At 41.6% G+C, this 144,179-nt stretch overlaps 2 protein-coding genes across 2 annotated transcripts; both read left to right on the forward strand.

Moving 5' to 3' along the window:
* The first annotated feature begins 20,333 nt into the window (after positions 1–20,333).
* On the forward strand, positions 20,334–22,761 carry DUSP23 (dual specificity phosphatase 23). Its single transcript, XM_075281229.1, has 3 exons — positions 20,334–20,377; positions 21,522–21,803; positions 22,471–22,761. The coding sequence occupies exons 2-3, from the start codon at positions 21,534–21,536 to the stop codon at positions 22,654–22,656; spliced, it is 456 nt and encodes a 151-aa protein (XP_075137330.1). The 5' UTR covers positions 20,334–20,377; positions 21,522–21,533; the 3' UTR covers positions 22,657–22,761.
* Positions 22,762–28,848: 6,087 nt separating this feature from the next.
* On the forward strand, positions 28,849–108,100 carry IGSF9 (immunoglobulin superfamily member 9). Its single transcript, XM_075283290.1, has 21 exons — positions 28,849–29,403; positions 36,242–36,630; positions 36,975–37,163; positions 64,055–64,207; positions 72,605–72,756; positions 74,089–74,206; positions 74,382–74,523; positions 75,102–75,247; positions 75,396–75,538; positions 77,142–77,282; positions 77,361–77,477; positions 77,963–78,113; positions 80,981–81,104; positions 84,169–84,344; positions 84,485–84,735; positions 85,962–86,046; positions 90,713–90,886; positions 95,701–95,746; positions 96,425–97,975; positions 104,243–104,388; positions 107,489–108,100. Exons 2-21 carry the CDS (start codon positions 36,552–36,554, stop codon positions 107,707–107,709), a joined length of 4,305 nt encoding a protein of 1,434 aa, XP_075139391.1. The 5' UTR covers positions 28,849–29,403; positions 36,242–36,551; the 3' UTR covers positions 107,710–108,100.
* The last annotated feature ends 36,079 nt before the right edge of the window (positions 108,101–144,179 follow it).

The following is a 144,179-nucleotide window of genomic DNA, read 5'->3' on the forward strand; positions in this document are numbered from 1 at the left end:
GTACTGTGCAGTGTACATATATACAGGACAGGAGAAGTAGTACTGTGCAGTGTCCATATATACAGGACAGGAGAAGTGGTACTGTGCAGTGTCCATATATACAGGACAAGAGAAGTGGTACTGTGCAGTGTCCATATATACAGGACAGAAAAAGTGGTACTGTGCAGTGTCCATATATACAGGAGAAGAGAAGTGGTACTGTGCAGTGTCCATATATATACAGGACAAGAGCAGTGGTACTGTGCAGTATCCATATATACAGGACAGGAGAAGTGGTACTGTGCAGTGTCCATATATACAGGACAGGAGAAGTGGTACTGTGCAGTGTCCATATATACAGGAGAAGAGAAGTGGTACTGTGCAGTGTCCATATATATACAGGACAAGAGCAGTGGTACTGTGCAGTGTCCATATATACAGGACAGGAGAAGTGGTACTGTGCAGTGTCCATATATACAGGACAGAAAAAGTGGTACTGTGCAGTGTCCATATATACAGGAGAAGAGAAGTGGTACTGTGCAGTGTCCATATATATACAGGACAAGAGAAGTGGTACTGTGCAGTGTCCATATATACAGGACAAGAGAAGTGGTACTGTGCAGTGTCCTATATACAGGACAGGAGAAGTGGTACTGTGCACTGTCCATATATACAGGACAGGAGAAGTGGTACTGTGCAGGGTCCATATATACAGGACAGGAGAAGTGGTACTGTGCAGTGTCCATATATACAGGACAGGAGAAGTGGTACTGTGCATTGTCCATATATACAGGACAGGAGAAGTGGTACTGTGCAGTGTCCATATATACAGGACAGGAGAAGTGGTACTGTGCAGTGTCCTATATACAGGACAGGAGAAGTGGTACTGTGCAGTGTTCATATATACAGGACAAGAGAAGTGGTACTGTGCAGTGTCCTATATACAGGACAAGAGAAGTGGTACTGTGCAGTGTCCATATATACCGGACAGAAGAAGTGGTACTGTGCACTGTCCATATATACAGGACAGGAGAAGTGGTACTGTGCAGTGTCCTATATACAGGACAGGAGAAGTGGTATTGTGCAGGGTCCATATATACAGGATAAGAGAAGTGGTACTGTGCAGTGTCCATATATACAGGGCAGGAGAAGTGGTACTGTGTAGTGTCCATATATACAGGACAAGAGAAGTGGTACTGTGCAGTGTTCATATATACAGGACAGGAGAAGTGGTACTGTGCAGTGTCCTATATACAGGACAGGAGAAGTGGTACTGTGCAGTGTCCATATATACAGGGCAGGAGAAGTGGTACTGTGTAGTGTCCATATATACAGGACAAGAGAAGTGGTACTGTGCAGTGTTCATATATACAGGACAGGAGAAGTGGTACTGTGCAGTGTCCATATATACAGGACAGGAGAAGTGGTACTGTGCAGTATCCTATATACAGGACAGGAGAAGTGGTACTGTGCAGTGTCCATATATACAGGACAGGAGAAGTGGTACTGTAAAGTGTCCATATATACAGGACAGGAGAAGTGGTACTGTGCAGTGTCCATATATACAGGAGAAGAGAAGTGGTACTGTGCAGTGTCTATATATACAGGACAGGAGAAGTGGTACTGTGCAGTGTCTATATATACAGGACAGGAGAAGTGGTACTGTGCAGTGTCCATATATACAGGACAGGAGAAGTGGTACTGTAAAGTGTCCATATATACAGGACAGGAGAAGTGGTACTGTGCAGTGTCCATATATACAGGAGAAGAGAAGTGGTACTGTGCAGTGTCCATATATACAGGACAGGAGAAGTGGTACTGTGCAGTGTCTATATATACAGGACAGGAGAAGTGGTACTGTGCAGTGTCCATATATACAGGACAGGAGAAGTGGTACTGTGCAGTGTCTATATATACAGGACAGAAAAAGTAGTACTGTGCAGTGTCCATATATACAGGACAGGAGAAGTGGTACTGTGCAGTGTCCATATATACAGGACAGGAGAAGTGGTACTGTGCAGTGTCCTATATACAGGACCGGAGAAGTGGTACTGTGCAGTGTCCATATATACAGGAGAAGAGAAATGGTACTGTGCAGTGTCCATATATACAGGAGAAGAGAAGTGGTACTGTGCAGTGTCTATATATACAGGACAGGAGAAGTGGCACTGTGCACTGTCCATATATACAGGAGAAGAGAAGTGGTACTGTGCAGTATCCATATATACAGGACAGGAGAAGTGGTACTGTGCAGTGTCCATATATACAGGACAGGAGAAGTGGTACTGTGCAGTGTCCTATATACAGGACCGGAGAAGTGGTACTGTGCAGTGTCCATATATACAGGAGAAGAGAAATGGTACTGTGCAGTGTCCATATATACTGGAGAAGAGAAGTGGTACTGTGCAGTGTCTATATATACAGGACAGGAGAAGTGGCACTGTGCACTGTCCATATATACAGGAGAAGAGAAGTGGTACTGTGCAGTGTCCATATGTACAGGGCAGGAGAAGTGGTACTGTGCAGTGTCCATATATACAGGACAGGAGAAGTGGTACTGTGCAGTGTCCGTATATACAGGACAGAAAAAGTGGTACTGTGCAGTGTCCATATATACAGGACAGGAGAAGTGGTACTGTGCAGTGTCCATATATACAGGACAGGAGAAGTGGTACTGTGCAGTGTCCATATATACAGGACAGAAAAAGTGGTACTGTAAAGTGTCCATATATACAGGAGAAGAGAAATGGTACTGTGCAGTGTCCATATATAGGACAGGAGAAGTGGTACTGTGCAGTGTCCATATATACAGGACAGAAAAAGTGGTACTGTAAAGTGTCCATATATACAGGAGAAGAGAAATGGTACTGTGCAGTGTCCATATATACAGGAGAAGAGAAGTGGTACTGTGCAGTGTCTATATATACAGGACAGGAGAAGTGGTACTGTGCACTGTCCATATATACAGGAGAAGAGAAGTGGTACTGTGCAGTGTCCATATGTACAGGGCAGGAGAAGTGGTACTGTGCAGTGTCCATATATACAGGACAGGAGAAGTGGTACTGTGCAGTGTCCATATATACAGGACAGGAGAAGTGGTACTGTGCAGTGTCCATATATACAGGACAGGAGAAGTGGTACTGTGCAGTGTCCATATATACAGGATAAGAGAAGTGGTACTGTGCAGTGTCCATATATACAGGACAGGAGAAGTGGTACTGTGCAGTGTCCGTATATACAGGACAGAAGAAGTGGTACTGTGAAGTGTCCATATATACAGGACAGGAGAAGTGGTACTGTGCAGTGTCCATATATACAGGACAGAAGTAGTACTGTGCAGTGTCCATATATACAGGAGAAGAGAAGTGGTACTGTGCAGTGTCCTTATATACAGGACAGGAAAAGTGGTACTGTGCAGGGTCCATATATACAGGGCAGGAGAAGTGGTACTGTGCAGTGTCCATATATACAGGAGAAGAGAAGTGGTACTGTGCAGTGTCCATATATATACAGGACAAGAGCAGTGGTACTGTGCAGTGTCCATATATACAGGACAGGAGAAGTGGTACTGTGCAGTGTCCATATATACAGGACAGAAAAAGTGGTACTGTGCAGTGTCCATATATACAGGAGAAGAGAAGTGGTACTGTGCAGTGTCCATATATATACAGGACAAGAGAAGTGGTACTGTGCAGTGTCCATATATACAGGACAAGAGAAGTGGTACTGTGCAGTGTCCTATATACAGGACAGGAGAAGTGGTACTGTGCACTGTCCATATATACAGGACAGGAGAAGTGGTACTGTGCAGGGTCCATATATACAGGACAGGAGAAGTGGTACTGTGCAGTGTCCATATATACAGGACAGGAGAAGTGGTACTGTGCAGTGTCCATATATACAGGACAGGAGAAGTGGTACTGTGCAGTGTCCATATATACAGGACAGGAGAAGTGGTACTGTGCAGTGTCCTATATACAGGACAGGAGAAGTGGTACTGTGCAGTGTTCATATATACAGGACAAGAGAAGTGGTACTGTGCAGTGTCCTATATACAGGACAAGAGAAGTGGTACTGTGCAGTGTCCATATATACCGGACAGAAGAAGTGGTACTGTGCACTGTCCATATATACAGGACAGGAGAAGTGGTACTGTGCAGTGTCCTATATACAGGACAGGAGAAGTGGTATTGTGCAGGGTCCATATATACAGGATAAGAGAAGTGGTACTGTGCAGTGTCCATATATACAGGGCAGGAGAAGTGGTACTGTGTAGTGTCCATATATACAGGACAAGAGAAGTGGTACTGTGCAGTGTTCATATATACAGGACAGGAGAAGTGGTACTGTGCAGTGTCCTATATACAGGACAGGAGAAGTGGTACTGTGCAGTGTCCATATATACAGGGCAGGAGAAGTGGTACTGTGTAGTGTCCATATATACAGGACAAGAGAAGTGGTACTGTGCAGTGTTCATATATACAGGACAGGAGAAGTGGTACTGTGCAGTGTCCATATATACAGGACAGGAGAAGTGGTACTGTGCAGTATCCTATATACAGGACAGGAGAAGTGGTACTGTGCAGTGTCCATATATACAGGACAGGAGAAGTGGTACTGTAAAGTGTCCATATATACAGGACAGGAGAAGTGGTACTGTGCAGTGTCCATATATACAGGAGAAGAGAAGTGGTACTGTGCAGTGTCTATATATACAGGACAGGAGAAGTGGTACTGTGCAGTGTCTATATATACAGGACAGGAGAAGTGGTACTGTGCAGTGTCCATATATACAGGACAGGAGAAGTGGTACTGTAAAGTGTCCATATATACAGGACAGGAGAAGTGGTACTGTGCAGTGTCCATATATACAGGAGAAGAGAAGTGGTACTGTGCAGTGTCCATATATACAGGACAGGAGAAGTGGTACTGTGCAGTGTCTATATATACAGGACAGGAGAAGTGGTACTGTGCAGTGTCCATATATACAGGACAGGAGAAGTGGTACTGTGCAGTGTCTATATATACAGGACAGAAAAAGTAGTACTGTGCAGTGTCCATATATACAGGACAGGAGAAGTGGTACTGTGCAGTGTCCATATATACAGGACAGGAGAAGTGGTACTGTGCAGTGTCCTATATACAGGACCGGAGAAGTGGTACTGTGCAGTGTCCATATATACAGGAGAAGAGAAATGGTACTGTGCAGTGTCCATATATACAGGAGAAGAGAAGTGGTACTGTGCAGTGTCTATATATACAGGACAGGAGAAGTGGCACTGTGCACTGTCCATATATACAGGAGAAGAGAAGTGGTACTGTGCAGTATCCATATATACAGGACAGGAGAAGTGGTACTGTGCAGTGTCCATATATACAGGACAGGAGAAGTGGTACTGTGCAGTGTCCTATATACAGGACCGGAGAAGTGGTACTGTGCAGTGTCCATATATACAGGAGAAGAGAAATGGTACTGTGCAGTGTCCATATATACTGGAGAAGAGAAGTGGTACTGTGCAGTGTCTATATATACAGGACAGGAGAAGTGGCACTGTGCACTGTCCATATATACAGGAGAAGAGAAGTGGTACTGTGCAGTGTCCATATGTACAGGGCAGGAGAAGTGGTACTGTGCAGTGTCCATATATACAGGACAGGAGAAGTGGTACTGTGCAGTGTCCGTATATACAGGACAGAAAAAGTGGTACTGTGCAGTGTCCATATATACAGGACAGGAGAAGTGGTACTGTGCAGTGTCCATATATACAGGACAGGAGAAGTGGTACTGTGCAGTGTCCATATATACAGGACAGAAAAAGTGGTACTGTAAAGTGTCCATATATACAGGAGAAGAGAAATGGTACTGTGCAGTGTCCATATATAGGACAGGAGAAGTGGTACTGTGCAGTGTCCATATATACAGGACAGAAAAAGTGGTACTGTAAAGTGTCCATATATACAGGAGAAGAGAAATGGTACTGTGCAGTGTCCATATATACAGGAGAAGAGAAGTGGTACTGTGCAGTGTCTATATATACAGGACAGGAGAAGTGGTACTGTGCACTGTCCATATATACAGGAGAAGAGAAGTGGTACTGTGCAGTGTCCATATGTACAGGGCAGGAGAAGTGGTACTGTGCAGTGTCCATATATACAGGACAGGAGAAGTGGTACTGTGCAGTGTCCATATATACAGGACAGGAGAAGTGGTACTGTGCAGTGTCCATATATACAGGACAGGAGAAGTGGTACTGTGCAGTGTCCATATATACAGGATAAGAGAAGTGGTACTGTGCAGTGTCCATATATACAGGACAGGAGAAGTGGTACTGTGCAGTGTCCGTATATACAGGACAGAAGAAGTGGTACTGTGAAGTGTCCATATATACAGGACAGGAGAAGTGGTACTGTGCAGTGTCCATATATACAGGACAGAAGTAGTACTGTGCAGTGTCCATATATACAGGAGAAGAGAAGTGGTACTGTGCAGTGTCCTTATATACAGGACAGGAAAAGTGGTACTGTGCAGGGTCCATATATACAGGGCAGGAGAAGTGGTACTGTGCAGTGTCCATATATACAGGACAAGAGAAGTGGTACTGTGCAGTGTCCATATATACAGGACAAGAGAAGTGGTACTGTGCAGTGTCCATATATACAGGACAAGAGAAGTGGTACTGTGCAGTGTCCTTATATACCGGACAGGAGAAGTGGTACTGTGCAGTGTCTATATATACAGGACAGGAGAAGTGGTACTGTGCAGTGTCCATATATACAGGACAGGAGAAGTGGTACTCTGCAGTGTCCATATATACAGGACAGGAGAAGTGGTACTATGCAGTGTCCATATATACAGGGCAGGAGAAGTGGTACTATGCAGTGTCCATATATACAGGGCAGGAGAAGTGGTACTGTGCAGTGTCCATATATACAGGACAGGAGAAGTGGTACTGTGCAGTGTCCTTATATACCGGACAGGAGAAGTGGTACTGTGCAGTGTCCATATATACAGGACAGGAGAAGTGGTACTGTGCAGTGTCCATATATACAGGACAAGAGAAGTGGTACTGTGCAGTGTATATATATATATGTACACAGGACAGGAGAAGTGGTACTGTGCAGTGTCCTTATATACAGGACAGGAGAAGTGGTACTGTGCAGTGTCCATATATACAGGACAGGAGAAGTGGTACTGTGCAGTGTCCATATATACAGGGCAGGAGAAGTGGTACTGTGCAGTGTCCATATATACAGGACAGGAGAAGTGGTACTGTGCAGTGTCCATATATATAGGACAAGAGAAGTGGTACTGTGCAGTGTCCATATATACAGGACAGGAGAAGTGGTACTGTGTAGTGTCCATATATACAGGAGAAGAGAAGTGGTACTGTGCAGTGTCCTTATATACAGGACAGGAGAAGTGGTACTGTGCAGGGTCCATATATACAGGACAGGAGAAGTGGTACTGTGCAGTGTCCATATATACAGGACAAGAGAAGTAGTACTGTGCAGTGTCCATATATACAGGACAAGAGAAGTGGTACTGTGCAGTGTCCATATATACAGGACAAGAGAAGTGGTACTGTGCAGTGTTCATATATACAGGACAGGAGAAGTGGTACTGTGCAGTGTCCATATATACAGGGCAGGAGAAGTGGTACTGTGCAGTATCCTATATACAGGACAGGAGAAGTGGTACTGTGCAGTGTCCATATATACAGGGCAGGAGAAGTGGTACTGTGCAGTATCCTATATACAGGACAGGAGAAGTGGTACTGTGCAGTGTCCATATATACAGGGCAGGAGAAGTGGTACTGTGCAGTGTCCATATATACAGGACAAGAGAAGTGGTACTGTGCAGTATCCTATATACAGGACAGGAGAAGTGGTACTGTGCAGTGTCCATATATACAGGGCAGGAGAAGTGGTACTGTGCAGTGTCCATATATACAGGACAGGAGAAGTGGTACTGTGCAGTGTCCATATATACAGGACAGGAGAAGTGGTACTGTGCATTGTCCATATATACAGGACAGGAGAAGTGGTACTGTGCAGTGTCCATATATACAGGACAGGAGAAGTGGTACTGTGCAGTGTCCTTATATACCGGACAGGAGAAGTGGTACTGTGCAGTGTCCATATATACAGGACAGGAGAAGTGGTACTGTGCAGTGTCCATATATACAGGACAGGAGAAGTGGTACTGTGCAGTGTCCATATATACAGGACAGGAGAAGTGGTACTGTGCAGTGTCCATATATACAGGGCAGGAGAAGTGGTACTGTGCAGTGTCCATATATACAGGACAGGAGAAGTGGTACTGTGCAGTGTCCATATATATAGGACAAGAGAAGTGGTACTGTGCAGTGTCCATATATACAGGACAGGAGAAGTGGTACTGTGTAGTGTCCATATATACAGGAGAAGAGAAGTGGTACTGTGCAGTGTCCTTATATACAGGACAGGAGAAGTGGTACTGTGCAGGGTCCATATATACAGGACAGGAGAAGTGGTACTGTGCAGTGTCCATATATACAGGACAAGAGAAGTGGTACTGTGCAGTGTCCATATATACAGGACAAGAGAAGTGGTACTGTGCAGTGTTCATATATACAGGACAAGAGAAGTGGTACTGTGCAGTGTCCATATATACAGGACAGGAGAAGTGGTACTGTGCAGTGTCCATATATACAGGACAGGAGAAGTGGTACTATGCAGTGTCCATATATACAGGGCAGGAGAAGTGGTACTGTGCAGTGTCCATATATACAGGACAGGAGAAGTGGTACTGTGCAGTGTCCATATATATAGGACAAGAGAAGTGGTACTGTGCAGTGTCCATATATACAGGACAGGAGAAGTGGTACTGTGTAGTGTCCATATATACAGGAGAAGAGAAGTGGTACTGTGCAGTGTCCTTGTATACAGGACAGGAGAAGTGGTACTGTGCAGTGTCCATATATACAGGACAGGAGAAGTGGTACTGTGTAATGTCCATATATACAGGAGAAGAGAAGTGGTACTGTGCAGTGTCCTTATATACAGGACAGGAGAAGTGGTACTGTGCAGTGTCCATATATACAGGACAGGAGAAGTGGTACAGTGCAGTGTCCATATATACAGGACAGAAGAAGTGGTACTGTGCAGTGTCCATATATACAGGACAAGAGAAGTGGTACTGTGCAGTGTCCATATATACAGGAGAAGAGAAGTGGTACTGTGCAGTGTACATATATACAGGACAGGAGAAGTGGTACTGTGCAGTGTCCATATATACAGGACAGGAGAAGTGGTACTGTGCAGTGTCCATATATACAGGACAGGAGAAGTGGTACTGTGCAGTGTCCATATATACAGGGCAGGAGAAGTGGTACTGTGCAGTGTCCATATATACAGGACAGGAGAAGTGGTACTGTGCAGTGTCCATATATACAGGACAGGAGAAGTGGTACAGTGCAGTGTCCATATATACAGGACAGAAGAAGTGGTACTGTGCAGTGTCCATATATACAGGAGAAGAGAAGTGGTACTGTGCAGTGTCCATATATACAGGACAAGAGAAGTGGTACTGTGCAGTGTCCATATATACAGGACAAGAGGAGTGGTACTGTGCAGTGTCCATATATACAGGACAAGAGAAGTGGTACTGTGCAGTGTCCTTATATACCGGACAGGAGAAGTGGTACTGTGCAGTGTCTATATATACAGGACAGGAGAAGTGGTACTGTGCAGTGTCCATATATACAGGACAGGAGAAGTGGTACTCTGCAGTGTCCATATATACAGGACAGGAGAAGTGGTACTTTGCAGTGTCCATACATACAAGACAGGAGAAGTGGTACTGTGCAGTGTCTATATATATACAGGAGAAGTGGTACTGTGCAGTGTCCATATATACAGGAGAGGAGAAGTGGTACTGTGCAGGGTCCATATATACTGGACAGGAGAAGTGGTACTGTGCAGTGTCCATATATACAGGACAGGAGAAGTGGTACTGTGCAGTGTCCATATATACAGGACAGGAGAAGTGGTACTCTGCAGTGTCCATATATAGAAGACAGGAGAAGTGGTAATGTGCAGTGTCTATATATATACAGGACAGGAGAAGTGGTACTGTGCAGTGTCCTTATATACAGGAGAAGTGGTACTGTGCAGTGTCCATATATACAGAACAGGAGAAGTGGTACTGTGCAGTGTCCATATATACAGAACAGGAGAAGTGGTACTGTGCAGTGTCAGTATATACAGGACAGGAGAAGTGGTACTGTGCAGTGTCCATATATACAGGACAGGAGAAGTGGTACTGTGCAGTGTCCATATATACAGAACAGGAGAAGTGGTACTGTGCAGTGTCCATATATACAGAACAGGAGAAGTGGTACTGTGCAGTGTCAGTATATACAGGACAGGAGAAGTGGTACTGTGCAGTGTCCATATATACAGGACAGAAGAAGTGGTACTGTGCAGTGTCCATATATACAGGACAGGAGAAGTGGTACTGTGCAGTGTCCATATATACAGAACAGGAGAAGTGGTACTGTGCAGTGTCCATATATACAGAACAGGAGAAGTGGTACTGTGCAGTGTCAGTATATACAGGACAGGAGAAGTGGTACTGTGCAGTGTCCATATATACAGGACAGGAGAAGTGGTACTGTGCAGTGTCCATATATACAGGAGAAGAGAAGTGGTACTGTGCAGTGTCCATATATACAGGACAGGAGAAGTGGTACTGTGCACTGTCCATATATACAGGACAGGAGAAGTAGTACTGTGCAGTGTCCATATATATATAGGACAGGAGAAGTGGTATTGTGCAGTGTCCATATATACAGGACAGGAGAAGTGGTACTGTGCAGTGTCCATATATACAGGAGAAGAGAAGTGGTACTGTGCAGTGTCCATATATACAGGACAGGAGAAGTGGTACTGTGCAGTGTCCATATATACAGGACAGGAGAAGTAGTACTGTGCAGTGTCCATATATACAGGATAGGAGAAGTGGTACTGTGCAGTGTCCATATATACAGGACAAGAGAAGTGGTACTGTGCAGTGTCCATATATACAGGACAGAAAAAGTGGTACTGTGCAGTGTCCATATATACAGGAGAAGAGAAGTGGTACTGTGCAGTGTCCATATATATACAGGACAAGAGCTGTGGTACTGTGCAGTGTCCATATATACAGAACAGGAGAAGTGGTACTGTGCAGTGTCAGTATATACAGGACAGGAGAAGTGGTACTGTGCAGTGTCCATATATACAGGACAGAAGAAGTGGTACTGTGCAGTGTCCATATATACAGGACAGGAGAAGTGGTACTGTGCAGTGTCCATATATACAGAACAGGAGAAGTGGTACTGTGCAGTGTCCATATATACAGAACAGGAGAAGTGGTACTGTGCAGTGTCAGTATATACAGGACAGGAGAAGTGGTACTGTGCAGTGTCCATATATACAGGACAGGAGAAGTGGTACTGTGCAGTGTCCATATATATATAGGACAGGAGAAGTGGTATTGTGCAGTGTCCATATATACAGGACAGGAGAAGTGGTACTGTGCAGTGTCCATATATACAGGAGAAGAGAAGTGGTACTGTGCAGTGTCCATATATACAGGACAGGAGAAGTGGTACTGTGCACTGTCCATATATACAGGACAGGAGAAGTAGTACTGTGCAGTGTCCATATATATATAGGACAGGAGAAGTGGTATTGTGCAGTGTCCATATATACAGGACAGGAGAAGTGGTACTGTGCAGTGTCCATATATACAGGAGAAGAGAAGTGGTACTGTGCAGTGTCCATATATACAGGACAGGAGAAGTGGTACTGTGCAGTGTCCATATATACAGGACAGGAGAAGTAGTACTGTGCAGTGTCCATATATACAGGACAAGAGAAGTGGTACTGTGCAGTGTCCATATATACAGGAGAAGAGAAGTGGTACTGTGCAGTGTCCATATATATACAGGACAAGAGCAGTGGTACTGTGCAGTATCCATATATACAGGACAGGAGAAGTGGTACTGTGCAGTGTCCATATATACAGGACAGGAGAAGTGGTACTGTGCAGTGTCCATATATACAGGAGAAGAGAAGTGGTACTGTGCAGTGTCCATATATACAGGACAGGAGAAGTGGTACTGTGCACTGTCCATATATACAGGACAGGAGAAGTGGTACTGTGCAGGGTCCATATATACAGGACAGGAGAAGTGGTACTGTGCATTGTCCATATATACAGGACAGGAGAAGTGGTACTGTGCAGTGTCCATATATACAGGACAGGAGAAGTGGTACTGTGCAGTGTCCTATATACAGGACAGGAGAAGTGGTACTGTGCAGTGTTCATATATACAGGACAAGAGAAGTGGTACTGTGCAGTGTCCTATATACAGGACAAGAGAAGTGGTACTGTGCAGTGTCCATATATACCGGACAGAAGAAGTGGTACTGTGCACTGTCCATATATACAGGACAGGAGAAGTGGTACTGTGCAGTGTCCTATATACAGGACAGGAGAAGTGGTATTGTGCAGGGTCCATATATACAGGATAAGAGAAGTGGTACTGTGCAGTGTCCATATATACAGGGCAGGAGAAGTGGTACTGTGTAGTGTCCATATATACAGGACAAGAGAAGTGGTACTGTGCAGTGTCCTATATACAGGACAGGAGAAGTGGTACTGTGCAGTGTCCATATATACAGGGCAGGAGAAGTGGTACTGTGCAGTGTCCTATATACAGGACAGGAGAAGTGGTACTGTGCAGTGTCCATATATACAGGGCAGGAGAAGTGGTACTGTGCAGTGTCCATATATACAGGGCAGGAGAAGTGGTACTGTGCAGTGTCCTATATACAGGACAGGAGAAGTGGTACTGTGCAGTGTCCATATATACAGGGCAGGAGAAGTGGTACTGTGCAGTGTCCTATATACAGGACAGGAGAAGTGGTACTGTGCAGTGTCCATATATACAGGGCAGGAGAAGTGGTACTGTGTAGTGTCCATATATACAGGACAGGAGAAGTGGTACTGTGCAGTGTCCTATATACAGGACAGGAGAAGTGGTACTGTGCAGTGTCCATATATACAGGGCAGGAGAAGTGGTACTGTGTAGTGTCCATATATACAGGACAAGAGAAGTGGTACTGTGCAGTGTCCATATATACAGGGCAGGAGAAGTGGTACTGTGTAGTGTCCATATATACAGGACAGGAGAAGTGGTACTGTAAAGTGTCCATATATACAGGACAGGAGAAGTGGTACTGTAAAGTGTCCATATATACAGGACAGGAGAAGTGGTACTGTGCAGTGTCCATATATACAGGACAGGAGAAGTGGTACTGTGCAGTGTCCATATATACAGGACAGGAGAAGTGGTACTGTAAAGTGTCCATATATACAGGACAGGAGAAGTGGTACTGTGCAGTGTCCATATATACAGGACAGGAGAAGTGGTACTGTGCAGTGTCTATATATACAGGACAGGAGAAGTGGTACTGTGCAGTGTCTATATATACAGGACAGGAGAAGTGGTACTGTGCAGTGTCCATATATACAGGACAGGAGAAGTGGTACTGTAAAGTGTCCATATATACAGGACAGGAGAAGTGGTACTGTGCAGTGTCCATATATACAGGAGAAGAGAAGTGGTACTGTGCAGTGTCTATATATACAGGACAGGAGAAGTGGTACTGTGCAGTGTCTATATATACAGGACAGGAGAAGTGGTACTGTGCAGTGTCCATATATACAGGACAGGAGAAGTGGTACTGTGCAGTGTCTATATATACAGGACAGAAAAAGTAGTACTGTGCAGTGTCCATATATACAGGACAGGAGAAGTGGTACTGTGCAGTGTCCATATATACAGGACAGGAGAAGTGGTACTGTGCAGTGTCCTATATACAGGACCGGAGAAGTGGTACTGTGCAGTGTCCATATATACAGGAGAAGAGAAATGGTACTGTGCAGTGTCCATATATACAGGAGAAGAGAAGTGGTACTGTGCAGTGTCTATATATACAGGACAGGAGAAGTGGCACTGTGCACTGTCCATATATACAGGAGAAGAGAAGTGGTACTGTGCAGTGTCCATATGTACAGGGCAGGAGAAGTGGTACTGTGCAGTGTCCATATATACAGGACAGAAAAAGTGGTACTGTGCAGTGTCCATATATACAGGACAGGAGAAGTGGTACTGTGCAGTGTCCATATATACAGGACAGGAGAAGTGGCACTGTGCTGTGTCCATATATAGGACAGGAGAAGTGGTACTGTGCAGTGTCCATATATACAGGACAGGAGAAGTGGTACTGTGCAGTGTCCATATATACAGGACAGAAAAAGTGGTACTGTAAAGTGTCCATATATACAGGAGAAGAGAAATGGTACTGTGCAGTGTCCATATATACAGGAGAAGAGAAGTGGTACTGTGCAGTGTCTATATATACAGGACAGGAGAAGTGGTACTGTGCACTGTCCATATATACAGGAGAAGAGAAGTGGTACTGTGCAGTGTCCATATGTACAGGGCAGGAGAAGTGGTACTGTGCAGTGTCCATATATACAGGACAGGAGAAGTGGTACTGTGCAGTGTCCGTATATACAGGACAGAAAAAGTGGTACTGTGCAGTGTCCATATATACAGGACAGGAGAAGTGGTACTGTGCAGTGTCCATATATACAGGACAGGAGAAGTGGTACTGTGCAGTGTCCATATATACAGGACAGGAGAAGTGGTACTGTGCAGTGTCCATATATACAGGATAAGAGAAGTGGTACTGTGCAGTGTCCATATATACAGGACAGGAGAAGTGGTACTGTGCAGTGTCCGTATATACAGGACAGAAGAAGTGGTACTGTGAAGTGTCCATATATACAGGACAGGAGAAGTGGTACTGTGCAGTGTTCATATATACAGGACAGAAAAAGTGGTACTGTGCAGTGTCCATATATACAGGACAGAAGTAGTACTGTGCAGTGTCCATATATACAGGAGAAGAGAAGTGGTACTGTGCAGTGTCCTTATATACAGGACAGGAAAAGTGGTACTGTGCAGGGTCCATATATACAGGGCAGGAGAAGTGGTACTGTGCAGTGTCCATATATACAGGACAAGAGAAGTGGTACTGTGCAGTGTCCATATATACAGGACAAGAGAAGTGGTACTGTGCAGTGTCCATATATACAGGACAAGAGAAGTGGTACTGTGCAGTGTCCATATATACAGGACAAGAGAAGTGGTACTGTGCAGTGTCCTTATATACCGGACAGGAGAAGTGGTACTGTGCAGTGTCTATATATACAGGACAGGAGAAGTGGTACTGTGCAGTGTCCATATATACAGGACAGGAGAAGTGGTACTCTGCAGTGTCCATATATACAGGACAGGAGAAGTGGTACTGTGCAGTGTCCATATATACAGGACAGGAGAAGTGGTACTATGCAGTGTCCATATATACAGGGCAGGAGAAGTGGTACTGTGCAGTGTCCATATATACAGGACAGGAGAAGTGGTACTGTGCAGTGTCCTTATATACCGGACAGGAGAAGTGGTACTGTGCAGTGTCCATATATACAGGACAGGAGAAGTGGTACTGTGCAGTGTCCATATATACAGGACAAGAGAAGTGGTACTGTGCAGTGTATATATATATATGTACACAGGACAGGAGAAGTGGTACTGTGCAGTGTCCTTATATACAGGACAGGAGAAGTGGTACTGTGCAGTGTCCATATATACAGGACAGGAGAAGTGGTACTGTGCAGTGTCCATATATATAGGACAAGAGAAGTGGTACTGTGCAGTGTCCATATATACAGGACAGGAGAAGTGGTACTGTGTAGTGTCCATATATACAGGAGAAGAGAAGTGGTACTGTGCAGTGTCCTTATATACAGGACAGGAGAAGTGGTACTGTGCAGTGTCCATATATACAGGACAAGAGAAGTAGTACTGTGCAGTGTATATATATACAGGACAGGAGAAGTGGTACTGTGCAGGGTCCATATATACAGGACAGGAGAAGTGGTACTGTGCAGTGTCCTTATATACAGGACAGGAGAAGTGGTACTGTGCAGGGTCCATATATACAGGACAGGAGAAGTGGTACTGTGCAGTGTCCATATATATAGGACAAGAGAAGTGGTACTGTGCAGTGTTCATATATACAGGACAGGAGAAGTGGTACTGTGCAGTGTCCATATATACAGGGCAGGAGAAGTGGTACTGTGCAGTATCCTATATACAGGACAGGAGAAGTGGTACTGTGCAGTGTCCATATATACAGGGCAGGAGAAGTGGTACTGTGCAGTATCCTATATACAGGACAGGAGAAGTGGTACTGTGCAGTGTCCATATATACAGGGCAGGAGAAGTGGTACTGTGCAGTGTCCATATATACAGGACAAGAGAAGTGGTACTGTGCAGTATCCTATATACAGGACAGGAGAAGTGGTACTGTGCAGTGTCCATATATACAGGGCAGGAGAAGTGGTACTGTGCAGTGTCCATATATACAGGACAGGAGAAGTGGTACTGTGCATTGTCCATATATACAGGACAGGAGAAGTGGTACTGTGCAGTGTCCATATATACAGGACAGGAGAAGTGGTACTGTGCAGTGTCCTTATATACCGGACAGGAGAAGTGGTACTGTGCAGTGTCCATATATACAGGACAGGAGAAGTGGTACTGTGCAGTGTCCATATATACAGGACAGGAGAAGTGGTACTGTGCAGTGTCCATATATACAGGACAGGAGAAGTGGTACTGTGCAGTGTCCATATATACAGGGCAGGAGAAGTGGTACTGTGCAGTGTCCATATATACAGGACAGGAGAAGTGGTACTGTGCAGTGTCCATATATATAGGACAAGAGAAGTGGTACTGTGCAGTGTCCATATATACAGGACAGGAGAAGTGGTACTGTGCAGTGTCCATATATACAGGAGAAGAGAAGTGGTACTGTGCAGTGTCCTTATATACAGGACAGGAGAAGTGGTAATGTGCAGGGTCCATATATACAGGACAGGAGAAGTGGTACTGTGCAGTGTCCATATATACAGGACAAGAGAAGTGGTACTGTGCAGTGTCCATATATACAGGACAAGAGAAGTGGTACTGTGCAGTGTTCATATATACAGGACAAGAGAAGTGGTACTGTGCAGTGTCCATATATACAGGACAGGAGAAGTGGTACTGTGCAGTGTCCATATATACAGGACAGGAGAAGTGGTACTATGCAGTGTCCATATATACAGGGCAGGAGAAGTGGTACTGTGCAGTGTCCATATATACAGGACAGGAGAAGTGGTACTGTGCAGTGTCCATATATATAGGACAAGAGAAGTGGTACTGTGCAGTGTCCATATATACAGGACAGGAGAAGTGGTACTGTGTAGTGTCCATATATACAGGAGAAGAGAAGTGGTACTGTGCAGTGTCCTTATATACAGGACAGGAGAAGTGGTACTGTGCAGTGTCCATATATACAGGACAGGAGAAGTGGTACAGTGCAGTGTCCATATATACAGGACAGAAGAAGTGGTACTGTGCAGTGTCCATATATACAGGAGAAGAGAAGTGGTACTGTGCAGTGTACATATATACAGGACAGGAGAAGTGGTACTGTGCAGTGTCCATATATACAGGACAGGAGAAGTGGTACTGTGCAGTGTCCATATATACAGGACAGGAGAAGTGGTACTGTGCAGTGTCCATATATACAGGGCAGGAGAAGTGGTACTGTGCAGTGTCCATATATACAGGACAGGAGAAGTGGTACTGTGCAGTGTCCATATATACAGGACAGGAGAAGTGGTACAGTGCAGTGTCCATATATACAGGACAGAAGAAGTGGTACTGTGCAGTGTCCATATATACAGGAGAAGAGAAGTGGTACTGTGCAGTGTACATATATACAGGACAGGAGAAGTGGTACTGTGCAGTGTCCATATATACAGGACAGGAGAAGTGGTACTGTGCAGTGTCCATATATACAGGACAGGAGAAGTGGTACTGTGCAGTGTCCATATATACAGGGCAGGAGAAGTGGTACTGTGCAGTGTCCATATATACAGGACAGGAGAAGTGGTACTGTGCAGTGTCCATATATATAGGACAAGAGAAGTGGTACTGTGCAGTGTCCATATATACAGGACAGGAGAAGTGGTACTGTGTAGTGTCCATATATACAGGAGAAGAGAAGTGGTACTGTGCAGTGTCCTTATATACAGGACAGGAGAAGTGGTACTGTGCAGTGTCCATATATACAGGACAGGAGAAGTGGTACTGTGCAGTGTCCATATATACAGGGCAGGAGAAGTGGTACTGTGCAGTGTCCATATATACAGGACAGGAGAAGTGGTACTGTGCAGTGTCCATATATATAGGACAAGAGAAGTGGTACTGTGCAGTGTCCATATATACAGGACAGGAGAAGTGGTACTGTGTAGTGTCCATATATACAGGAGAAGAGAAGTGGTACTGTGCAGTGTCCATATATACCGGACAGGAGAAGTGGTACTGTGCAGTGTCCATATATACAGGACAGGAGAAGTGGTACTGTGCAGTGTCCATATATACAGGACAGGAGAAGTGGTACTGTGCAGTGTCCATATATACAGGGCAGGAGAAGTGGTACTGTGCAGTGTCCATATATACAGGACAGGAGAAGTGGTACTGTGCAGTGTCCATATATATAGGACAAGAGAAGTGGTACTGTGCAGTGTCCATATATACAGGACAGGAGAAGTGGTACTGTGTAGTGTCCATATATACAGGAGAAGAGAAGTGGTACTGTGCAGTGTCCTTATATACAGGACAGGAGAAGTGGTACTGTGCAGTGTCCATATATACAGGACAGGAGAAGTGGTACTGTGCAGTGTCCATATATACAGGGCAGGAGAAGTGGTACTGTGCAGTGTTCATATATACAGGACAAGAGAAGTGGTACTGTGCAGTGTTCATATATACAGGACAAGATAAGTGGTACTGTGCAGTGTCCATATATACAGGACAAGAGAAGTGGTACTGTGCAGTATCCTATATACAGGACAAGAGAAGTGGTACTGTGCAGTGTCCATATATACAGGACAGGAGAAGTGGTACTGTGCAGTGTCCATATATACAGGACAGGAGAAGTGGTACTATGCAGTGTCCATATATACAGGGCAGGAGAAGTGGTACTGTGCAGTGTCCATATATACAGGACAGGAGAAGTGGTATTGTGCAGTGTCCATATATACAGGACAGGAGAAGTGGTACTGTGCAGTGTCCATATATACAGGACAAGAGAAGTGGTACTGTGCAGTGTCCATATATACAGGACAGGAGAAATGGTACTGTGCATTGTGTATATATACAGGACAGAAGAAGTGGTACTGTGTAGTGTCCATATATACAGGACAAGAGAAGTGGTACTGTGCAGTGTCCATACATACAGGACAGGAGAAGTGGTACTGTGCAGTGTCCTTATATACAGGACAAGAGAAGTGGTACTGTGCAGTGTCCATATATACAGGAGAAGAGAAGTGGTACTGTGCAGTGTCCTTATATACAGGACAAGAGAAGTGGTACTGTGCAGTGTCCATATATACAGGGCAGGAGAAGTGGTACTGTGCAGTGTCCATTTATACAGGACAGGAGAAGTGGTACTGTGCAGTGTCCATATATACAGGACAGGAGAAGTGGTACTGTGCAGTGTCCATATATACAGGACAGGAGAAGTGGTACTGTGCATTGTCCATATATACAGGACAGGAGAAGTGGTACTGTGCAGTGTCTATATATACAGGACAGGAGAAGTGGTACTGTGCGGTGTCCATATATACAGGACAGGAGAAGTGGTACTGTGCGGTGTCCGAATATACAGGACAGGAGAAGTGGTACTGTGCAGTGTCCATATATACAGGACAGGAGAAGTGGTACTGTGCAGTGTCTATATATACAGGACAGGAGAAGTGGTACTGTGCGGTGTCCATATATACAGGACAGGAGAAGTGGTACTGTGCGGTGTCCATATATACAGGACAGGAGAAGTGGTACTGTGCGGTGTCCATATATACAGGACAGGAGAAGTGGTACTGTGCGGTGTCCATATATACAGGACAGGAGAAGTGGTACTGTGCGGTGTCCATATATACAGGACAGGAGAAGTGGTACTGTGCGGTGTCCATATATACAGGACAGGAGAAGTGGTACTGTGCAGTGTATATATATAATAAGTTGTAGTATTACCTCCCTGTATTCTCTCAGTCTTCTTCCTCTGTCTCCAGGTCTTGCACTTTGTACACGGTCCCTCAGTGTTGCAGGGGTTGCTCTTGTCAGTTGCTCCCTGGGCCCTGTTCTATGATGTCACCAGTAGGGGGGGTCCCTGTCTGTGCTGTCAGGTCAGTGCTTTGTATTACTGAAGTTCTGGGGGTTGTGTTCGGATTACTGGGGTTTTTGTGGGGGCCCCTGATGATATTTAGTGACTAGGGCTGTGGGTGGTGACTGTTCCTTATATTAGGGGAAGGGGCTCAGTATAATGCTACTCTATGGGGTCCTGTCCTGGCTTCTGTCTGCAGAACATCTCATTGGTTGTAGGCTGAAGACTTTCCTTGGGGGTCCCTAGATTTGTTTAGGGGGGTCTTCAGGATTTTGTGTCCCCTGTAATAAGAACAATCAGAAAGTAATGTAACAGATTGGAAGGTTTCTATTTCCTGCCGTGTCTATGGAGTGTTTGTGTTACATTATTGTTACATTGTTGTATTCTTGTTCTTCCGCTCTTACATTATTGTTACATATGTTGCTGTATACATCCTACATCCATTTCTGGACCCCTAAACTGCAGAACCCAAGCTTAAGGTTGCACTGCTGGTCAGGAGTCTTGGAAAGCTGGGTGGAATGGCATATTTTTATGTCATTTCAAAGTGGCAAACCAAATGGCCACAACTATATCTCTTAAAGGATTGTCACTCCTTTCCTTTGGGACAGCTGGGTGACAACCAAAGACTACCCAGCTTTTCCAAATAGTCAAAGGATCACTTTTCCAAGGCAGATGACTCGAGGACTTGTAGTGTTGTGTGATTTTTTAGGGACACATTACCCCCTGCCCTCTGCCCCCCTTGTGTGATATTATAGGGACACATTGCCCCTGCCCCCCTTGCCCCCTGCCCTCTGTCCCCCTTGCCCGGGGCCTCTGCTTCCTATCCCTGGTGAGGTCCGGGCTCGTGTTACTCTCTGTCTTTATATAGACCCCTATGTATATAATGTATCCATGTATATCTCTTGGGCGGGCTGACGGTTGGCAGAGGGTACGGCGTGGTCCCCATTTATTGTACGTTCACCATCACACCTTAGTATTATGATGGAGGACACAACGCGCCACCGCTATACCGCTATGTATTGCTGCCAGTGGAGCGTCATGCTTGGATGGCAGCTTGTGGGCGCAGTGCCACACCACATAGCGGGTGCACCTGTAGTGCGGGATTAGCAGACACTATACCATGGCCTGCAGGCATTCAGTCTGACCCTTTATGTACCTCTCCACAGCTCCTGCCAGCCATGCCGCCCGCCCCTCCACACAACTTCTCCTGGGTGGAGCCCGGCCTGCTGGCTGGTATGGCGATGCCGCGTCTCCCGGCTCATTATGAATACCTCTATGAGAATGGGATCCGCCACCTGGTGACCCTGACCGAGCACAAACCACCTTACCATGACACCTGCCTGGGCATCACCCTGCACCGCATCCGCATCCTGGACTTCTGCCCACCCAGCATGGAGCAGGTCAAGACCTTCCTGAGGATTGTGGAGGACGCCAGAGCCAAAGGGGAGGTGGGTGGCATCAGCCAGTATGTGTAACAGAATGCCCGATATTCAGAGACCCCCGCCAGCTCTGCACCCGTCTATTCAGCAATGGGATCTGTTCATGGGAAAGCTGGGTGACTAACTTAAGAAACGATTATTTTCTTTTATACGATGAAATGGTTGCTGGGAAAGCTGGGTGACGGGCAATATGGCCACCTCTACACTGCTGAATGGCAAAACTGCGTCCTATTACCAGACAGGCCTGCCTTTCAGGAGCTTGGGAAAGCTAGGTGACAGCCCCTATGGCCATGTCTACACTCCTTAATGATGAAAATGTGTCATATTACCAGGCCGGCCTGCCTTTCAGGAGACTGGGAAAGCTGGGTAACAGTCATTATGGCCACCCCTACACTCCTTAATGGTGAAACTGCGTCATATTACCAGGCCGGCCTGACTTTCAGGAGACTGGGAAAATTGGGTGGTGCAATACAACGTTTTATAAGACGATTCTCCCAGCTGAGGGTCTGTTACAGTCGTATCCAGCCTGGTGATGCTTTGTTACAATGTATCAGCGCAGGTAACTTGGACTATGCTGTTTGCTATGGGCATGTTAATAAATCTGCCCCATTGGGGGTAAATTCACCTCTGATCTGTACCATGATCTCCATGTCTGATGCCCGTCTCTCTCCCCCAGGCGGTCGCGGTCCATTGCTTGCACGGACACGGACGCACCGGCACCATGTTGGCTTGCTATCTGGTAAAAACTAGAAAGATCACTGGAGTGGACGCCATTCACGAAATCCGACAGCTCCGCCGCGGATCCATCGAGACGACTGAGCAAGAGAAGTCTGTGATACAGTTCCATCATCACATCAAGTGATGGGAGAGAGTGTGGCGCCCATCCCCCGAGGGGACCCCGAAATATTGTAATAAGTGGACTCAGTGTTGTATGGACTATTTGTATAAAATCTCTGTATGTCCAGAAGACGCTGTGTATTGTATACATGTGCCCTGAGGGGGAGCCACTGAGCACCCCTACACTCACTACCTATAGGGCAAACACAGGGGCCCCTCTGCTATATACAGCACTGGGACTAGTAATGGGGCTGCACGCTTCGCCCCTCACTGCCATTTTCTTGGGTTAACCCTTTAGTGATAGTCTCACGGGTCTGTGCGGGGGTGGGGGTTAGTGTCACTTCTTGTAATTCCTAATCCGCTTGTGAGGAGTGGGAGTTATCACATGACTCTTTGGTCATAAAACCGCCCGGATTACGGGGTATTAGCCGCTGCGACACCGGAGGATTTCCTTCTATTTTAACCAAAAATAGAGCTAAGCAGCCATGTAAAGCTGGGTGGGGGACGGGGGTGGGGGTGTCAGGAAGAGAGGAAGGGGATGCAATTATAGGGGCCACGCCATGGCATGGTGATGGGGCCAAGGACCACCCTCAAGCAAACACGAGTCTGATCCATGACCGTATGGTATATAGAACTTAGTGACCGTGGTCCCAATTCCCTCCTACGCACCTCTCATAGGGTTGTCAGCCTTCCGCAGGGGCGGGTACAATGACTGAGCATGGGAGGGGCGCTAAGGCTTAAAGGGGATGTTCAGGCAATCTTCTAACATTTTCTTTAGATACAGTACTAAGTGGTTTTTTGGGTTGTTCCAATCCGGGTCATTAGGGTTGAGCAATCGGGATCGGATACCGATCAGCGATCGAGTAAATTTCACGATCGCGATTGGAATTCCGATCCCGATCTTTTTTGGTGGGATCGAGGGCTCACGTTAGTTCCCACAATGCTTGGCTACTGGCCAATCATTGAGGGAAAAGCTAACATGTAGAGTTGAGGGATCGGGAAAGATCGGATCCCAATCAGCGATCGAGCAAATTTCATGATCGGGATCGGCTGGAAAATGATCGAAAATCAGATTTTAAAAACGATCCTGAAATCTCAAGATTGGCTCAACCCTAGGGGTCATGTGTGGAAGTGGAGGAAGGGGGCGGACCGACATGGGAGGCGGGTGCTAGCTCCGATCACATGACTAAGGGTTGGAATCAGTCACAAACCCCCATAGGTACAACATCTGAAAACCCCAGTAGGTGAAAAAGACCTGAACGACCCCTTTAACCCCGGGAGAGGAAGGGGCCACATTGTAGTTTCCATACAGGGCCCTCCCTTCTAGAGAAGTATTTTGGAGCTCCTGGGCCCCAATGCAAAATCTGTAATGGGCCTTATCTACCTTGTGCCATGTGGAAGTATATAGTATTTGTTATGGGCCCCCCAGGATTTGGGGCCTAGTTGCGTTTCCTACGGCTGCTCCCGGATGTGTAACTTGAAGCTTCTGGGCCCCATTGCAAGATCTGCTATGAGACCCCTACCAACTTTGTCATGTGGAATAGTATTATATGGCTGAGGAACCATTCAGGCCCTCTCTGGGTCTAGGGCCCGGTACTGCTGCTGCCTCTGTACCTCCTATGGCTATATCCCCGGCTGTACCCCCTGTAGTCACGTTCTTGCTCCATCCTGGAGTTCTGACTGGAGGTTCCCAGGCTCCATCTTGTCCCTGTTGTCACCACTAGTCAGTGACTGGTGGAGGGGCAGCGCCGGCACCCGCACGTTACCTGCTGATTTAGTCGCCGGCTGTGTTTATCTAGAAATATCTGGCACCAGTTACAAAGGAAGGAAAAATAAACAGGATCACGGAGGACAAAGGGATGGCCGGCTAAGCATGCAGCGCATTATGACTGACCCCGGGGTGGGCAAAACAGGGGCCACAACATGTACAGTGACCCCGGAGAGGACACCAGTGAGCGCTGGACCGGCTGCGAGCACAACGGACAACACGGAGAGGTTATAGGGACTTCATACCGGACACAGAATACATGAAATACAAGAAGTTTAGGGGATCAGAGCGGCCATCATTGTTCACCACATGGGTCATTATTTCCAACACTGATATGCGGTCACTTTGTAGTCCATGACCTTGTAGCCGGACCTACAAAATGGAGGGCTGGGGCGACCTCTGTGTTCCCTGATCGGCTTTATCTCAGGATGTATACAACAGGCAGAAAGTTGGAGGTGGCGCCAAAACAGAAGTCAAAACTGGGTGGAGTTTTTAAGAAGTTTCAGTAATTACTAGAGATGAGCGAACAGTAAAATAATCTATGTTCGTTATTCGTTTTGAATAGCTGCTCAATATTCGACTATTCAAACGAATATCGAACCCCATTATAGTCTATGGAGAAAATGCTTTGACTCAGGAGGGTCACCAAGTCCACTATGACACCCCAGGAAATGATGCCAACACCTCTGGAATGACACTGGGACAGCAGGGGAAGCATGTCTGGGGGCATCTAACACACCAAAGTCCCTCTATGACCCCAACATCACAGCCTAACAACTACACACTTTACACACTCAAAAAAACCTCTATCAAAGTGGGAAAATACCTGGAAACCTTCTTTACTCCCCAAATGGATGGACACAAACCCCAATTTCAGCTAAACAAACAGTAACAACCACCTCTTTAAATCACATTGCCCATGACAACCACAAATGAAATAGGCAATGGGAAATCCTTCAGTCCCCCCCTGAACTGTCATTGTGGATGTGTGTGTGTGACATTTACTGTGACGGAGTCTTCATGCATATTAGTGGGCATGGACAACCTAACGTACAAGACTCTCATGCTGAGCTGCCTCATTACTGAACACGATCAACCAGGGTAGTCAGGGCTGGATATTTGCACCAGCAGAGTTTTTGGCCCTTGGGGTGAGTTGAGCCTTGTAGCAGCAGTGTCTCTCCAATGTCTCTCCAAACCGCAAATGAGACAAACATGGCCGACACTATTCTTATAAATCCGTTTTCGGCAGACAATGACTTTTTCCGATTTTTTTTTTCACTGCCTCCATTGTCGTAGTTCCTGTCCCTCCTCCCCTGCACAGTGATTGGTGCAAAAAAAGCGCCAGGGAAGGTGGGAGGGGATACAAATTTTTACTGCGTTTGCGGCCTGGTATTCAATTGGGAACGAATACCTCGAACAGCCTGATATTCGATCAAATACCTATTAGATGGAACGCCGTTCGCTCATCTCTAGCTGCCATATTTGCAATTTCATAATAGTCGCCCTAAATAAGGTGCCGCCCTCGCGTTGTGTCCAGAGACCTCCTGAGAGGATGGTAAGCTCCGGCGCTACATAAAAAGCTCCACCTCCCAAAAAAGTTTAAAAAAAAAAGTTTTTTTTGTTTTTTTTTAAGTGTCTCTATAAGGATCAGGGACTAGAACTGAATATAGGTCAGAATTTATAGCCAATCTCCCTATATACTGTATGTCTAGGTTACATATTAGGTTTTATAACATAGTTTTGAGGTTGATCACAGTGACCACAAGAGGGCGCCGCTTATTGGTAATACAGTAAAGAAAGAAAAATTTTAGTAAAAAATAATTGTTAATATAATAATAATTATAATCATAATATCATTAACGATATAATAATAATATAATAATAATTAATAATAAAATATTAGTAATAAGAGCAATAATAGTCATACTAATATAACAGTAGTACATGACAATAACATATAATAATAATAAAGTAATAATAACTAATAATAATAGTAATTGTAATATTAATAAAATAATGAAAATAGTAATAATAATATTGTAAGCCTAATAAAATAACAATATTACTCCTAATAATACCTATGGTAATAATGAAAACATAATAATGAAAATAATACCATAATAATAATAATAATAACACTGGTAAAATAATAGTAATAAGAGCAATAATAATTATATCAATAATAACAATAATGTTGATATACAGTCATGGCCAAAAGTTTTGAGAATGATACAAATATTAATTTTTACAAAGTCTACTGCTTCAGTTTTTCTAATGGCAATTTGCATATACTCCAGAATGTTATAAAGAGTGATCAGCTTAACAGCAATTACTTGCAAAGTCAATATTTGCCTAGAAAATGAACTTTATCCCCCAAAACACATTTCAACATCATTGCAGCCCTGCCTTAAAAGGACCAGCTAACATCGTTTCAGTGATTGCTCCATTAACACAGGTGTGGGTGTTGATGAGGACAGGGCTGGAGATCAATCTGTCATGATTAAGTAAGATTGGCACCACTGGACACTTTAAAAGGAGGCTGGTGCTTGGCATCATTGTTTCTCTTCTGTTAACCATGGTTATCTCTAAAGAAACACATGCAGTCATCATTGCACTGCACAAAAATGGCCTAACAGGGAAGAGTATCGCAGCTAGAAAGATTGCACCTCAGTCAACAATCTATCGCATCATCAAGAACTTCAAGGAGAGAGGTTCCATTGTTGGCAAAAAGGCTCCAGGGCGCCCAAGAAAGACCAGCAAGCGCCAGGACCGTCTCTTAAAAGTGTTTCAGCTGCAGGATCGGGCTACCAGCAGTGCAGAGCTTGCTCAGGAATGGCAGCAGGCAGATGTGAGTGCATCTGCACGCACTGTGAGGCGGAGACTCTTGGAGCAAGGCCTGGTCTCAAGGAGGGCAGCAAAGAAGCCACTTCTATCCAGAAAAAAACATCAGGGACAGACTGATATTCTGCAAAAGGTAGAGGGAGTGGACTGCTGAGGACTGGGGGAAAGTCATTTTCTCTGATGAATCCCCTTTTCAATTGTTTGGGACATCTGGAAAACCGCTTATTCGGAGAAGACGAGGTGAGCGCTACCACCAGTCTTGTCTCATGCCAACTGTAAGGCATCCTGAAACCATTCATGTGTGGGGTTGCTTCTCAGCCAAGGGAATCGGCTCTCTCACAGTCTTGCCTAAAAACACAGCCATGAATAAAGAATGGTACCAGAATGTCCTCCAAGATCAACTTCTCCCAACTGTCCAAGAGCAGTTTGGTGATCAACAATGCCTTTTCCAGCATGATGGAGCACCTTGCCATAAAGCAAAGGTGATAACTAAATGGCTCAGGGAACAAAACATAGAGATTTTGGGTAAATGGCCTGGAAACTCCCCAGATCTTAATCCCATTGAGAACTTGTGGTCAATCATCAAGAGACGGGTGGACAAACAAAAACCTACAAATTCTGACACAATGCAAGCATTGATTGTGCAAGAATGGACGGCTATCAGTCAGGATTTGGTCCAGAGGTTGATTGAGAGCTGCCAGGGAGAATTGCAGAGGTCCTGAAGAAGAAGGGTCAACACTACAAATATTGCAACGCTGCATTAACTCATTCTAACTGTCAATATAAGCTTTTATTACTCAGAATATGATTGCTATTATATTTCTGTAAGTGATAAAAAAAACATCTGACAAACACACATAAAAACCAGAGGGCAGCAGATCATGTGACAATAGAAGATTTGTGTCATTCTCAAAACTTTTGGCCATGACTGTAATGTAATAATACAAGTAATATTAATAACAACATAATAATAGTAATGATATAATAAAGCAATAGTGATAATAATAATAAAATAATAAAAAAAATCATCATAGTAATAATGATAATATAACAAAGTGATAATTAATAAATAACACTAATAATAACATTTATAATAAAATAACTAATAAAAATAATAATAATTCTTAATAAATAAAATATATATGTAAAATAAAATAAAACTTCATCGTCAAGATTTTTCTTTATTTATCGTTTTCTCGTTTCTTTACTGGGAACAATATGGACAATCCTGTAGATTTGGGGGTCACGGACACCTCTAGGGCGGCCTCCCTTATACACTTATATCAGTTCTCCAGAATTGATGGGGTAGGTCTGAGAATCTGAGCACTTATAAGGTTAATCTCCTAGGTGTGGTGCAGCCCCCCAGGCCGCCACCAGAGGGAGACACCTGAGCAGCCATGTCCTCCGCCTGCGCCCAGGACTACATTTCCCATTGTGCACCCTGGACCTCGGCTGATTGGCTGCAGCTGCTGAGCCTGTGATGGGTAGAGAGCGGCAGGGCTGTCCTGGCAGCCTGGAGCTTCATTGGTTGTTGCTGTGGAAACAATGGGCGCTTGATTGAAAGAGTGGGTGGGCTTCAGCATCATGGGGCACACCTACTATTATGTTTGCAAGTTGCAGGCTGGCAGGGAGTTCAGGCAGGAATAGAAAGGAGGAGAGAAGGGGGGGAATTAAGACACAGGAGCTTGGAGAGCGGAGTGCAAGCTTCTCTGCCCTGCATGCTCCCCCTGCCCGCCTGCTCTGGGACTAGCAAAAATTGCCTCCAGCAAGTGCGGCTGAGCCACAGGTACATGCACCAGCCATTGTCCCTGGAGATATTGGCCGAAACAGCGGATCCGGCATTTATTGGGGTGCACCTCCAACATGTGCAACATTATCCCATGAGGCGGGAGGTCCCTGCCAGCCCCCTGCCTCCCTGATAGCCTTGCAACTAATGTGGCACAGCCTTGCGTTGCAGCAGCAGAAGGATCCCTTTGCACGCTGGCAACAGGTAGAGGGTGGATCCGATTGTAGGAGAGGCACAAGGGTGGTCCAGCTTCATGCCCTCTGACAGCTCATCAAGCCCGCCATGGTGTGCTAGGTGGTCCGGCCACCAGGACCTACACACCACCCCTTCTTCTCCATGCTTATATTCCAGGACGTCCATGGGCCCTGCTCCGCCAGGTAAGCCTGCCATACCCTAATGCATTGTGTGCGCCCCTCCTGTACCGCGCCGGGCACCCACAGGCTCGCCTTGTCACCGTCAGATGTTGCCAAGTGGGAGACTTGTTGATCTTTCCTTTGATCCAATTATTTTGATATTTCTATGGTGTCCCCCCCTCCTCCTTCTCCTCCTCCCTTCTGGTCATGGTCGTCTTTGTGGCACCTGCTTTGTGTGTGGCAGGAGAGATCCCTGGCGTTTCTATCCACCAGGACGTTGACGTTACTTACCGGTGGATTTATGGCACGAGTGGCCCCCCGACACCCCGCCGGGGGCTGCCGTTCCTTTGTATGGCGGGGGTCTTGGCTTTGTATATTTTGTTATGTTTTTGTATTGGCGACTACAGCCCCCTCCGATGACCCCATAAAACAGTCCTAGGTATATCTGACCTGGGGTGGGCATCGTGGGGGGGCAATAATCGTGTCCGGCCCCACGTCCCCTCCTCATCCAGTATCTGTATTACCTCCAGGTCACCACCTGCCCCATAACACTGACTATTCACCCAACTCTCCAGGTGCGGGGGCAACCACGACTTTTACATTTGGTATCGGGCACTTCCGTGACTACGTCTGACATCTGCCCCCCCCTCCCCAATTGGGATTTGTGTTTATCTCCCGTACAATGGAGTGAAATAAGTAGCAGTGGACAGAGGAGCTTACAGTCTAATGCCTGGGGGGATCCGACTCAAGGTCACGGAGGCGGAGGGGGCGATAATGGGGTGTTGTCAGGGATTAGGGTCCTTCGGAGGGACAAAGGACTGTTATCCATATTATCTCTTCCCTTCCGCACAGACAATGGATGTGAGGGGCAGGATCACCTCGTAGACTGGACGGCCCAATAAAATGGCAATTATCCCCTTTACACCCTGTGACATTTAGTGCCTATCCGTCAGTGGGGTAATCCTGGGGGGGGGGGCGCTCGGCGTTGGGGATCAGCGGCGACGTGGAATCACAAGGGTAACAATGTCTCACATTGTGTGGTAAAGGCCTTTATTCCCACCGGGCCACAATAAAACTATTTCAGTCGGGGATGAATCCCAATCCCGAGGCCTCACTTTGTCTCCGCGGGGATTTTATATAGCCGTAGGGCGATAGGGTGTGGGGTCCGCCCTCCGCTCTCTCCCCCTTGTAAAATCAGCGGCTGCGGAATATAGAAAAAAAAAAATCACTTGAAGAAGAATAGGTTTGCAGTCAGACCTGTTCTATGGGTTTGGCAACGGCCTGGGTAAAGTGTTCAAATCGGTACGGGGCAGGTTTCCGGTCAACGCTGCGTGGTAGGATGGCAGACCCTCAGTACGGGGATGGGGCGGGGGGACCATGTGGCAGCTGGGAGGTTAACTTTGTGAGCGCAGGTATAGAGCAGAACGTGTGGTCCCGGGCACAGCCCACCTGTCCTCACCCACCTGGGCCTTGACTGCAACTTTGTGTCTTCTTATAGAATTCTGCACCTATCCCCTGCACATGGGGGCGCTCCCTGCACCGACTCGGGGCTGCCCCAAGATATCCCCTCATTTTTTTAAATTATATTTTTAATCAACTTTTTGTCCTAATATATTATTTCTTTTTTAGTAATTTTTTTTACATTTTTTGTGCATTTTTCATTGGTCACCACATTCCGGACGTAGAATTCCAGTCTCTTCATTCCGCAAACTTCTATTGTAACTATTTTGTCATTTTTTTAACATTCTTGTCCCGAAATTCTATTTTTGGTGAGGTTTTGCGTACGGTATGGAAAGTCCCGGCCTCGGTGTCGGTGACTTTATTCATTGTTCGGGAAGACGTGGAGCTGAGGATGCTGGCGTGTTCTTGGAACTTGTAGCAGAGCTGAGTTTGTCGTTTAACCCCTTGTGGCTGCGGCACTTCTACAGTCCTATGTAACGCCGTCGTACGGAGAATGCAGTCCCATGCAACCCCATTGGGATATCATGTCGTGCTAAATACAACCCGGCTCTGCTACATTGGGATACGGATATTTGGTGTTATGGGGTGTAATGAGTACTTTCCTACTCGACATCACTATTACCAATTCTGGCGCCTGCGTAACCATAACTGATTCCCCTAATGATGTCACACTATTGGGATCTTCACCTATGACATCATCATCTCTTGTAGAATCTTAACAGGGACACGTCTTGGGTTTGATCCCCCATAGTTGAGGGGTAATGATCCCAAATATGTTGGTTTTGCAAATTGAGAAGTTTCTCCAAGTCTGACACCCACTATGACATCATCACCTATGACATTATCACCTATGACATCATCAACACTTGTAGCACCTTGTGCATGTGTCACACCCATTATGAAGTATTATGAGGTTATTAAGGTGAGAATATGACTTCTAGTATGATGTCATAGAGGTCCAGTTACATGACATGGTTACACGGTGTGTCTGTGGAATCTATCTTTCATGTTGTGATGTCACTGAGGGCAGGGTTATGGTTATATTGGATGATATGATGTCACTGAGGGCAGGGTTATGGTTATATTGGATGATATGATGTCACTGAGGGCAGGATTATGGTTATATTGGATGATATGATGTCACTGAGGGCAGGGTTATGGTTATATTGGATGATATGATGTCACTGAGGGCAGGGTTATGGTTATATTGGATGATATGATGTCACTGAGGGCAGGGTTATGGTTATATTGGATGATATGATGTCACTGAGGGCAGGATTATGGTTGTATTGGATGATATGATGTCACTGAGGGCAGGGTTATGGTTATATTGGATGATATGATGTCACTGAGGGCAGGGTTATGGTTATATTGGATGATATGATGTCACTTAGGGCAGGGTTATGGTTATATTAGATGATATGATGTCACTGAGGGCAGGGTTATGGTTATATTGGATGATATGATGTCACTGAGGGCAGGATTATGGTTGTATTGGATGATATGATGTCACTGAGGGCAGGGTTATGGTTATATTGGATGATATGATGTCACTGAGGGCAGGGTTATGGTTATATTGGATGATATGATGTCACTGAGGGCAGGGTTATGGTTATATTGGATGATATGATGTCACTGAGGGCAGGATTATGGTTGTATTGGATGATATGATGTCACTGAGGGCAGGGTTATGGTTACATTGGATGATATGATGTCACTGAGGGCAGGGTTATGGTTACATTGGATTGTATGATTAGAGGTGTAGGATCCTGGGCACCATTGCAATATCTGTAATGGGGCTACAACTTACCATGTGCTATCTATAATACTGGTATCTTTTTATGTTATAAGAAGCTATAGGCCCCCTCAAGCTCCTGGCCTGGTAGCCATTGCTAACCCTGCACCCTCTATAGCTCTATCCGTAGGAATGATGTCACTGAAGGCGTGGCTTTGGAACGTGGCACTCATACCGTGATGTCACTGCATGTGACATAATTGAGGATGAGGCTAAAAAAAATGTGAGAAGTCATGCAGGATGGTGTGATGTCACCAAGGGCGAGCCACAGGTACGGATGACTTACTTCTCCATAACTATGCTAGGAATATGGTGGCCAAATTCTACAACTATAAAGTCATTTTAATACCCTTAAACTCGTAGACAGCCTCTTTGTCATGGTGACATTGTCCCGTGTCTCGCTCTGACCCAGCGCTCTCAGACCTAGACCCCCCCACGGGTGTAACTCTAATCTTCCCCCGAAGTTGCTGGACGTCTTTCAATCCTCCTCAAGGTCTGATCTGCTTTTATCCTGGTGTTCCCTCCTTCAGGACACCATGACCTGGCGCCTTTCCCAAGGTTTTGTGCCGGTGACACTTATGTACGAGCTCTTAAAGTGTCCGAGGCGCTCATGGGCCACGGAGGGAGCCATTATGTGGAGAGGGACGACGTTCCGTAGAAGTGTCACCAAGCCATGAGGTACACGTTGACGCCACAGATCGTAGGAGATATTATCCTCCATCATTAGACAACTATTCTTGGTGCCACAAGAAGTTGTCAATTTTTTAGCCTTTCTATTGAAATTCTGGCTGAAACTTCGGCACGTGGTCAATTCATGACAAGCCAAAAAGTGGGAAAAATTTGAGGTTTAGCCTCATGTTGAACTATCCCAAAATATATTTTTGCCCTTGGGGAACCGGGAAACTGAGATATAGGGAGTCAGTGATAGAGGCTTCTTTTTTTTTGCCGAATGTCTTGTCCTATCTTGCTGTGATTTCAGTGCCAAGAACAATGTTGATACTGAGGTGTGTGGTTGATCGATGAAAGCTGAGATATATGGAGCGGTTTGTAGGGTCCTTGCACAGAAGAGACGCTCTATTATGGAACATGGAGGATGGCCAAAGGGGATGGGTTTTTGCCCCCATAAACTAAGAAGTGTCCTCAGGAGGCAGTAGTAGATTTCTTGACCCTGGAACGGTTGACCAAACCTGCCATTTTTGGTGGGACCATATGACTGTATAATGCGTATGAGGACCTCCCAATGATAAGAGGAGAGATGGATTGGGCAGTGGTCCCCCCCCCTTCCTTGGCTGAGCTTAGCATGCACGTATGTGGAAGGGTCGCCAGGAATAGCTGTGGCCTGAAAAAGGATTCAGCTGGCAAGAGACAGCCCTAAAAAGCAGCTCCGCAGCTTCCTGGACTTCACTGAGTGTACAAAAAATTGTACAAAAAATTTCATAGGTTAGGAGCGGAGTTATACTTATGGTAGAGTTGGAAGGGACCTCAAGGGCCATCGGCCTTATACTTTAAGAATAAGTGGAATTACCCCTTTAAGAATGGATTGAGAGGGTTAACATTGTGACATCACCATTCACAACCTTCCCATGACCCTTCTAATACTGGTGTTCCTTGTAATCCAGTGATCGGTGCAGATTCGCTTTACCCCACAGTGGCCACTACAGGCGACATGTGGTATTACATGGTGGCTATTCAAATGAATATTGTACAAGTAACGCATAAATGGCTTGAGTCCAACAGATCAGATTCCTAATCTGGTTCATAAAGGGGAGTCCGTATATACTAACAGGGAATATAGACAGGGATTGTCCTCGTGAGACGCTGTCTTGTAAGGCTCGCACGGAGGGAGCAGAGGCCTTGAAGACTCCACGTCCTTTCCTTTCAGACATCTGTCTTCCATTGGCGGAGGCAGCTCTCTGCCAGGACCTCGCTGGGCCTGTTTCAATTATCATTGGGATATTAAATGTCCGTCCAACATGGCAAGAAATTCAAAGTGCCCAGTTTTTTTCCAAACTTCTCTCCAAGGAAAATAAACATTTTTTTTCCTCTTTCGTATTCAGTGACTTTGGTATAAAAATAAACCTTCTGAGGCGTATATCTGAGAAAACCATTCATTCTGGGGTATCAAGAACAAGGATATTGATGGAGAATTCCAGATTTTGGGAAAATAAATGTAGAAGAATGAAGGTTGTGTCTGAGTCGGCAGCGAGGTTGGAGGCTCCAGGCGGCTCTGCAGCGCATAATGGTTGGCTGGAAAAATATAGTCAATGCTATGAATCAATTCTTCTTGAGAACATTCCTCCGCTGTGCTGGAACACTTCTCGGGGTTTTGGTTGATGGATTGGGTTCCTCTGAAATATTACTTTAGTCCTTTGGACCTCGAGCTGCCGATCAAACCTTGTTATTTTTGCAGTAGGCTATAAAAGGAGTGTGGTCAGACAGTGGTTACCACCATAGGAAGTGTGTGGGCACGTCTGAAAGTGTCTGGACTACACACCGGATCACCGGGGCATGAGAGGTCAACTAGAGTATAGTGATCAGTACTACACCCCAGTCACCAGGTCATAGAGCAGTGATATCACTGTATATACACCTAGAGTATAGTGATCAGTACTACACCCTGGTCACCAGGACATAGAGTAGTGATATCACTGTATATACACCTAGAGTATAGTGATCAGTACTACACCCCGGTCACCAGGACATAGAGCAGTGATATCACTGTATATACACCTAGAGTATAGTGATCAGTACTACAGCCCGGTCACCAGGACATAGAGCAGTGATATCACTGTATATACACCTAGAGTATAGTGATCAGTACTACAGCCCGGTCACCAGGACATAGAGCAGTGATATCACTGTATATACACCTAGAGTATAGTGATCAGTACTACACCCTGGTCACCAGGACATAGAGTAGTGATATCACTGTATATACACCTAGAGTATAGTGATCAGTACTACACCCTGGTCACCAGGACATAGAGCAGTGATATCACTGTATATACATCACTGGTGAGAGGTCACCTAGAATATAGTGTTCAGTACTACACCCCAGTCACCCGGACATAGAGCAGTGATATCACTGTATAGTCATCACTGGTGAGAGGTCACCTATAGTAATCAGTACTACACACCGGATCACCAAGATATAGAGAGACGGTAATATCACTGTATATACATCACTGGTGAGAGGTTACCCAGAGTATAGTGATCAGTACTACACACCGATCACCAGGACATAGAGATATCACTGTATATACATCACTGGTGAGAGGTCACCCAGAGTATAGTGATCAGTACTACACATCGGATCACCAGGACATAGAGCAGTGATATCACTGTATATACACCTTGAATATAGTGATCAGTACTACACTCGGATCTTGAGGTCAAGGTCACGCAGATGTGATCTGGTCTCCGAGCCCTCCTGTCTGTTTGGTGTCCTATGCTGCTGGTGGGTCAGGAATGTGCCCCTGGCTGTTTGCTTTGCCCCCTGTTCATAGTTTAGTGGACACTATGTAGATAGGTGTGGACTGAGTAAATATTGACTCTGCTGCTGAGGAGCTGCTTTTTCTCTGCTGCTCATGAACTTCTCTGTTGCAGGTCTATAAGGCAACGCTCTGCAGCCCGGGACGTGTACCCCACCGGGGGAGAAGACCAGGGTCGACTAGCTGCGGCTCCACACTCTGCTTCCTCTGGATGGTACTCAGTGAGTGGCGGATCCGCTGGCGCCCTAGGGTGACTCTTCAGCATCGTGGGCTTGGACTCTGACTGGGGACTGAGTGACATTTTCCAGGCGTTGCGTGTCGTCCATACATCTCTGTGCTGGAGTGTTCTGCACGCTGGAGGTCACTGCGTTGGGTCTCCTGATGCTGCATGAAAGGACAGCTGAATTTACTGTGGCCGTCTGCCTATGTGTGGCTGGCAAGTGTGTGCTATGCATTGGGCTTCCTGGATATTCTGCCTCAGCCTGTCATTCTGCTGCGTTGAAGGTAAGTGGCCCCCGGGGCTTCCACATCCATCCCGAAATCCCATAACTTACCTCTGGTGCTCTTACAGCTGGATCCTGGAAGTACATAACTGGTGGCAGCCATTGTTAGCTGTCATTTAGTCACTGGGTCACCCAGTCTTCATATGAATACACAGTCCCTGCACAGTCCCTGCTCCCTCTGCCCTCTCCTGTTCTGTAGATAGAACTTTTTTACTTATTTGCATGGCACTCTGTATATCCTGCAAATTATTACTCCGCTGACCTCTCTAGACATCTGCAGAACATTGCTCTGCCCTCTCCATGTATGTTGATGGTTCTCCTCATGTTGGTGTCTTCTCCCACCAGGTACCATCCGATCGGACGCTCAGGCTGTGGTTGGCCGTGTAGGAGAGAGTGCGGTGCTGCCGTGCAGCCTCCTCCATGACGCAGGCCGCCCTCCTCTCTATGTCATCGAGTGGGTGCGCTTTGGCTTCATCCTCCCTATTTTTATCAAGTTTGGTCTCTTCTTACCACGTGTGGACCCCCAGTATCTTGGTAAGTGTCCCAGATGTGAACAGTCACGTCACTGAGATTTCATTACCGCTGATGATGGGTCTCCTCGTGTAGTGTATTCAGTGATGTCATAAGTGAGTGCTGATGTCATCAGTTATATGTAGTGAGTGCTGATGTCATCAGTTATATGTAGTGAGTGCTGATGTCATCAGTTATGTGTAGTGAGTGCTGATGTCATCAGTTATATGTAGTGAGTGCTGATGTCATAAGTTATGTGTAGTGAGTGCTGATGTCATCAGTTATATGTAGTGAGTGCTGATGTCATAAGTTATGTGTAGTGAGTGCTGATGTCATAAGTTATATGTAGTGAGTGCTGATGTCATCAGTTATATGTAGTGAGTGCTGATGTCATCAGTTATGTGTAGTGAGTGCTGATGTCATCAGTTATATGTAGTGAGTGCTGATGTCATCAGTTATATGTAGTGAGTGCTGATGTCATCAGTTATATGTAGTGAGTGCTGATGTCATCAGTTATATGTAGTGAGTGTTGATCCTTTTTGCTACCATCAGCGCTCTTGGACATTTCATACATTGTATTCCAGGTTCCCTCCTGGGGTCACTAGTTGGAGGTTTTTTGGGCATTGGGGTGAGGGTCCTGGGCCAGGAGGCATGTCAGGATACGTGTGCTGTATATGCTCCTAGTTACGGTTGTGTGGAGACTGGTGACTGATAGTAGTTCCTGAGATCTGTATCTGTCACCAGAGCCAGGGGATAGGGTTACATGGCCAGACACAGGTGGAGCGCCCTGTCAGGGGAATGAGGAAGTGAACGCCTGAGTGACTGTATTAAGGAGGGTGCATGCAGGTATGTCATGGGTCACCGGGGCCTGATGACGGACTGGCATGTATTATTAGCTACTATCTGCCACGGTATCATACCTGGCGTATTGTATGTCCCATATTCCTCTACTTCAGTTATCCGCTCTTTGGTCTAAATGTGACAGTATTCTGTTGGGTTATAGAAAAATAAGAGGGTTAACGAGGGGTTAATCCCACTTGGGGAACGTAAGACGCCTTGCCTGAGGTGTCAGACTGAATTAATCACGCTTTATGGCATACGGAGGGGAGGGGGGGGGGGTCTTAGACTTGACGGTTGGAGGGGGGGGGGATATTTTGTGAATTAATTCTCTTGTGTAGATTAGGGTTATGCCCGAGACGACGACTTTAGGCCGTAATCCCAGACACATGTAGGTCATGTGACCTAAATCAGGACCAAGTACAATTGGGAAGGTTACACGGCTTCCATAGTCTTCTGTTACTTGTATAGTGTTGCGCGTTACTCGCGAGGCTCGCCACAGTCGGCTATGGCTACAATTGCCTATGACGCGCCCATAACATCAACATATGTGATATCGCCCACCACGCACCCCAGAACTACCTGTTTGAATTTTAGAGACTCCTGTCTTGGTTAATTGACTGGGAGGGGAGACCATATAATGTAGTCGTAGTCAGATGATCCATTTCGGGCAATGTCAGAGAGTTTGTGGAGGTTTAAACTAAAGCCTCTGTTACTATCCCAAAACGTCTGTCCTCATAGTTGGCCCTCACCTACCACACGACTCAGAACTCCATTCTTGACTACTTGGCTCGCAGAGGACACCATATAGATTCCCGAGTACCATATATAAGTGTAGTCGTAGTCAGGCAATTCATTTTGAGAGAGCTTTAGAGGGAGATTTAGGGCTAGGTTCACACGGGGTTTTTTGGTTTGGAAACTGAGGCAGAGGCCACCTCTGTTTCGGGACCAAAAAACAGGTAGCTGAACCCCAACTTACCCACCTCTGGTTTCCCCAATAGAGGAGGTCAGTGTCAGACCAACCAGATAGAATAATTCTGAGGGCCCACCCTTCTACAAAGTAGACCACTGTGCCCTTCCAATTTGGGTTTCTTCTGCTGGACCAATATTGTGTTAGAATAAGGGTCCACCAGTGGATCCTTTGATAGTCCTACCCAACACTGTAGGAGGTTGGTGAAGCCTCTGGCGCCCCCTTAAGCAGCAGTCTATTGATGGATATCACTAGAGATGAGCGAACACTAAAATGTTCGAGGTTCGAAATTCGATTCGAACAGCCGCTCACTGTTCGAGTGTTCGAATGGGTTTCGAACCCCATTATAGTCTATGGGGAACATAAACTCGTTAAGGGGGAAACCCAAATTCGTGTCTGGAGGGTCACCAAGTCCACTATGACACCCCAGGAAATGATACCAACACCCTGGAATGACACTGGGACAGCAGGGGAAGCATGTCTGGGGGCATAAAAGTCACTTTATTTCATGGAAATCCCTGTCAGTTTGCGATTTTCGCAAGCTAACTTTTCCCCATAGAAATGCATTGGCCAGTGCTGATTGGCCAGAGTACGGAATTCGGCCAATCAGCGCTGGCTCTGCTGGAGGAGGCGGAGTCTAAGATCGCTCCACACCAGTCTCCATTCAGGTCCGACCTTAGACTCCGCCTCCTCCGGCAGAGCCAGCGCTGATTGGCCGAAGGCTGGCCAATGCATTCCTATGCGAATGCAGACTTAGCAGTGCTGAGTCAGTTTTGCTCAACTACACATCTGATGCACACTCGGCACTGCTACATCAGATGTAGCAATCTGATGTAGCAGAGCCGAGGGTGCACTAGAACCCCTGTGCAAACTCAGTTCACGCTAATAGAATGCATTGGCCAGCGCTGATTGGCCAATGCATTCTATTAGCCCGATGAAGTAGAGCTGAATGTGTGTGCTAAGCACACACATTCAGCACTGCTTCATCAAGCCAATACAATGCATTAGCCAGTGCTGATTGGCCAGAGTACGGAATTCGGCCAATCAGCGCTGGCCAATGCATTCTATTAGCCCGATGAAGTAGAGCTGAATGTGTGTGCTAAGCACACACATTCAGCACTGCTTCATCAAGCCAATACAATGCATTAGCCAGTGCTGATTGGCCAGAGTACGGAATTCGGCCAATCAGCGCTGGCTCTGCCGGAGGAGGCGGAGTCTAAGGTCGGACCTGAATGGAGACTGGTGTGGAGCGATCTTAGACTCCGCCTCCTCCAGCAGAGCCAGCGCTGATTGGTCGAGTTCCGTACTCTGGCCAATCAGCGCTGGCCAATGCATTCTATTAGCCCGATGAAGTAGAGCTGAATGTGTGTGCTTAGCACACACATTCAGCTCTACTTCATCAGGCTAATAGAATACATTGGCCAATCAGCGCTGGCCAATGCATTCTATTAGCTTGATGAAGCAGAGTGTGCACAAGGGTTCAAGCGCACCCTCGGCTCTGATGTAGCAGAGCTGAGGGTGCACAAGGGTTCAAGTGCACCCTCGGCTCTCCTACATCAGAGCCGAGGGTGCGCTTGAACCCTTGTGCAGCCTCGGCTCTGCTACATCAGAGCCGAGGGTGCGCTTGAACCCTTGTGCACACTCTGCTTCATCAAGCTAATAGAATGCATTGGCCAGCACTGATTGGCCAGAGTACGGAATTCGGCCAATCAGCGCTGGCCAATGCATCCCTATGGGAAAAAGTTTATCTCACAAAAATCACAATTACACACCCGATAGAGCCCCAAAAAGTTATTTTTAATAACATTCCCCCCTAAATAAAGGTTATCCCTAGCTATCCCTGCCTGTACAGCTATCCCTGTCTCATAGTCACAAAGTTCACATTCTCATATGACCCGGATTTGAAATCCACTATTCGTCTAAAATGGAGGTCACCTGATTTCGGCAGCCAATGACTTTTTCCAATTTTTTTCAATGCCCCCAGTGTCGTAGTTCCTGTCCCACCTCCCCTGCGCTGTTATTGGTGCAAAAAAGGCGCCAGGGAAGGTGGGAGGGGAATCGAATTTTGGCGCACTTTACCACGTGGTGTTCGATTCGATTCGAACATGGCGAACACCCTGATATCCGATCGAACATGTGTTCGATAGAACACTGTTCGCTCATCTCTAGATATCACGGCAATTTGGCAACATCACCCAACAAGATCTTCTGGCAGCTTTAGTCCCGCGTCTCATAATCTGCTTGTAAAGTGAGAAGATTCTACAGTGTCTCATTTTTTTTGGCCTGGTGTTAATAATGAGTCCATTGTAGGCGTCCAAAAAAGTCAACCACAGGACTAATATACATTAATGAGTATAATTATCAGGTGAGTAAACACGTAGATGCACATGGGAAAGCTGGCTCCATGCTCCAAACCTGCATTTCTTGTCATGAGATGATCCGGGGTCGTGTCACCAGAGACGAGTGAAGCTCCTATTCTCTCGGGAGGACAGGCATTGTCTTCTGCTGGTACAAAAGATCCTTTATCTTGTTGGTGAGGGAGGGGTCCCAACGGTCACTTAAGAAGAAGTAAGCAGCCTCAGGCACTGGGGTGTGGAGCGTACGGGACGTTCACAGGAATATTTTTACTTGGAATGTTTCTGTGTCATTGGGATGAAGTTTGAATGTAGGATGCGTATCGGAAAAGAGCGCAAGGAGGGTCATAGTTACAACGACAACATTGAGGGTTGGTGGTGAATGTCAATTCCCAACAGCTCACGTGACAAGCTGGTTACAAATCAAAATCAAAGGTGGTTTAGGAATGAAAGAAATTATAAAAAAAATTGAGAAGTAATAAAATTTTCCTGGTCCCGGACGAGACCCCAACTATCAGGTAATTTGTAAGTCCTTTAAGGGGAAATGACGGTAAACAATGCCCATAATAGTTGTTGGAATTAAAACGTGGGTCTGTGCATGGTCTAGTGGTCAATTAGGGCTGAAGGTCTGAAGGCCTGGATAGGCACATGCTAAAATTCCAAAATACCAGCCCCAGTGAACACACAGAAGAGTCCAATACAGCAAAATTTGTTGCAGCAATTACAGACGCTGTATGCAGTTGTGAAGCTGGACTAATCGCAACTAGAGATGAGCGAATACTGTTCGGATCAGCTGATCCGAACAGCACGCACCCATAGAAATGAATGGAAGCACCTGTGACGCCGGCTGGTGGCAAAGTCAGCGTCACAGGTACTTCCATTCATTTCTATGCGTACTGTTCGGATCGGCTGATCCGAACAGTGTTCGCTCATCTCTAATCGCAACACCTCAGTTCTAACTCGGGGTACACCTGCCTCACTGCTACACCACTTGAATGCCCAATTTTAGGGCCAGCTAGACAGCACCTCAAGTAGCTGTTGATCACCCTGGCTAACCTCCGTGACTACCTGGACCCATCCAAAAAAGGACTTGCCCCAAACTAATTGCCATTTTTTTCCTGGCTTAAAGGGCAACTACATCCAACGTTTCTAATCCCCCTGTTACTTTTGTTAGTTCCATTTTACGTTACCTGTGCTGCCAGGTTATATTTTTTGATAATCTTTTTTTCCACCCCACAATTATTCTAGTGTTGTTACATCCTAGGCCACTTTACTGGGTAGCCAAAGTCCCGTCGCCTTTGCTAGATTGTCACAGCTCCGCCCCTTTGACTATATTCATTTATCAGTCATATTATCTATGCTAAGATCCACATGTATTCTATGAATGAAGAACTTCTGCCCAAAAAGTATTTGTTGAGTCATTTCCACATGTGGAAATTTGGAGAATTTTTTTGTGAATTTCATAGACACAGGGATTACGACTTGTAGGTTTAAAGGAGTCTTTTTAACCCTCTCTGTGTCATGTTCTCCTCCGACAAGATCATGACATGTGATCTGTGTAAAAAGGCAAAGACCCCTGTCAGTAAGTTCATCCCCTCCCCCCTCTGGGGGGTGATCTCTGCTCCCTCACAGCAGGTGTATTGTTCTGGTGCTGCCGCTGATGTATAGAGGAACCATATATCACGTGTACACCGCCACCGCTCTATAGGACGTGCCTGTCATGGATACACCACGTTCACGATGAGGGGGGTTCGAATCCAGCGTGGAATGTCACCCGAGCAACCAAAGCCGCTAAATACTCACATGGGCCCAGGCCTATTGTTCTCTATTTTTACAAAATTTTGGGGGCAATTTTTGTTAATTCAAATTTTGGATTATTTTGTGAAAAAAACATTACGTAAAATAAAACGTTTTGGAAACCGTATTGATAAATATTGTCAAAAATGTGCTTTTTTGGGGGGGTCGTTTTTACGGACCTGTCAGTAGACTCAGAGATTGAAGACGGATGCAAAATGGAGAAAAATTTGACCATTTCATGCGTTGTTATCCACGCCGGTCTGAATATAGCCCTAGTCATAGATTAGATCTCCCATGGGTTTCCTAAAGATGGTCCTCGGGTAAGGTCTTTGGGTGGACAGGGTGTTGCTGCCATAATTTGACCCTTTAAATACTTTTTGAATGAGGTAAATATGGAGACAAGTCTAAGCAATCCGCCGCCTTGTAACCGATGATGGGACGCGTCCGCTGTGACATTGTAACGCAGCTCAGCCGTTGTGCAGTTACCGGGTGCAGGGTCTGGAATGTGGACTTTTCTTCTGTATGGTGACCAAGGCCGGTGCAGTTACTTATTAATGGTCTCCTCCTTGGGCCGTGGGCACATGGAGCCTCATAAAGGGTGGCCATAGGTACGGCTTGTAAAAGTTTTAACTAGGGCCATGCCAGGTGACTCCTCCGACCCTGGCAGGCGAATGTAACTAGGTGAAGGCAGATGACAGGCGAGGGCAGGAGGGCGCCGATGTGGTTGGCTGCGGTTACTCTTCTCCCTAGTAACAACTTGTTTATTTTCAATCCCGGAGCGGAGGGGCATCGAGGGGCGACAGGGCCGACGCCAGGCATTGTCCAAAGGCTTAGATTTAAATTCCCTTTGGCCATGGTTACCAGGTGGACGTAGGGGAGGAGGGAGGGTCCTGGGCGGTGGTGTTGGAGGAGGAGGGGGCATGGAGGTAGTAGAGGTAACGCTGCGGCCCCGCTCACCCGGGAGGGTTTTTGTTTTGGCATTTTTCAAAGTCTCAAATGAATGAGTGAGCGCCGGACGGGCCGGTATTGTGTGTACTCACTGGAGGAGGAAGATGGAGGCCGCTCCTGTAATATATAATGAGGGGGAGACCCCGGGGTGGGCATTCTTACCATTCCATCACATAGCTATATCTGAGCTGTGTATCTAAGCCATGTGAGATACCGTCTCTCGAGCTGTGTATCTAATCCTATCCTGTGTGATACTGTATACTGAGCTGTGTATCTAATCCTCCCCTGTGTGATACTGTATACTGAGCTGTGTATCTAATCCTATCATCTATGATACTGTATACTGAGCTGTGTATCTAATCCTATCCCGTGTGATACTGTATACTGAGCTGTGTATCTAATCCTATCCCGTGTGATACTGTATACTGAGCTGTGTATCTAATCCTATCATGTGTGATACTGTATACTGAGCTGTGTATCTAATCCTATCCTGTGTGATACTGTATACTGAGCTGTGTATCTAATCCTATCCTGTGTGATACTGTATACTGAGCTGTGTATCTAATCCTATCCTGTGTGATACTGTATACTGAGCTGTGTATCTAATCCTATCATGTGTGATACTGTATACTGAGCTGTGTATCTAATCCTATCCTGTGTGATACTGTATACTGAGCTGTGTATCTAATCCTATCCTGTGTGATACTGTATACTGAGCTGTGTATCTAATCCTATCGTGTGATACTGTATACTGAGCTGTGTATCTAATCCTATCCTGTGTGATACTGTATACTGAGCTGTGTATCTAATCCTATCCTGTGTGATACTGTATACTGAGCTGTGTATCTAATCCTATCATGTGTGATACTGTATACTGAGCTGTGTATCTAATCCTATCCCGTGTGATACTGTATACTGAGCTGTGTATCTAATCCTATCCCGTGTGATACTGTATACTGAGCTGTGTATCTAATCCTATCCCGTGTGATACTGTATACTGAGCTGTGTATCTAATCCTATCCCGTGTGATACTGTATACTGAGCTGTGTATCTAATCCTATCATGTGTGATACTGTATACTGAGCTGTGTATCTAATCCTATCCCGTGTGATACTGTATACTGAGCTGTGTATCTAATCCTATCCCGTGTGATACTGTATACTGAGCTGTGTATCTAATCCTATCCCGTGTGATACTGTATACTGAGCTGTGTATCTAATCCTATCCCGTGTGATACTGTATACTGAGCTGTGTATCTAATCCTATCCCGTGTGATACTGTATACTGAGCTGTGTATCTAATCCTATCCCGTGTGATACTGTATACTGAGCTGTGTATCTAATCCTATCCCGTGTGATACTGTATACTGAGCTGTGTATCTAATCCTATCCCGTGTGATACTGTATACTGAGCTGTGTATCTAATCCTATCCCGTGTGATACTGTATACTGAGCTGTGTATCTAATCCTATCCCGTGTGATACTGTATACTGAGCTGTGTATCTAATCCTATCCCGTGTGATACTGTATACTGAGCTGTGTATCTAATCCTATCCCGTGTGATACTGTATACTGAGCTGTGTATCTAATCCTATCCCGTGTGATACTGTATACTGAGCTGTGTATCTAATCCTATCCCGTGTGATACTGTATACTGAGCTGTGTATCTAATCCTCTCCTGTGTGATACTGTATACTGAGCTGTGTATCTAATCCTATCCTGTGTGATACTGTATACTGAGCTGTGTATCTAATCCTATCATCTGTGATACTGTATACTGAGCTGTGTATCTAATCCTATCCCGTGTGATACTGTATACTGAGCTGTGTATCTAATCCTATCATCTGTGATACTGTATACTGAGCTGTGTATCTAATCCTATCCCGTGTGATACTGTATACTGAGCTGTGTATCTAATCCTATCCCGTGTGATACTGTATACTGAGCTGTGTATCTAATCCTATCCCGTGTGATACTGTATACTGAGCTGTGTATCTAATCCTATCCCGTGTGATACTGTATACTGAGCTGTGTATCTAATCCTATCCCGTGTGATACTGTATACTGAGCTGTGTATCTAATCCTATCCCGTGTGATACTGTATACTGAGCTGTGTATCTAATCCTATCCCGTGTGATACTGTATACTGAGCTGTGTATCTAATCCTATCCCGTGTGATACTGTATACTGAGCTGTGTATCTAATCCTATCCCGTGTGATACTGTATACTGAGCTGTGTATCTAATCCTATCCCGTGTGATACTGTATACTGAGCTGTGTATCTAATCCTATCCCGTGTGATACTGTATACTGAGCTGTGTATCTAATCCTATCCCGTGTGATACTGTATACTGAGCTGTGTATCTAACCCTATCCCGTGTGATACTGTATACTGAGCTGTGTATCTAATCCTATCCCGTGTGATACTGTATACTGAGCTGTGTATCTAATCCTATCCCGTGTGATACTGTATACTGAGCTGTGTATCTAATCCTATCCCGTGTGATACTGTATACTGAGCTGTGTATCTAATCCTATCCCGTGTGATACTGTATACTGAGCTGTGTATCTAATCCTATCCCGTGTGATACTGTATACTGAAGCTGTGTATCTAATCCTATCCCGTGTGATACTGTATACTGAGCTGTGTATCTAATCCTATCCCGTGTGATACTGTATACTGAGCTGTGTATCTAATCCTATCCCGTGTGATACTGTATACTGAGCTGTGTATCTAATCCTATCCCGTGTGATACTGTATACTGAGCTGTGTATCTAATCCTATCCTGTGTGATACTGTATACTGAGCTGTGTATCTAATCCTATCCTGTGTGATACTGTATACTGAGCTGTGTATCTAATCCTATCCTGTGTGATACTGTATACTGAGCCGTGTATCTAATCCTATCATGTGTGATACTGTATACTGAGCCGTGTATCTAATCGTATAATGTGTGATACTGTATACTGAGCTGTGTATCTAATCCTATCCTGTGTGATACTGTATACTGAGCTGTGTATCTAATCCTATCCTGTGTGATACTGTATACTGAGCTGTGTATCTAATCCTATCATGTGTGATACTGTATACTGAGCTGTGTATCTAATCCTATCCTGTGTGATACTGTATACTGAGCTGTGTATCTAATCCTATCCTGTGTGATACTGTATACTGAGCTGTGTATCTAATCCTATCCTGTGTGATACTGTATACTTAGCTGTGTATCTAATCCTATCCCGTGTGATACTGTATACTGAGCTGTGTATCTAATCCTATCCCGTGTGATACTGTATACTGAGCTGTGTATCTAATCCTATCCCGTGTGATACTGTATACTGAGCTGTGTATCTAATCCTATCCCGTGTGATACTGTATACTGAAGCTGTGTATCTAATCCTATCCCGTGTGATACTGTATACTGAGCTGTGTATCTAATCCTATCCCGTGTGATACTGTATACTGAGCTGTGTATCTAATCCTATCCTGTGTGATACTGTATACTGAGCTGTGTATCTAATCCTATCCTGTGTGATACTGTATACTGAGCTGTGTATCTAATCCTATCCTGTGTGATACTGTATACTGAGCTGTGTATCTAATCCTATCCTGTGTGATACTGTATACTGAGCTGTGTATCTAATCCTATCCTGTGTGATACTGTATACTGAGCCGTGTATCTAATCCTATCATGTGTGATACTGTATACTGAGCCGTGTATCTAATCGTATAATGTGTGATACTGTATACTGAGCCGTGTATCTAATCCTATCCTGTGTGATACTGTATACTGAGCTGTGTATCTAATCCTATCCTGTGTGATACTGTATACTGAGCTGTGTATCTAATCCTATCATGTGTGATACTGTATACTGAGCTGTGTATCTAATCCTATCCTGTGTGATACTGTATACTGAGCTGTGTATCTAATCCTATCCTGTGTGATACTGTATACTGAGCTGTGTATCTAATCCTATCCTGTGTGATACTGTATACTGAGCTGTATCTAATCCTCCCCTGTGCGGTGCACCTCCTGTATCTTGTCCTGTGGTATAATAATGGCAGTGTGCGTTGCGCTCTATCTGGGGGATATAATTAGTGATAATAATATGGCTGCCTCTTCCTCTCGGCCTTTTGTCTGGGCCCCTCCTCCGCCCCCCATGACTCTGGGAATCAGACTATTAATGGACGCCGCTCGGAGATTTCCTGGACGCATCTTTTGAAAGTTTGAAAAATGCTCCAAACTTTGATCCATCACTTTAATCCCCCCCCCTCCTCCTCCGCCCCCTGTTCTCCCCCCTCCCCACTTATCTCCATTCATCCCCTGTTGTACAAGGTGCAGCCATGTGGATGGTGCACTGGGGAGGGGGGGGGGGGGTCACATAATTTTGTTGTACCCTCTTTCATATAGGGATGACTCCTGAATGATGCCGACTCTAGGAAAGCTGGGTGACATCTTGTGCACGCCGTGATATTAGCGGTATGGTGATGACACAGCTTTCCCAGGTGCAGATAAAGATTACAAGAAGCTTTGGGAAAGCTGGGAAGAACTAGTAGGATATAATATCGCACACAGAGGTTGTCACCCAGCTTTCCCAGGTCAGTCTGTACAAGGAGGGCTAGGTCATGACCTAACGGATACGTTCGCCCCCTCTGGGGGTCGCGTCTACGGATTTACCATAATCTCAGGGATATTGGGTAGAGATGAGGCCCCTCCCTGCTCTACCCACAATCCCCCTCTCCATTCAGTTGCTATGCAGTGTGCGGCCGGTACTAAGACAACAATAATGTCATCGGAAAAAAAAAAACATAAGAAAAATTCATGAATGGAAGTTAATGACGGCGGCGCGGAGGCCGCGTATGTGAGAGCTATATATACACCGGGGGCAGCCAATCACATCCGCTGACACTCACTGGATCCAAATATCCATCAGGTCTGGGTGGAGGCCTAATGGGATTTAAAGGGCCAAATACCGCAACGCCGCCTGCGCCGCCGCAAGCCCTCATTCACATAGTGAGGTAAAAAAGTTACCGATAAGCAATTCAATGCGTCCAGTGTCCAAAATGGCTGAAAACAGAGAACAATAGCCCAACTGCAAGTCAGTCCGGGGTCTATAAACCAAGACGGGTGAATAACTGTGTCAGAAATGGAAGTGTCGCCCTTAAAGGGAGTGTGTCACCCGACTCCAGCGTAACAACCCAGTCCCGCCGATAGGTAGTTTAGGGTAACCTGAATCAAACAGTGTTACCCCCTTGTGAATCGGTGCCTGCGTTGCTGAGATATTGCAGTTTTACCGACATGCAAATGAGCGGTTTTAGTAATGGCGGCGCCCTTGTTGTCACAAAGAGCTCCTTTGCTGTTGACAAAAATATCAATATCTCGGCAATGCAGACACCGATTCACAAGGGGAAAACACTGTATGATTCAGGTGGCCATAACCTATCTATCTGCAGGGTGAGTTGCTACGCTCGGTTCCGCTGACAGACTCCCCTTTAAGGATTCAAAAAATCCCTTTTAGATGACAATTATGATCTGCTGCACTCAGATGGTGTTAGGGTGTATGTGGTGAACATAATGTAGCATCCCTCCATTTTTGGAACTTTTTGGTGATTTTGACACATGGTTCTACTCAAACTGTCCTGATCTGCGATATACAGTATATGGGGTCATGTGATACAGGTGACATCATGGCCAGCTGGATATACATCTTAGAGGCGCTCGTGATGGAGCCACGTGTATTTACTACTTGGAATAACAGGTGTCTGAGTCGTCTTCTGGCGATTAGAGGGATTTCCTCCCGACCCCAGGTGAACTCAGCCACATGCTGTCCAAGATTTACATGGAATGGTTAAACCCACTGCCCTTTGCTAGAAAGATTGTACTACGACAAGACCCTGTTCAGAAATCCGCCATCTGGCGGCACTGTATTTACATATAGGAGCACCACTACACAGACCTCTGCTCTACATCATGTACTGTTATAGAAACTTCTGGAAGAATCTTGGCACTCTGAGACAGCTTTGATGGGTTAATTGTGGGCGGGGCCTGTGTCCCATAAACTGTAACTTCCAGAGAGTGCTAAGACCTGTTTTGCGTAAGCTGCGGTGTGACAGTGACTATCCCTGAGCTTATCCAGTACGAGGAGGGTCGGTGGTTTTAGCCAATTCACATTTGGCTAATGTCCTCCTGATCGGATCAGGCGACTGATAATAGCAGCAGGCAATTAAGGAGATTGCATCTTATCTGCCGCCTCATCCTCCACCCCGAATCTGAGGAGAACACCAACCATACAAATAATACCGCACCGAGAGACATGGTTATATACTTGTACATAGGAGCAGTATTATAGTAGTTATATCCTTGTACATAGGAGGTAGTATTATAGTAGTTATATTCTTGTACATAGGGGCAGTATTATAGTAGTTATATTCTTGTACATAGGAGCAGTATCATAGTAGTTATATTCTTGTACATAGGAGGTAGTATTATAGTAGTTATATTCTTGTACGTAGGAGCAGTATTATAGTAGTTATATTCTTGTACATAGGGGTAGTATTATAGTAGTTATATTCTTGTACATAGGAGCAGTACTATAGTAGTTATATTCTTGTATATAGGAGGTAGTATTATAGTAGTTATATTCTTGTACATAGGAGTAGTATTATAGTAGTTATATTCTTGTACATAGGTGTAGTATAATAGTAGTTATATTCTTGTACATAGGAGGTAGTATTATAGTAGTTATACTATTATACATAGGAGGTAGTATTATAGTAGTTATATTCGTGGACATAGGGGCAGTATTATAGAAGTTATATTCTTGTACATAGGAGTAGTATTATAGTAGTTATATTTGTGGACATAGGGGGCAGTATTATAGTAGTTATATTCTTGTACATAGGAGGTAGTATTATAGTAGTTATACTATTATACATAGGAGGTAGTATTATAGTAGTTATATTCTTGTACATAGGAGTAGTATTATAGTAGTTATATTCTTGTACATAGTAGTATTATAGTAGTTATATTCTTGTACATAGGAGTAGTGTTATAGTAGTTATATTCTTGTACATAGGAGGTAGTATTATAGTAGTTATATTCTTGTACATAGGAGCAGTATTATAGTAGTTATATTCTTGTACATAGGAGCAGTATTATAGTAGTTATATTCTTGTACATAGGAGAAGTATTATAGTAGTTATATTCTTGTACATAGGGGCAGTATTATAGTAGTTATATTCTTGTACATAGGAGCAGTATTATAGTAGTTATATTATTGTACATAGGAGTAGTATTATAGTAGTTATATTCTTGTACATAGGAGTAGTATTATAGTAGTTATATTCTTGTAGATAGGAGGTAGTTTTATAGTAGTTATATTCTTGTACATAGTAGTATTATAGTAGTTATATTCTTGTACATAGGAGTAGTGTTATAGTAGTTATATTCTTGTACATAGGAGGTAGTATTATAGTAGTTATATTCTTGTACATAGGAGCAGTATTATAGTAGTTATATTCTTGTACATAGGAGCAGTATTATAGTAGTTATATTCTTGTACATAGGAGAAGTATTATAGTAGTTATATTCTTGTACATAGGAGCAGTATTATAGTAGTTATATTCTTGTACATAGGAGTAGTATTATAGTAGTTATATTCTTGTACATAGGAGGTAGTATTATAGTAGTTATATTCTTGTACATAGGAGCAGTATTATAGTAGTTATATTCTTGTACATAGGAAGTAGTATTATAGTAGTTATATTCTAGTACATAGGAGGTAGTATTATAGTAGTTATATTCTTGTACATAGGAGGCAGTATTATAGTAGTTATATTCTTGTACATAGGAGGTAGTATTATAGTAGTTATATTCTTGTATATAGGAGTAGTATTATAGTAGTTATATTCTTGTACATAGGAGGTAGTATTATAGTAGTTATATTCTTGTACATAGGGGCAGTATTATAGTAGTTATATTCTTGTACATAGGAGTAGTATTATAGTAGTTATATTCTTGTACATAGGAGTAGTATTATAGTAGTTATATTCTTGTACATAGGAGGTAGTATTATAGTAGTTATATTCTTGTACATAGGAGGTAGTATTATAGTAGTTATATTCTTGTACATAGGAGCAGTATTATGGTAGTTATATTCGTGGACATAGGGGCAGTATTATAGTAGTTATATTCTTGTACATAGGGGCAGTATTATAGTAGTTATATTTGTGGACATAGGGGGCAGTATTATAGTAGTTATATTCTTGTACATAGGAGGTAGTATTATAGTAGTTATATTATTATACATAGGAGGTAGTATTATAGTAGTTATATTCTTGTACATAGGAGTAGTATTATAGTAGTTATATTCTTGTACATAGGAGCAGTATTATAGTAGTTATATTCTTGTACATAGGAGTAGTATTATAGTAGTTATATTCTTGTACATAGGAGCAGTATTATAGTAGTTATATTCTTGTACATAGGAGCAGTATTATAGTAGTTATATTCTTGTACATAGGAGTAGTATTATAGTAGTTATATTCTTGTACATAGGAGTAGTATTATAGTAGTTATATTCTTGTACATATGAGTAGTATTATAGTAGTTATATTCTTGTACATAGGGGCAGTATTATAGTAGTTATATTCTTGTACATAGGAGGCAGTATTATAGTAGTTATATTCTTGTACATAGGAGGTAGTATTATAGTAGTTATATTCTTGTACATAGGAGCAGTATTATAGTAGTTATATTCGTGGACATAGGGGCAGTATTATAGAAGTTATATTCTTGTACATAGGAGTAGTATTATAGTAGTTATATTTGTGGACATAGGGGGCAGTATTATAGTAGTTATATTCTTGTACATAGGAGGTAGTATTATAGTAGTTATACTATTATACATAGGAGGTAGTATTATAGTAGTTATATTCTTGTACATAGGAGTAGTATTATAGTAGTTATATTCTTGTACATAGGAGCAGTATTATAGTAGTTATATTCTTGTACATAGGAGTAGTATTATAGTAGTTATATTCTTGTACATAGGAGTAGTATTATAGTAGTTATATTCTTGTACATAGGAGCAGTATTATAGTAGTTATATTCTTGTACATAGGAGTAGTATTATAGTAGTTATATTCTTGTACATAGGAGGTAGTATTATAGTAGTTATATTCTTGTACATAGGAGTAGTATTATAGTAGTTATATTCTTGTACATAGGAGTAGTATTATAGTAGTTATATTCTTGTACATAGGAGTAGTATTATAGTAGTTATATTCTTGTACATAGGAGCAGTATTATAGTAGTTATATTCATGTACATAGGAGTAGTATTATAGTAGTTATATTCTTGTACATAGGAGCAGTATTATAGTAGTTATATTCTTGTACATAGGGGCAGTATTATAGTAGTTATATTCTTGTACATAGGAGGTAGTATTATAGTAGTTATATTCTTGTACATAGGAGTAGTATTATAGTAGTTATATTCTTGTACATAGGAGTAGTATTATAGTAGTTATATTCTTGTACATAGGAGGTAGTATTATAGTAGTTATATTCTTGTACATAGGAGTAGTATTATAGTAGTTATATTCTTGTACATAGGAGCAGTATTATAGTAGTTATATTCTTGTACATAGGAGCAGTATTATAGTAGTTATATTCTTGTACATAGGAGTAGTATTATAGTAGTTATATTCTTGTACATAGGAGCAGTATTATAGTAATTATATTCTTGTACATAGGAGCAGTATTATAGTAGTTATATTCTTGTACATAGGAGCAGTATTATAGTAGTTATATTCTTGTACATAGGATCAGTATTATAGTAGTTATATTCTTGTACATAGGAGGTAGTATTATAGTAGTTATATTCTTGTACATAGGAGCAGTATTATAGTAGTTATATTTTTGTACATAGGAGGTAGTATTATAGTAGTTATATTCTTGTACATAGGGGCAGTATTATAGTAGTTATATTCTTGTACATAGGAGGCAGTATTATAGTAGTTATATTCTTGTACATAGGAGGTAGTATTATAGTAGTTATATTCTTGTACATAGGAGGTAGTATTATAGTAGTTATATTCTTGTACATAGGAGGTAGTATTATAGTAGTTATATTCTTGTACATAGGAGCAGTATTATAGTAGTTATATTCTTGTACATAGGAGGTAGTATTATAGTAGTTATATTCTTGTACATAGGAGGTAGTATTATAGTAGTTATATTCTTGTACATAGGAGCAGTATTATAGTAGTTATATTCTTGTACATAGGAGGTAGTATTATAGTAGTTATATTCTTGTACATAGGAGGTAGTATTATAGTAGTTATATTCTTGTACATAGAAGGCAGTATTATAGTAGTTATATTCTTGTACATAGGAAGTAGTATTATAGTAGTTATATTCTTGTATATAGGAGTAGTATTATAGTAGTTATATTCTTGTACATAGGAGGTAGTATTATAGTAGTTATATTCTTGTACATAGGGGCAGTATTATAGTAGTTATATTCTTGTACATAGGAGTAGTATTATAGTAGTTATATTCTTGTACATAGGAGTAGTATTATAGTAGTTATATTCTTGTACATAGGAGGTAGTATTATAGTAGTTATATTCTTGTACATAGGAGTAGTATTATAGTAGTTATATTCTTGTACATAGGAGGTAGTATTATAGTAGTTATTTTCTTGTACATAGGAGCAGTATTATAGTAGTTATATTCTTGTATATAGGAAGTAGTATTATAGTAGTTATATTCTTGTACATAGGAGGTAGTATTATAGTAGTTATATTCTTGTACATAGGAGGCAGTATTATAGTAGTTATATTCTTGTACATAGGAGTAGTATTATAGTAGTTATATTCTTGTACATAGGAGTAGTATTATAGTAGTTATATTCTTGTACATAGGAGGTAGTATTATAGTAGTTATATTCTTGTACATAGGAGTAGTGTTATAGTAGTTATATTCTTGTACATAGGAGGTAGTATTATAGTAGTTATATTCTTGTACATAGGAAGTAGTATTATAGTAGTTATATTCTTGTACATAGGAGGTAGTATTATAGTAGCTATATTCTTGTACATAGGAGGCAGTATTATAGTAGTTATATTCTTGTACATAGGAGGTAGTATTATAGTAGTTATATTCTTGTATATAGGAGTAGTATTATAGTAGTTATATTCTTGTACATAGGAGGTAGTATTATAGTAGTTATATTCTTGTACATAGGAGGTAGTATTATAGTAGTTATATTCTTGTACATAGGAGTAGTATTATAGTAGTTATATTCTTGTACATAGGAGTAGTATTATAGTAGTTATATTCTTGTACATAGGAGTAGTATTATAGTAGTTATATTCTTGTACATATGAGTAGTATTATAGTAGTTATATTCTTGTACATAGGGGCAGTATTATAGTAGTTATATTCTTGTACATAGGAGGCAGTATTATAGTAGTTATATTCTTGTACATAGGAGGTAGTATTATAGTAGTTATATTCTTGTACATAGGAGCAGTATTATAGTAGTTATATTCGTGGACATAGGGGCAGTATTATAGAAGTTATATTCTTGTACATAGGAGTAGTATTATAGTAGTTATATTTGTGGACATAGGGGGCAGTATTATAGTAGTTATATTCTTGTACATAGGAGGTAGTATTATAGTAGTTATACTATTATACATAGGAGGTAGTATTATAGTAGTTATATTCTTGTACATAGGAGTAGTATTATAGTAGTTATATTCTTGTACATAGGAGCAGTATTATAGTAGTTATATTCTTGTACATAGGAGTAGTATTATAGTAGTTATATTCTTGTACATAGGAGTAGTATTATAGTAGTTATATTCTTGTACATAGGAGTAGTATTATAGTAGTTATATTCTTGTACATAGGAGTAGTATTATAGTAGTTATATTCTTGTACATAGGAGCAGTATTATAGTAGTTATATTCTTGTACATAGGAGTAGTATTATAGTAGTTATATTCTTGTACATAGGAGGTAGTATTATAGTAGTTATATTCTTGTACATAGGAGTAGTATTATAGTAGTTATATTCTTGTACATAGGAGTAGTATTATAGTAGTTATATTCTTGTACATAGGAGTAGTATTATAGTAGTTATATTCTTGTACATAGGAGCAGTATTATAGTAGTTATATTCATGTACATAGGAGTAGTATTATAGTAGTTATATTCTTGTACATAGGAGCAGTATTATAGTAGTTATATTCTTGTACATAGGGGCAGTATTATAGTAGTTATATTCTTGTACATAGGAGCAGTATTATAGTAGTTATATTCTTGTACATAGGAGTAGTATTATAGTAGTTATATTCTTGTACATAGGAGTAGTATTATAGTAGTTATATTCTTGTACATATGAGTAGTATTATAGTAGTTATATTCTTGTACATAGGGGCAGTATTATAGTAGTTATATTCTTGTACATAGGAGGCAGTATTATAGTAGTTATATTCTTGTACATAGGAGGTAGTATTATAGTAGTTATATTCTTGTACATAGGAGCAGTATTATAGTAGTTATATTCGTGGACATAGGGGCAGTATTATAGAAGTTATATTCTTGTACATAGGAGTAGTATTATAGTAGTTATATTTGTGGACATAGGGGGCAGTATTATAGTAGTTATATTCTTGTACATAGGAGGTAGTATTATAGTAGTTATACTATTATACATAGGAGGTAGTATTATAGTAGTTATATTCTTGTACATAGGAGTAGTATTATAGTAGTTATATTCTTGTACATAGGAGCAGTATTATAGTAGTTATATTCTTGTACATAGGAGTAGTATTATAGTAGTTATATTCTTGTACATAGGAGTAGTATTATAGTAGTTATATTCTTGTACATAGGAGCAGTATTATAGTAGTTATATTCTTGTACATAGGAGTAGTATTATAGTAGTTATATTCTTGTACATAGGAGGTAGTATTATAGTAGTTATATTCTTGTACATAGGAGTAGTATTATAGTAGTTATATTCTTGTACATAGGAGTAGTATTATAGTAGTTATATTCTTGTACATAGGAGTAGTATTATAGTAGTTATATTCTTGTACATAGGAGCAGTATTATAGTAGTTATATTCATGTACATAGGAGTAGTATTATAGTAGTTATATTCTTGTACATAGGAGCAGTATTATAGTAGTTATATTCTTGTACATAGGGGCAGTATTATAGTAGTTATATTCTTGTACATAGGAGGTAGTATTATAGTAGTTATATTCTTGTACATAGGAGTAGTATTATAGTAGTTATATTCTTGTACATAGGAGTAGTATTATAGTAGTTATATTCTTGTACATAGGAGGTAGTATTATAGTAGTTATATTCTTGTACATAGGAGTAGTATTATAGTAGTTATATTCTTGTACATAGGAGCAGTATTATAGTAGTTATATTCTTGTACATAGGAGCAGTATTATAGTAGTTATATTCTTGTACATAGGAGTAGTATTATAGTAGTTATATTCTTGTACATAGGAGCAGTATTATAGTAATTATATTCTTGTACATAGGAGCAGTATTATAGTAGTTATATTCTTGTACATAGGAGCAGTATTATAGTAGTTATATTCTTGTACATAGGATCAGTATTATAGTAGTTATATTCTTGTACATAGGAGGTAGTATTATAGTAGTTATATTCTTGTACATAGGAGCAGTATTATAGTAGTTATATTTTTGTACATAGGAGGTAGTATTATAGTAGTTATATTCTTGTACATAGGGGCAGTATTATAGTAGTTATATTCTTGTACATAGGAGGCAGTATTATAGTAGTTATATTCTTGTACATAGGAGGTAGTATTATAGTAGTTATATTCTTGTACATAGGAGGTAGTATTATAGTAGTTATATTCTTGTACATAGGAGGTAGTATTATAGTAGTTATATTCTTGTACATAGGAGCAGTATTATAGTAGTTATATTCTTGTACATAGGAGGTAGTATTATAGTAGTTATATTCTTGTACATAGGAGGTAGTATTATAGTAGTTATATTCTTGTACATAGAAGGCAGTATTATAGTAGTTATATTCTTGTACATAGGAAGTAGTATTATAGTAGTTATATTCTTGTATATAGGAGTAGTATTATAGTAGTTATATTCTTGTACATAGGAGGTAGTATTATAGTAGTTATATTCTTGTACATAGGGGCAGTATTATAGTAGTTATATTCTTGTACATAGGAGTAGTATTATAGTAGTTATATTCTTGTACATAGGAGTAGTATTATAGTAGTTATATTCTTGTACATAGGAGGTAGTATTATAGTAGTTATATTCTTGTACATAGGAGTAGTATTATAGTAGTTATATTCTTGTACATAGGAGGTAGTATTATAGTAGTTATTTTCTTGTACATAGGAGCAGTATTATAGTAGTTATATTCTTGTATATAGGAAGTAGTATTATAGTAGTTATATTCTTGTACATAGGAGGTAGTATTATAGTAGTTATATTCTTGTACATAGGAGGCAGTATTATAGTAGTTATATTCTTGTACATAGGAGTAGTATTATAGTAGTTATATTCTTGTACATAGGAGTAGTATTATAGTAGTTATATTCTTGTACATAGGAGGTAGTATTATAGTAGTTATATTCTTGTACATAGGAGTAGTGTTATAGTAGTTATATTCTTGTACATAGGAGGTAGTATTATAGTAGTTATATTCTTGTACATAGGAAGTAGTATTATAGTAGTTATATTCTTGTACATAGGAGGTAGTATTATAGTAGCTATATTCTTGTACATAGGAGGCAGTATTATAGTAGTTATATTCTTGTACATAGGAGGTAGTATTATAGTAGTTATATTCTTGTATATAGGAGTAGTATTATAGTAGTTATATTCTTGTACATAGGAGGTAGTATTATAGTAGTTATATTCTTGTACATAGGAGGTAGTATTATAGTAGTTATATTCTTGTACATAGGAGTAGTATTATAGTAGTTATATTCTTGTACATAGGAGTAGTATTATAGTAGTTATATTCTTGTACATAGGAGTAGTATTATAGTAGTTATATTCTTGTACATATGAGTAGTATTATAGTAGTTATATTCTTGTACATAGGGGCAGTATTATAGTAGTTATATTCTTGTACATAGGAGGCAGTATTATAGTAGTTATATTCTTGTACATAGGAGGTAGTATTATAGTAGTTATATTCTTGTACATAGGAGCAGTATTATAGTAGTTATATTCGTGGACATAGGGGCAGTATTATAGAAGTTATATTCTTGTACATAGGAGTAGTATTATAGTAGTTATATTTGTGGACATAGGGGGCAGTATTATAGTAGTTATATTCTTGTACATAGGAGGTAGTATTATAGTAGTTATACTATTATACATAGGAGGTAGTATTATAGTAGTTATATTCTTGTACATAGGAGTAGTATTATAGTAGTTATATTCTTGTACATAGGAGCAGTATTATAGTAGTTATATTCTTGTACATAGGAGTAGTATTATAGTAGTTATATTCTTGTACATAGGAGTAGTATTATAGTAGTTATATTCTTGTACATAGGAGTAGTATTATAGTAGTTATATTCTTGTACATAGGAGTAGTATTATAGTAGTTATATTCTTGTACATAGGAGCAGTATTATAGTAGTTATATTCTTGTACATAGGAGTAGTATTATAGTAGTTATATTCTTGTACATAGGAGGTAGTATTATAGTAGTTATATTCTTGTACATAGGAGTAGTATTATAGTAGTTATATTCTTGTACATAGGAGTAGTATTATAGTAGTTATATTCTTGTACATAGGAGTAGTATTATAGTAGTTATATTCTTGTACATAGGAGCAGTATTATAGTAGTTATATTCATGTACATAGGAGTAGTATTATAGTAGTTATATTCTTGTACATAGGAGCAGTATTATAGTAGTTATATTCTTGTACATAGGGGCAGTATTATAGTAGTTATATTCTTGTACATAGGAGGTAGTATTATAGTAGTTATATTCTTGTACATAGGAGTAGTATTATAGTAGTTATATTCTTGTACATAGGAGTAGTATTATAGTAGTTATATTCTTGTACATAGGAGGTAGTATTATAGTAGTTATATTCTTGTACATAGGAGTAGTATTATAGTAGTTATATTCTTGTACATAGGAGCAGTATTATAGTAGTTATATTCTTGTACATAGGAGCAGTATTATAGTAGTTATATTCTTGTACATAGGAGTAGTATTATAGTAGTTATATTCTTGTACATAGGAGCAGTATTATAGTAATTATATTCTTGTACATAGGAGCAGTATTATAGTAGTTATATTCTTGTACATAGGAGCAGTATTATAGTAGTTATATTCTTGTACATAGGATCAGTATTATAGTAGTTATATTCTTGTACATAGGAGGTAGTATTATAGTAGTTATATTCTTGTACATAGGAGCAGTATTATAGTAGTTATATTTTTGTACATAGGAGGTAGTATTATAGTAGTTATATTCTTGTACATAGGGGCAGTATTATAGTAGTTATATTCTTGTACATAGGAGGCAGTATTATAGTAGTTATATTCTTGTACATAGGAGGTAGTATTATAGTAGTTATATTCTTGTACATAGGAGGTAGTATTATAGTAGTTATATTCTTGTACATAGGAGGTAGTATTATAGTAGTTATATTCTTGTACATAGGAGCAGTATTATAGTAGTTATATTCTTGTACATAGGAGGTAGTATTATAGTAGTTATATTCTTGTACATAGGAGGTAGTATTATAGTAGTTATATTCTTGTACATAGAAGGCAGTATTATAGTAGTTATATTCTTGTACATAGGAGGTAGTATTATAGTAGTTATATTCTTGTATATAGGAGTAGTATTATAGTAGTTATATTCTTGTACATAGGAGGTAGTATTATAGTAGTTATATTCTTGTACATAGGGGCAGTATTATAGTAGTTATATTCTTGTACATAGGAGTAGTATTATAGTAGTTATATTCTTGTACATAGGAGTAGTATTATAGTAGTTATATTCTTGTACATAGGAGGTAGTATTATAGTAGTTATATTCTTGTACATAGGAGTAGTATTATAGTAGTTATATTCTTGTACATAGGAGGTAGTATTATAGTAGTTATATTCTTGTACATAGGAGCAGTATTATAGTAGTTATATTCTTGTATATAGGAAGTAGTATTATAGTAGTTATATTCTTGTACATAGGAGGTAGTATTATAGTAGTTATATTCTTGTACATAGGAGGCAGTATTATAGTAGTTATATTCTTGTACATAGGAGTAGTATTATAGTAGTTATATTCTTGTACATAGGAGTAGTATTATAGTAGTTATATTCTTGTACATAGGAGGTAGTATTATAGTAGTTATATTCTTGTACATAGGAGTAGTGTTATAGTAGTTATATTCTTGTACATAGGAGGTAGTATTATAGTAGTTATATTCTTGTACATAGGAAGTAGTATTATAGTAGTTATATTCTTGTACATAGGAGGTAGTATTATAGTAGCTATATTCTTGTACATAGGAGGCAGTATTATAGTAGTTATATTCTTGTACATAGGAGGTAGTATTATAGTAGTTATATTCTTGTATATAGGAGTAGTATTATAGTAGTTATATTCTTGTACATAGGAGGTAGTATTATAGTAGTTATATTCTTGTACATAGGGGCAGTCTTATAGTAGTTATATTCTTGTACATAGGAGTAGTATTATAGTAGTTATATTCTTGTACATAGGAGTAGTATTATAGTAGTTATATTCTTGTACATAGGAGCAGTATTATAGTAGTTATATTCTTGTACATAGGAGTAGTATTATAGTAGTTATATTCTTGTACATAGGAGTAGTATTATAGTAGTTATATTCTTGTACATAGGAGGTAGTATTATAGTAGTTATATTCTTGTACATAGGAGCAGTATTATAGTAGTTATATTCGTGGACATAGGGGCAGTATTATAGTAGTTATATTCTTGTACATAGGAGTAGTATTATAGTAGTTATATTCTTGTACATAGGAGTAGTATTATAGTAGTTATATTCTTGTACATAGGGGCAGTATTATAGTAGTTATATTCTTGTACATAGGAGGTAGTATTATAGTAGTTATATTCTTGTACATAGGAGGTAGTATTATAGTAGTTATATTCTTGTACATAGGAGCAGTATTATAGTAGTTATATTCGTGGACATAGGGGCAGTATTATAGAAGTTATATTCTTGTACATAGGAGGTAGTATTATAGTAGTTATACTATTATACATAGGAGGTAGTATTATAGTAGTTATATTTTTGTACATAGGAGTAATATTATAGTAGTTATATTCTTGTACATAGGAGCAGTATTATAGTAGTTATATTCTTTTACATAGGAGTAGTATTATAGAAGTTATATTCTTGTACATAGGAGTAGTATTATAGTAGTTATATTCTTGTACATAGGAGTAGTATTATAGTAGTTATATTCTTGTACATAGGAGTAGTATTATAGTAGTTATATTCTTGTACATAGGAGCAGTATTATAGTAGTTATATTCTTGTACATAGGAGGTAGTATTATAGTAGTTATATTCTTGTACATAGGAGGTAGTATTATAGTAGTTATATTCTTGTACATAGGAGGTAGTATTATAGTAGTTATATTCTTGTACATAGGAGGTAGTATTATAGTAGTTATATTCTTGTACATAGGAGTAGTATTATAGTAGTTATATTCTTGTACATAGGAGTAGTATTATAGTAGTTATATTCTTGTACATAGGAGTAGTATTATAGTAGTTATATTCTTGTACATAGGAGCAGTATTATAGTAGTTATATTTGTGGACATAGGGGCAGTATTATAGAAGTTTTGTATGTTAGTCTTTACACTTATCCAGTTATCTCTGTTCTCTTCCGTCACTTGGAGCTAATGTCTCTCCTCCTTTCTTTCTCTTTCGCTCTGTTCTTTCTGAGTGACCTGTTTGCTAATGACACCACATTAAGGAGCACTTAATGCAATTGACTTTTGACCCTTTGACCCCTCCCTGCCATAGTGACCTCCATTAGGCAGGGTCTCCATCACCGCCCTCTGGTCCTATGTCTATTCTCTTGTTTTTCCTCTGCAGTAAATAGATTGACAATCCCTGGAGATTTTTGGGAACTTCTCAGTAAAAGTTCAGAACCCAAAGTCTCTGTCTGGTTCTGTCCTTAAAAGGCGCTCTTATCAGTCCTGATGGCCGCTCTCCACATTCTCATGTCAGTCCTCCTTCCCTGCACAGTGTCCCATCCATGCAGCCAGGGACATTCGATGCGCTATATATGGGTGACACGTTGCAGTCACTGAGCCCCCTCCCGTCACGTCGCCGTTTGAGTTGTCCCAGGATCCCCGCTTCTTAATCTCATTATAACTTTATTTACAGTTTTGTGACAGCGAAAAGTGATATTTTCATAGATTTGTGTTCCTGTCTTCCATCATAGAGATAAGTGTGTCAACCTAGAGACAGGTATTGAGTGATGTACTTTACCTTTAAGGCTGGGGCTACACGGTGACGGGTCACCTGACAAAACGTAGCACACAAGCTATATCCTAAAAATCTTGTACCTCGGTGGTTTGGCCCTGTAACATTGCAATGCCACAGTCACAAAACATCCATAGCTTTTGGGTTTTGGTCGCTGGCTGCAGGTCGCAAGTTGCACGCAACGTTTGTATACCATAGATTTATAGTCACACGCTAAAGTCACACTTGCATGTTACGTATTTTTACGTGTTCCCTTTCCAGCCGCAATTGCGCGTTCCAATCTCTATTATACTTCAGAGCTGCATTCATAGTTCTGCTGATTGTTATTGGAAACAGTCAGCAAGCTTGTCAGCTGGGCTCCTATGTAAGATCTCCGTCCAGTTTCTTATATAAAGACGCCCCTTCGCAGATACTTTACCTCTCCTTATTGACTCCCTTTTTCCGTCTCTCTGCAGGACGCACGCGGATAGAGGAAGGCGCTTCTCTACGCATCGACTCCCTCCGCTCCGATGACCAGGGCTGGTACGAGTGCCGGGTGCTGTTCTTGGATCGCCATCACACGGACGAAGACTTTAAAAATGGAACTTGGATCCATCTTACTGTGAACTGTAAGTCTTGTAGACCCCCGTGCGGGGCAGGTCAGCGGCCAACCATGATGAGAGGGCTGGTTTTAGGCGGTTGGCCTAAGCCCCCATGTCCTAGGTGTGCCCTGAAGTCAAGAACTGCAGGAGCAAACTAGAACTATACAGTATTATTTACTACCATATGCTAGTATTGTTTCTTATTTGAGTTGTACTAATATATGAGAACTGTATGGCGGTGTTATGATGGCTCATATGGTGGTATTAGATGCTCTGTATATGGCACTTTTATCTTAGCACTGTATCGTGATAGGTCATATTATTGTGGTATTATATGGTCTGTATATAGCAGTATTATCTTCTCATTATATAGCAGTATTATCTTCCCTTTGTATGGCGGTATTATCTTCTCATTATATGGCAGTATTATGAGGCTCCTATCTGTATAATGCAAATTCCTTGGGCATTATATGGGCCACATAATTACATGGCAGTATTATGAGGCTCTTATTTGTATTATACATAGAACTTGGGTATTATATGGACTGTATATGGCAGTATTATTCTAGCATTGTCTAGTAGTATTGCAAGGCTCTTATTTGTATAAAACATACCATATGGGCATTGTATGGTGGTTTTATATGGGATGTATATTGCATTATTATGAAGGTTCACTATATGGTGGTATTAAATTGGCTGTATTGGCAGTATTATCAGACTCTTATTCATATAATGCATATTATGAGGACATTATATGATGGTATGATATGGGCTGCATATGGCAAAATTATCTTGGCATTGTATAGCAGTATTATGAGGGCTCTTATTCGTATAATACACATTACTTGGTCATGATATAGTGATATTATATGGGCTGTATGTGTCAATATTAGAGGGGGTTCTTATTTGTGTAATGCATATTACTTGGGTATTATATGGACTGCATATGGCAGTTTTATCATCTTAGCAGTGTTTGGCAGTATTATACGGACTCCTATTTGTATAATAGATATTACATGGGCATTATATTTGAATGTTATATGGTCTGTATATGGCAGTGTTATCTCGGCATTGCATGGCAGTATTAAGAGGACTCATGGCGGTATTATGTGTGCTGAAATGATGAGAAACGTATAACAAATGGCGAGCAGGAGAGACTTACTTTTCTTGTTGCCCTGGGTCCCATTGTTGCAGCCCCGTTCTTCTTGTTTTAGCAAAGTCAAGGTCTGTGAACGAGAGGAACCTTTTACTTTTTTGTTTGCGCAGAGCAGGCAGTTCTGTCTGGCAACAACAATGCCCCATGTAGAGATGGAGGCGTCGATGCCAGCACAACACTGCGCTGTTTAGACTGGCAGAAACGTGACATGTACCAGTGCCAGCAGTCAATAACGTTGCACCCCTTGTACTGAGAGTACCCCCAGTGTACAAATACAGAATTAACAATCTCTTGCATAGTTTGTATTCATGAATGGAATGCCAGGACAACAGTAAAGACTGACACAGGCAATAGGGACAGAAAAATATACCGCGACCTTGTAGAATAGTGACAATGTATATGATATTCAGGGCCTGTAGAAAGCTGGGTGACAACCTCCAGGGTTATTGTAATGGCTAACATTTATTTCGCACGTCGGAGACCATGATTAACATACGTAAGCCGTGGCCGTGTGGTTGGCTATATAATTGGTGGTAAAGTCTACTTATATACCCGCTAATCTAACAAAATGGCTGCCTCTGCCCAAGTGAACATTAGTATAAAAGGGGGGGGGGGGGGGATTAAAAAAATAAGGGGTCCAGATGCCACGGGTTATTGCAGCCGGCCCTTTGAAGTGCCTGTGCGAATCGTGAGGATTAGCGTCCCCCTTCAGACCGCCGCATTCGGCCTCCACGACTATACTCATCACAAGGAGGCTGTGGAGAAGAAGATGACATCCCCACAGTGGGTCTAATCCTCGCAGCGGAGGCTCAAGGACCTCTCTATACAAGACGTAGGGGGCGTTCCTGACTTCCTGCCCCCTAATTTAGTCTGTCCTGGGTCGGGCTTTGTGTCGAGTGAGACCCCCTGCCCATGGCGTGTTGTGACAGAGAGGTCCCCGGAGTCTGTCCTTGTGGTCATACATAAAAGCCAACGTCTCCTGGAAGGTCTATGAAACCAAAGAACCGGAGACAAGGCCAAAAGAAAAGCAACCCAACGCTAATTACATCTGAATTGAGGTTTTGGGTGACCCCTGACCCCCCTTTCCCACCCCCGTCCTAGAATGTGAAAGCCCGCAGTGGCTTGAAGACTTTCCGGCTTCTTCATAAGTTTAGGCCCGACTGTCATAGACAATATTGCAACGAAATGAAGTTTCATTGGTAGAAATTTTGGGAAATCCTTTTAGCCTGTTGCGGGGAAACAGGGCCCTAGAGCGTGAGGGGCCCTGATCCAGATTTTGCAGAATACACCCCAGCTTTGGTCGCTGACTGAATTGTAAAGCCTCATTATAGGACGGAACCTATTGTTTTGTCTAAAGTGATAGCGCCCCCTATAGACTCCAGCAGATTTTCGCTGTCGCTGGTATGATTGTATCTGGCAGCGGCTCAGGTGAACTTGCATGAATTATTTCCCACAAAGCACATCTGTGTAAACACGTGTCGATCACCTCCGGGAAAACGTGTTCACACGAGGCTGCCAGGCTAGACACATACCCATTAACCCTTCCCTGTCCAGCCGGTGCAGCGAGCGTGCCCACAGGCGGCATGTTATGTGTTATAAAGTGCTTACAAAATACAGCAATAAGCAGGAAGAAGTGCAGGGCCCCGGGCGCAGATGTAATATGGCAGATGTGCTAGATAATAATATACCAGAGAGTGCCCCGGATATTATACAGGTCTATGGTAATACAATGTATATCCAGCGTACATAGAGGAGTATATGCCCAGGTTATACCGGCATGGTCCATATCACTATATAGAAGAAGATGTATAACTTATACCAGCTGTACATATATAATTATATACAGTATATACCCAGGTTATACCAGCTGTACATATATAATTATATACAATATATAGCCAGGTTATACCAGCTATACATATATAATTATATACAGTATATACCCAGGTTATACCAGCTGTACATATATAATTATATACAGTATATACCCAGATTATACCAGCTGTACATATGTAATTATATACAGTATATACCCAGGTTATACCAGCTGTACATATATAATTATATACAGGAGATACCCAGGTTATACCAGCTGTACATATATAATTATATACAGTATATACCCAGGTTATACCAGCTGTACATATATAATTATATACAGGAGATACCCAGGTTATACCAGCTGTACATATATAATTATATACAGTATATACCCAGGTTATACCAGCTGTACATATATAATTATATACAGGAGATACCCAGGTTACACCGGCTGTACATATATAATTATATACAGTATATACCCAGATTATACCGGCTGTACATATATAATTATATACAGTATATGCCCAGGTTATACCAGCTGTACATATATAATTATATACAGGAGATACCCAGGTTATATCAGCTGTACATATATAATTATATACAGTATATACCCAGGTTATACCAGCTGTAAATTATATACAGTATATACCCAGGTTATACCAGCTGTACATATATAATTATATACAGTATATACCCAGGTTATACCGGCTATAGATATATCATTATATACAGTATATACCCAGGTTATACCGGCTGTACATATATAATTATATACAGGAGATACCCAGGTTATACCAGCTGTACTTATATAATTATATACAGGAGATACCCAGGTTATACCAGCTGTACTTATATAATTATATACAGTATATACCCAGGTTATACCAGCTGTACATATATAATTATATACAGTATATACCCAGGTTATACCAGCTGTACATATATAATTATATACAGTATATACCCAGGTTATACCGGCTGTACATATATAATTATATACAGGAGATACCCAGGTTATACCAGCTGTACTTATATAATTATATACAGTATATACCCAGGTTATACCAGCTGTACTTATAAAATTATATACAGGAGATACCCAGGTTATACCAGCTGCACATATATAATTATATACAGTATATACCCAGGTTATACCAGCTGTACATATATAATTATATACAGTATATACCCAGGTTATACCGGCTGTAAATATATAATTATATACAGTATATTCCCAGGTTATACCGGCTGTACATATATAATTATATACAGGGGACACCCAGGTTATACCAGCTGTACTTATATAATTATATAAAGGGGATACCCAGGTTATACCAGCTGTACTTATATGATTATATACAGGAGATACCCAGGTTATACCAGCTGTACTTATATAATTATATACAGGGGATACCCAGGTTATGCCAGCTGTACTTATATAATTATATAAAGGGGATACCCAGTTTATACCAGCTGTACTTATATAATTATATACAGGGGATACCCAGGTTATACCAGCTGTACTTATATAATTATATACAGTATATACTCAGATTATACCAGCTGTACATATGCAATTATATACAGTATATACCCAGGTTATACCAGCTGTACATATATAATTATATACAGTATATACCCAGGTTATACCGGCTGTACATATATAATTATATACAGTATATACCCAGGTTATACCAGCTGTACATATATAATTATATACAGTATATACCCAGGTTATACCAGCTGTACATATATAATTATATACAGTATATACCCAGGTTATACCGGCTGTACATATATAATTATATACAAGAGATACCCAGGTTATACCAGCTGTACATATATAATTATATACAGTATATACCCAGGTTATACCAGCTATACATATATAATTATATACAGGAGATACCCAGGTTATACCAGCTGTACATATATAATTATATACAGTATATACCCAGATTATACCAGCTGTACATATGTAATTATATACAGTATATACCCAGGTTATACCAGCTGTACATATATAATTATATACAGGAGATACCCAGGTTATACCAGCTGTACATATGTAATTATATACAGTATATACCCAGGTTATACCAGCTGTACATATATAATTATATACAGTATATACCCAGGTTATACCGGCTGTACATATATAATTATATACAGTATATACCCAGGTTATACCAGCTGTACATATATAATTATATACAGTATATACCCAGGTTATACCAGCTGTACATATATAATTATATACAGTATATACCCAGGTTATACCGGCTGTACATATATAATTATATACAAGAGATACCCAGGTTATACCAGCTGTACATATATAATTATATACAGTATATACCCAGGTTATACCGGCTGTACATATATAATTATATACAGTATATACCCAGGTTATATCAGCTGTACATATATAATTATATACAGTATATACCCAGGTTATACCAGCTGTACATATATAATTATATACAGGAGATACCCAGGTTATACCAGCTGTACATATATAATTATATACAGGAGATACCCAGGTTATACCAGCTGTACATATATAATTATATACAGGGGATACCCAGGTTATACCAGCTATACATATATAATTATATACAGGAGATACCCAGGTTATACCAGCTGTACATATATAATTATATACAGTATATACCCAGATTATACCAGCTGTACATATGTAATTATATACAGTATATACCCAGGTTATACCAGCTGTACATATATAATTATATACAGGAGATACCCAGGTTATACCAGCTGTACATATATAATTATATACAGTATATACCCAGGTTATACCAGCTGTACATATATAATTATATACAGTATGTACCCAGGTTATACCAGCTGTACATATATAATTATATACAGTATATACCCAGATTATACCGGCTGTACATATATAATTATATATAGTATATGCCCAGGTTATACCAGCTGTACATATATAATTATATACAGGAGATACCCAGGTTATATCAGCTGTACATATATAATTATATACAGTATATACCCAGGTTATACCAGCTGTAAATTATATACAGTATATACCCAGGTTATACCAGCTGTACATATATAATTATATACAGTATATACCCAGGTTATACCGGCTGTACATATATAATTATATACAGGAGATACCCAGGTTATACCAGCTGTACTTATAAAATTATATACAGGAGATACCCAGGTTATACCAGCTGTACTTATATAATTATATACAGTATATACCCAGGTTATACCAGCTGTACTTATAAAATTATATACAGGAGATACCCAGGTTATACCAGCTGTACATATATAATTATATACAGTATATACCCAGGTTATACCAGCTGTACATATATAATTATATACAGTATATACCCAGGTTATACCGGCTGTAAATATATAATTATATACAGTATATTCCCAGGTTATACCGGCTGTACATATATAATTATATACAGGGGACACCCAGGTTATACCAGCTGTACTTATATAATTATATAAAGGGGATACCCAGGTTATGCCAGCTGTACTTATATAATTATATACAGGGGATACCCAGGTTATACCAGCTGTACTTATATAATTATATAAAGGGGATACCCAGGTTATGCCAGCTGTACTTATATAATTATATACAGGGGATACCCAGGTTATGCCAGCTGTACTTATATAATTATATACAGGGGATACCCAGGTTATGCCAGCTGTACTTATATAATTATATAAAGGGGATACCAGTTTATACCAGCTGTACATATATAATTATATAAAGGGGATACCCAGGTTATACCAGCTGTACTTATATGATTATATACAGGAGATACCCAGGTTATACCAGCTGTACTTATATAATTATATACAGGGGATACCCAGGTTATACCAGCTGTACTTATATAATTATATAAAGGGGATACCCAGTTTATACCAATTGTACATATATAATTATATAAAGGGGATACCCAGGTTATACCAGCTGTACTTATATAATTATATACAGGAGATACCCAGGTTATACCAGCTGTACTTATATAATTATATACAGGGGATACCCAGGTTATACCAGCTGTACTTATATAATTATATAAAGGGGATACCCAGTTTATACCAGCTGTACATATATAATTATATAAAGGGGATACCCAGGTTATACCAGCTGTACTTATATAATTATATACAGGAGATACCCAGGTTATACCGGCTGTACTTATATAATTATATACAGGGGATACCCAGGTTATACAAGCTGTACATATATAATTATATACAGTACATACCCAGGTTATACCAGCTATACATATATCATTATATACAGGAGATATCCAGGTTATACCGGCCGTACATATATAATTATATACAGGAGATATCCAAGTTATACCAGCTGTACATATATAATTATATACAGTATATACCCAGGTTATACCAGCTGTACATATATAATTATATACAGTATATACCCAGGTTATACCGGCTGTACATATATAATTATATACAGTATATACCCAGGTTATACCAGCTGTACATATATAATTATATACAGGAGATATCCAGGTTATACCAGCTGTACATATATAATTATATACAGTATATACCCAGGTTATACCGGCTGTACATATATAATTATATACAGTATATACCCAGGTTATACCAGCTGTTCATATATAATTATATACAATATATACCCAGGTTATACCAGCTGTACATATATAATTATATACAGTATATACCCAGGTTATACCAGCTGTACATATATAATTATATACAGTATATACCCAGGTTGTACCAGCTGTACATATATAATTATATACAGGAGATACCCAGGATATACCAGCTGTACATATATAATTATATACAGTATGTAGCCAGGTTATACCAGCTGTACATATATAATTATATACAGTATATACCAAGGTTATACCAGCATGGTCCATATCACTATATACAATAAGATATAAGATATACAATTACTAGGAGACCTCCAGAGTTGTGTGTATTTGGGCATTGTCTTCCTGGTATAGGCGGTAGCAGACAGACGCTCATTATAATTCGGGGGGGGGGGGTTGGCTGGGTTGTATTACAGTAGCAGGACTAGGGTGGATACAATGGGGTTAGTGGTTTGTGCAGGAATTTGTGTATAGAGCAGGATCACAGCCCTATTGATTGTACAGGAGTCTGCGGTTTGGAGCTTCCTGTGGAGAGGATACGGCAGATCTCTGGGTGGTGAAACTTTTATGGGTTTATTATTTGATGAAACAAATTAGAAAGAATAATAATAATAAAAAAGTAGCACCCTGCCTAACCCCAAAGGGGCAGGATATAGGTGTAAGAAGTACCCTGTGTAATGTAGTAGAAGAGAACTATGAATATCCTTTTCTCTTCAAAGTGTAAGTTTTTAAGAGACTCCATATTTAATGTTATTTTTTCCTCTACAGCCCCGCCTTCTTTCAGTGAGACTCCGCCCATGTATGTAGAGGTCCGTGTCGGAGACACTTTGACTCTCACTTGTGTGGCCAACGGGAACCCTCATCCGGTCGTCACCTGGAAGCGGGATAATGTGAACATAGTGAACGGAGACAAGATCCAGGCAAGTCACATGATTGACTAGGCGCTCTGCATGGGGAGGCACTTTTGGCTAAGCCCCGCCCCTGCTTAAGAAAAACCACATGCGTTTTACATGCCTTTCTGCTATTCTTTTGATTCTCCATGGTTGTAATACACATCTAGGAATTATTTACCTTATTCTACAACTTCCAGCATGCACGATACATGAAGTGCGTGCTGTGAAGGTAAGTCACATGATTTATAAGGTGGAACTTATGACAAAGCCCTGCCCCTGCTTAACTAGAATCATATGACTTTTACATGCTTCACTGCTGTTCTTTTGTCTCGGTTGTAAAACACATCCTGGGGTTATTCACTCACAGCAAGCAGCACTCAACAAGTGCATGTTGTAAAGGCAAGCCATGTGCTATACAAGGCGCTGTGCATGGGGAGGAGCTTATTATACAGCCCCACCCCTGCTTAACTAGAATAATAGAAGTTTTACATACTTCTCTGCTATTCTTGTGATTGTTCAGGGTTTAACACACATCTTGGAGTTATTTACTCACGACATGCACTACACATGAAGTGCGTGTTCTGAAAGTAGGAGGAGCTTTTGACACAGCCCCGCCCCTGCTTAATTATAACAAGGTTTACAGATATTCTTTTGATTCTTTGGGATGATAATGTGTCGTTTGGGGTTATTCATCTGCCTTATACTACAACTCCCAAAATACAGAGTCTTTCAGAGCAAATAACTGGTGGCCTTGAGTTGGTGTCTAATCTAAGACCCTGTGTCAGTGGCTTTACTGACATTTGCATTTTATTCCTAACTGATGGTTGCTAATTGAAATTTGAGCACCAGCGAGCGGTGGCGCAAATATCTTGTATCCTCTGCATAATACTATTGAAAGCCTATGTAAACATACAGGAGAGACATTGTGGTCACAGCAGCCTCCAGTAACTGGTACGGCAGGTGTGTCACTTTGTATACTCAGTACACAATCAGAGGCTCGTACTCTGGTGCGATGGATTTGCGTCGCAGGCAGTAAACACTAATCCGCTGTTGTGTTTGGGAGTCAGCTGTGTCGTCGCACTATCGCCTTGTTCCCTCAGAGCTTGCATTGTCTTCCAGCTCCATAACAATAGGCGACTGGAGCTCATTATACTGTGGAAGGTGGATGCAGCTGTCTGTGTAACACTGGCGCCCTCTAGTGTCCGCTCCCTGTAACAGCGCCCATCTTATATACTGCAGAGTCAGCATTTAAAGCTTTCCACAGTCACCGTAATATTAGGGCAGATATAAAATCAAGATGGTGGAAGGTTTACGTCTCATAGTTCTTTACTGATTTTCTCTTTGATCTCTCACCTGTAGGTTAATAATGGGTCGTTGCGAATAGTTGGGGTGCAGCGCTCTCATGCCGGTGCCTACACGTGTCACGCCACTAGTGATGAAGGCGAGGTGACCCATACCAGCCGTGTCCTAGTTCAAGGTATGGCGAGAAGGATAACCCCGGCACTTGTATTACCATTAGAGATGAGCGAGTAGTATTCGATCGAATACCTCGCTGCCATAGGAATGCACGCATTCCTATGGCAGCGAGGTATTCGATCGAATACTACTCGCTCATCTCTAATCGCCATCATTTCCGTATTCTCCGTCTCTAGGTCCGCCCATCATTGTTGTCCCACCAGAGAACATCACCGTGAACGTCTCACAAGACGCTTTCCTGACCTGCCAGGCCGAGGCCTACCCCACCAACCTGACCTACAGCTGGTTCCACGGAAATAGCAACGTGTATCTCCTCAGGTGAGGCAGGACCTGGGTGTGCGTATCCAATCCGATCATGTGTGATACTGTCTTCTGAGAGATGTATCTAATCCGATCATGTGTGATACTGTCTACTGAGTGATCTATCCAATCCGATCATGTGTGATACTGTCTTCTGAGTGATGTATCCAATCCGATCATGTGTGATACTGTCTACTGAGTGATATATCCAATCCGATCATGTGTGATACTGTCTTCTGAGTGATGTATCCAATCCGATCATGTGTGATACTGTCTTCTGAGTGATGTATCCAATCCGATCATGTGTGATACTGTCTACTGAGTGATCTATCCAATCCAATCATGTGTGATACTGTCTTCTGAGTGATGTATCCAATCCGATCATGTGTGATACTGTCTACTGAGAGATGTATCTAATCCGATCATGTGTGATACTGTCTTCTGAGTGATGTATCTAAGCTGATCATGTATGATACTTGATACTGTCTGTGAAGTTGCTGTATCTAAGCCTGTGGTGTGTGATACAGCCTCTGCATATCCCTCAGCACTAGGCCCGGATCATCTCTCCTGTTCCCAAACTCTTCTTCTTATTTCAGCCGCCTCCAGTCCCGGGTCCGTATCTTGGTGGATGGGAGTTTTCTGCTACAACAGGTCACCCCTGAGGATTCTGGGAAATACACCTGCATCCCCAGCAACGGGATGTGGAAGTCTCCGTCTGCCTCTGCCTACCTCACCGTACTGCGTACGTACCCGCTCCTGTATACCCTGCCCCGTCTTTGTACACACTGTACCATATTGTGGGAGAATCCTGACCTGTATCTGTCAACTACCATGTACTGACGAACCACAAACCGCAAGTCGTGTTCTTCACATTACTTTCATCTCTGTAGATCCGGCCTACGTGACCGACATGCCACCAGAAACCTTCCTGCCCATCGGGATGAGGGGTGTGATCCGCTGCCCCTCCAGAGCCAATCCACCCCTCTTATTTGTCAACTGGACCAAGGATGGAGCGCCTCTAGATCTGAACAAGGTAGAGACCAGGGGATGTCACCGATATCATCTAGTGATGTCACTGACAGGGGGCGGGGCTGTGACAACCTCTCACACATGATATATACAGGCTGGTTGTCAGTAACAGGGGGCGGGGCTGTGACAACCTCTCACACATGATATATACAGGCTGGTTGTCAGTAACAGGGGGTGGGGCTGTGACAACCTCTCACACATGATATATACAGGCTGGTTGTCAGTAACAGGGGGCGGGGCTGTGACAACCTCTCACACATGATATATACAGGCTGGTTGTCAGTAACAGGGGGCGGGGCTGTGACAACCTCTCACACACGATATATACAGGCTGGTTGTCAGTAGTAATAGATGAATAGCTGTACTGTAGTATAAGGGGGCGGAGCTCATGTCTGATCACATGTCATTATATCAGTGATGTCATTGACAGGGGGCGGGGCTGTGACAACCTCTCACATATGATATATACAGGCTGGTTGTCATTAGTAATAGATGAATAGCTGTACTGTAGTATAAGGGGGCGGAGCTCATGTTTCATCACATGTCATTATATCAGTGATGTCACTGACAGGGGGCGGGGCTGTGACAACCTCTCACATATGATATATACAGGCTGGTTGTCATTAGTAATAGATGAATAGCTGTACTGTAATATAAGGGGGCGGAGCTCATGTTTCATCACATGTCATTATATCAGTGATGTCAGTAACAGGGGGCGGGGCTGTGACAACCTCTCACATATGATATATACAGGCTGGTTGTCAGTAACAGGGGGCGGGGCTGTGACAACCGCTCAGACATGATATATACAGGCTGGTTGTCAATAGTAATAGATGAATAGCTGTACTGTAGTATAAGGGGGCGGAGCTCATGTCTGATCACATGTCATTATATCAGTGATGTCAGTAACAGGGGGCGGGGCTGTGACAACCTCTCACACGATATATACAGCTGGTTGTCAGTAGTAATAGATGAATAGCTGTACTGTAATATAAGGGGGCGGAGCTCATGTCTGATCACATGTCATTATATCAGTGATGTCAGTAACAGGGGGCGGGGCTGTGACAACCTCTCACATATGATATATACAGGCTGGTTGTCAGTAGTAATAGATGAATAGCTGTACTGTAATATAAGGGGGCGGAGCTCATGTCTGATCACATGTCATTATATCAGTGATGTCAGTAACAGGGGGCGGGGCTGTGACAACCTCTCACACGATATATACAGCTGGTTGTCAGTAGTAATAGATGAATAGCTGTACTGTAGTATAAGGGGGCGGAGCTCATGTCTGATCACATGTCACTATATCAGTGATGTCAGTAACAGGGGGTGGGGCTGTGACAACCTCTCAGACATGATATATACAGGCTGGTTGTCATTAGTAATAGATGAATAGCTGTACTGTAGTATAAGGGGGCGGAGCTCATGTCTGATCACATGTCACTATATCAGTGATGTCAGTAACAGGGGGTGGGGCTGTGACAACCTCTCAGACATGATATATACAGGCTGGTTGTCAGTAGTTATAGATGTATAGCTGTTCTCTAGCTATGGCCGCCATCCTGATTGTATTACCACGACTATATGTTGCTTCCTCGTTCTAGTTCCCTGGATGGTATTTACAAGAGGACGGCTCCATCGTGGTGGCCATGGGTAACGATGATGCTCCAGGCACGTACACATGTACCCCGTATAACAGCTATGGTACAACCGGCATGTCGCTGCCCACTGTGGTCATCTTAAAGGTACAGTACACTCCCAGGCAGTGTGCAATGTCAGTGTATGTTTCTATCTTTGTGTTTCACTGTCCGTCATGTCTCTAGGATCCTCCATCATTCCTGGATCTCCCCAAGGATGAGTACTTCCAGGATGTCGGGAGAGAGCTTATCGTTCCTTGCTCTGCTACAGGGGACCCTCCCCCCATCATCAGCTGGACCAAGGTGAGACGTAGTAAATAGTTGCGGTCACTGCCCACGAGCAGTGTCTGGCGTATGTCATCTCTACACAAGGGTGTAATGGGTAGACGGGCCCATAGGAAACTTTTGACTGGCTTCCGCTTTATTGGCCCCCAATAATATCATCTTTATCAGTGCCCACACGTTATATTGCTCCCTCTACTGGCCCCCACACGGTATAACATCCCTTTTAGTGGCCACCACATGGTATATCGCCTCCTTATTGGTCCCCAGTATGCTTCCTTATTTCCTGGCCTCCACCCAGTATAAAGCCCCTTTACATGGAGTAAGTGCCCCTTTTATAGGCCACTATCAGTATGCGCCCCCCATAGTGACTTTAGGCCGCAACGGCCCTACTTCCTGATCCCCCTAAAGTCACTGGCTCCATATTAGCCGCTAAGGCTGCCATCGCAGCAGTGTTGTCACTATCTATAGAATATTGCACAATGGCCTATTGTTGTGTTCTACAGATGGGGTTACTTGGGAAAAGTATCGCCCAAATGGACAACAATGGCAGTTTGGTATTTCGACCCCTCACCAAGGAAGAACACGGTGAATGGGAGTGCACGGCAGCCAATGACGTGGCAAGTATCAGTACGCGCACCGCCATCTTCGTTTTGGGTAAGTTATTATCCCATGGATTCAGTGGAGAAAGGCTGGCGTTACGCTGCCCCGCTGAATTGTTATGAGGCTTCGGTATCAAATCTACACCAGTTCTTGAAATATTCTGTAAAAATATGACAAAAAGTTAAAGCCCCAAAGTAAAGGGGTCCAAAAATAAACATAGGCCCAAAGTATTTGTAACCAAAAAATATCTGTAGACTTTTTAAAAATAGTATCTATATATAAAAATGACGCGAAGGCCAGTAAAATGAACTCAAAAATTCTCAAAAACACCTCCTTGTCCAAAATTAAACCTGGTTATATATTGGCGCGAAACTAGTTTGACACGTAAATTCTGGAGGATCGGAGAATATTTTTGTAAATGTTTTTGCCAATAAAGGTTAAGGAACTGATGACATTACATGCTCACCTTCTTACTGCTGTTTATAGGAGGTGGAATAAAAATTTGATTGATGTGTTAATACCGTATATACTTGAGTATAAGACGAATTTTTCAGCACAGTTTTATACTCGGCTTATTCTCGAGCCAGCAAAAAAAAATTAAAAAAATATTATTATAAAAAATATAATAATAATAATAATAATAATAATAATTATTATTATTATTGTTAACATTTTTTTTTTTTTTTGGGGGGGGGGTGTCTATGACCATCAACAATAGTAATGTATAGAATCTCCCATAAAATAGTGGGGGAAAAAAGAAGCTATAAAAAAAAATAAAAGTTCTTAATCCCTCCTTTTCCTAGAATACATATAAAAGTAGAAAATGACTGTGAAACACATACACATTAGGTCTCCCTGTGTCTGACAGTGCCCGGTCTGCTGAATATAGGGGATCTGCAGTGCTCCTGTTCTGTCAGGAAGGGGTTAATAGGAGCACTGCAGATACCCTATAGTCAGCCAGACTGAATTCCAAGTGGGGGAAAAAAAAACCCAGTCCTCAAGCTCAGGGAAGGGGCAGACAGACAACCAAAACACCCCCTCCCCCTCCCCTTCCCCAGTAACTACTGCACCAAAAATCTCCAACCATTTTAATTTTTTGAAATTTTCCAGTAGCTGCTGCATTCCTTCCCCCCCCTCGGCTTATACTCGAGTCAATAAGTTTTCCCAGTTTTTTGTGGTAAAATTAGGGGGTCGGCTTATATTCGGGTCGGCTTATACTCGAGTATATACGGTATTATTATTTTATTCAATTCCCTTATTTATGTATTATTAAGGGGGCATTCACATGATAATAGTGACTTCAATGGGTTCCGTTTAGCGCGCGTAACACGTTGAAATCAATGCGTTAAAAAGCCTCCTGTTGATTTCAATGAGTTACGCGTGCTAAACGGAACCCATTGAAGTCAACGGGATTCTGTTTTGCATCGCTGATTCTGACACGAGTTTACGTGTCAGAATCAACACCTTGTTACATCGTGTGAATGCCCCCTAAAGGGGTTGTCCTTGAAAATAATTAGATTATTATTTGTAGCCAAATTAGGAAAATAGTATTCGGAAGTCTTCTCCTACGAAAGTGGAATGGTGGAAATCGGTATTAAAAATTAGGGATTCTGAAAAAAAACCCTAATTCAGTAGGTCCTGTTAGGATGATGTATGGGTAAAGGGGGTTTATTCTGGAATGAAATGTTTTTGTTTTTTGGGTTTTTTCATGGACGGTCACTTGGGGGTGAGTTTTTATGGATTTTGTATGGTGCTTAGTCTATGGAAGGACTATCTTTAGAATATTACCGTATTTAAAAAATCTTGTGATCTGTAATTGATGTTACAAATTTAAAAAAAAATAAAGCTTTATTAAAAGAAAAAAACAGATTAGAAAAAAATGGGGCAATGGTGGTAAGTTGTATAAATAATGAAAGAAGTAGAGCTCTATTGGGAGGCTTTTTTGGGAGGCTGATTTTGAGACGGATTCAGCGTCAAAATCCTCGCCAAAAAACTCCACGTGAACTGACCCTTAGTGACCTACTAGAGCAGGGGTGCCCAATACGTTGATCGCGATCTACCGGACGATCGCAATGGACGTATGGGTCGATCGCGGGATGCAGGGATCCCCGGTGTCTGCTTGTTCACAGTGCAGGCTGAGAGTCGACTCTCAGCCTGCACTGTGAACAAGCACTCCGGACACTTGCAGGCCGCTCTTAGGGATGGAGGGGGCCGGGGTGCTGCTTGTTCACAGCGCAGGCTGAGAGTCATCTCCGGACACTGGCAGGTGGGGCAGGCAGAACAAGCAGACAGTGGGGATCCCTGGGCGGCCACAGAACGCCGCTGTCTCCTGCTCTCAGGCTCTGCCCAGCCCCGCCCACAGACACACCCGGCCCGCCCACAGGCCCGCCCCGGCCCCGCCCACAAGAAGTGGGTAGATCTTTCGACTTGGTCATATAATAAAGTAGCTCACATGCTGACAAAGTGTGAGCACCCCTGTACTAGATCCTCTGCCATTCCAGCTCTGCCATTTCGGCCCTCCTAACGGACGACCCAACAATACGTGCCATCTATGTAAAAATAACCATAAATAAAATGCAAAATAAATTTTTTTTAACGTTAAATTATAAAATATACCATGAAAAGTGTTTTAAACAGACGCGTTTCCCCTCCTTTTCTTGTTAAAATTTTTTAAAGATATTAAAATAAAGAAAAAACATGGAAAATAAAAACAACAGGAAAATAAAGCCCCAATTATCCCCCAAAAATTATTTGAACAACCCAAAAGATAAAAATGTTATAGCCATCAAAACCGCATGTACGAAAAAAACCCCAAAAACATAAAATTTGAAGTGGTGAAGAATATTTTGATCGGAAAATTTTTGTAGCTTTTTTTCCTCTTTGTTTGGCACAAATGCTGTGACACGTTTGACTCTTCACAGGCACCAGCCCGCACACGGTGAGCAATGTTTCGGCCCAGCCTCTGGTCTCGGCAGTGAACATCAGCTGGGTGGCCGGCTTCGATGGAGGTTACTTCCAGCGGTTCAGCGTTTGGTATGCTCCGCTGTGAGTCTTTTCCTACTAACATAGGCCAGAGATGTATCTATGTTTTGAACATGGCGGTTTGGCATGCTTCATTACCCGTGATGGGGGCCGTAGGCACTGTTCCCCCTGGCATGACTGTTCTGCTTCACATCATCGCTTATATATCATTTATTAACCCCACTCCTTATAGGATGATGGAATCAAAAAATATTGAAATTTTTTTTTAATCTCAAATTCAAATTTTACAAAAATTTGAAAAAATTTTAAAATTACAACGACTATTTACAGCAGCCTCCAGGGTTTCTACTCTGCTTTCCTAGACTCAGATCAGTTTGCAAAGCTGAACAGATTTTCTTTCGTAAATCTGGGCAGGCTGGTTGACTACCCCAATGGGAACTATGATGGCGGCCATATTGGTTGCAACCAATGTAGTGAATCGAGTGTAAATGATCCCATGACTTACAAATGATTGTATGTGGTGATTCAACATCCTTTAGTTTATTTTATCCATATGATGAAATCTAAATTTTATTTTTAATTTTTTTTTTTTTTTAATTTTTGTGTAAAGCAGATCCATCTCTAACACAGTGTTGTCCTAACCATGTTATATGTGTGGTGAATGTAGATTATATGTGTGTCTGGAGGGATTATTGACACAAACAGAGGCCGAGTTATGGACAAAAATAATCCAGAAATCCAATTTTATTTAGCTACAATTATTTTTGAAAATTTTTTAACATAAAAATCCAAAATTGTCCCCATTTACGACTGAAGATCATGTCCGTTTACTAAATGTCTTTAGTTCTGATAAATCCTGATAAATTACTGGTTGTGAATTAGGTTGGGCGCCTCTGCTGTGTAAAATGGTCCCTCAATTGTCTTTGGTATTAACGGGGTTATTTGTGTATCCAAAATTATGGTGGAGCAAGGACCTTTCGCCACCTCCACCAGCTCCAATTCTTTACATTATTTGATAGGCACCAATCCATCGATTCCGGTGCAGTTGGATTTTTTTTCTCTAGCCCCCGACATTACTGAGCAATCACTTCTGTTAAATTAGAGTAGACTCTATAATGTCATATGGGCGGTTCTAGACTACCTCCTGCACCCAAGGACCACCCATTTGTCAGAAGAAACACTAATAAGCCTATTGGATACCGAAACCGTCATAAATGATTGCTCAGGAACGGTGGGGGTTAGAGAAAAAATTCCAACTGTGCCAGATTCTGTGGAGCGGTGTCTATTGAAGGGTAGAAAGACAATTGTTGGAATGAACACTTTAAGGTCTCATCTGTAGCAGCACACTCTATCTTGAAAGCAATGGCCACCAATATCAGAATCCTAAAGAACCCCTTTAAACCCATATTAGCTATAAACGCCGACCACCGATGTTACATGAAAGTCTGCGCCAAGGAATTGACTAAAAGGGAATTGCCAAAAATCTAGTCTGGCCTCCTGTTGGTTGCCTATGGCCCTATGGCTAGTCAGCCGGTGTATAGAACTATAGAAGAGCCTAGGCCTCAATGTATGATAAAGTCTCATAATGGTTCCTCACAGATATTAGGTGAGACTTTCCTCCTAATATCTATGGCCTCGCGACATCCGCCTGAAGACACTCCCTCCTCCCGACTAGGCCCATTTATTTGGGCCTAATCCGGAGCGGAGGGCGTCACTGGTTGCCGGTGCAGTCTGAGCCTCCGCCTCAGGTTACTGAACCAAAAACCCCGTGTGGACTTACCCTTACCTTACCCCTCTAGAACGCACTGGTGCACCCCTACCTTGAGTATGCCATCCAGTTTTGAGCACTGTTATTGACACTTATCCCCTGCTGGCGGGTCTCTGCCGGGTCCCCTGGCGATCTGGTGAACAGGGGATCGAAAGCATAGCAGTGAATGGAGAGACTGTCACGTAAGCACACTGGTACTGCATTCAGTAAGACGCTTTACGGGGACTTTTGGTCCCGTCCTCCTGATCACTGATCACTCATTGTACAATTATTCCCTGTGCTGTGGATGGGAGATAAATGTCCATAATGGCGCAACCCCTTTAACTGAGTCTCAGCCACTTAAAGGGATCCTATCTTTTAAACACAAATTTTTTTCTCCCTATCATGTTGGAATAGCCTTAAGAAAGGCTATTAGTCTCCTACCTTTCCTTTTCTTCTGCGCGCCACCATTCGCCTGCAATCGCGTTTTTTCTCGGTATGCAAATGAACCCTCTCACAGCACTGGGGGAGGGCCCCAGCACTCAAACAGCACTGGGGGCGTCCCCAATACTGCCAGAGAGCTCTCCAGCGCCACCTCCATCTTCTTCTGCAACAAGGTCTTCACCGAGTCTTCTTCCGGCGGCGTCTTCTTACTTCTAGGCCTCGGGCCTAGGGCAAGCCAACACCGCATGCACACGGCCACAAGAAAAATGGCCACTTCCACAGTATTGCTAGCGGCCATTTTCTCGTGGCCGGCAGGCATGCGTAGTCGGTTTGCCCGAGGCCTAGAAGTAAGAAGACGCCGCCAGATGAAGACGCATTGCAGAAGAAGATGGAGGCGGCGCTGGAGAGCTCTCTGGCAGCATTGGAAACGCCCCCAGTGCTGTTTGAGTGCTGGGGCCCACCCCCAGTGCTGCAAGAGAGCTAATTTGCATACTGAGAAAAACCGGGATTGCAGGCGAACAGTGGCGCGGAGAAGAAAAGGAAAGGTAGGAGACTAATAGCCTTTCTTAAGGCTATTCCAACATGATAGGGAGAAAAAAATCTGTTTAAAAGATAGGATCCCTTTAATCAGCTTTTTTTGCCTTCCTCTGGATCGACTGGATTTTGGAAGTATAAAATGGTTGAATTTGATCGATCTAGATCTTTGTTTTCAACCCTGTATGTCTGAACCTTGCATCGGTCTGGTGATCACATGACTAAGAGGTTCCTCAGGAAATACATAGAACTATTACAAGGCCTATCGATACATAGAGTATATCAGACAGTTGTATAGGTTAGGTTTATTCGGGAGTCCCCCTTTAGGACTAGGCTACAGTCATGGCATTATTATATGAATGGTTCCTAACCCTTGTTGGATGTCTTTTATGCTGCTATCAGGGTAAAGCGACTGTCACATGGTCACCACGAATGGATCTCCTTGTCGGCGCCGGTCGGAGCCAGCTCCCTAGTGGTGGAAAATCTGCAGGCCGACAGCCCCTACCAGTTCAGTGTTTTATCTCAGAACAAATTGGGGAGTGGGCCGTTCAGCGAGATTGTGACCGCGTCTCCTCTCAGTAAGTATACGCAAGGAAGAAGAAACCTCCACTGCTGTCTGTCTACCTTCCTCGTTTGCTGGTGGTTCCCCCTCTTTCCGTCTCACATCTTCTAACTTCTTTCTCTGTCTTCAATAATCACTACTATTTTGGCCTCTCAGGTGTCCCACCCACCACATTGCCTCCTCCTGTACCCACCACAGACTCTAGAGATACCCTTACCCCTCCTCGCTCCCTGGCTGCCAATGAGACGTCCCGCGGAGTGTTGCTGACATGGACACCTCCTCTGCGATCCTTGTATCCTCTACGTGGTTATGGCCTGGAGTGTCGGCGGGATGAAGGAGACTGGGAGCTGCTCGATGATGCCATCCCTACAACGCAGACCCAGCTGCTCGTTCCTGGACTGGTCAAGGTGAGAAACAGGCAGAAGCAGAAGGTGTTATGCCAATGACGGCAAGAGCGTAGACACATGGAGTTGACTATGATGACCAGCAATGGCATCATTGAGATCAACTGGATGGCAGGTTTACAGGACTATCCCGAGAAGGTACAGAGATACCTTCATCATTTCTTCCCCCAGACACCCGCTGTACAGGGAACTTCAACAAAGCCCACTCAAGAAAAACTGAAGGTGCCCCATCATTCTAAGGATCGGGGTGGGACCTCCATCGATCAAGTAGCGATAATATATTCCAACAGTTTGCCATTATTCTTTATAGCTGGACAACCACTTTAAGGATTCTTCGCTGATCCTTACAGCGACACATGGGATCCCTATGGTTCCATAGGCATTGACAGCATATTCCATGTTCCCCTAGAACAAGAGGACTCATATTATCTCAGTAAATACCCGACAATCTGGGTCTGCAGTCAGGGGAAGGTCCAAATTGAAACTAAAACAGATTCCGACCCCTGGCCTGGCCCTAAACTCATTCAGACCCCAAACCCGATCCTAGTCCAAACCTAAAATTAGTATATACGTAAAATTATATCAGACCCCTGACCAGATCCTTAAAATTAATGCATACCCAAGCCAGATCCCTAGATTAGTTCAGACCCCGGACCACAAACCAAAAAATAATTACCGTATATACTCAAGTATAAGCCGACCCGAATATAAGCCGAGGCCGCTAATTTTACCACAAAAAACTGGGAAAACGTATGTACTCGAGTATAAGCCGAGGGGGGCTTTTTCAGCACAAAAACTGTGCTGAAAAATTTGGCTTATACTCGAGTACATACGGTAAGACTCCAGACGAAACCCAATAGCCATTCTGAACCCCAACCCAGGCACCTAGTACTGGGGGTGGCACTCTTCACAGCTTAGCGTCAACGCTGGGCCATAAGGAACGCCCCCTGTGACAGTACAGAGCTATGGACGAGTACTGTTAGGAGGGGCGTTCCTCACAACCTAGCTAGAATGTCAGGAACGCCCTACCGACAGTGGACAGACATCGGTAACTGCACCGAGATCTCCAGCCCCGGGGCACATAACGGGAAAGCCAACAGTGCACTGAATTCAGCTGACATAACACAAGTCTGGGCCCCTGGTGTCACAATGACCTAGGGGCCCAACCAGTTAGACCCTCCTAGTGTAATAAATACAACCCTGTACTAAAACACAGCTTTGTTTCCCAGGACGCCATGTACGAGTTTCGCCTGGTGGCGTTCGCTGGAGATTACATCAGTGATCCGAGTAATTCTGTCAATATCTCTACAGCAGGTGAGTGGAGAAGACTCATGAATGGGTTATAATGTCTGCCTAGGAAACATTGCCGCACCTTGGCCTATATGGGAACTAGAATTGTCGTAGATACATCTACCCCAAAATTGTGCCACAAACCAAAACATAAAGATACCAGAACAAATCCAGACTCCAACTCAGACGCCTAGTACTGGGGGGCTTTCTTAGTGTTATCTCTAAGCAGCGCCCCCTGTGACAGTACAGGGCTATGAACAAGTACTGTCAGGAGGTGCTAGACTGTCAGGAACGCCCTACTGACAGTGGACAGACATCAGTAACGGCTCCGATATCTCCAGCCCAGTTACATGGATGGAAAAGTAATAAAAAGTTATAGGTCACGGTACATGGTAATAGGAAAACTGCCAAAAAAAATGGGTACGGCCTAAAGCAGGCAAGTCACCGTAGTGTTGAGAGTAGCCTTTGTGGGTTGGGTTCTTCCTAATCTTTACACTGTACTTATGGGAATCACCACTAGATGGCGCTGTAGCCATACACTCTGCATTCATTCACATGACGCTATGGGTAAGAGTTGGAATTAAAAAAAATATTTTTTGCCATAATAAACACATTAATAATGATAAAGATTTTTTTTAGGTTTAATCAAGATTTATTAAAGTTTTTCAAATGCATAACATCGAAAAATGGAACAAAATGTGAAACAGGAATCTGTGTAAAGATTTCTTTAGTATTCTAAAAGCCTTCACCATCTTTCATAACCCCTATACGCCACGACTAGTTTTTATTTCCCATTTTTTACTGTTAGCGCTTGTTTACAGCAGTCTCATGGCCACAGGTAACAGTAGACTGGAGCCGACTCATTGAGGTCTATGGAAGAATTTTCAAGATTTGCTCTGAGCATAGGATACGTTTTCAGTAGGGGATGCAATGATGGCTCAATGGTGTTGTCTATGTAAATGTTACCTATTGTAATCCTGTGTTTGATGTAAATGAGGTGACTGCTGAAAAGAATCTATTATTAGGCTTAGTGGTCAGAGTGAAAATTGCAGGTTATAGTACTTATTTTAAATATAGATAATAACATGGAAAAAAAAATCAAAAATTCTTTAAAAAGTTTGACTTAAAAACTTAGTTTAAAGAAAGGCAACTTTTTGATTTCTGCGGCGTCCTCTACAACTTCCCAGATGAGGGGTATGACAAGAGCGTGCCGGGAACCCTACCAGATTTACCATCACTTACAACAAAACACTGGTGTAAATGATGGGGGAAATGTATGCGGAGGGCGCACCTTATTTCGGAGGAGGTGAGCACCTCGTGATGTGTGAGGTACACCCTCCACCAGCTCCGGGGCTATGAAGAGTAGTATGAGGAACTCCAGTCTTCATAAATCTCCAATGCGTATATCTGGTGAGCTCATGATTGGATACAATCTGCTCCGTGATTGATCCACACTGATTGAACAGTGTCAGAGAGTCTACAACGTCTTGATCCCGATCACTTGACAGTGCAGAGTCTAATTATCCTATAGAGTAGGGTTGAGTGATTGGGATCAGAAAAGATCGGATTCCGATCGGCGATTGAGTAACTTTCAGGATCGGATGGAGAATGATAGGAAATTAGATTTTAAAATCGATTCTGAAATCTCAAGATCGGCTCAACCCTACTCCATAAACATAAAGTAACTAGGGTTGAGGATCGGGATCGGAAAAGATCGGATTCCGATTGGCGATCAAGTAAATTTCACTATTGGGATCGGATGGAAAATGATCAGATATCGGATTTTAAAATCGATCCTGAAATCTCAAGATCGGCTCAACCCTACTATAGAGCACCAAAACTAATGGCACTGATTGCTCAGCGCTGGTGGGGGCTAGAGAAAGAATCCCAACTGTGCCAGAACTAGTGGAGCAGCACCTATTAACAATGCAATAAATAATCTGTCCCCCTCTTCCAAAGTCAACATCAACCTTAAAGGGATCCTATCACTCAGACATGATTTTTTTCTAAGTACCACGTCGGAATAGTCTTAATAAAGGCTATTCGTCTCTTACCTTTCGTTGTCTTCTCCTCGCCGCCGTTCACCTACAATCCAGGTTCTTGTCGGTATGTAAATGAGCTCTCTCGCAGCACTGGGGGTGGGCCCCAGTGCTCAGACAGCACTGGGGGCGACCCCAATCCTGCGAGAGAACTCTCTCCAGCGCCACCTCCTCTTCTTCAGCAGAGTCATCTTCAGCCTCTTCTTCCGGCAGTGGCTTGTAACTTCTAAGGCCTTGGGCAGAGCAGTTTGCGCATGCCCACAGGCCACGAGAAAATGACCGCTTACAATACTGTACAAGCGGCCATTTTCTCGTGGCCTGTGGGCATGCGCAGTCTACTCTGCTCAAGGCCCGAGGCCTTAGCAGTTACAAGCCACCGCCAGAAGAAGAGGCTGAAGATGATGCTGCTGAAGAAGAGGAGGCAGCACTGGAGGCAGTTGTCTCGCAGCATTGGGGACGCCCCCAGTGCTGTCTGAGCACTGGGACCCACCCCCAGTGCTGTGAGAGAGCTCATTAGCATACCGACAAGAACTGGGATTGTAGGCGAATGGCGGCACAGAGAAGACAACGAAAGGTAGGAGACGAATAGCCTTTCTTAAGGCTATTCCGACGTGGTACTTAGAACATAATCATGTCTGAGTGATAGGATCCCTTTAATACAAAAAAAACCCCTAAAGTAGACAACCCGATCCTAATACACCTAGGATATGAGTTATGTACTGCTTATTATTCCGCCAAGAACCTATAAACACCTCCAAATTCCAGATAAGGTTTCTGTATGAACTAAGCGCATGACTTGGGGTTACAGCACAGAGTATTTGCATTATGGCATTCTGGGTAATGCTATTCTCACAAGCCCCTTGTTTGACACGACCGTTTCTGCCGCTCAGCACTCCCGACTTCTATATACATTGCATTCTCTACATCGGGTAGAAAAAATAAGCATTTATTAAAGATTTCCATAAACATTGGGCTTGTGAGCCTAAGTGAGTGGGAAAAGACTGCGCTCCCGGCTCCCATTGCCCTCCTATGAGATAGTTGCTGCACCAGCATCTGGCAGGCGCCCAAGACAATGGTTACTTCAAGTTTTACAAAAGTTATTCAGTTCTCTGCCAAAAATGTAACTAGCGCTGGAAATATTCATAACCGTAGAAAATGAGATTAGTAGGTACATAAATAAATGTCAACGTCTCACCCTTGCACGCCATTCTGCTTCTTTGTAGTCTAAATTGGCCCCTAATTCTGTTTAGGTTTTATAGTTTGTGGCTTTGCTTCATGCGCACGGCCCAGTTTGCCATCTAATGCTCCTCCGAGGGGGCGTCCAATGGTCCGATGAAAATAGAACAATATCATCGGAACAGAACGCATTGGAAGCCCCATAGACCATAGAGGTGGATACATTACGGAATGTTCTCTGATGCCACTCCCAGTTCGGGAACATTCCGCTGTGAACTAGGTCCCGCATCGGATGTACATGGGGCCTAAATTCCCTGCTTGGGGGGTAAAATTTATGATCACTAGGGTTGAGCGATCGGGATCGGTTAAGATCATTGATAGCTTTGACCAGTAGCCAAGCATTGTGGGAAATAACCTCCGACCTCAATGCCAAATCCGATGTTTTCCGATCCTGATCGTTCAACCCTAGTGATCACCTTCGCCACCAGTAGAGGGGACTGAATGATGTACGTGTGTTTCACACACATTCAAAGCACATCTTTTGGTGGTATGAGACCAGTTATACAGCCATTGGAGGTGACCTCCTACCTTTGGCCACCTTCTATAGACTTACATACTGGTAATACAGGATCTTCCCGCCAACATGTCTTTAGGACGTTACTAGGGATAACTTTAGAGCCTTAAAAGTAAATCAAATAGGCTATTAAAGTAAATTACAAAAATTAGCACCGAGCCTCCCCCTACCCAATAGTTAAAAAAAGGGGGTTACGCTTTAATGTATAACTGTATCGTGGCTTCCGACAGTTGCGGCTTCCCGCTCCGGAGTAGGCCCAAATGAATGGTCCTAGTACAGAGGGTGCTGTCACGAATCAGCCACGGAATTCGCCTGAAGAAAGGGCGGCTCGCTTCTTTTTACCGTGAGCCGGAACATACCACTCACAGTAAATAGGAAGCTAGCGGTCTACGTAGACCTCTATTGTGAGGGGGCGGAGTCTGAGGTGGATTTGGCGTCAGAATCCGCCCCCTCTTGCCCCGTGTGAACAAGTCCTTAAGAACCACACCACTGATTTAGCGCCGCCATGCCTACTAAGGTCCTGGTTAGCCGTGGTGCTGTCCTTTTATTCTTGTGATCGTTGGTAGTTGATCAAAAAGTGAGAGAAAATCTTTCCTTTGTAGTGCAAAGCAAGGTCACCGCACTACAAGAACTTCCGAGCTGGATAGCCTTACTATCTTTGTTTATACATCAGTAAGTGCTTTTGGTGCTTTTGCATTTATCGATGCACCTACATAATCAAGTTTTACAAATGATACATTTCCGTGGCGCTGCCACTTATTCTTACTCTGTACGTGGTTGGGATTGACTATCCTTGCGGTTACATATCTGCTGATTCTTCTGCTCGACTATGTAATGTAGGGATATCTCCATGTGATGAGCTGGACTCAGCAAATAATATCTTCTGCCACCTATTATACAGGGATGAAAGTCTACCCCTCACAGACAGAGCATCCAGAGGTCCAGCAGAAGTCGCTGATGGCGGGGGTGGTCGGGGGTGTCTGCTTCCTTACCCTGGCGATTATCCTCAGCACCATAGTGGCCTGTTTGATGAACCGGCGAAGAGCAAGACGAAGGCGGAAACGGAGGCAGCAAGGTAAGACAGCAGAGGAATCATTCATCTAGTTAGAAGTGAAATGTCCACAAAATGAAGAATTCATTGAGCAACCTACAAGATGAGGATCCTTGCCAGACATATGGCAGGTGTAAACTGGTAGGAAACACACCTACATCTAGACCGTGAAGCACACTAGGCCTAGGTTTCGGAGATGTAGGATATTTTTAAAGAATGGTTGCACCTATGCAAGACGTACAAAAACTGCTTGTGAGATGTTGGTAATGGAAAGGTACCTATATCCCATAACTAGAAATATAGAACGGAATAGTCATCCCCTATATAGATGCACACCATAGTAGACGTGTTGGTGAACGTGGTGGTGGGCATGTCACAGAATTTGGACATATGGATTCTGGGCTAGATATTAGATGTGTCACCAGGGCTATGAGTTGGGGGTAAGTCTTGGGTGGAGTCGGAAAGCACTGACTCCGACTGCGAACTTAAATAGAGGAGTTTTACTCAATCTGTCTCCACCATGGCTGTCGGCCGTTACGAACAGTCAGGCAGTGCGAAAATAGAGGAGTTAGAGATTGTGGTTTGGCCTACCGCCTCCACTGCCCTGAGTGCAATAATATAACATTGTCAACAAAATAGTTCTGTCTGGGATATTTGGTGGCAAATAATGGTAGATCTCCATCTTTTATAGTAACAAGGAGGCAGATAATTCTGAATAAACCAAAATGTTGCATATGATGATGAGGAAGATATGCTTCAAAATGAGCTGAGCATAGGCACAATGAAAATTTGGGCCAATAATCTCTGCATGGATTTTAAGTTTTCAAAGACATAGAAATCTACTTGATGTCCCGGACGAGCACCCAAGTGCTTGATGTCCCGGACGAGCACCCAAGTGCTTGATGTTCCAGATGAGCACCCAAGTGCTTGATGTTCCGGATGAGCACCCAAGTGCTTGATGTCCCGGACGAGCACCCAAGTGCTTGATGTCCCGGATGAGCACCCAAGTGCTTGATGTTCCGGATGAGCACCCAAGTGCTTGATGTCCCAGATGAGCACCCAAGTGCTTGATGTCCCGGATGAGCACCCAAGTGCTTGATGTCCTGGATGAGCACCCAAGTGCTTGATGTCCTGGACGAGCACCCAAGTGCTTGATGTCCGGGATGAGCACCCAAGTGCTTGATGTCCCAGATGAGCACCCAAGTGCTTGATGTCCCGGATGAGCACCCAAGTGCTTGATGTCCCAGATGAGCACCCAAGTACTTGATGTCCGGGACGAGCACCCAAGTTCTTGATGTCCCGGATGAGCACCCAAGTGCTTGATGTCCCGGATGAGCACCCAAGTGCTTGATGTCCCGGATGAGCACCCAAGTGCTTGATGTCCCGGATGAGCTCCCAAGTGCTTGATGTCCTAGACGAGCACCCAAGTGCTTGATGTTCCGGACGAGCAACCAATTGTTTTTACTAACCAATTGTTATGCTAAACAGTGACTCTGGAAAGTTCCATTGTTTGTGGAACAATGAAGCATATCTTCATTATTATTATTATTATTATTATTATTATATGGACATGTCTAATGGGGTGAACATCAGAGCTAAGGGAAGCAAGAATTTTTGTGTATGGTCAGCTTAACTTACAGAAGGTCTGACAAACATGGAGTAGAAAGGGAGATGGGATCACAATGACCGATTTTAGGTTTCCGACAATGAATTATAGATTAGATTAGAACCTTACCTTAATACAAGTATCGTGGAGGATTTTCCAAGGTTTCCGAAGCCAAAGGCTAAAATTTCCTCATACGCCAAATATAGTTTTTATTTTTGTGACTTTATGAAGTGACCAAGTTCTGAAATCAGTTGTTGTACTGGTAGAATATGGCTAGTACATGTAGAAATAGGATATACAACATACGTATAGAAAGCTATCTTTACCTACAAGGTTGAAGATACGAGAGACGATCTTATTCTCCTTCATGTCCTTCTAAAGGCTGTTGAGCTACTGAGCTAAGGAATCTGCAGCTAGTTGAGGCAGATGACAACACCAAGTCAGAATTTGAGCTCAATTCCCAAATATTTAGATCCTCAGATATGTAAGGTATCTCATTGTTTTCCTGACGGATATACAGTGCAACCCTTGTCTTCAGACCAAAGGCTCCATTCGAATCACCCCATTACTCCATGACTGCAGATTTGCATGAGTATGGTGCTACCACAGTATTGTCTACCATTCATCAGCTCCACCTACACATTGTATTATTATTATTATTATTTACTTTTTGGATTGGAGGACGTATATATCCAGCCTGCGTGGGGTCCATATTTCTTTACTTTGTTGTGTACATTATGTGGCCCTTGCTTTTGTGTTTCCCCTGCATGTCCCCTGTCATACTACTAAACATGTTGGTACATTCATATCAGTAGATCTGGAGCGTAGAGGACCACAGATTTGTGAGATCTTGGTATTCCATGTCACGTAGAGGTTTTGACATCAAATCTTAATATGGAATATTTTGCAATGTCTTCTATGGTTCTAAATGTCTATTATCCTTACCATAGACCCACGATGAACAGGATTTGCCAAAATTTCGAGCATCTTTATTTGCACTCTAATGGTTAGAAATTCAGTTTTAAGCCGTGACCTTCGGTAAAAGTATATTCTTACAGAGGATCGGTGGTACGATCCAAAAGTAGTGAACCATGAATGTGCCATGTGGATAGCAGGATTCTGCTGCCGTATAGCTTAGACTGCATGTTTCGTGCTAGGGCATACGTTGTCGAAAACACATTCCTCCAGAAAAGAACGGTCTCATTTCGACGAGGGCTTTCTATGAGGGCTGTCGGTTCCTATATGATAGAAGAGCTTTATTAGGAACACAAATGTTCCCATGTTGAATTTTTTAGGCTGCTTTTCCACTGTATTTTGCAGTGTCCGTTTGCCATATGTGCATAGTCAAAGTATCCATAGGTCCCTGATGGCACCTGGTGAATAGAGAATTTTGGACTCTATCTAGTCTGTGTTGGCATTAGAGATGAGCAAACACTGTTTGGATCAGCCGTTCCGAACAGCACGCTCCCATAGAAATGAATGGAAGCACCTGGCACGGCGACCGGCCGCCGGCAAAGTCAGCGTCACTGGTGCTTCCATTCATTTCTATGGGAGCGTGCTGTTCGGAACGGCTGATCCGAACAGTGTTCGCTCATCTCTAGTTGGCATAGCTTTTTTTCTGTATGTAGTGCAGCCTTCAATGCCATTCCATACAGAGGCATCAATTCTCTATCTATACCTCCAAAGGACACGGCAAAACTCAGTGTAAAAACACCCTTAAAAGGAGCCCTATCATCATCACCACCACCAACTCCGACTCTTTGCATCCTTCGGTAGATGCCATTCCACTGATTTCGGTACAGTTGGGATTTTTTCTTTAGCTCCCTCCGTTCCTGAGCAATCGGTGTTGAGTCTTTCAGATCCCAAACTGTAAGTTAGACTCTCCACTTTCAGGTGAAATAAAAAAAAAATTGAGAGTTTTTAACGGAGCGTGTACGCGAGCAAAAAAACGCCGCGTATGCGCTTATAGTAAAAAAATGCCGCATGAATGCAACGTTAACGCAACCCTCGGAGTTCTACGCCTGTAAAAATGAGCTCAAATTGAGCCCGGCATTACTCCGTGTGAAGGCAGCCTAATAATGATGACAGATTGCAAGCTTTCGAGGCTTTAGGCCTCTTCCTCAGGACTCTTCCTCAGGCCTCTTCCTATGCCTAGAGCCTCGAAAGCTTGCAATTTGTCATCATTTTTAGTTAGCCATTAAAAAAAGGTATCCCCTTCTGAAGACTCTCAAATTTTTTTATATTTCATATCCACTGGCTAACACGGTACAAGGATATTTTTCCCTTACACTTTCAGGTGGGCGGTCTCTGTAGAGAGTCTGGGAACCGCCCACCTGACGGTAGAGAGCCTAGTAAGCCTATTGGGAGCTGAAATGATTGCTCGGGAATGGTCGAGGCTAACGATAAAGTTCCAACAGGACCAGAATCCGTGGAGTGGATCCTATTGACGGGAAGAATTGGAATATGCGAAGGTAGTAAAAGGTCCACACTTTGATTGCTTTTTTTGGTGACATTTAACCCCTTAGGGTGCATTCACACTGAGTAAACGCTAGCTTATTTTGTAAAGTAAAATTACACTTGTAAATTTTGCTATCCCATTGACTTCAATGACTTTTTACAGGCGTATTTTTACAGGCGTATTTTTTACAGGCGTATTTTTACACTTGTAAAAAAATATCATTGAAGTCAATGGGATAGCAAAATTTACAAGTGTAATTTTACTCTACAAAATAAGCTAGCGTTTACTCAGTGTGAATGCACCCTTAGACAACATTATGATGGCACTGTGAGTGTAAATTGAAATTGTAACCCTGCTACGTATATACAGGGGATGTCATGGATGAGAACTAGTGCTGACAAGTTGTGAAGGTGTACCTCACAGCAAACCATTGAGATTTTGTGAGTGAAAGCAGAGATCTGGTGAATGTTACGGGCAGCACCACTACTTTCATAAACACAAATCCTAAATTTAATTATTTTTTTTTGTAAATTATTGATTCAGAATGGTCCTCTCTGGCTGATAAGCTAATAGCGTTGCTTATGTGCAATACAGATTTCCGAAAAGAGGATTCTAAGACGCTTTGGCTTGGGTTAGATCCATGTGTTCTTGGGATTAAGTTCTTTGGATAGCCTAGGTACATCAAGATGATAAAGTAGGTCACTAGACATACAGGTCACATTGGCTCGAGTTCTACTCCTCATTGATCCCTGTTGTGTTCTCATAACCTTCCAGATGCACCAATGGTCTTCTCCCAACCCAAGAAAGCTTCTCCTTCACAGTAAGTGTCTTCATGCTCATACGTCACTTCCCGTTCACTCATTTCACGCTGCCTGTCTGTAGCTTTCGATCATTGGCCGTTTTTTTTTTTTTTTGCTTTACGTCTTTATACTCCGACCACCAATCGATGACTGGTAGATCCTGCCTCAGTAGACACATGGTTGGTTGCAAGTCTAAATTTGTTGTGTCCTCATGATCATGCATCTCCTTCACAGTCGCACGGACCTTAGTGTTGAGCTGGAGCAGGATCTTGGTGACTTTGAGGTAGAAAAAGATATAGCTGCCTTAATTTGAGAATTTTTTTTTTTTTTGCAAAACGTAATTGTCGGAAAAGTTGGTTGAATATGTTTTTATCGTATGGCGATTTAATCCATAGCAACAGTCTATCTTTTTTTTATTTTTGCTTGGTTAATTCCTTGTCAAACCCTTGTCAGATTTTCATTTCAGTCCTGCCTTTGACATGGTTGCAAAGGTTAAATTGATTCTGAAACTGATCATAATTTGCATCCTCAATGACAGATTCGACTCGACAATAGTTCCAAGTTTTAGACTCCGATTATACGTAGAGCGCATTAGCCATTAGCTGGAATGCACCTTTTAGTGACATTTTCACCCAATACTTTCTTTCTTGTTTCCGTAAATTTTTTGCTTATATTGATTTTCTTTCTCTATTTCTCAGAAATACTAATGGTTCTAACAGCCCCGACAGTCTCGTGAGACTCAAGCTTCAGGTGTCACCCTACGAAAGCTTCCGCAAGTCTCTCCACTTGGGTGAGACTGTGAACAACCTTGGTGTGAGCCACGGAAGCAGCACGAGTGGCAAGTACACCATTTACGAGAGTCACGTCGGGGAGTGCGTTCCTTTGGAGAGGATAAGCCGCGGACCGGATGGGCGTTTTGTGGTAGAGACCGACACTCGGCCAAACCGAGGGAGCCTCCGAGGCTTTCCTTATGTGACGGAGACAGATTTGTATCCGGAGTTCAATGCCAGGGACTCATCTGACCTGAGTCAGTGCTCGCAGGCCAAAACATACTTGCAGGTGTGCCAACTACCCGAGCGACCTGCAGAATCCTGGAGGGATGAAGTGAAGATGAGACCAAAGGCTACAGGTCAGGCTCGTAAGGAAGCAAGAGATTCTGGGCACCGTCAAGGGAGATACTTTGGCTGTAGCAGCAGTCCTTTGGATGAAGCCAAACCCTTTCGAATTCCAGACATTAGTCCTGTGACCTCTTCTGTGACTCTTCCATACAGTCAGGTAGAAGAGGCACGATGTGGAGAATCTGCCCAAATGGAAGGTGAAATGGAGAGGACTATTTCTACACTTCGAGAATCAGAGACTGACTGTTTCTCGTCATTGAGCACAGTAATAAGAGCACCTTCTTTACTATTACAGAAACCCTTAGGCCTCAGTGACCAAGCGAGCCAACTGAGACATAGCTTGTCCACACAGAGTGGAATTCTACAATACTTGAGTTTACCTTTCTTTAAGGAGATGAGCGTGGATGGAGACTGGCCGGGGGAAGATGAGGCTCAGACGAGAACATCGGAGGCAAGCTGTTCGGAGTCTGATAATAAAGAATCTGGTAATCCTGTACACTTGGATGATAGGACATTAATGGACGTTGATGGCACAAGTGGGGTTCGTAAAGAAGAATCTCCATGTGCCCCCCACCAATTATTGTCTCTTGACTACTTGAGCTGCAAACAAGAGCAATCTGTGCCTGTTAAATCATTTCTGAAACCACCGGAGCCTAATCTGGGGCCCGTGAAAGCAATCTTACCTGGTAGCCTCATGTGGACTCAACCACCAGAAAATACTGAACGTTTAAAGGTGGGGCAAAGAGCACACTGGGACCATGGAAGTACCCACATGGATAGTAGAGTTGGCCACCATAATTCTTCTCATTTTGATTGTCCTTTAAAGGACCAGCCACTCTCAGTATTCACAGACTTCCATGCTCTGGAAAAACAAAGGCCACCAGTGGATAGATCTCTCTTCTTACATGGTTCAGAGAAGATAATGCGAAGCAGTCTCACCAGCCAGAGCAGTGGCAGAGGGAGTGTTTCGTTCCTTAGACCCCCCTCTTTGGCACAGTCTGTGGGGGGCAGCTACCTCAACTCACCATTGGGTGAAACATCTAGTTGGTACAGTGGAGGGGGCTCACAGGGCTCCAGTGCTGAGGACTATAGACACAGAAAGGACTCTTTGTTGGCTACTGTAAGCAACAGGTGAGCTACATAGCTGATATTCACTAGGAAAAGTAAATGAAGCACTTTGAATTCAATGGCCAAGTCTGCAAACTGTTATTTTGGTGATGTTGACTATGATGAACTGGTGTTCTTGTAAAATGACTTGAGAATATTATAAATCTGCCACCTATATATTAAGAATATAAATACTATAATACTGCTCCTATGTACAAGAATATAACTACTATAATACTACCTCCTATGTACAAGAATATAACTACTATAATACTACTCCTATGTACAAGAATATAACTACTATAATACTACCTCCTATGTACAAGAATATAACTACTATAATACTACTCCTATGTACAAGAATATAACTACTATAATACTACTCCTATGTACAAGAATATAATACTATAATACTACCTCCTGTGTACAAGAATATAACTACTATAATAGTGCTCCCTATGTACAAGAATATAACTACTATAATAATACCTTCTGTGTACAAGAATATAACTACTATAATACTGCTCCTATGTGCAAGAATATAACTACTATAATACTACCTCCTATGTACAAGAATATAACTACTATAATACTGCTCCTATGTACAAGAATATAGCTACTATAATACTACCTCCTATGTACAAGAATATAACTACGATAATACTGCCCCCTATGTACAAGAATATAACTAGTATAATACTACCTCCTATATACAAGAATATAACTACTATAATACTGCTCCTATGTACAAGAATATAACTACTATAAGACTGCTCCTATGTACAAGAATATAACTACTATAATACTACCTCATGTGTACAAGAATATAACTACTATAATACTGCTCCTATGTACAAGAATATAACTACTATAATACTGCCCCCTATGTAAAAGAATATAACTACTATAATACTACCTCCTATGTACAAGAATATAACTACTATAATACCGCTCCTATGTACAAGAATATAACTACTATAATACTGCTCCTATGTACAAGAATATAACTACGATAATCCTGCTCCTATGTATAAGAATATAACTACTATAATACTACTCCTATGTACAAGAATATAACTACTATAATACTACTCCTATGTGCAAGAATATAACTACTATAATACTACCTCCTGTGTACAAGAATATAACTACTATAATAGTGCTCCCTATGTACAAGAATATAACTACTATAATAATACCTCCTGTGTACAAGAATATAACTACTATAATACTGCTCCTATGTGCAAGAATATAGCTACTATAATACTACCTCCTATGTACAAGAATATAACTACTATAATACTGCCCCCTATGTACAAGAATATAACTACTATAATACTACCTCCTATGTACAAGAATATAACTACTATAATACTGCTCCTATGTACAAGAATATAGCTACTATAATACTGCTCCTATGTACAAGAATATAACTACGATAATACTGCCCCCTATGTACAAGAATATAACTAGTATAATACTACCTCCTATATACAAGAATATAACTACTATAATACTGCTCCTATGTACAAGAATATAACTACTATAAGACTGCTCCTATGTACAAGAATATAACTACTATAATACTACCTCATGTGTACAAGAATATAACTACTATAATACTGCTCCTATGTACAAGAATATAACTACTATAATACTGCCCCCTATGTAAAAGAATATAACTACTATAATACTACCTCCTATGTACAAGAATATAACTACTATAATCCTGCTTCTATGTACAAGAATATAACTACTATAATACTGCTCCTATGTACAAGAATATAACTACTATAATACTACCTCCTATGTACAAGAATATAACTACTATAATACCGCTCCTATGTACAAGAATATAACTACTATAATACTGCTCCTATGTACAAGAATATAACTACTATAATACTACTTCCTATGTACAAGAATATAACTACTATAATACTGCTCCTATGTACAAGAATATAACTACTATAATACTGCTCTTATATACAAGAATATAACTACTATAATACTGCGTCTATGTACAAGAATATAACTACTATAATAGTACCTCCTATGTACAAGAATATAACTACTATAATACCGCTCCTATGTACAAGAATATAACTACTATAATACTGCTCCTATGTACAAGAATATAACTACTATAATACTACTTCCTGTGTACAAGAATATAACTACTATAATACTGCTCCTATGTACAAGAATATAACTACTGTAATACTACCTCCTATGTACAAGAATATAACTACTATAATACTACTCCTATGTACAAGAATATAACTACTGTAATACTACTCCTATGTACAAGAATATAACTACTATAATACTACCTCCTGTGTACAAGAATATAACTACTATAATACCGCTCCTATGTACAAGAATATAACTACTATAATACTGCTCCTATGTACAAGAATATAACTACTATAATACTACCTCCTATGTACAAGAATATAACTACTATAATACTGCTCCTATGTACAAGAATATAACTACTATAATACTGCCCCCTATGTACAAGAATATAACTACTATAATACTACCTCCTATGTACAAGAATATAACTACTATAATACCGCTCCTATGTACAAGAATATAACTACTATAATACTGCTCCTATGTATAAGAATATAACTACTATAATACTGCTCTTATATACAAGAATATAACTACTATAATACTGCTTCTATGTACAAGAATATTACTACATAATACTACCTCCTATGTACAAGAATATAACTACTATAATACTACCTCCTATGTACAAGAATATAACTACTATAATACCGCTCCTATGTACAAGAATATAACTACTATAATACCGCTCCTATGTACAAGAATATAACTACTATAATACTGCTCCTATGTACAAGAATATAACTACTATAATACTACCTCCTATGTACAAGAATATAACTACTATAATACTGCTCCTATGTACAAGAATATAACTACTATAATACTGCTCTTATATACAAGAATATAACTACTATAATACTGCTTCTATGTACAAGAATATAGCTACTATAATACTACCTCCTATGTACAAGAATATAACTACTATAATACCGCTCCTATGTACAAGAATATAACTACTATAATACTGCTCCTATGTACAAGAATATAACTACTATAATACTACCTTCTATGTACAAGAATATAACTACTATAATACTACTCCTATGTACAAGAATATAACTACTATAATACTGCCCCCTATGTACTAGAATATAACTACTATAATACCGCTCCTATGTACAAGAATATAACTACTATAATACCGCTCCTATGTACAAGAATATAGCTACTATAATACTACCTCCTATGTACTAGAATATAACTACTATAATACTGCCCCCTATGTACAAGAATATAACTAGTATAATACTACCTCCTATATACAAGAATATAACTACTATAATAATACTACCGTGTTTCCCCGAAAGTAAGACAGTGTCTTACATTCTTTTTACCCCCAAAAGTCCCACTATGTTTTACTTTCGGGGTATGTCTTATATTGGAAAAACCAACCCCCCCCATCATCATCCTCATCAATCATACACGAGGAGTTAAGCGGCGGCCGCTGGCAATGTCTGCGTGCCGCTTACATACATTGCAATGGGAGCGCGTTATTCAAATAGTATTCGTTCATCTCTAACTTCAATTGTAACTTCTTACAATTGAAGTTAGAGATGCGCGAATACTATTTGAATAGCGCGCTCCCATTGCAATGTATGGAAGCGGCAGGCAGACTTTGCCGGCGGCCGCCGCTTAAAGGGATTCTACCATTAAAAGAAGTTCTTTCCTCTGACCACGTCGGAATAGCCTTAAAAAAGGCTATTCGTCTCCTACCTGTTTCCATAGCCAGCGCCGCCTTCTTTCTCTGCTGCGTCCGCCCCGTCTGTCTCTTCTTTGGGCCTCATGGATGACGCATGCGCAGTCGGCTCTGGCTGCGAGAGCCTGTTAGAGCCGACTGCGCATGCGTCATCCATGAGGCCCGACGGGGACACAGACGGGGCGGACGCAGCTGAGGAAGAAGGCGGCGCTGGCTATGGCAACAGGTAGGAGACGAATAGCCTTTTTTAAGGCTATTCCGACGTGGTCAGAGGAAAGAACTTCTTTTAATGGAAGAATCCCTTTAACTCCTCGCGTGCCGAGCGCTTCCATTCATTTCAATGGAAGCGTGCCATTGAAATGAATAGAAGCGGCTGGCAGGGGGGTTAAACGGCTGCCGGCAATGTCCTTCTTCACAGCGCTGTGCTGTGAGAACCGGGGGGAACGCCCCCTCCCTCTCCGGGGAGTTCCCCCCGGCTCTCACAGCACAGCGGAGCCCCGTTTTTCCCCGATACAGTAACACCCCCCCGAAAGTAAGACAGTGTCTTACATTCTTTTTCCCCGAAAGTCCCACTATGTCTTACTTTCGGGGTATGTCTTACATTAGCCGACCTCCCTAAAACCCCCGCTACGTCTTACTATCGGGGGTGTCTTACTATCGGGGAAACACGGTACCTTCTATGTACAAGAATATAACTACTATAATACTACTCCTATGTACAAGAATATAACTACTATAATACTACTCCTATGTACAAGAATATAACTACTATAATACTGGCCCCTATGTACAAGAATATAACTACTATAATACTACCTCCTATGTACAAGAATATAACTACTATAATACTGCCCCCTATGTACAAGAATATAACTAGTATAATACTGCTCCTATGTACAAGAATATAACTACTATAATACTACTCCTATGTACAAGAATATAACTACTATAATACTGCTCCTATGTACAAGAATATAACTACTATAATACTGCGCCTATGTACAAGAATATAACTACTATAATACTGCTCCTATGTACAAGAATATAACTACTATAATACTGGCCCCTATGTACAAGAATATAACTACTATAATACTACCTCCTATGTACAAGAATATAACTACTATAATACTACCTCCTATGTACAAGAATATAACTACTATAATACTGCTCCTATGTACAAGAATATAACTACTATAATACTGCTTCTATGTACAAGAATATAACTACTATAATACTACCTCCTATGTACAAGAATATAACTACTATAATACCGCTCCTATGTACAAGAATATAACTACTATAATACTGCTCCTATGTACAAGAATATAACTACTATAATACTACTTCCTATGTACAAGAATATAACTACTATAATACTGCTCCTATGTACAAGAATATAACTACTATAATACTGCTCCTATGTACAAGAATATAACTACTATAATACTACTCCTATGTACAAGAATATAACTACTATAATACTGCTTCTATGTACAAGAATATAACTACTATAATACTGCTCCTATGTACAAGAATATAACTGCTATAATACTACTCCTATGTACAAGAATATAACTACTATAATACTACCTCCTATGTACAAGAATATAACTACTATAATACTACTCCTATGTACAAGAATATAACTACTATAATACTACCTCCTATGTACAAGAATATAACTACTATAATACTGCTCCTATGTACAAGAATATAATACTATAATACTGCCCCCTATGTATAAAATATAACTATGATCTGTACACAATGGTCATGTTTAGAGATGAGCGAGTAGTACTTGATCGAGTAGGTATTTGATCGAATACTACGGTATTCAAAATACTCATACTCGATCGAGTACCACTCACTATTCGAATGGAAAAGTTCGATGCAGAACCAGCATTGATTGGCCGAATGCTATACAGTCGGCCAATCAACGCTGGTTCTTCTCCTACCTTTAGAAGTCTTCTCCGTGCAGCTTCCCCGCGGCGTCTTCCGGCTCTGAATTCACTCTGCCAGGCATCGCTTGTAGTGCGGACATGCGCAGTCGGCTCTGCCCAGGCCCGATGCCTGGCGGACTGAATTCAGAGCCGGAAGATGCCGCGCGAACGCTGCACAGAGAAGACTGCTCGGAGGATCCAGCCCGACCCTCACTCATGGACTTGGTAAGTATAATTTGATTGAACGTTGCCTACCCCTGAAACGAGCATTTCTCCCCATAGACTATAATAGGGTTCGATATTCGATTCGAGTAGTCGAATATTGAGGGGCTACTCGAAACGAATATTGAACCTCGAACATTTTACTGTTCACTCATCTCTAGTCATGTTGACTTGGTATTTGCCATTCACAATTTTTTTTTAGATCCAATATAATTTGGTAAGTTCAGTGAAATATCGATCTCTGAAATTGTTGTCTATGAAATGATAATATAGTGTTGTCCTGTACAGGAGGAATACATCTGTGGATGAGAACTACGAATGGGACTCTGAGTTTACTCTGGAAGTTGATCTTTTGGATGCTCTCCAGGTCTATCGTAGTGGTAACAGCGGCCAAACCATCTCCACCATCTCGGCTGGAGAGGTAGAAAGACAAAGTGAGTGAATCATTATCTATTGTATTTTTCTGGATAAAGTGTGTCTTCTACTCCAGTCACATTGTGTCTGCTGTCAGACTTATGACCTCAATTAAGCTGTGTTATAATTATCTATAGCACCATTCACACTGCGCTGCTATCTAATAACGCAAAACCAAAATTTCGATTGTAGCTTTGAATGTGAAGAGAAGTAAACCCAACAATGGCCTAAAAACCGCCGGAGTTCTGGCCACACCGATAGACTTTTCCGTTCCTATATTTTCTGTCTATGTAGTTACCAGTCCACGTGACGGTATTAATTGTGCTGTCAGAGCGAATTAAGCTCCTAAATGTCGGCTGGCCAGGAGTCCTCTGGGGATTTGTAGAACATTGGTCACCTCCAGGGATCAGCGCCTCCTCCTCTCTTCTTCAAGCGAGACAACACCAAGGACAGGCCTCGTCTTGCAACGTCAATAAGTGGAAACATTGGGCTCCCCCGTGGGGGCAATTACGGGCCACACGCTGAGGATTCCAAGAAGCTGAGTGTGGGAATTGCCAGGAAATCCTGACCGGGGCACAGCTATTTCCCAGATAAGAAAAATAAAACGGATTTGGTGGAGGTGAAGGATTCAGTCTAAGAGATCACAACAAGACAGAACCACGAGATGTTTGGTGGAAGTGTCACATAAGGAAAAGCTTTTGATCACAAAGGAGGTCAACCGACTTCAAGTTAAGTCATCTGTGCCTAACAAAGAATCAAACAAAATAACACATCCCAAAAATAGGGCATAGCACGAGGGCCCGGACTAAAGAGTAGACTGTAGACTGCAAAGTTGTGTAAGATGAATTGGCCTACAAGGTCACTAGCTGCACAATGTGTACACAGTGGTGCAATCTTCTAAGTTTAAAGGTGGCCATGCACATTAGACTTAATTCCAATTTAGGACAAGCCCCTCTAATCAAAATATGGTTCCTGTGGTTCATTTAATACTGCCACTAGTCTCTGACAGGGGTGAACCTGCCTGTTTGGCCGCCCGAGGCGGGCGACAGAAAGCCCCCCCCCCAGGAGGAGGGGGCGGAGCGAAGGGGGCGTGGCGGAGTGGCATTAGCAGCCAGAGAGCAGGCAAGGAGAGGACCTGCTCTCTGCCTGAGCGTGAGGGGAGGCCGCTGGAGCAGCACTGCGTCCACAGGGCCTCCCCAATGCACCGCTCGGTGACGCTAAGCCAGTCCAGAACAGCTTGTCCTGGACTGGCTTAGGTAAACAAAAATGCCGCCCTCCCCGGGGCCCTGGCATAGTGCCGCCTGAAGCGGTCGCCTCATGGGAGGTGCGGCGCTGGTCTCTGATGACATTTCATTCATGGTCACGTGACTGCTGCACTGGCCATAGTGGCGATGTGGCGTGAACCTCACAATGTTCTTCTTATATTCATGAGGTTTGCCAGAAATTAGAGTAAAAACAGGAAGCTCAGGGTAGAAGTGAGTAAGCATAACAAACAGTGTTACTCACCTCTCTCGGGCTCCATCGCCATGTCCAGAGCGGAACCCCCGTTTTCTGTGGGTCTCTTCTGTTCCCCTGATTGTATCGAAGCCTCATGAGATCGGCGTGCACCACATGACTGCTGAGTCACAACCACAGGCCTCAGTAGTCCCAGGGGACCACTGTCATCATTCAGGGGACCAGAAGCGACTCTCCTCCCCTGGGCCTCTGCTCAGACCCCAAAGTACCATAGTGGTTTGTGGGTTGCCGAACCCCACATTTTTTGGAAAGTCTATAACAAAGTTGTCTGGTTACGCCCCTGTTCGCCCCTCCCTATTTGCCAATAAATAGTGTACTAGTACCCAACTCTCCACAAGGTCCTCCAGGTTACCTAGAGACTCTTTACTGTCTTAGTGACCATCATTTGAGCACAGAAGTAGTTACTTGTATTGGTCCATCTCAGAACTTTCCTTGACCTCCTTATAAACCTGCACGGTGGGCCGTCGGGAAGACTGAGGCGTCTTGGGCATGATGTCTTTAAATCATAAGCTGAGAATCCATACTTATTCCTTCTCATGAGGATCTCGGATGACTCGGGCCACCTCCTTCATGGAAAAACATGGATGCCTTCTCACAAGGCCCGGGGCTTGGAATGGAACAAGACAACGTCTCAGAAGAGTTTTACAAGAAAAACATTAGTCTTTGTGTAATTACAGTAATCGCTCCTTGGGGATAGGGAGCCTCCCTTGCCAAGATGAATGCAGCTTAGGAACTTTCCATCCCTTCATAGACTCGGTGACAAGTTCATTGTCCATTGAATTTCTATTGCTTGATAATCGGGTGATGACGTGCGCCAAGGTTTGCAAGTGGAGGCTTGACTGGAGACTTATTGGATCTTACGTGCCATGTATTCCACGTATTCAGTTGCTTCGGTCTCTGCACTGCTGAAATTTACCATTTAAAGGTCATGTTGCTGATTTATGTTCCTGACAATTTTTTTCCCCCAAAATCTTAATTTGATCCCTATGAGCAGTGAACATAACTTATCTGGGAATACTTACAGATCTCTCAACATGTCGGACAGGCTGAGCCACGTTTTACAAAAAATGGTTGGGGAGGTGTTTTGCTCGGAACTATTGAAATAATGAAAGGGTGTTTCTGGCCCCCAGATGGTTTGTCACATTGAGTCACGAGATCAGTATCTGATCGGTGACGGTCCAGCAGCCAGATTAGCTGGACCAATGCAGTGCTGTCCAATGCAGCAAGTTACTGCAACTCTGTGCCTGTTACGTGAAAAGGCGCAGAGATGCTTCCATCCCTGTCCAATATGATAGTCTCTGTCGGCTGGAGACTTCCAGATCAGCTCATCAGTGGAGGTCCGGGCGTCAGATGCTGATGACTTCTCCCATGCAACAGTGGTGCCAAGTTACTGCAACTCTGTGCCTGTTACGTGAAAAGGAGCAGAGATGCTTCCATCCCTGTCCAATACGATAGTCTCTGCCGGCTGGAGACTGCCAGATCAGCTGATCAGTGGGGGTCCGGGCGTCAGATGTTGATGACTTCTCCACAGAATAAACCACCTAGAGACCAGAAAACTCCTTTTGCTATTGTTACTGCTAAAACTTTTTGTCTCTTCTTCCGCAGATGTAAAGCTTCCTTCAGAGGCAGCCCCATGCCCGGCAGGTTCGGGACCAGTGGACGCGTTGGAAAGTCGTTACCCTCAGGCTTTGTCCAGCCCAGAAGAGCGTTGCGCAGCCTTGAAGGAGGAGTTTTTAGAATATCAGAGGCGTAGACAGGCAGCACAGAAAATACATACAAGGAACAAAGACTACGAGGAATGTTTTGAACAAGCGACACTGTTATGACCCCCATTGCTGTTCCCTAGACTGGAACATGTACCAAAACAAGACCAGAAGGGACACTGTTATTGAGGTCATTATCAGGGGTATTTTCATCTCTAGTCTGAGTTTACCATCGTGTTCACCAACACTGGCCAAATAAACATCAGGATCATCGTCAGTCAGTAGAACAACCGCACACAATATGGGCTAGATAACGTCAGCACCATTGGTGACCCCATCGCGGTCCCTTAAAATAAAAAAATGAATGGCTGCAGATTTGTAAAATTATAGGACACACTTAATATCAGGCCAAGTTTAATGAGTTCTGAATCCATCAAGACCACTGCCTGGGTTGTCACGGGTCCTAATTGTGTCCCCACTCTTAACACTAGAAGTCCCATTTGAAGCAATGGTAGAAATGTTAAATGACCCCTCTCTGGGACTTCTAGTGTTAAAGGGTATATTCATATACAGTGACGGTCAGCATCCTTATATAAGGATTAGGAACAAATCTAACAAAATAAAATTACCCCTCAATGTATTTTTAGCCACCAATTTGTGTCCATGATGCACAAGAATGGATATCTTGGATATAAAGTAGCCGCTTGCCTACAGAATGGCCTCCAGATGCCTCTCAGGGGCCCCGTTTCTAGTTTGTTCCTTTTGTTCGCTGTCATCTACTACATTCTCAGACAGAGTTGAGAGCTACGTGTTTTTACGGACATCTCCGTACTCGCACACTGTAAATAATTTTAGCATTGACCTGGGTGCAGGCGTATTGGATAGATCATCAAGGGGTCCCCAGAGAGAAAGAAGGCAGCTGAAACCTTTCATCGCTCTCCTGACACGAGATTGGCCACATTCCCCTAAAACCCCCATCTGTATTAAACTTAACCCTTCCACCGCCATAAGCCATGGTGTCTAGGTTGGCTACGTATATACTCCTTATGGAACATATTAGGGCTTATTTTTGGAGCGTTGAAAGTAGCGACCAAGAATGTGACGGTTACGGGGGGAGAAGGAAGCACAATACGTGGACATGAATGCTCAATGTTGGTCATATTGGCCAAATCTATGGTCAGATTTACACTCCCACTTGGCTACAAAAATTAGAATATTGCCAAGGCTTTATTTTTGTATTCGACCATGACGTGTTACATATTTAGAAGACCCATATACATACATGTAAATGGAAAATAACCTTTTGGGGCCTCACTATAAACCAGAGCTGAAGACCGCCAGTACCCATGGCCCCGGTATACGTCTGAAGTCCAGGCAGGAGTAAGCACTTAGTATTTTTTAGGTTTTTTTTTTTTGAAGATCAGTTCTGTATTCTGACTCCATTAATCATCCATAGGATATGATGGATGGGGGTGTTGTACGCACGGTATAATTTATATTAAAGCACCGCTTATGACTTATTCATGGCGGAGAGGCCGTATCAATCATAAAAACAGCAGCCTATCAATGGTTGACGACTCGGAGGCACAATGTGCTTCATGGCTTTGCTTTTAAGATGTTTTATTTTATACAAAAAGTTGGATTCTGCGAAATCTATAGCCAACGGGTCGGTTGGCTTCGAATACCTAAATAGTAAGCATCTAGGGCTCGGGATTAAGAACAGGAGGTGGTGAAACGTCTGCTTATTATTATGTATTACTAGAGATGAGCGAACAGTAAAATGTTCGAGATTCGTTTCGAGTAGCCCCTCAATATTCAACTACTCGAATCGAATATCGAACCCTGTTATAGTCTATGGGGGGAAAATGCTTGTTTCAGGGGTAGGCAACGTTTGATCAAATTATAGTTACCAAGTCCACGAGTGAGGGTCGGGCTGGATCCTCCGAGCAGTCTTCTCCGTGCAGCGTCCCCGCGGCGTCTTCCGGCTCTGAATTCACTCTGCCAGGCATCGAGCCTGGGCAGAGCCGACTGCACATGCCCACACTACAAGCCGACATGCGCAGTCGGCTCTGCCCAGGCCCGATGCCTGGCAGAGTGAATGAAGAGCCGGAAGACGCCGTGGGGAAGCTGCACGGAGAAGACTTCCAAAGGTAGGAGAAGAACCAGCATTGATTGGCCGACTGTATAGCATTCGGCCAATCAATGCTGGTTCTGCATCGAACTTTTCCATTCGAATAGCGAGCGGTACTCGATCGAGTACGAGTATTTCGAATACCGTAGAATTCAATCGATAAATTGAATACTACTCGCTCATCTCTATGTATTACATCAACCTAAACACTAATCCTGTTCCACCGGAGAAACAACGTCTATAGGAATTTGCCAAATATGGCAATTTTCTGAAAATTTTGCAAATCCAATGGACAGAACACAAATGGAAAGGGGTCTTTTTTGTATATCAAACAGATCTGCCCATGACGATGTTACCTTAAGTCGTGTCCGCCTACCATTTTGCATTGAGCAGCTTTACATGGACAGAATGGCTAGTGACCAGTGGATAGAATAACTACGAACTGTTTTTGTTTTTAAATTGTTTTACATAAAACTTGGAAATCGTTCTTGAATGTTTTGCTACCACAGTGTACGGCCCCTTCTTCGTGTATTTTATTCTCTTTTACGTTTCCTGTCCCATTGTCCTCCATGGATAATGTGGTAACTTTTTATGATTTGCTGTCATCGTCTTTGTTCTTTCTTTTTGCTCCTCCATCTTGTCATTTTTATAGGCCTCTTTCTCAGGGCATCCTCACATTGTCTCTTCTTTTTTTGAGTCGCTGCCTATTGACTGCTGCCTTCCCGTGTAGCTTTTCTCAGGTAGTAGTTTGATGGGTTTTCTACTCATTGACTTGTCTATTCTTTTCCTAACCGAGTCATTTCTCCCATCCCTAGCTTGGCCAAATGAAGTCACTTTTTCATCCTCTTCTCTTCATGCCAACGTCCATCTTTTCCATCACCGGTAAAGTCTCTCCATACGACAACCTCTTTAGAAGACCACCGCTTTATCTAGACCTGATTTCCTGTGACAGATTTCAGTGCCATCATATACTATGCATACAGGCCATCTTCTTTCTGAGGACATTTTCTTTCGAAGACCATTTTCCATGCAAATTTGGGTGGTGATATCAACGAGGTGGCACTATAAGTAGTTTGTGTTTTTAGCCCGCTCCTTGATGTCTCTGCTCCTCCATTCCTCCTACTAAATTTTAAATCACCTTGTCTTAAAGGTGGAGATACACATTAGACTAAAGTTGGCCAAATGTACCAATGTTGGCCTACTATCTAAAGAGTATTAGATGTTCCACCATTCCATAAAGGAATGCGCAGGGTCAGTTTCAACGTGTTCATTTTTTGTTTTCACCCAAGATAATCTTGGCTTATTGCCTTGTCTCCATCTGCTCGGTTCGATGAGGGAAGATCGGAGAGAACATCTTCAAGTTCATATCATCCATTATCTGATTCAGAAGTTCTTCTCTTCCTTTGTCCACTTCCTTGGCACTTCCTCCTCACTCTTTTTACTCAACATCTCTTGTTTGCCGACAACTCTCCTATAGTCTTCTTATTAGCTTTTCTTGTGACACTTCTCTACCAGGCGTCCTACTGCCAAGCTCTCGTCAATCCATCTCTAGTAGGTTCTCTCTGAGTCCTTCTGTTTCTAGAGGCTGGTTCTTCTATGTGGCCATCGTCTGCCCTTCCTAAGGTCTTGTCTCGGTTCTTCGCTTGATGACTGTTTTCTTCTTGGACAATTTCCAGACGGGAAGTTTTCTCCAAGATCTTCTATAGAATTGTTTCTTTCTGAGCATGTTCTAGGCCCCACTTTTTGGTTACTTCTATGTTCTTGTCCTCATATCACTTGCTTTTAATAAACTAAAATGATAGTAAAACAAGGTAGGGCAAAGTGCTGGGACTTTATTGGCAACAATGCCGTGTTTTTTTGCCCTATCCAGTTCTTCTTGTTGACCACGTATCTTATAGTTTCCTCTCCTCCTCATATATATGGGCGTTACACCAAAACATATTTGGGTCATCTTGGGATATGACGTAAAGTGCTATTCCAGTCATATGAAAATTCTTAAAATTGTTAAAATTTATACTTCTAGGCCCATAGGGGCAATACGATACTGGTTAGTCCTAGAGAAGCAAATATATCTGGTTTGTTTTGTCAACTCCGCACTGAACAGTGACAACCAATTTTGTGATCCAGAAATCTTCTCAGAGCAGTTGTCACTTCCCTTCCCCCACTCTTCTTCTCATCTCATACCAATTATGCTAAATTCACCTCTGCGTTTGGGTTTCTGTTCTTCTGGTCTGTTGGAGGATCAGAAAAATGGACCCTATCATATTCGTTCTATGACAGGCACAAACAGAGCCAGGGAGACCCCATTGACTGTAATGGGATCCGTGGGGTGTCTGGTTTTAACGGAACCCACCAGGTAAAAAAGTTGGGCTTGTAGGACACAGTGAAGGAGTCTGCAAACAAAGACTCAAACGCAGATGTGGAACCCAGTCTTACATTGAAAGTAGGAAAGAGCCTATCCCAGGGTAATGTCAAAAATAGGTCTACATGCCATGGTGATGCATGATGGGAGGGACATTCGGAATATGGACTGTCAGTGGTGACTGGAATTGTCCTTTAAAGGGATCCTCTCATACAAACGCACTTTTTTTTCTCATTAACACGTCAGAATAGCCTTAAGAAAGGCTATTCTTGTCCTACCTTTAGATGTCTTGTCCGGGCCGCTGCTCGGTATATAATCCGTTTTTTGTCGGTATGCAAATGAGTTTTCTCGCAGGACTGGGGGTGGGCCCCAACGCTCAAACAGCACTGGGGGCGTCCCCAATGCTGCGAGAGAATTCTCTCCAAGCGCCGCCTCCATCTTCTTCAGCAATGTCCTCTTCACCCGTCTTCTGTCAGTGCTGGTTTCAGACTTCTAGGCTTCGGGCCGAGCAGACTGTGCATGCCCAAAGGCCACAAGAAAATGGCCGCTTACACAGTATTGTAAGCAGCCATTTTCTCGTGGCCTGTGGGCATGCGCGTTCTGCTCTGCCCGAGGCCTAGAAGTCTGAAACCTGTGCCGGAAGAAGAGGATGAAGAGCTGGAAAGAGTTCTCTGGCAGCATTGGGGACGCCCCCAGTGCTGTTTGAGCGCTGGGGACCGCCCCCAGTGCTGCGAGATAACTCATTTGCATACCGACAAAAACCGGGATTCCTACGGAACGGCGGCGCGGAGATGACATCTAAAGGTAGGAGAAAAATAGCCTTTCTTAAGGCTATTCCGACGTGTTAATGAGAATAAAAAGCGTTTGTATGATAGGATCCCTTTAAGAAATACAAATCTACAACATCCATATATATGAGCCTTTACTCTTAGACTGTTCTTGTATTTTCCATGTATTACTTGTACTGTTGACATTCCTTGTAAAGACTCACAAAAATCCCTTCACACAATGTCCCCTCCTTCATTTTGACTTGTACAGTAAATGGGGAGCAACCCAAAGACCCTTAACAGAGGAAGCCAACGCTTTGTATTCTCCAACTTCCTCCAATCTTGTTTTATTCCTTTTCTTTTTATATATATATATATATATATATATATATATATATATATATATATATATATATTTAGCATTTTCTGTATAAAGGGAAATGTTCTGAAAAGGTTTTTTTTATATTTTTTTTTTTTTTAAAACTGAAGTTGAGATCTATCTGGTACCAATGAGACTTTTTCTGGTATTGTAAAAATGCATTGTATGTATAGAAAAAAAATACAAGATATTTTTATAGGACAAATTTTTTTGCTATTTTGGGAAATTCCTGTGGTTATGAAAAAATCATTAAATAAATACATTTAAGAAAAAAAAAAGTTTTTTTGTTTTTTTTTTGGAGTATTTTATTGTTTTGTCAATGCAAGGCCATTCTTATGAAGACATCCCCTTTCTAGATCTATAGGTATCATACAGGATCTTTACTAACCTTTCTAGATTCAGGGAACCCCTGGGAGATATTTTCCTTGGGGACTCCAACCAAATAATTTATTTTACCAAAGGACTGAAAAGGCGGCGCCATTGTGTTAGACTCTGTCTGTGACCTCAGGATGCAGATAAAGTTGAATCAAGACATGCAGCCATCTTTCCACTCAGTGGCCCCTATACACAGTATTATCCCCCATAGTGGCCCCTGTACGCAGTATTATCCCACATAGTGGCCCCTGCACACAGTATTTTGCCCCATAGTGGCCCCTGCACACAGTATTATGTCCCATAGTGGCCCCTGCACACAGTATTATGACCCATAGTGGCCCCTGCACACAGTATTATCCCACATAGTGGCCCCTGCACACAGTATTATCCCCCATAGTGGCCCCTGCACACAGTATTATCCCACATAGTGGCCCCTGCACACAGTATTATCCCCCATAGTGGCCTCTGCACACAGTTTTATGCCCCATAGTGGCCCCTGCACACGGTATTATACCCCATAGTGGCCCCTGCACACAGTATTATGCCCCATAGTGACCCCTGCACACAGTATTATCCTCCATAGTGGCCCCTGCGCACAGTATTATACCCCATAGTGGCCCCAGTACACAGTATTCTGCCCCATAGTGACCCCTGCGCACACTATTATGCACCATAGTGGCCCCATCACCCAGTATTATGCTCAATTGTGGACACCCATGAACAATTATTATACTTATAGTCATTTCAGACTCCAGAGTATAATAATGAGAGACCCAGGGGGGTAAAGACATAAAAAAAACCTATTACTGTTATTTACCTATCTCCGGCTCCACAGCACTCTCCGCTGTTGTCGGCCATCTTCAATGACGTCCTGGACATCATGTGACCGGGGGCCTGTGTCGTGACGCATATAGACGCAGGTCCCGGTCATGTGACCTCAGGGACATCACACAAGTAGGCCTAAGGCCTACCCGGAGAGGTAAGTAACACAGTTTTTTATGTTCCGTCACCTCTCCTGGGCCTCCGATTATTATACTCGGGGGCCGAAAAGACCCCCTGAGTATAATAGTGCTTGTGAGGCCCGCGGCGTCACTTAACTCCAGCCGGTAACGACCTATTAAAAAAAACGCGGCGATAGCGGCTGTCGCCAGGTCGCCTAATATCCCGGGCCCTGTGGCAGCCGCTACCGCTACTACCCCGGTAGTTATGCCCCTGTTCCCACTGGAATGTCATGGCACCCTTGGTGGGTTTGCTCAGCAGTCTATTTGGGAGTGTTGGACCCCTACTGATCTTTAATTGATGACCTATCATACAAGTGCCACCCTACATGCTGTACTGTCAGATGGCGCTTGCTAAACGATGACTCACGCCCCATGTAATAGTGCTTGAAAGTTTTTGGCTTACTACGATGACGAAATTTGACTTTACACGGCCCATTACATAGGGATGTTGTGGTTATAAATCATGGATGGCAAGGATATTTAGATACATGATTAAGGCAGTGAACTGAATCTTTGCTGCGAGCTACACCTGCAGCAGCCCAATGTCCTCCGGGTAGTCTATGATCTGTGGGACCCAATGAGCGTTGTGGCACCTTCATTGATCAGCCGAGGTCCCACGAGCAGGACCGCCACTAAAGTAAATAACAGGGCGCCTATTAAGTGGATTACTTATACTATTGTAGTAATGAGCTGTAATACTGGAATGTTTTACCTTCTAATGAGGCAGGAAAAACAAACAGCACATGGCCAGAAATGTAATGTGGAAACGAATGAGATCCCTGCTGTGTCTGGACAGCATATGGTGGCTCTATCCCGAGTATAACGAAGCTCCCACATCTGGACCAGGAAAACCGATTTCCCTTCAAATTTATCTTTATTATATTGCAAGAAGGAGATTGATTGCACACAGAGCAATAAAACAGTGCCAACCGGTGGTCATTCTGGATATGTCATGGGCAGGGCCAGAGCCTCCGTTTCGCCGAGTGGAGGCTGCCGGCCCTCCTCCTCCTCCTGCGTTCCCAGGTCCCTCACTTCTGGGTCTTGGGAACCTCCGCAACGTTGTACAGGAGTTGCCAGCCTTTTTCTGAGCATCATGACGTTATTGCTCTCCATGTGACCACTGAGGCTCAAGTACAGTCTTTAGCCGTTCCTCGGAGTGTGTGACATCATCCAAGAGGCCAGAAGACGCTGAGAAAACACTAGGTGCCTTGTGATGGAGCCCAGAAGAAGTGAGGGTCGGTGAATATGGCAGATTATTATGTTTCCGCACCTCAACTGGGTCTACTTAGTTCAAAAGCTTTAGATAGGGGATAGAGGTCTAGCCCAAAATTTTTGGAAAATGTTATCAGAACCGGTTCACTAATCTCTACATATAGACAGTATATGTCATGGAGATGACAAAGGCACGGCCACTGTACCTTCAAGATTAGAGGCAAAATCCCAGCACAAGGTTTCTGCAGGAACTGCCAGGGATGGATAACTAACGGCCTCAGGCCTCAGGCGGCGGTCCGGAGGGGTGCGGCAGCCGCAACAATTTTTTTAAAATTTTTTTCTTAAATTAGCGCAGGAGAAGGCCACTCTCCTGCGCTGGTTTAGTCATCACGCCTCCTGAGACACAGACGTCTTATTGCCGTTTTTTTTTTTTTTTGTTTTATAATAGGCAGCTACCTGCTGGAGTATCCCCAACAGGTAGCGGCCTATTTATCTAACTCTCTGGGACTGCTCACTGTTGCCCCTGCTTCCCCTTCTACTATAGGCCGTGGAGGGCGGCAATGAGGAGGCCCGGGCCCAGGCCTCGATCCCGCTACCGCTATTATTATACTCAGGGGTCTTTTCAGACCCGAGTATAATAGTCGGAGCCCCAGGGGAGGTGAGGGAACATAATAAACACTATTACTCACCTCTACGGGATCCAATGTTAATCCTAGCAGGCTTCGGGCCTGTATGATAATGTCCCAGACGTCACGTGGTCTGGGATGTTACCATATAGGCCCAAAGCCTGTGCTAGCAGTACTACCATGTTTCCCCGAAAGTAAGACAGTGTCCTACATTCTTTTTACCCCCAAAAGTCCCACTATGTCTTACTTTCGGGGTATGTCTTATATTAGAAAAAAAATGACAGGGGTTGATGGATTGAAGCGGCGGCACGCGAGGAGTTAAGCGGCGGCCGCCGGCCGCTTCCATACATTGCAATGGGAGCATGCTATTCAAATAGTATTCGTTCATCTCTAACTTCAATTGTAACTTCTTACAATTGAAGTTAGAGATGCGCGAATACTATTTGAATAGCGCGCTCCCATTGCAATGTATGGAAGCGGCAGGCAGACTTTGCCGACGGCCGCCGCTTAAAGGGATTCTACCATTAAAAGAAGTTCCTTCCTCTGACCACGTCGGAATAGCCTTAAAAAAGGCTATTCGTCTCCTACCTTTTGCCATAGCCAGCGCCGCCTTCTTCCTCAGCTGCGTCCTCCCCTTCTGTGTCGTCTTCTTTGGGCCTCATGGATGACGCATGCGCAGTCGGCTCTGGCTGCGAGAGCCTGTTAGAGCCGACTGCACATGCGTCATCCATGAGGCCCAAAGAAGACGACACAGAAGGGGAGGACGCAGCTCAGGAAGAAGGCGGCGCTGGATATGGCAAAAGGTAGCAGACGAACAGCCTTCTTTAAGGCTATTCTGACGTGGTCAAGAGGACAGAACTTCTTTTAATGGTAGAATCCCGTTAACTCCTTGCATGCCGAGCGCTTCCATTCATTTCAATGGAAGCGTGCCATTGAAATGAATAGAAGCGGCCGGCATGCGGGGGGTTAAGCGGCCGCCGGCAAAGTCGGCGTGCCGCCGCTTTCAAACACATATAAGGCACACCGGACAGCGCTGCGCCTTATAGTTCGGTGCGCCTTATATATGAACCTAGACAGGACTATAAGGCGCTCATGGGTAATGCGCCTTATAGTCCTGCCTAGGTTCATATATAAGGCGCACCGGACTATAAGGCGCAGCGCTGTCCGGTGCGCCTTATGTTTACTATGGTATGTCTTACTTTTACTTTTAGACATTTACTATGTCTTACTTTCGGGGTAGGTCTTACATTAGCCCACCCCCAAAAAGTCCCACTACGTCTTACTATTGGGGGTGTCTTACTATCGGGGAAATACAGTATACTAAGAAAATATAAAAATTTTAAAACACGTGATCAAAACGTCATGAATGCCACATAGTGTCATCAGTAAAGATTACAATTTACCCAGCAAAAATATATACCTTACACAGCTCCGTACATGGAGATATAAGAAAGCGGTGCGCAGGTTTTTTTTCCAAAGTTTTACGATTTTTTTAAAACAAATTTTTTAACTTGTGTATCTCGGCAATTGTACCGTCACAGAAAATAAAGGTAGTGCGTCAAGTTACCGCACAGTGAACAGCGTACATACCCGTGAGAAAATAGCACAACTGTATTTTTTTCCCAGTTTCACCCACTTCTGAATTTTTTTCTGTCTTCAGACAATAAACTGGTCCCAATGGGAAGATCAAGTTGTTCTGCAAACACCGAGCCCTTGCACGGCTCATAGCCTTCTACAAACATGCTGAGCGTTTTATTATACTGTAAGATAATTTACCAAATTTACAAAAAAAACAAACCTAAAAATACACTGAATTATTATTCTAAGATTGTCTTCTCTGGGACCTTGACTTGGATTTTGAATAACAATTTTGCATATAGACTACAAAACTATGCAAATCTGCCATTCTGGACTCTGGGAAAGCTGGATCCTCCATAGTGACATATGTAAAATTCAGCGGGATTACTGACAATGACATTTTGGTAGTAACCTATGATATAAAAACTTCCTCCTGTGCTGCCTTCACTCCCTCAGGAGTAATCTATAGGAAGTGTCTGCTGAGGACCTGGAGTCTGTCTGAGAGGGATCAGTGGTTACTTTGCCTGTCTGCACAGGGAGGGGGGCTACGCCTGACGTTTTATCCCTCCACCTCCTCCCCTCTTTAGCCTTCTCTCATCTTCTGGATTTGCCTCATCACAGAAACTTGCATTTCCTCCTTTCCCATATTTGGACATTTTCAGGTTTTGGCGTCACAAGACTTATAAGCAGAGGGAAAGCTGGAATGTGCTGGGGAGGGAAATACAGGAGGAGGCGAGAGAGAGGGGCAGGTGCTGTCTCCATGGATCATGATCTGTCAGATGGATTAACATGACAGTAATATAAATACAACTGTCTGGCTTCATATATGCGGAGGTTATTACATATTGAAACTGATAGATATACAGAATTATCCACAGCAAAAAGGGAGACACAGCTCTAATACAAACATCTAGTAAGATACAAACTGGAACAAATACTGTAAAAATCAAACTGTATATTATAACTACTAAAATATTACTCTATATCTACAAGAATATAACTACTATAATACTGCTCCTATGTACAAGAATATAACTACTATAATACTATTCCTATGTACAAGAATATAACTACTATAATACTACCTCCTATGTACAAGAATATAACTACTATAATACGGCTCCTATGTACAAGAATATAACTACTATAATACTGCTCCTATGTACAAGAATATAACTACTATAATACTACTCCTATATACAAGAATATAACTACTATAATACTACTCCTATGTACAAGAATATAACTACTATAATACTACTCCTATGTACAAGAATATAACTACTATAATACTGCTCCTATGCACAAGAATATAACTACTATAATACTACTCCTATGTACAAGAATATAACTACTATAATACTGCTCCTATATACAAGAATATAACTACTATAATACTACCTCCTATGTACAAGAATATAACTACTATAATACTGCTCCTATGTACAAGAATATAGCTACTATAATACTACCTCCCATGTACAAGAATATAACTACTATAATACTGCTCCTATGTACAAGAATATAACTACTATAATACTGCTCCAATATACAAGAATATAACTACTATAATACTACCTCCTATGTACAAGAATATAACTACTATAATACTACCTCCTATGTACAAGAATATAACTACTATAATACTACTCCTATGTACAAGAATATAACTACTATAATACTGCTCCTATGCACAAGAATATAACTACTATAATACTACTCCTATGTACAAGAATATAACTACTATAATACTGCTCCTATATACAAGAATATAACTACTATAATACTACCTCCTATGTACAAGAATATAACTACTATAATACTGCTCCTATGTACAAGAATATAGCTACTATAATACTACCTCCCATGTACAAGAATATAACTACTATAATACTGCTCCTATGTACAAGAATATAACTACTATAATACTGCTCCAATATACAAGAATATAACTACTATAATACTACCTCCTATGTACAAGAATATAACTACTATAATACTACCTCCTATGTACAAGAATATAACTACTATAATACTACTCCTATATACAAGAATATAACTACTATAATACTGCTCCTATGTACAAGAATATAACTACTATAATACTGCTCCTATGTACAAGAATATAACTACTATAATACTACCTCCTATGTACAAGAATATAACTACTATAATACTGCTCCTATGTACAAGAATATAACTACTATAATACTGCTCCTATGTACAAGAATATAACTACTATAATACTGCTCCTATGTACAAGAATATAACTACTATAATACTACTCCTATGTACAAGAATATAACTACTATAATACTACCTCCTATGTACAAGAATATAACTACTATAATACTGCTCCTATGTACAAGAATATAACTACTATAATACTACCTCCTATGTACAAGAATATAACTACTATAATACTACTCCTATGTACAAGAATATAACTACTATAATACTACTCCTATGTACAAGAATATAACTACTATAATACTACCTCCTATGTACAAGAATATAACTACTATAATACTGCTCCTATGTACAAGAATATAACTACTATAATACTGCTCCTATGTACAAGAATATAACTACTATAATACTACCTCCTATGTACAAGAATATAACTACTATAATACTGCTCCTATGTACAAGAATATAACTACTATAATACTGCTACTATGTACAAGAATATAACTACTATAATACTACTCCTATGTACAAGAATATAACTACTATAATACTACTCCTATGTACAAGAATATAACTACTATAATACTGCTCCTATGTACAAGAATATAACTACTATAATACTACCCCCTATGTACAAGAATATAACTACTATAATACTACTCCTATGTACAAGAATATAACTACTATAATACTACTTCTATGTACAAGAATATAACTACTATAATACTACCTCCTATGTACAAGAATATAACTACTATAATACTACCTCCTATGTATGTATGTATGTGGGCAGTATTATAGTAGTTTTTAGTTATTGTATTTGACATATAAGAATGTGACTTCCAGGTAATGTTAATGATACAAAACAGAATATTATTTGACCCATGCCAGTGAATATAAGACATGGTTTCCCGTGTAAATTCTTACTGAAATCTGTCTAATGTCCGCTGTACACACCCACATTGCTGGCTGCAGTAACCTGTAAATCTATGTGAATATAATTGCCTACTTCAGCAAATGCTCCTGCTCCCCCCTTGATAATAACTTGATAAACTGTGATGGATTTCTTGAGGCGGCCTGGTGATCGTTTTACAGAACAAATCATTGCGGAAAAGGATTCATGTTTGGTGAGGAAATTTCATTCCCAGGCTTCTTAGGACAAACACAGGAAGTTCATGAGGCAAGACGTATGGTCAGATACAGTATCTCCAGGCGGTGTTTGTAACGCTGTTGACACCAGTTGTCCTGACAACATGGCGTGTCCCCTGTCAGCCCATAATTGACTCGGTAGCTGTGTCAGGCGTGTCTGTGAATGGTTTGCCATTGAAGTGTTTGTCAGGCACGATTATAAACGGTCTGACATGGCTGCTGGTGCAACACGTGGGAAAGAAGCGGCGTATGATCAGGGCACGAAATCCAAAATGTATGGCCTGGGTTAATGCAGTGAAATTATATATTAGAGGCATTATTACTGGGTAGATGACAGAAGTATCTCTGCATCATGCTATCATGTAGTGCTGACCAGGAGCCCTGCTACATGGTTTCCAGGGTCTGGCGGTATTATACAGCCGGGACTAGCTGCAGGTGTTAGAAAATGCTCTTACTCCAAGAACTAAACCCGTCAAACGCCATGCTCAAAAATGATGATGGTCAGGGGTTAATCTAAAAAATCAGTATCCCTGCGCTATGCTGAGGAGGCCCAAAAGACCGAAACAGCGCTGTCCATAGCTGGGAATCTGTTCCTTTTGGAATAGAAATACTAATTTGGCAATTAAATCCGCACCATGATAGTAGACTTATTAACTGAGTCATGCGTGATGTTAAGGAGGCTGCCCCTAGAGGGCGGCATACAGAGTGCACTGTTCTCCTAATTACATCCTGGAGAATAGATTTGCATATTTTTTACCCAACAATGATGATGGTATTTGGGTGCTAAGTGGATGACAGTGGCCCCCTCTTCACCCCCTGAGGTTCAAAGGGGTGCCATGGCAGCCCGGAAGACAATGCCTTACCCTTTTACATATAGGAAACCTATGTACCATGTACGACATTTTTCTTAAACAGTGCCTCCATTGGCTGTATACGGTACTGCAGATTAGTCCTATGGGTGCTGTTTTTTTGATAAATAGCAGACTCCTTTTAGCATTGATTTTACAGGTAAATGCACACACGGATGAGGCGAAGGTTTGATGTTCCATCTGCTCTAAATCTTAATATGAAGACCGTATCATCATCCGATTTCCTCCTGAGTCAGCTCTCGTGCTCAGCGTCTGGTTGTGTAAATTGACCACGAGAGTCTGTTCAGATGTCTGGACCTCATCATCCTCCCGGTCTAAGTGCAGATACCAATCTGCAGAACATGAAAGACGAGCGCTGGCCGAGGTGATGTCATTATAATAACAGGCTATTTATGGAAGACTTGTGGAATGGTTCTAGGTCTGGAGATGGTGGATACCTGCAAGCAATGCTGGTCCATGTGTACGCAGATCACCTTACGTAGCAAGTGACCACTAGGGTAAGTGTTTAAAGGGGTGGTCTACCTTAGATTACCTTTGTTGACCCACCATTTTAGGGCAAATAATTGTGTGAGAAGAGCGCCCCCACCAGCTATTAGCTATAGAAGCCACAAGGAACATCTCTCACCTTTGAGGAAACAGATCTGTGTATTAAATCAGAAGCCCATCGATATCAATGCGGAACGTGTAAGGCTCCGTTTTCCCTTCAGAAGAGCTGAACACCTTGCAGAGAGAATCCTTCACAGACGATTTGGGATAAAATAGAACCATCACTTTAACTCTTTATGGTGATATAATGTTATATTAAAGGGGCTCTACCAAGATGAGACGTTACCCCAATGGGATCGGTGGAAGTCTGATCACTGGGACTCCCACCGGTGCAGAGCCTAGGGGTTCAATTTTCTCATCATCATGAATCGGCAGGCTGACAACACGCTCTGTTGCTCCATTCATTTTCTATTGGAGGGCTGAAGAGGGCCAAGAACTACGAAAGAGAATGAATGGGGAAGCAGAGTGCCCACTGGAAAGGAAAACTGGACCCCCATTCTCGGAATTGCTGGTTGGACTCCCATTGATCATGCAGTTATCCCCTATCCTATTGATAACTTCAAAACTTGGTGCAACCCATTGAAGCCACAACAACACTATAGAGTAGCAATCTAGTGAAGACGCCATTTGGGTTCCTAGATTTCTCTTTCCCTACGAGTCCGGCACTGTACCACATGGGAAGATAGAGAAGTTGTAATAATCCTCTTGTCTATATTCTCCTAAATAATGTCAGAGACCATAGCATACAGTCAGGGAGGCTGCACTGTTATAAGTGTGTGCCAGGAACTGTCTAATCATCAACAGCTATAGGGATAGAAGAGCCAACGTGGGACCGTCTGTGCGTGTAGGAAGTTCTCAGAAGATCACAATGAGATACAAGACCAAACTGAAGACTGAAGACAAGAACAGAATACGGTAATACCATAATTACCAACGGTTGCTAGTAGTTCCACACCCCTGACCGAGCCCATGTCCATTTTGGGGTGTGCCATGTCCCCTTTTGTGATGCAAACACAAAATGTGTCACGTGACTACCACATACTACGTCCACGTTACCTAGAGAATAATGGAGAGCCGCCCAGTCTGGGAGATTTGCCAGCTTCTTGGAGTTGGACAGGTCTGCCTGTATTTTAGGAGCTTGGCAAATATGGTCAATACAAGCTGAATGGCATACATTAGGGGAATAGATACATAATGAAAACGTGATATCTCACAAAGCAAGAGCAGAACAGGGCCTCTTCATGTTGCTGGCCATGACTAGTTGTCCCCAAGTATGTGCTCTTAGCCAGCCAATGGTCCACTCCAGTTAGCAGGAGTCTTGGCAGAAGAATTTCCCCACCACTAAGGATCTTAATGGAATGGATTGAATTGGGCAATTGGTTAGACAGTTCAGGCCTGGCTCCTCTCTTATTGAAACCCTAAAGGGAACCTGATTGTACAATCTTCTGATGCATGTGCAGATACTGAGGAAAGCTGGAGCACAATCTCAGGTGCATCAACACTGCGCAAGTGGCAAGATTTCAGAAAACGTATGAAATGACGTCCCTCAGTCCCTGTACTCAGAGGCGTCAATCAATCCATAGGGGACGTGAAGAATGAAGATCCTATCAGTTGACTTTGCACCCCCTTAACTTTCTATAGCTAATTAACATATGCATAAAACTTATGTTGCAATACATTACAGAAATGATGGGTCATTGATTTGTCACTCCTCCTGCTCTATAAGGTACTGGAGATGGTTTGGGGTGCCAATTCCTGCTTGCAGGTTACCTTTAAGTAAGACGCTTTAAGTAAGACGCTTTAAATAGGTTTGTCTGGGCCAAACCTAGGATGTGATCTGTGCGGGTGCAACACCTGGATCCTGCACAGATCAGCTGTTCCAGTAGCCTCTAGGTTCCAGAAGCTGCTAGTAAAAGGGGAGTGCTAGTAATAGGAGTGACACAGTAGCCCCGTCCACTGTATACCGCTAGTTCTGGGAAACTGCAGCGCCCCTTCCATTACTAGAATAGGTGCAAGGCTGTGCCTCCTTCCAGCTCGCTAGTAGTTTCCAGCACCCAGAGACTGCCGGAACAGCTGATCTGTGCAGGGACGGGGGCTGACCTGTGTGGTCAGGAGAAGATGGAGGGGTGTAGTGACCTGGGTAGTGGGGTCTGGTTCCAATCTTATAACCCAAGGATAGGAACTAACCAGAATGAGACCCCATTATGAAGAACCTGCCGGATTGGTAAATTTAATACCTTGGAGAACTACTAGACTGCATGGAGGGACTTTTTGGACTATCTGAACACTCAGTTATTCCTCCACAATATATGTAGACCATCTAACTCTTCAGCACATAAGCCGGCAGCGTTGAGCAGGTTATCTAAGGCGTCCCGCTCCTGAGGCCGCACTCCCTGAATTCCCTGGCACATCATTTGGCTGATCCAGACCCCCGACCACATGTGGATTAGCTGTTACATTATGTTCTATCTCATCAGTGTTCACTCTCTTTCTGGAATCGGGAAGTCTCATTCTACATCTCGTCTGATCCACTTGGAAGGATTTCGGTGTGGAACTAATTTCTTCTACAACCTTGAAAATCCCTGAAATTCTTTATGCACCAGAAAGAAACTGAAAAATACCACAAGCAGAACCTGATATCTACGTCTTGTCTACTCTAAGAAGTTCTCCTTACTACGGTACTTGGTTGGAAAGCGAGGAGTTCAGGGCAGAGGCCTAGTTTTAAGAAGAATCACCCATGTGCCTTTGTGCCTAAGTATGAAAAAATTATATACAGTATATACCCAGGTTATACCAGCTGTAGATATGTAATTATATACAGTATATACCCAGGTTATACCGGCTGTACATATATAATTATATACAGTATATACCCAGGTTATACCAGCTGTACATATATAATTATATACAGGAGATACCCAGGATATACCAGCTGTATATATATAATTATATACAGGAGATACCCAGGTTATACCAGCTGTACATATGTAATTATATACAGTATATACCCAGGATATACCGGCTGTTCACATACATAATTATATACAGGAGATACCCAGGTTATACCAGCTGTACATATATAAATATATACAGTATATACCCAGGTTATACCAGCTGTACATATATAATTATATACAGGGGATACCCAGGTTACACCAGCTGTTCATATATAATTATATACAGTATATACCCAGGTTATACCAGCTGTACATATATAATGATATGCAGGAGATACCCAGGTTATACCAGCTGTACATATATAATTATATACAGGAGATACCCAGGTTATACCAGCTGTACATATATAATTATATACAGTATATACCCAGGTTATACCAGCTGTACATATATAATTATATACAGTATATACCCAGGTTATACCAGCTGTACATATATAATTATATACAGGAGATACCCAGGTTATACCAGCTGTACATATATAATTATATACAGTATATACCCAGGTTATACCAGCTGTACATATATAATTATATACAGTATATACCCAGGTTATACCAGCTGTACATATATAATTATATACAGGAGATACCCAGGTTATACCAGCTGTACATATATAATTATATACAGTATATACCCAGGTTATACCGGCTGTACATATATAATTATATACAGGAGATACCCAGGTTATACCAGCTGTACATATATAATTATATACAGTATATACCCAGGTTATACCAGCTGTACATATATAATTATATACAGTATATACCCAGGTTATACCAGCTGTACATATATAATTATATACAGGAGATACCCAGGTTATACCAGCTGTACATATATAATTATATACAGTATATACCCAGGTTATACCAGCTGTACATATATAATTATATACAGTATATACCCAGGTTATACCAGCTGTACATATATAATTATATACAGTATATACCCAGGTTATACCAGCTGTACATATATAATTATATACAGGAGATACCCAGGTTATACCAGCTGTACATATATAATTATATACAGTATATACCCAGGTTATACCAGCTGTACATATATAATTATATACAGGAGATACCCAGGTTATACCAGCTGTACATATATAATTATATACAGTATATACCCAGGTTATACCAGCTGTACATATACAATTATATACAGTATATACCCAGGTTATACCAGCTGTATATATATATAATTATATACAGTATATACCCAGGTTATACCAGCTGTATATATATATAATTATATACAGTATATACCCAGGTTATACCAGCTGTACATATATAATTATATACAGTATATACCCAGGTTATACCAGCTGTACATATATAATTATATACAGTATATACCCAGGTTATACCAGCTGTACATATATAATGATATGCAGGAGATACCCAGGTTATACCAGCTGTACATATACAATTATATACAGTATATACCCAGGTTATACCAGCTGTATATATATAATTATATACAGTATATACCCAGGTTATACCAGCTGTACATATGTAATTATATACAGTATATACCCAGGATATACCAGCTGTATATATATAATTATATACAGGAGATACCCAGGTTATACCAGCTGTACATATATAATTATATACAGTATATACCCAGGTTATACCAGCTGTACATATATAATTATATACAGTATATACCCAGGTTATACCAGCTGTACATATATAATTATATACAGTATATACCCAGGTTATACCAGCTGTACATATATAATGATATGCAGGAGATACCCAGGTTATACCAGCTGTACATATGTAATTATATACAGGAGATACCCAGGTTATACCGGCTGTACATATATAATTATATACAGGAGATACCCAGGTTATACCAGCTGTACATATATAAAAATGCGGAGAGAAAAGTCCTACTTACATTCTTTAAGTGGACTGATGGACGAAATGCCTGAACGGCCAATGAGCGCAGGTGTGAATCCCTTTAACTTGATATATAAAACATGAACCTTTGGTATTTTTGTAGAATTGACTTTCTATGAGTGTACAGAGGGCAGGATAGCACCGCAGGAGGGGTGACTCTGCACTTCGGAGTACTACTAGTCAGCACTTTTGGATGAGTCACAATATTGTTATTTTTCTTGGACACACGGGACTAGTTCTAAGTAAATAACTGGTTGCAGATACTCCCCCTATCACATGCAGTGCTCACATGTTTTACAAATCTCATCTACAAACTGAAGACTGTTTCAGTGTGGAAAATAAGGCTAAGTTCACATTTGTGTTCGGATTTCCTTTCGGGAACTCTAATCTGCATAACGCAGTTGCCTGAGGACCCCATAGACTACAATGGGGTCTGTGTGGTTTCTACTCGGTTTCTGCCCAAAAAGGGCAAAATATGCAGAGAGAAAAGCACTCGGTGCTGCCTGATACACCGCATACTAATGTTCACAAACACATTCATTAGAACACATTGATTTCAATGTGTTTATTCACATGTCCGTATTTATGACAGTCCATTCTAAAATAGACCCTCAAAACATGGAACATTTCTAATCTTCGCCCATTTTCATGGGTCTCTCTCCGTTATAATACGTCCCAGATGGATGGAAATGACTATGGAAATAGGGACCACTTTGTCAGTTTTCACACCTGTGTTTTTACAATATTCATGAAAATATAGCCTAAGACATGACGTAACCCAGGAAAACAAAATCAGTAAAACAAGCCGACTCCAGCAGAGGGATCTGATAAAAGTATAGCTAGCCCTGTAAGTCCTATAGAGAGGAATGGGAGCTAAGGAAACAGGTTCGCACAGCTACCTATGGAAACAGCCAAATGTTCTAGACGGTCTCAGGAATTACAGTCCAAACTGGGTGACCATTCAGGATATGTGTAGTTTCAAGTGGCTTGAGTCCAAGATTCATTTTGAGTTAAGCAAGTTCGGTACCAACCACACCTTAAAATGAGTTAAAACATAGTGTAGAACACTGTCAGGGCTCCTAGGAACCTATCTATAAAACATAGTGTATAATACTCTTAGGGCTCCTAGGAACCTATCTATAAAACATAGTGTAGAATACTCTTAGGGCTTCTAGGAACCTATCTATAAAACATAGTGTAGAATACTCTTAGGGCTCCTAGGAACCTATCTATAAAACATAGTGTATAACACTGTCAGGGCTCCTAGGAACCTATCTATAAAACATAGTGTATAATACTCTTAGGGCTCCTAGGAACCTATCTATAAAACATAGTGTAGAATACTCTTAGGGCTTCTAGAAACCTATCTATAAAACATAGTGTAGAATACTGTCAGGGCTCCTAGGAACCTATCTATAAAACATAGTGTAGACACTGTCAGAGCTCCTAGGAACCTATCTATAAAACGTAGTGTAGAACACTCTTAGGGCTCCTAGGAACCTATCTATAAAACATAGTGTAGAACACTGTCAGGTCTCCTAGGAACCTATCTATGAAACATAGTGTAGAATACTGTCAGGGCTCCTAGGAACCTATCTATAAAACATAGTGTAGAATACTCTTAGGGCTTCTAGGAACCTATCTATAAAACATAGTGTAGAATACGCTTAGGGCTTATAGGAACCTATCTATAAAAAAAAGTGTAGAATACTCTTAGGGCTCCTAGGAACCTATCTATAAAACATAGTGTAGACACTGTCAGAGCTCCTAGGAACCTATCTATAAAACGTAGTGTAGAACACTCTTAGGGCTCCTAGGAACCTATCTATAAAACATAGTGTAGAACACTGTCAGGTCTCCTAGGAACCTATCTATAAAACATAGTGTAGAATACTGTCAGGGCTCCTAGGAACCTATCTATAAAACATAGTGTATAACACTGTCAGGGCTCCTAGGAACCTATCTATAACACATAGTGTAGAATACTGTCAGGGCTCCTAGGAACCTATCTATAAAACATAGTGTAGAATACTGTCAGAGCTCCTAGGAACCTATTTATAAAACATAGTGTAGAATACTGTCAGGGCTCCTAGGAACCTATCTATAACACATAGTGTAGAATACTGTCAGGGCTCCTAGGAACCTATCTATAAAATATAGTGTAGAATACTGTCAGAGCTCCTAGGAACCTATTTATAAAACATAGTGTAGAACACTGTCAGGGCTCCTAGGAACCTATCTATAAAACATAGTGTAGAATACTCTTAGGGCTCCTAGGAACCTATCTATAAAACATAGTGTAGAATACGCTTAGGGCTTATAGGAACCTATCTATAAAAAAAAGTGTAGAATACACTTAGGGCTCCTAGGAACCTATCTATAAAACATAGTGTAGATACTGTCAGAGCTCCTAGGAACCTATCTATAAAACGTAGTGTAGAACACTCTTAGGGCTCCTAGGAACCTATCTATAAAACATAGTGTAGAACACTGTCAGGTCTCCTAGGAACCTATCTATAAAACATAGTGTAGAATACTGTGAGGGCTCCTAGGAACCTATCTATAAAACATAGTGTATAACACTGTCAGGGCTCCTAGGAACCTATCTATAACACATAGTGTAGAATACTGTCAGGGCTCCTAGGAACCTATCTATAAAACATAGTGTAGAATACTGTCAGAGCTCCTAGGAACCTATTTATAAAACATAGTGTAGAATACTGTCAGGGCTCCTAGGAACCTATCTATAACACATAGTGTAGAATACTGTCAGGGCTCCTAGGAACCTATCTATAAAACATAGTGTAGAATACTGTCAGAGCTCCTAGGAACCTATTTATAAAACATAGTGTAGAACACTGTCAGGGCTCCTAGGAACCTATCTATAAAACAGTGTGTAGAATACTCTTAGGGCTCCTAGGAACCTATCTATAAAACATAGTGTAGAATACTCTTAGGACTCCTAGGAACCTATCTATAAAACATAGTGTAGAATACTCTTAGGGCTCCTAGGAACCTATCTATAAAACATAGTGTAGAATACTCTTAGGGCTCCTAGGAACCTATCTATAAAACATAGTGTAGACACTGTCAGAGCTCCTAGGAACCTATCTATAAAACGTAGTGTAGAACACTCTTAGGGCTCCTAGGAACCTATCTATAAAACATAGTGTAGAACACTGTCAGGTCTCCTAGGAACCTATCTATAAAACATAGTGTAGAACACTGTCAGGTCTCCTAGGAACCTATCTATAAAACATAGTGTAGAATACTGTCAGGGCTCCTAGGAACCTATCTATAAAACATAGTGTATGACACTGTCAGGGCTCCTAGGAACCTATCTATAAAACATAGTGAAGAATACTGTCAGGGCTCCTAGGAACCTGTCTATGAAACATAGTGTATAATATTCTTAGGACTCCTAGGAACCTATCTATAAAACATAGTGTAGAATACTCTTAGGGCTTCTAGGAACCTATCTATAAAACATAGTGTAGAATACTCTTAGGGCTCCTAGGAACCTATCTATAAAACATAGTGTAGAATACTCTTAGGGCTCCTAGGAACCTATCTATAAAACATAGTGTAGACACTGTCAGAGCTCCTAGGAACCTATCTATAAAACGTAGTGTAGAACACTCTTAGGGCTCCTAGGAACCTATCTATAAAACATAGTGTAGAACACTGTCAGGTCTCCTAGGAACCTATCTATAAAACATAGTGTAGAATACTGTCAGGGCTCCTAGGAACCTATCTATAAAACATAGTGTAGAACACTGTCAGGGCTCCTAGGAACCTATCTATAAAACATAGTGTAGAATACTCTTAGGGCTTCTAGGAACCTATCTATAAAACATAGTGTAGAATACTCTTAGGGCTCCTAGGAACCTATCTATAAAACATAGTGTAGAATACGCTTAGGGCTTATAGGAACCTATCTATAAAAAAAAGTGTAAAATACTCTTAGGGCTCCTAGAAACCTATCTATAAAACATAGTGTAGAATACTCTTAGGGCTTCTAGGAACCTATCTATAAAACATAGTGTAGAATACTCTTAGGGCTCCTAGGAACCTATCTATAAAACATAGTGTAGAATACTCTTAGGGCTCCTAGGAACCTATCTATAAAACATAGTGTAGACACTGTCAGAGCTCCTAGGAACCTATCTATAAAACGTAGTGTAAAACACTCTTAGGGCTCCTAGGAACCTATCTATAAAACATAGTGTAGAACACTGTCAGGTCTCCTAGGAACCTATCTATAAAACATAGTGTAGAATACTGTCAGGGCTCCTAGGAACCTATCTATAAAACATAGTGTAGAATACTCTTAGGGCTTCTAGGAACCTATCTATAAAACATAGTGTAGAATACTCTTAGGGCTCCTAGGAACCTATCTATAAAACATAGTGTAGAATACGCTTAGGGCTTATAGGAACCTATCTATAAAAAAAAGTGTAAAATACTCTTAGGGCTCCTAGGAACCTATCTATAAAACATAGTGTAGACACTGTCAGAGCTCCTAGGAACCTATCTATAAAACGTAGTGTAGAACACTCTTAGGGCTCCTAGGAACCTATCTATAAAACATAGTGTAGAACACTGTCAGGGCTCCTAGGAACCTATCTATAAAACATAGTGTATAACACTGTCAGGGCTCCTAGGAACCTATCTATAACACATAGTGTAGAATACTATCAGGGCTCCTAGGAACCTATCTATAAAACATAGTGTAGAATACTGTCAGAGCTCCTAGGAACCTATTTATAAAACGTAGTGTAGAATACTGTCAGGGCTCCTAGGAACCTATCTATAACACATAGTGTAGAATACTGTCAGGGCTCCTAGGAACCTATCTATAAAACATAGTGTAGAATACTGTCAGAGCTCCTAGGAACCTATTTATAAAACATAGTGTAGAACACTGTCAGGGCTCCTAGGAACCTATCTATAAAACAGTGTGTAGAATACTCTTAGGGCTCCTAGGAACCTATCTATAAAACATAGTGTAGAATACTCTTAGGACTCCTAGGAACCTATCTATAAAATATAGTGTAGAACACTGTCAGGGCTCCTAGGAACCTATCTATAAAACATAGTGTAGAATACTGTCAGGGCTCCTAGGAACCTATCTATAACACATAGTGTAGAATACTGTCAGGGCTCCTAGGAACCTATCTATAAAACATAGTGTAGAATACTGTCAGGGCTCGTAGGAACCTATCTATAAAACATAGTATAGAGTACTCTTAGGGCTCCTAGGAACCTATCTATAAAACATAGTGTATAACACTGTCAGGGATCCTAGGAACCTATCTATAAAACATGGTCTAGAAGACTGTCAGGTCTCCTAGGAACCTATCTATAAAACATAGTGTAGAATACTGTCAGGGATCCTAGGAACCTATTTATAAAACATGGTCTAGAACACTGTCAGGTCTCCTAGGAACCTATCTATAAAACATAGTGTAGAATACTGTCAGGGCTCCTAGGAACCTATCTATAAAACATAGTGTAGAATACTCTTAGGGCTCCTAGGAACCTATCTATAAATCATAGTGTAGAATACTGTCAGGGCTCCTAGGAACCTATCTATAAAACATAGTGTAGAATACTGTCAGGGCTCCTAGGAACCTATCTATAAAACATAGTGTAGAATACTGTCAGGGCTCCTAGGAACCTATCTATAAAACATAGTGTAGAATACTGTCAGGGCTCCTAGGAACCTATCTATAAAACATAGTGTATAACACTGTCAGGGCTCCTAGGAACCTATCTATAACACATAGTGTAGAATACTGTCAGGGCTCCTAGGAACCTATCTATAAAACATAGTGTAGAATACTGTCAGAGCTCCTAGGAACCTATCTATAAAACATAGTGTAGAATACTGTCAGGGCTCCTAGGAACCTATCTATAACACATAGTGTAGAATACTGTCAGGGCTCCTAGGAACCTATCTATAAAACATAGTGTAGAATACTCTTAGGGCTTCTAGGAACCTATCTATAAAACATAGTGTAGAATACGCTTAGGGCTTATAGGAACCTATCTATAAAAAAAAGTGTAGAATACTCTTAGGGCTCCTAGGAACCTATCTATAAAACATAGTGTAGACACTGTCAGAGCTCCTAGGAACCTATCTATAAAACGTAGTGTAGAACACTCTTAGGGCTCCTAGGAACCTATCTATAAAACATAGTGTAGAACACTGTCAGGTCTCCTAGGAACCTATCTATAAAACATAGTGTAGAATACTGTCAGGGCTCCTAGGAACCTATCTATAAAACATAGTGTATAACACTGTCAGGGCTCCTAGGAACCTATCTATAACACATAGTGTAGAATACTGTCAGGGCTCCTAGGAACCTATCTATAAAACATAGTGTAGAATACTGTCAGAGCTCCTAGGAACCTATTTATAAAACATAGTGTAGAATACTGTCAGGGCTCCTAGGAACCTATCTATAACACATAGTGTAGAATACTGTCAGGGCTCCTAGGAACCTATCTATAAAACATAGTGTAGAATACTGTCAGAGCTCCTAGGAACCTATTTATAAAACATAGTTTAGAACACTGTCAGGGCTCCTAGGAACCTATCTTTAAAACATAGTGTAGAATACTCTTAGGGCTCCTAGGAACCTATCTATAAAACATAGTGTAGAATACGCTTAGGGCTTATAGGAACCTATCTATAAAAAAAAGTGTAGAATACGCTTAGGGCTCCTAGGAACCTATCTATAAAACATAGTGTAGACACTGTCAGAGCTCCTAGGAACCTATCTATAAAACGTAGTGTAGAACACTCTTAGGGCTCCTAGGAACCTATCTATAAAACATAGTGTAGAACACTGTCAGGTCTCCTAGGAACCTATCTATAAAACATAGTGTAGAATACTGTCAGGGCTCCTAGGAACCTATCTATAAAACATAGTGTATAACACTGTCAGGGCTCCTAGGAACCTATCTATAACACATAGTGTAGAATACTGTCAGGGCTCCTAGGAACCTATCTATAAAACATAGTGTAGAATACTGTCAGAGCTCCTAGGAACCTATTTATAAAACATAGTGTAGAATACTGTCAGGGCTCCTAGGAACCTATCTATAACACATAGTGTAGAATACTGTCAGGGCTCCTAGGAACCTATCTATAAAACATAGTGTAGAATACTGTCAGAGCTCCTAGGAACCTATTTATAAAACATAGTGTAGAACACTGTCAGGGCTCCTTGGAACCTATCTATAAAACAGTGTGTAGAATACTCTTAGGGCTCCTAGGAACCTATCTATAAAACATAGTGTAGAACACTGTCAGGGCTCCTAGGAACCTATCTATAAAACATAGTGTATGACACTGTCAGGGCTCCTAGGAACCTATTTATAAAACATAGTGTAGAATACTGTCAGGGCTCCTAGGAACCTATCTATAACACATAGTGTAGAATACTGTCAGGGCTCCTAGGAACCTATCTATAAAACATAGTGTAGAATACTGTCAGAGCTCCTAGGAACCTATTTATAAAACATAGTGTAGAATACTGTCAGGGCTCCTAGGAACCTATCTATAACACATAGTGTAGAATACTGTCAGGGCTCCTAGGAACCTATCTATAAAACATAGTGTAGAATACTGTCAGAGCTCCTAGGAACCTATTTATAAAACATAGTGTAGAACACTGTCAGGGCTCCTAGGAACCTATCTATAAAACAGTGTGTAGAATACTCTTAGGGCTCCTAGGAACCTATCTATAAAACATAGTGTAGAATACTCTTAGGACTCCTAGGAACCTATCTATAAAACATAGTGTAGAATACTCTTAGGGCTCCTAGGAACCTATCTATAAAACATAGTGTAGAATACTCTTAGGGCTCCTAGGAACCTATCTATGAAACATAGTGTAGACACTGTCAGAGCTCCTAGGAACCTATCTATAAAACGTAGTGTAGAACACTCTTAGGGCTCCTAGGAACCTATCTATAAAACATAGTGTAGAACACTGTCAGGTCTCCTAGGAACCTATCTATAAAACATAGTGTAGAACACTGTCAGGTCTCCTAGGAACCTATCTATAAAACATAGTGTAGAATACTGTCAGGGCTCCTAGGAACCTATCTATAAAACATAGTGTATGACACTGTCAGGGCTCCTAGGAACCTATCTATAAAACATAGTGAAGAATACTGTCAGGGCTCCTAGGAACCTGTCTATGAAACATAGTGTATAATATTCTTAGGACTCCTAGGAACCTATCTATAAAACATAGTGTAGAATACTCTTAGGGCTTCTAGGAACCTATCTATAAAACATAGTGTAGAATACTCTTAGGGCTCCTAGGAACCTATCTATAAAACATAGTGTAGAATACTCTTAGGGCTCCTAGGAACCTATCTATAAAACATAGTGTAGACACTGTCAGAGCTCCTAGGAACCTATCTATAAAACGTAGTGTAGAACACTCTTAGGGCTCCTAGGAACCTATCTATAAAACATAGTGTAGAACACTGTCAGGTCTCCTAGGAACCTATCTATAAAACATAGTGTAGAATACTGTCAGGGCTCCTAGGAACCTATCTATAAAACATAGTGTAGAACACTGTCAGGGCTCCTAGGAACCTATCTATAAAACATAGTGTAGAATACTCTTAGGGCTTCTAGGAACCTATCTATAAAACATAGTGTAGAATACTCTTAGGGCTCCTAGGAACCTATCTATAAAACATAGTGTAGAATACGCTTAGGGCTTATAGGAACCTATCTATAAAAAAAAGTGTAAAATACTCTTAGGGCTCCTAGGAACCTATCTATAAAACATAGTGTAGAATACTCTTAGGGCTTCTAGGAACCTATCTATAAAACATAGTGTAGAATACTCTTAGGGCTCCTAGGAACCTATCTATAAAACATAGTGTAGAATACTCTTAGGGCTCCTAGGAACCTATCTATAAAACATAGTGTAGACACTGTCAGAGCTCCTAGGAACCTATCTATAAAACGTAGTGTAAAACACTCTTAGGGCTCCTAGGAACCTATCTATAAAACATAGTGTAGAACACTGTCAGGTCTCCTAGGAACCTATCTATAAAACATAGTGTAGAATACTGTCAGGGCTCCTAGGAACCTATCTATAAAACATAGTGTAGAATACTCTTAGGGCTCCTAGGAACCTATCTATAAAACATAGTGTAGAATACGCTTAGGGCTTATAGGAACCTATCTATAAAAAAAAGTGTAAAATACTCTTAGGGCTCCTAGGAACCTATCTATAAAACATAGTGTAGACACTGTCAGAGCTCCTAGGAACCTATCTATAAAACGTAGTGTAGAACACTCTTAGGGCTCCTAGGAACCTATCTATAAAACATAGTGTAGAACACTGTCAGGGCTCCTAGGAACCTATCTATAAAACATAGTGTATAACACTGTCAGGGCTCCTAGGAACCTATCTATAAAACATAGTGTAGAATACTGTCAGAGCTCCTAGGAACCTATTTATAAAACGTAGTGTAGAATACTGTCAGGGCTCCTAGGAACCTATCTATAACACATAGTGTAGAATACTGTCAGGGCTCCTAGGAACCTGTCTATAAAACATAGTGTAGAATACTGTCAGAGCTCCTAGGAACCTATTTATAAAACATAGTGTAGAACACTGTCAGGGCTCCTAGGAACCTATCTATAAAACAGTGTGTAGAATACTCTTAGGGCTCCTAGGAACCTATCTATAAAACATAGTGTAGAATACTCTTAGGACTCCTAGGAACCTATCTATAAAACATAGTGTAGAACACTGTCAGGGCTCCTAGGAACCTATCTATAAAACATAGTGTAGAATACTGTCAGGGCTCCTAGGAACCTATCTATAACACATAGTGTAGAATACTGTCAGGGCTCCTAGGAACCTATCTATAACACATAGTGTAGAATACTGTCAGGGCTCCTAGGAACCTATCTATAAAACATAGTGTAGAATACTGTCAGGGCTCCTAGGAACCTATCTATAAAACATAGTATAGAGTACTCTTAGGGCTCCTAGGAACCTATCTATAAAACATAGTGTATAACACTGTCAGGGATCCTAGGAACCTATCTATAAAACATGGTCTAGAACACTGTCAGGTCTCCTAGGAACCTATCTATAAAACATAGTGTAGAATACTGTCAGGGATCCTAGGAACTTATTTATAAAACATGGTCTAGAACACTGTCAGGTCTCCTAGGAACCTATCTATAAAACATAGTGTAGAATACTGTCAGGGCTCCTATGAACCTATCTATAAAACATAGTGTAGAATACTCTTAGGGCTCCTAGGAACCTATCTATAAATCATAGTGTAGAATACTGTCAGGGCTCCTAGGAACCTATCTATAAAACATAGTGTAGAATACTGTCAGGGCTCCTAGGAACCTATCTATAAAACATAGTGTAGAATACTGTCAGGGCTCCTAGGAACCTATCTATAAAACATAGTGTAGAATACTGTCAGGGCTCCTAGGAACCTATCTATAAAACATAGTGTATAACACTGTCAGGGCTCCTAGGAACCTATCTATAACACATAGTGTAGAATACTGTCAGGGCTCCTAGGAACCTATCTATAAAACATAGTGTAGAATACTGTCAGAGCTCCTAGGAACCTATCTATAAAACATAGTGTAGAATACTGTCAGGGCTCCTAGGAACCTATCTATAACACATAGTGTAGAATACTGTCAGGGCTCCTAGGAACCTATCTATAAAACATAGTGTAGAATACTCTTAGGGCTTCTAGGAACCTATCTATAAAACATAGTGTAGAATACGCTTAGGGCTTATAGGAACCTATCTATAAAAAAAAGTGTAGAATACTCTTAGGGCTCCTAGGAACCTATCTATAAAACATAGTGTAGACACTGTCAGAGCTCCTAGGAACCTATCTATAAAACGTAGTGTAGAACACTCTTAGGGCTCCTAGGAACCTATCTATAAAACATAGTGTAGAACACTGTCAGGGCTCCTAGGAACCTATCTATAACACATAGTGTAGAATACTGTCAGGGCTCCTAGGAACCTATCTATAAAACATAGTGTAGAATACTGTCAGAGCTCCTAGGAACCTATTTATAAAACATAGTGTAGAATACTGTCAGGGCTCCTAGGAACCTATCTATAACACATAGTGTAGAATACTGTCAGGGCTCCTAGGAACCTATCTATAAAACATAGTGTAGAATACTGTCAGAGCTCCTAGGAACCTATTTATAAAACATAGTGTAGAACACTGTCAGGGCTCCTTGGAACCTATCTATAAAACAGTGTGTAGAATACTCTTAGGGCTCCTAGGAACCTATCTATAAAACATAGTGTAGAATACTCTTAGGACTCCTAGGAACCTATCTATAAAACATAGTGTAGAACACTGTCAGGGCTCCTAGGAACCTATCTATAAAACATAGTGTATGACACTGTCAGGGCTCCTAGGAACCTATCTATAAAACATAGTGTAGAATACTGTCAGGGCTCCTAGGAACCTGTCTATGAAACATAGTGTATAATACTCTTAGGACTCCTAGGAACCTATCTATAAAACATAGTGTAGAATACTCTTAGGGCTTCTAGGAACCTATCTATAAAACATAGTGTAGAATACTCTTAGGGCTCCTAGGAACCTATCTATAAAACATAGTGTAGAATACTCTTAGGGCTCCTAGGAACCTATCTATAAAACATAGTGTAGACACTGTCAGAGCTCCTAGGAACCTATCTATAAAACGTAGTGTAGAACACTCTTAGGGCTCCTAGGAACCTATCTATAAAACATAGTGTAGAACACTGTCAGGTCTCCTAGGAACCTATCTATAAAACATAGTGTAGAATACTGTCAGGGCTCCTAGGAACCTATCTATAAAACATAGTGTAGAACACTGTCAGGGCTCCTAGGAACCTATCTATAAAACAGTGTGTAGAATACTCTTAGGGCTCCTAGGAACCTATCTATAAAACATAGTGTAGAATACTCTTAGGACTCCTAGGAACCTATCTATAAAACATAATGTAGAACACTGTCAGGGCTCCTAGGAACCTATCTATAAAACATAGTGTATGACACTGTCAGGGCTCCTAGGAACCTATCTATAAAACATAGTGTAGAATACTGTCAGGGCTCCTAGGAACCTGTCTATGAAACATAGTGTATAATATTCTTAGGACTCCTAGGAACCTATCTATAAAACATAGTGTAGAATACTCTTAGGGCTTCTAGGAACCTATCTATAAAACATAGTGTAGAATACTCTTAGGGCTCCTAGGAACCTATCTATAAAACATAGTGTAGAATACTCTTAGGGCTCCTAGGAACCTATCTATAAAACATAGTGTAGACACTGTCAGAGCTCCTAGGAACCTATCTATAAAACGTAGTGTAGAACACTCTTAGGGCTCCTAGGAACCTATCTATAAAACATAGTGTAGAACACTGTCAGGTCTCCTAGGAACCTATCTATAAAACATAGTGTAGAATACTGTCAGGGCTCCTAGGAACCTATCTATAAAACATAGTGTAGAACACTGTCAGGGCTCCTAGGAACCTATCTATAAAACAGAGTGTAGAATACTCTTAGGGCTTCTAGGAACCTATCTATAAAACATAGTGTAGAATACTCTTAGGGCTCCTAGGAACCTATCTATAAAACATAGTGTAGAATACGCTTAGGGCATATAGGAACCTATCTATAAAAAAAAGTGTAGAATACTCTTAGGGCTCCTAGGAACCTATCTATAAAACATAGTGTAGACACTGTCAGAGCTCCTAGGAACCTATCTATAAAACGTAGTGTAGAACACTCTTAGGGCTCCTAGGAACCTATCTATAAAACATAGTGTAGAACACTGTCAGGTCTCCTAGGAACCTATCTATAAAACATAGTGTAGAATACTGTCAGGGCTCCTAGGAACCTATCTATAAAACATAGTGTATAACACTGTCAGGGCTCCTAGGAACCTATCTATAACACATAGTGTAGAATACTATCAGGGCTCCTAGGAACCTATCTATAAAACATAGTGTAGAATACTGTCAGGGCTCCTAGGAACCTATCTATAAAATATAATGTAGAATACTGTCAGAGCTCCTAGGAACCTATTTATAAAACGTAGTGTAGAATACTGTCAGGGCTCCTAGGAACCTATCTATAACACATAGTGTAGAATACTGTCAGGGCTCCTAGGAACCTATCTATAAAACATAATGTAGAATACTGTCAGAGCTCCTAGGAACCTATTTATAAAACATAGTGTAGAACACTGTCAGGGCTCCTAGGAACCTATCTATAAAACAGTGTGTAGAATACTCTTAGGGCTCCTAGGAACCTATCTATAAAACATAGTGTAAAATACTCTTAGGACTCCTAGGAACCTATCTATAAAACATAGTGTAGAACACTGTCAGGGCTCCTAGGAACCTATCTATAAAACATGGTGTAGAATACTGTCAGGGCTCCTAGGAACCTATCTATAACACATAGTGTAGAATACTGTCAGGGCTCCTAGGAACCTATCTATAACACATAGTGTAGAATACTGTCAGGGCTCCTAGGAACCTATCTATAAAACATAGTGTAGAATACTCTCAGGGCTCCTTGGAACCTATCTATAAAACATAGTATAGAGTACTCTTAGGGCTCCTAGGAACCTATCTATAAAACATAGTGTATAACACTGTCAGGGATCCTAGGAACCTATCTATAAAACATGGTCTAGAACACTGTCAGGTCTCCTAGGAACCTATCTATAAAACATAGTGTAGAATACTGTCAGGGCTCCTAGGAGCCTATCTATAAAACATAGTGTAGACACTGTCAGAGCTCCTAGGAACCTATCTATAAAACGTAGTGTAGAACACTCTTAGGGCTCCTAGGAACCTATCTATAAAACATAGTGTAGAACACTGTCAGGTCTCCTAGGAACCTATCTATAAAACATAGTGTAGAATACTGTCAGGGCTCCTAGGAACCTATCTATAAAACATAGTGTATAACACTGTCAGGGCTCCTAGGAACCTATCTATAACATATAGTGTAGAATACTGTCAGGGCTCCTAGGAACCTATCTATAAAACATAGTGTAGAATACTCTCAGGGCTCCTAGGAACCTATCTATAAAACATAGTGTAGAATACTCTTAGGGCTCCTAGGAACCTATCTATAAATCATAGTGTAGAATACTGTCAGGGCTCCTAGGAACCTATCTATAAAACATAGTGTAGAATACTCTCAGGGCTCCTAGGAACCTATCTATAAAACATAGTGTAGAATACTCTCAGGGCTCCTAGGAACCTATCTATAAAACATAGTGTATGACACTGTCAGGGCTCCTAGGAACCTATCTATAAAACATAGTGTATAACACTGTCAGGGCTCCTAGGAACCTATCTATAATACATAGTGTATGACACTGTCAGGGCTCCTAGGAACCTATGTATAATACATAGTGTAGAACACTGTCAGGGCTCCTAGGAACCTATCTATAAAACATAGTGTAGAATACTCTTAGGGCTCCTAGGAACCTATCTATGAAACATAGTGTAGAATACTCTTAGGGCTCCTAGGAACCTATCTATAAAACATAGTGTAGAATACTCTTAGGGCTCCTAGGAACCTATCTATAAAACATAGTGTAGAATACTGTCAGATCTCCTAGGAACCTATCTATAAAACGTAGTGTAGAACACTGTCAGGTCTCCTAGGAACCTATCTATAAAACATAGTGTAGAATACTGTCAGGGCTCCGAGGAACCTATCTATAAAACATAGTGTATAACACTGTCAGGGCTCCTAGGAACCTATCTATAAAACATAGTGTAGAATACTGTCAGGGCTCCTAGGAACCTATCTATAAAACATAGTGTAGAATACTCTTAGGGCTCCTAGGAACCTATCTATAAAACATAGTGTAGAATACTGTCAGATCTCCTAGGAACCTATCTATAAAACGTAGTGTAGAACACTGTCAGGTCTCCTAGGAACCTATCTATAAAACATAGTGTAGAATACTGTCAGGGCTCCTAGGAACCTATCTATAAAACATAGTGTAGAATACTGTCAGGGCTCCTAAGAACCTATCTATAACACATAGTGTAGAATACTGTCAGGGCTCCTAGGAACCTATCTATAAAACATAGTGTATGACACTGTCAGGGCTCCTAGGAACCTATCTATAAAATATAGTGTATAACACTGTCAGGGCTCCTAGGAACCTATGTATAATACATAGTGTATGACACTGTCAGGGCTCCTAGGAACCTATGTATAATACATAGTGTAGAACACTGTCAGGGCTCCTAGGAACCTATCTATAAAACATAGTGTAGAATACTGTCAGGGCTCCTAGGAACCTATCTATAAAACATAGTGTATAACACTGTCAGGGCTCCTAGGAACCTATCTATAACACATAGTGTAGAATACTGTCAGGGCTCCTAGGAACCTATCTATAAAACATAGTGTAGAATACTGTCAGAGCTCCTAGGAACCTATCTATAAAACATAGTGTAGAATACTGTCAGGGCTCCTAGGAACCTATCTATAACACATAGTGTAGAATACTGTCAGGGCTCCTAGGAACCTATCTATAAAACATAGTGTAGAATACTCTTAGGGCTTCTAGGAACCTATCTATAAAACATAGTGTAGAATACGCTTAGGGCTTATAGGAACCTATCTATAAAAAAAAGTGTAGAATACTCTTAGGGCTCCTAGGAACCTATCTATAAAACATAGTGTAGACACTGTCAGAGCTCCTAGGAACCTATCTATAAAACGTAGTGTAGAACACTCTTAGGGCTCCTAGGAACCTATCTATAAAACATAGTGTAGAACACTGTCAGGTCTCCTAGGAACCTATCTATAAAACATAGTGTAGAATACTGTCAGGGCTCCTAGGAACCTATCTATAAAACATAGTGTATAACACTGTCAGGGCTCCTAGGAACCTATCTATAACACATAGTGTAGAATACTGTCAGGGCTCCTAGGAACCTATCTATAAAACATAGTGTAGAATACTGTCAGAGCTCCTAGGAACCTATTTATAAAACATAGTGTAGAATACTGTCAGGGCTCCTAGGAACCTATCTATAACACATAGTGTAGAATACTGTCAGGGCTCCTAGGAACCTATCTATAAAACATAGTGTAGAATACTGTCAGAGCTCCTAGGAACCTATTTATAAAACATAGTTTAGAACACTGTCAGGGCTCCTAGGAACCTATCTTTAAAACATAGTGTAGAATACTCTTAGGGCTCCTAGGAACCTATCTATAAAACATAGTGTAGAATACGCTTAGGGCTTATAGGAACCTATCTATAAAAAAAAGTGTAGAATACGCTTAGGGCTCCTAGGAACCTATCTATAAAACATAGTGTAGACACTGTCAGAGCTCCTAGGAACCTATCTATAAAACGTAGTGTAGAACACTCTTAGGGCTCCTAGGAACCTATCTATAAAACATAGTGTAGAACACTGTCAGGTCTCCTAGGAACCTATCTATAAAACA

The sequence above is a fragment of the Leptodactylus fuscus genome, chromosome 7 (assembly GCF_031893055.1).
Source record: "Leptodactylus fuscus isolate aLepFus1 chromosome 7, aLepFus1.hap2, whole genome shotgun sequence".
In the NCBI taxonomy this organism is placed as follows: domain Eukaryota; kingdom Metazoa; phylum Chordata; class Amphibia; order Anura; family Leptodactylidae; genus Leptodactylus; species Leptodactylus fuscus.

What these genes read in the sequence shown, in the direction of transcription:
- DUSP23 (XM_075281229.1), top strand. Translation starts at nt 21,534, where the DNA reads ATGCCGCCCGCCCCTCCACACAACTTCTCCTGGGTGGAGCCCGGCCTG. An exon ending in ACGCCAGAGCCAAAGGGGAG is followed by an intron (nt 21,804 to 22,470) that starts GTGGGTGGCATC and finishes TCTCTCCCCCAG; the next exon opens with GCGGTCGCGGTCCATTGCTT.
- IGSF9 (XM_075283290.1), top strand. Translation starts at nt 36,552, where the DNA reads ATGTGTGGCTGGCAAGTGTGTGCTATGCATTGGGCTTCCTGGATATTC. An exon ending in GTCATTCTGCTGCGTTGAAG is followed by an intron (nt 36,631 to 36,974) that starts GTAAGTGGCCCC and finishes TTCTCCCACCAG; the next exon opens with GTACCATCCGATCGGACGCT. An exon ending in CAGCCGTGTCCTAGTTCAAG is followed by an intron (nt 74,207 to 74,381) that starts GTATGGCGAGAA and finishes CTCCGTCTCTAG; the next exon opens with GTCCGCCCATCATTGTTGTC.